The 144,179-nt window shown below is 42.3% G+C and overlaps 1 protein-coding gene across 1 annotated transcript; it reads right to left on the reverse strand.

The window, feature by feature from the left end:
* Positions 1-24,287: 24,287 nt before the first annotated feature.
* Positions 24,288-117,993, reverse strand: CHRFAM7A (CHRNA7 (exons 5-10) and FAM7A (exons A-E) fusion). Its single transcript, XM_032783625.2, has 10 exons — positions 117,422-117,993; positions 115,734-115,873; positions 64,807-64,851; positions 56,048-56,157; positions 34,867-34,946; positions 33,230-33,397; positions 31,531-31,725; positions 29,901-29,987; positions 27,873-27,982; positions 24,288-25,528 (listed from the first exon to the last, which is right to left on the reverse strand). Exons 1-10 carry the CDS (start codon positions 117,474-117,476, stop codon positions 25,010-25,012), a joined length of 1,509 nt encoding a protein of 502 aa, XP_032639516.1. The 5' UTR covers positions 117,477-117,993; the 3' UTR covers positions 24,288-25,009.
* Between the last annotated feature and the right edge of the window lie 26,186 nt (positions 117,994-144,179).

Raw genomic sequence — 144,179 nt, forward strand, 5'->3', positions numbered from 1 at the left:
AGTGACCTTGGACAAAAAGAGGATTTATTTCTGATGAAAGTTTTGATGGTCTACGGAAAGGTTGTTATTTTTCTCTATAGTCCATTTCAGAACTTCTATACAGCTATGAAAAAAAGCCTAGCACTCAAAAGGAAGAAGTGAATAAGGTAGGTATTAGTATTGACTGGACTACAGATATATCAGCTCTTCAACAGCAAAAAAAAGTCCACAAACCCCAGGAGCAGATGGTTGAGCACAGTCTCCTGATAACATTGAAAATCCCCCCAATTGTTTGCACATTGAAAATCCCCCCAATTGTTTTCTGTGCAAATGCCCCCAATCGTTTGCACAGAAAACTCATCTAAAGTGAAAGTAATGAAACATGAACAATGTAATTAAAGCCAGAGGAATCTGAGTGAGACCACTGAAGGGCACAGCAGCCATCTCTCCCTCATATCATCAAAATATGTACATAGAATGACACAAGACTGAGTGGAGGTTGTAATGCTACAGGGAGATTTATGTTGCTCTGTTAGTCATAATGAGGAAAGGCCAGATAATCAAATCTGGCCTTCTTAAACACATGCCCATAAACCATCATTATGATTCTTCTAGGTCCATAAACAATTTGTCTCTCTGAGCACCTCAGAATACTAGAAGTACTTACAGAACCAAGAAAATAGTTCAGTTATCCTCTTATATTGCTCACAGATATTTGCAAGCATTTGATCAATTGTAGCAGCACTTGTTATTATAAGATCTTCTATTGTGTTTGTTTGAGAAATAGGATTTGACCATGACATTTAGCACTGTGTCATAATGTGCATGCACAAAAGAATATACATAGCTTGTGCAGGCAATCATATCTTCTGTGTTTCCTGAGCGTTAGCCATGCAACCATAACATTCTTGACTCTTTGTGTGTCTTTTGAATGGAAACCCATCTCTTCAACTTAGTTTTACTGGGCGTGGGGTGGGGAGGAAGCTCTTCAAACCCATCAGCATCTTCACACTTTTTCTTTTTATATTCAAATGACAACATTAAGCTTGAACATGCTGACGTAGCTGGAAGAAAAATATTTTTGTGTTGACTTTTTGTAGAATACACTCGTCTGATACTATCATGATAGCTGCTATGCAGTCTCACTCAGATGAAATCTCAGAGAAGGATGAGTCAGAATCAGAACCTATTACCTAAAACCTCCCAAACGTTGGTGGTCAATGTAACATGGAAGCTGAATTACCCCTGGTTTGGAATTTGGAAAACTAACGTTAGAGCTTGTTGAAAATTTTCCATCAAAACTACTTTTTGACAGAAAATTGTGTTTGCTGCTAAATGAAAACTTTTCCTGGAAAGTGTCTGATTTTTAAAGACATTTTTGACTTTTATTTAAAGAAAACAAAATTTTAGTATCCATTTTTTCAACAAAAAGTCAATAATTTTCTTAAACAAGCAAACCATTTTCTGACCAACTCTAACCAAGACCCTGCCTTCTTGAATAGTTTCCTGATATTATATTGATTTTCCCAGTTTCTTTTCTTTAAACAGAAATAGATCAATTAATAAAATGATACTAAGATAGCAAATCATGGATACCTACCATAATAACCCTAATTATAAACATCGCAAAATTAGACCTAGATGCCTCTTCTGATGAGTATGAGCAGAAATAATTTCTCATGAATAAACTGACTGATTTCTCTATTGTAACATAATATAATAATAAGGCACATGCATGTATTCATACACACACATCCAAAGCCGATTGCAGTCAATGGAAAGATTCTCATGATCTTCAAATATGCTTTGGCTTGAGCCCTTAGCAAAAAAATAGCTAACATCTTTTAAAATGCATTTACTTCTAAAATAAGGTGTAAAACTATTTACAATATGACCTTACCTACATCTAAAATGAGATGTAAATAGTATTTAACTTCAGAGCATTTTAAATAGAAAAATAAATTGAAGGAGTAAATAGGAATTTTAAAGCCTAAGCCAGTAGAAACCCTTTCATTGCTAGTTTTTCATTTTAGCTGCCAAGAATGGTTTCTGTCAACAGTTTGCCTTCTACTAAGTTAAACAGAAGGCAGAGGTTAGATCCAAACTGATGCCTGTCAGCAGACTGCTGGTCGCAGTCGTAGTCAAAAATTAATATTCAGCATCTGCAACTTAATACACTGAACAAAAGTGTAGTTTCCTGCTCTTATGCTAGGGTGACCAGACAGCAAATGTGAAAAATTGGGATGGGGGTGGAGGATAATAGGAGCCTATATAAGAAAAAGACCCAAAAATAGGGACTGTCCCTATAAAATCGGGACATCTGGTCACCCTATCTTATGCAAATAAATTCTGACCTGGAAAAAAATTTTATTTCAATATATTTGTTGATCCTGCAAACATTGCAAAAGCATTAAATAGACCAAAAAGCCTATGCAGCAATGTGATCAATGGGCCACAGAGATGAAATTTAGACTGATTTTAAAATTACGTTATTCTGCCTGTTCTCAGAATGATGGTGACTACAAAGAAAAGAGGAAAGTGAAATTCCCAGAAATCTTACCTGCTCCCAGAGCAGTGGAAAGCAGAAAAAACTCAAGTGTTTCTTGCTCTTCTTCCCCATTCTGTTTTCGTGTCTTACTCCCCTCACTATCCTTTGTAATCATGGCCTTCTCCAAACTCAGCAGCCTCCCATGGGCGTTCTAACTGTCCCAGGCTCAGAACTCCAGGCTTCTCATTGGAACATTTACTTGTCCCTTCACTTACTCAGACGATATCACCCCCAACTCTTCCAGGCTCTTAAATGGTCAGGATTGGCCTCTTTTAGCACAGTGGTTCTCGGCCAGGGATACAGGTACCTCTGGGGGTTTGCAGAGGCCTTCCAGGGGGTATATCAACTCATCTAGATGTTTGCCTAGTTTTACAATGGCTACATAAAAAGAAAAGTCAGCACAAATTAAAATTTCATTCAATGACTCTGAATGAATATGCTCTGAAATGTGAGTACAATTTTTATTCCAAATTGTTTATTTTATAATTATATGGCAAAAATTAGAAAGGAAGCAATTTGTCAGTAATAATGCGCTGTGACACTTTTGTGTTTTTACGTTGGATTTTGTAATCAAGTAGTTTTTAAGTGAGGTGATCAAGACAAATCACACTCCTGAAAGGGGTACAGTAGTCTGGAAAGATTGAGAACCACTGTTTTAGCACATGTAATATGACAGGTTACATGTGTATGCCCCCGACTGTGATTAGTTACCTCAGGAGTGTACTGCATGCCAGATGCAGATCCTGCAGAAATCAATAGAAAGACTTCCATAAGGGTTAATCTCCACCTTTTTTGTATTTGTGTTGTAGCAATAACAGAAATATATATAACAAATTAATGGAGAATGTTAGGTCAATCATCAAAAGACTCTACTGAGTGTTTGCACATTTTTCTGTCTCAGATTTATATAGTACATCATCCGTAACATCCTCTGCCACTCTGACCTATTCAGATAGTGGTCAATAGTAGGTCAGAGTGTCATCCAGAAGTAGAAGCAGGAAGCTTTTTGAATATTTTCATGTACAAGAAGAGCATGTTATATCTACATGTAAGCTAAGAAATTAACTTGAGAAAATCAGTGATGGAGGAAAAAATGTGAGGAGTAAAAACCATGCTCATCTCCTAGCATTAGAGAGAAATGAAATACAACCATTCGTCTGATTTATTGAATAATATAAAATAAAATAAAATAAAAATATGTTCACTTACTGAAGAGCTTGAGAAGATTTCAGTAAGGCCATTATCTTATATTTGCCAAGGTACTTGGGGAAAAAATCACAATTGCATTTAACCACCGAGACACAAGAGTAATAGACCAGAGAAGCAGTTGTGCTTACACAAAGTATTGCAAAGCTCTAAATCCTCTCAGATCTCCCTATACATAGGAAAAATAATTTGAAAACAATGGATTTCCAGGAACTATAAGCGAAGGTAGTTTAGAACATACATTTATTGTACCAGAACGCACCAGTGGTCTATGAGGATCTGGTGTATGTCAATAATGTATAGTTCAAGGCAAGGGATAATTGATTATAAAAAATGTTGAGGCCTATGTAAACTGAATATAGCCAGGCCAAAGGGTTTGGGAAAGACTGTACTTTGTTTGATAGTTAGGTATTGAAAGATTAATCATCATCAAAGGACCTTCATCTTTTCTGAGTTCTCAAACTGTGGTTACATGTACCGCAAGTAGTACATGAGTGAGCTTGCTGTTCCATTCATTCACTTCACAGCAGTTTTTTAAGAAGGTGGTACCTGAAGCAATAAAGTTTGCGAACAACCACAAGTAGACAGAATCTCCTGGAGAAGGTACTAAACCTCCGTTGTGTGTTTGATCCTCAGAGAGCTGTCTTGGAAAACAGAGGATACGACCTTTGATTGAGGGGGCTAATAAGAAGGCCCATAGGTGATCAAGAGAGAGATCTCTGAGCACTCAGCAGCACAAAGCTGTTGCACTGAGCAGGGGAGGATGGAGAAGGGCCTTGCTTTATGATGAGGAAGATTTTCCTTGCTTATCTGTAATCCAGCTAAACCTGAGATTTTGCAAAGTGCTAGGTCAGCTATGTGATGTCAATCATTTTTTTATTTTAGTCTAGTTTTCTATCTCCTTTTAATCTTAAAACTGCTGCTGTGCGGATTTTTCACACTCAGCACTTTCAAAGAGAGCAAAGTCCTTCAATCCTTAAGCAAAGGCACCAGGAGTTTCCGGAGGCTAAGTCCCACTCCTCCCTTTTCAATCTCAATCAAACACGGATGTCCTGTCCCATGGGAGGTGTGTTACAGAGGGCTATGGTGGATGCACATGAAGATGCCCAAGGCCCAAAGCTGGAGATATGAGTTGGAGGTGTAAGTGACCATCTAGCTAGCCTGTCTTGTCTCTTACAATGGCCAATGCTAGATGCATCAGAGGAAAGCTTAAAAATACCAGAATGCAGCTAACTATGCAATATTATTCAAGGGAGACATTTTTTTCTTGGCTCCCCTGAGGATCATTGTAAATCCTAACTCTGGTGGATTAATACTTCTTGCCTTTTTTATCATAACTCCTTTTAACTGCAGAATATATTCTTCATACAAGTGCCAGTTTAAACAAAATAATATAAAGGGTGTGACCATGAACGCATCCTATCTGCCAGACTCTCATTGAACTCAATACATGGCTAGATTTGTCCCTCTGCTGTTTACTTCAATGAGTAAATTTCAACTTTATTTTCACATCTACAGACCAGTCACAAAAATCACCCTTCTTAGGTTTTGAATGGCAGGTCTCTAGCTGTGGAAATCAAGCTGAGTCTTATCTTGACTATTTCAGGATTAAATACCAGACCCAATGCAAGAGTCTTTGATAACACCTTCCCTGCAATGGCATCATCCCAGGATCAACCCACATTTGGGGAGGTTGTGGGAGAGGAAGTAGAGGGCAATGGGTCTGTTCTTCCCCCACAGATGTGCATGCTGAGTACAAGGCAGGCTGTGACCATATTGCCATTTAGAGCACACTTGGTGCTATTGTTTATTGTTGTGTACCGCTTACATAGCAAGCTGATAGGACTTTCCAAAGTTTCTCTGATGGATGGATTAAAAGGGTGTTCAAACTAAAAAGTGATTTAGTAAAGATGACCTCATGGGATTCTGTTTATTCTCTGACACTCACTCCAGCGGAAATGTGGTCTGTTTACAAATAAGTGTGGGTTTTTCTAACTGCCAGCCCTGAAACCTCAACCTGGGGTCTGAAAGTCAAGCTGGGTCCTTTTTGGCTCATGTGTCATCACTGCAGCTACTACAAAAACAAAAATCCTACAGGCCCAGTTCTTTCCTCTTTTAAATCTGTTTGGCCCCTCATCTTAAATGAGATTCCACGTGTGTAACTGCAGGCAGAATTTGTCCTTCTGTTCCTAACTTTGTTAACAATTCTGCTGATGCATGAGCAAGAACAGAACTCAGCTCGTATTGATGCTTCCATCTTGAAATGTAAAATCTAAGCTGCTTTGACCCTGAATACACATATAATGGGATTTACTCCACAGAAAAGTCTATGCAACATTTAAATCACCAATTAAGATCCATTTTTAGGATTTAAGTGGTGCATAGGATTTTGCGTGAGCCCTGTGCCCAAGGCCTATTGGGAATAGAACCATTAAAGTAAGAGGGTGCCATTTTTTCATAGGGCCTGATCCAAAGCACATTGAACTCAACGGGAATTTTCCCATTGACTTTCATGAGAATACATTGAGGCCCACAGCAGGTCAGTTTGTGACCCTGCTGTGGTTTAAGTTCCTGTGTGATGCCTTGTACTCCCTTTATCCTTTGAATTGCCCGTCTTTGAAATTCCCTCTTGTCCGAAGCTCTATTATCTGAGATTTATTATTAATATTCCTTTAAGCAGCTTGCAGTGTTTTTAATTAGAAAAATGTGAGAGCTGAATCCTTCCAATCATTTTTACACTGCTTGCTATTTCTGTGGTATTTACGATTAAACAGTTTTCCAGGGAAATATCTTTTTGGAGGACAGAATGAGGTTAGCAATAAAAGAAATATTGTGGGCTTAAAGAATAGACTCTACTTTAAACATAAACCGTCATGAGGGGGAACAAAATTACTGAATATTATTTAACATGCTTTTCAGAGCTCCTATTATGGGTTTTTATAAAGGTAATTGTTTTGTATGGGATGTTGCTGTGGCGATGCTGTGATTGTTGTAAAGCTAATCTGATTAAATTATGCTTATTTCTAGTTCACTACAAGATTGTTCAGTGGGAAAATGGGCATGTATATACCTACATTCAACATACAGACTCTTGAGAATTGTATGCAATTTCAACAAGTATATTTGCAGATTTACAAGGCACTTTGTAATGGCTCTTTCAACATGTGAGCTCATTACCATACAGCCTATTATTCTCACATGGAAAAAAATTTACAATAAAACCCCAAATCATTACTTTGTTTCTTGCTGTTTTCAGCACAAACTATTACAGGCCTTGAAAGGTTCATGTCTGTGGCAGTTTTTGTTAAACTGAAATCTTCACTAAAAATAAAAGCATTCACCAGGCCTTCCCAACTTGTATGGGAACCATCTGACACAGGGTCGAGTTGTACATTGCTGCTTTTGCCTTCCTGGAGCTTTAGGCCCCACATGGGCAATGGAATGACCCCACTGACTTCAGTAGGCTTTGGATCAGGCCCCAAATTCTTTTAGTAGATGGGGGTGCTGGGAAAGCATGGTGGCCTGAGATAGAGATGGAGCTAAATGGATTGATGGATTGTGGGGGTGCGGGAAGTATTGTATCGAGGAAATGGCCTGATTCCCTAGTGAGGAAAATAATGAAAATTTCTGATGATGAAGATATAAAAGGCATTTTCATCTTTATTAACAAATCATGTAAAAAATTTGATTTTGAAAACCTGAGACACCAGAGTTGGTACACAAATACAGTGATGTGAGTGCAGCCACATACCAAATGTGTGTGCACATTCACTACAAATTTTGTATTTGCATCTAGGAGATTTGCATATGCAGATGACCAATTTGGTATTTCTTTTTGGGTATACAACTATCCAAGTTGCACATACAATAGCAGTCATTACGGCAGATCATAGCACGTGTTTTTACGGGTAACTGCGGGCTTCTCCCAGTTTAAAAATCGGGCCCTAAAGCATTATTAGAACACAAATGTTCATGCACCCTAACCCTTTCATGCCTTCCACTTCCTTGTTTTAGACTAAGCATGTAATCCACCATGTCTAAACAACATTCAAAGCCATTGAACTGAACATATGTGACAGGATTTCAGACAGCTCTTTTTAGATGTAAATGCCCTTTAATAGAGTAGCGCATATGTTTATAATGAATACAATACATTTCCCATACTTCAGAATTAAATTATTAAAACCTGGGCGTGAGAACCTGGTTATAAGACTATAACCTGGGGTAAACACTCAAATAGAATAGAAATATCTTACTAGTTTACAAAATACACAGCAATTTACAGGATAACATAAACACCCAGCATACTTCTGAGCTATATAAGTAGATTCAGTTGTCTTCAGTGAAGCCAGAATTGCGCCCTCAATGTCCACATGCAAATCAGTGCTGCAAATCCTCAAAGGGGGCCAAATCCTCTGCACCAGCCAAACTCCACTCTGTGCGAGGCTAAAGAAGGAGCAATGCAAAGATGGCTTTTGTAGTTGCCAATACAGACAGAACACACAGATACCATTTTTAACATTAAAAAAATAAACTGACCAGTGTAACGACCTATCTTTAAGAGCCAATAATGCTGGAATGAAAGAAGGAGTTATAGACACTACAGTAATAGATATTGAAATCCGGAAGAATTTCTGGATTTTCTAAAGTACAGTATGAAATAATGTAGACCCTAAATTTGATAGTGTACTTTTCAAAAGACAGTAACAACTGCAGATGATTTGTGTTTTCATTGTATACCTAGTAATTTACCATAATTTCCTGGTCTCCCCCTTCTGCTGCTGTATCTAATCCTGTTTTGCTGCTGTATCTATCTGAGGTCAGTTTTCAAAGATTTACATCAGGAGGCCAGTCCTGCTTTCATTGAAGTCAATAGGAGTTTTGCTGTTAACGGCAGTGCAGTGAAGGATGGGACTCTGAAAGTTCCTCGTGAAGGTACAAAGCTAAAAATAATACAGGGCTCAACTAAGTTAAACAGAAAATTCCTGCAGCAAAGATAAAAAGAAACGAAAGTTCTTATTGTAGCACCTCATTGCATTGTTGTTCTTCAATTAGCATAGTGCTGATTCAGCAGTTTAATTAGTAAGAATGTTACTTCTTTCCCAGACTTTCTTTTCCGGCACCGGATAACAATCCAAGCCATCCATTTTTTCCTTGTATTTCATCTATTTAGTTGTGAGATTCACAAGGGATGAATCTCTCATTTTTTAGCAGTTTCTGCCCTAGGTATAGTGCTTGAATAAGGACTGCTGACATCTATGAATCATAAAAAAGATGGATAATACCAGTGTAAGTGTAGGCAGATTTTAAGCAGACTAGTTAAAGAACACTTAAAACCCATTTAGTTCACATATGTGCAATAAAGAAAGTTCATCTAACACATAAATAATTCCCGTTCTGACGTAAACCAGTTCCTCATATTTTAGATGTCTTTTTGATGCTAATGTTTCATGCACTTAGCCCACAGGCGTTCTCAAGTTAATAGCCCTCTACTTGTTCCTTACTTATCTAGGGTTGTGCTCATGGTTTTGTATGATGCGTGTAGTGTATTAAACAGTCACAGTTGTATCATTTTCAGCACCTAACTACATATGATTATTTCAAGGTATTTCAGTGGCTTCCAAGACTTTCTTCAGTTTGAAACCTTAAGAACATAACATCCATACTGGGTCAGACCAGTGGTTCATCTGCACCACTATCCTGACAATGGCCAGCCAGTGCTAGATTCTTCAGCAAGAATGGACGGAACAGAGCAATTTCGAGTGACCCATCCCCTGTTATCCAGTCCAAGATTCTGCAGTCAGCGGTTTAGGGCCACCTGAAGCTTGGGGTTTGCATCCCTGACTAACCTGGCTAATAGTCATCCTTCAAGAACTTATCTGATTCTTTTTTTGAACTTTGTTATGCTTTTATCCTTCACAACAACCCATGGCTATGAGTTCTAAATCTTTCCTCACTTGAAACTCTTTTTCTCATTGGTTGCTATGATACTGTAAGGCCAGAGTTCAGCAGTTTCTCAGTTTGTCCTGCATTCATTAATTTTTTTATTTATTTGTATTGTGGTAGCCATGGGGGCCATGGACCAGGACTGTATTGTGCTAGGCACTGCACAAATGACAGTCCCTGCCCCACTTTGCTGTATTGTGTCATTCTTTCCAGTAAATAATGCCACTCCTGCTCATTTAAACTTCATAGACCATTCTCTTTGGCAGTGTGCAGTAAGTAAAAGGAGCATTGCGCTGATTTGAATGTCGTAAGTTTCTGTTTTATCATGGTACAAATGTCCTGTTTTCAGCACTAAACACAGTACACTGGGCTAAATCTCATCAGTGACACCAAGTCTTTTTGATAGAAAGTAGGAAAAAAGTTTAATAGTCTAACAACTGGCCTTTTAATTATTGCTCTCTGTAACTCACATAAGGAGGTAATAAATACTCCCAGGTACAACTTGTGAGTTTCCTAAGATCCTCTCTCTGACCACCACTCACATTTGTCCAATTTACACCATGATACAATGATCTCTGAAAATTCGCTAACCTCAGCCTGTTGGCTACTCATTATTTTTTCTTCAAAATAAAATGCTGACTTTTAATTATCAAATTCACAGAGTCTCAGTTCTACAGGACAATTTATAATATTCATGAGAGCTGGGACTTAATTAAGTTTTCAAGACAGACCTGCTCAGTGGAGCAAACTTGGGTCCTTAGGCAGGCCCCTGCTCCCTGGTGTAGCCCAAAAGGGATTCTGCACAGATGTAGGGATGTGACATCACAGAGCAGCTTTCAGGATTGGGGCCTCAGGGAGGAGCAGTCATTCAAACAGAAAGCAGCTGCCTTTGCTTATAACTTTCTGCTTTGTCTCTATAATTATTTCAGCAGTGTGTATTTAAATAAAAGCTCTCTTCTAACCACACTCTTTCCCGGCTTGATATTGTAGAGAAGTCCCCATTATCCTGGTCTCTTATTCAGTGACATTGCTGCAGGATCAAATAGGAAACAAAGATGATGTGGAAAAGGGAAAAGTTAAGGCATAAAGTTAGATGTCTTGGATAAATAGCAAACAGCACGGGAACAAAATTATGGAAAACATGAAAAGTAGCCTGTAAGGAGGCGCCCTGGCTCCCCGCCGCACCTGAGAAGGATGGGCCGGAACAGACGCCGGCGTGTGCGGAGCCACCGCCTGTCCCGCTCCTTGGAAGTCAAGGGGCGGGACGGGAAGTATACAGGCCCGGCCCCAGTGCTCAGTTAGGCGCAGGCTGCTGGAGAGGACAGATGCTGGTGCTCGAGCTCCCGCCAGGCCAAGCCTGCCCTGTGCCCGGTATCCTGAGAAGGACTGGCCGAGCCTGCCCCGTATCCAGAGGAGGACTGGCCGAACCTGCCCGTGCCCGGTATCCAGAGGAGTGGCCTGAGCTTCCCTACGCTCAGTATCCTGAGGAGCTCATGGTCTGGGACGCACCAGACGACGCCGGCGAGAGACAGGTACCCAGAGAGGGGGAGGTTGGAAGTGGCCCAGGGGTATCCGACCCTGGTTTGGCTCCCGAAGAGCTTGAACCCATGTCAGTGTGTTGCGGCCAGGATGCCCACTGACAGCAGCGAGTTTTGGCCGCTGCTAGGGCCCCGGGCTGGAATGAAGTGGAGTGGGAGGCCTGCGATCCCCCTGCCACCCTTCCAAGGGTGGCAGACTCCCCCTCTCCCTACCCTGAGGAGGCCTTCTTTACAGACTTACGGTTTAAACTGCTGCCCAGCCCCTACCTGAGAGTCTGAGCTCTGTACCTGAGCCAGGGCTTGGGCCTTATAGACTCACTGTTTGAACTGCTGCTCAGCCCCTTGCTGCAGGAGCTGAGCCCTGAACTGCTTATTCCCCCACCCTGCTCCAGGGCCGGGCTTAGAGACTCTGTGTTTGCTCCTCCTGCTGTAAGGCCGGAGCTTGAACTGCTCCAGGGCCGGGCTTAGAGACTCTGTGTTTGCTCTGCCTGCTGAAAGGCTTGAGCCTGACTGCTTATTGCCCCACCCTGCTTCAGGGCCAGGCTTATAGACTCCGCGTTTACCCGGCCCGTGCTGAAGGGCCGGGACTCTGCCTTGTCTAGAGACCATTTGTTTGCTCAGCCCCTGCTGAGGGGTCTAGGCGCTGGACGGATTGCTGCCTGTAAGGAGGTGCCCTGGCTCCCCGCCGTGCCTGAGAAGGATGAGCCCCAGCACCGGACTCTTACATAGCCCTAGATCTTAAAGTCTTTTTTTTTTTTTTAATGAAGCCGTGGAAGCTTTCAAGATAGATAGGGCCCGTCCCTTAAAATGTATGTGATCTTCTGGAACCCCAGAGGCTACATATTGTGACTGTTCAGTGTGCTGACAGGAATCCTGTTTGGTAAACTAATTTGTATAGCAACAGCAACAGCCCTGCTGCTATCATGCTCTGACACCCAAATGGTATGTGCATACGCACCTAGTCACTTGGGATGTCTGGATGTCATGTACATTGTTGTTGCTCCCTGAAACAAATAGTCTAGAACAACAAGGTTTCCTTTCCACTTTGTCTCCCTAATCTATTAGACCTCAGTTCCTTATAACAGGTGAAAGACTGAAGGTGGAAAAAAATAATGGAACCCAATATAAATTCCTATCCCCTTATGTATGTGCAGTTAGCACTAGCTGCAGCCCTATTAAATTCAGTGGAACAGTTCACAGATGTTCCAAAGGCAAAGCATGCACCATTTACCCTCACAAATCCAAATAATTTTCCCTTGGTGCAACTTCCTGGTGGTAGCAGTGGTGGAATCTATAGCAAAGAGGAAGCATATATGTTTTTTTACATTATGATGACTGTCATTCATCGGACAACACAGCTGTAAAAAAAACCAATTAACCAAAAAAAAACCACTTTGCTCTCACCAAACTACAGCTTCCACCAGTGGATGTGCATTAGTGGTGATTTTTATGTCTAATTTTCCTGGTGTAGAAAGGTCAATGGTTCAAAAACTCACTGGGACTTAGGTGCCTAAATATCTTTTAAAATCTGGGCCTTAAATGCATGTCAATTTTGAAAATGGGGCTTAGACTATTAAGTCACAGGTCATTTTTGAAAAGTTTACCCAAGGCTTTTCTGGATCTTATATGATTTAGAGCTTTTTCAATTAAAAAAAAATGCTGGTGAAAATCAGGGAAGTCAGTGGAATGGTGCTAATTTACACCAGCTGAGGATCTTTCCTCTGTCTCTCTATAAGTCAATAAGCCAGCGTACTTCATACAAATAAGATCTGCATCCAAATTAAAATTAAGGGCTCACAACTTACCAAGGAGATCCATTTTCCAAGCACAGCCACATGCTTGTATAATAGCATTCTCTTTTATTACAGAAGTTTTCAATTTTGTATAGAGTTTGCCAAACCCACCACAGCAGCTGATGCTCAGTCCCTTGTTAACAGTCTTGTTATAGCTACATAGGTTATAGGCAAAGTCGCTTGACAAAGGACATAAACGGAAGTACTTCCCTGTAGTGCTTTGCCCTCACTGAAGTTCCACCTCCCTCGCACACACACGCTTCTACTTTCCTTGTAGATCCTTACCTTATGTTAAGTGGCAATATCAATCACACTGTCTCTCAACAGACCCTCCTTTCCACACTCACTCCTTTACAGAAGTGTTGTAACTCAGCGTAGCTTGCTGTATCTGCCATTACACAATAGCAGACCAAGTGAATCCTCTGCAGTGTGGTAACAGAACATTTATAACCTCACAGGTTCCTTTGAACTAGTGTTATGATGACAAATATATCTGTGTTCACCAGCTTCTTTAAAGGAATCTTTTTCTTTGTTTCTGGCTTTGGTCTGCTATCACAGGTATTGGACTCCAAGGAATTTTATTCCCAAGGCTAGAGGAAAGCAAAAAAAATGTAGAAATCCTGTAGTAATAGTTTCACTTTGGTGTAATTTCCAAAACATTATCCATTTCTTTCATTCATTATGCCTAAATTTAGCAAGAAAAATTTATTTGGGGCAGAGGCATGTGCTTTAATTAACACAAAGAGAAACTTTCTTAAAATGTCCTTAAAGGAATGCCCAATGTTTTTCTCAAGAGAATGAGAAATCAATGTTGCTATAGTCTGCAGGAAAAGGCTATGGATTACCTGTAAACTCATGCTGCTCCCTGACATAGATCATTTTCCAAATCAATTATGCAGTTTGCAGCATTGCAGAAAGAATACTGAAGGTTCTTGAAACCAACTCATCACAAATGACTGGAATGCAAAGGAGAAAATATCCAGTCTGTTGTGGAAATATATAGCAGCATAACTTCTGCTGGTGGTAATGAAAATTGGCTAAGCAAACACACCGCACACCGTACTGAGCAAAAGGAAACTGAGACAAGATGAAAAGTCCCAGAAACTCATGAAATGGAGAAGGTAAAAAGTGAAATATTTAAGTTGATCTCGAGACTTCAGCCACAATACTCAAACTTGTTTGTTTAAAGTTAGACTTACAAAAATAAGCCTGTAGCTCATCCAGTCCTTTCATTTTACACACAAAGTGCTGAACTCTAACTGCCTTTTGTACTGATAAAATGGCAGTGTCTGTTACAGCCATGTCCTCATGCCAGGAAGTAGCACAATTTCCACTGGTTTGCGAGCTGTCAGGGAGTCAGAATGGGAAGGTACAAGAAGAGATTTACTATACAGACACACATATGGGAAGAGGTGAAATATGGGCTGGATTCTCCTCTCATTTCATGTGTTTATACTATGTACTGCCATAGAATTCAGTGCGGTTATTCTTGATTTTACACCCATGCAGATGAGGGGATGAAACAACCTCTGTATCTTGCATTGTGTTTTTCCACTGCATTGCAGAAAATGCATGAGAAAATAAATGCTCTTTATTCCAATACTTAGTGGGTGTGAATTCTGTCTCTAAGAATGGGAGTTTGGAAGCCTTACATCTCTGCAGTGAAATTCATTACAGGGTGCGCGCCATTGGGTTCACAGTGCCATCTGCTAAGTGATTTCAAATGGACAAGGTGCTGTCTAAAAAGACAGACCAGGAGCTGAAAATAATTGTGATGCTCTTTGGGAGCTCGCACATCCTAATCCATTCAACCTGCAGTCAAAAATTACTGCAAAAATCTCAGAGGGTTTTTCGCCCCCATGTACAGAATGGAAGGATAATGGGCCAGGCATAATTACTGTAACAGAAAACCTATTAGGGAAGCTACTGTCAGCTGCTATAATTTTGTAGCAAATGTAATGATATTTATTTAGCCTTGTAAGCGATGTCGGCCTGTTGGCATTGCGTGTCATATTATGCTTAAGCAAATGCAAAACATGTTAGTCACCTTTTTTGCTATTTACATTTTGCTGAGTAAAACCCAAGCAGCTGTTTAAACCTTTAAAAATGTTTTCTTTAGTAGAACCAAAATATATTATAATTTATTAAGAGTTACCTTGTATATGCAGCTATATAGTGTGTTGCTCTGGGTATCTCTCTGAGATTTAAGTGCCAAACCCCAAAACATAAGTTCCTCCATTCTTTATGCTACATACTGCCCTTGAACCTTGCATAGAAATCGCATTGAAATCAATGGCAGTTCTTCCACAGATCAAGGACTCCGAATATGTAAATCAAGGATCAAATTGCAATAAGCGATGGTTCTTTCAGAACTCTTGGATGAATACCATCTCGTCTTGGTGACTTAGTATTGTTTATTTATCAATTTGTTCCAAAGCCTCCTCTACTGACACCTCAATCTGGAACAGTTCCTCAGATTTGTCACCTAAAAAGAACGGCTCAGGTGTGGGCTCTGCAGTGAAAACCAATGCAAAGAATTCATTTAACTTCTCCACAGTGGGCTTGTCTTACTTGCATGTTTCTTTAGCAACTCAATTGTTCAATGATTCAATCAATTGTTCAATCAATAACCCATTGATTGTTTTCGCAGGCTTCCTGCTTTTGAGCTACTAAAAAGATTGCTGTTAGTTTTTGTGGCTTTTGCTAGTTGATCTTCAAATTTTTTGGCCTGCCCAATTATGTGTTTACACTTAACTTGCCAGAGTTTATGCTCCTTTCTGTTTTCCTTGGTACGAACTGACTTCCTTCTTAAAGGATGCCTTCTTTCTTTTTTTTGCCTTTAGCCGTCTGTTTTGCTCTGCTGTTTAGCCATGATGGCATTTGTTTAGTTCTCTTACTGTTTTTTTTTTATTTGGGGTATAATTTAGTTTGAGCCTCTATTGTGGTGGTTTTTTTAAAGTTTCCATGCAGCTTGCAAGCTTTTCATTCTTGTACCTGTCCCATTTAACTACCGTCCTCATTTTTGTGCAGTTCCCCTTTTTGACCTACTGTGGTGGGTTTCCTCCTTCCAACAATGTTATATTTAATTATATTAGGGTTGCTATTACCAAGTGGTTAATCTATATTCACCTCTTGGATCAGATCCTCAAGAATTGCCTCTCCCCTTGTGGGTTCCACGATGAACTGCTCCAAGAAGCAGTATGTCTAGAAAATTTATCTCTGCATCCCTTCCTGAGATGCCATGTACCAGGTCAATAAGGGGATAGTTGAAATCACTTATGAGCTTTTCTGTTTTTGTAGCCTCTTTAACCTCCCTGAGTATTTCATAATCACCATCTTGGTCAAGTGGTTGGTAGTATATTCCGACTGCTACATTACTCAAGCGTGGAATTTCTATCCAGAGAGATTCTATGGCACAGTTTGATTCATTTAAGATTTGTACTATATTTGACTCTATGCTTTCTTTCACATATGGTGCCACTCATGCACCAGCACAACCTACTCTGTCATGCCCTAGATATTTTGTACCTTGGTATTGGTGTGCCCCATTGATTATCATTGTTCCCAAGCTTCTATGATGCCTGTTATATCAACATTCTCATTTACTACCAGGCACTCAGGTTCACCTATCTTATTGTTTAGACTTGTAGGGTTTTGCATATAACCACTTATAAAATTTGTCAATATCTAGTTGTCTGCCTCCATGTGATGTAATTGAATGGAACTCTTTTTTTCATTTGTCTGTTTCTCTTCAGTTCCTACCTGTACTTTATCAACTCCTTTCGTCTCCTCTTTACTAGAATATATAGAGACCCCTTTAATAAGTCCTCCCCTCAGGGACATCTCTGTCCTAACTATCTGCTCCTCCATGCTTGTCAGTTTTCACCCAGCCCTCAGTTTAAAAATGCCTCTATGCACTTTTTGATTTTACATACCAATAGTCTGGTTTCATTTTGGTTTAGGTGAGGCTGATTCTTCCTGTACAGTTCTTCCTATACAGTGGAGGAGAGGGATGGAGGGGTCTGTGCTTATCCAGTGAATCCTCCAGCTGATATAGCAATGACCCCTTCCTGACTAGATAGATATACACAACTGCCCACCACTTTCAAGTTTATTTTGCTTTTAAACAATAAATTGCTACAAAGCAAAACCTTAAAAGCCAAACTTAGCCCTGGAGCCTGAATCTGTGCCCACTGAAATCGGTGCATTGCCATTGCACCTGCATAGGGAAAGTCAGAATTTGGATATGAGGGTCTTGGGGCAACATTTGGTTTAAAGAATGACACAGCTCCCATTCTGTTCTTCCTACAAGCACAAATATTCTATTAGCCTCAATGGATTTCATCATGCAGCTTTGAGAGGAGAATTTTGCCCTGTGGTTGCAATTTGATGGTAAGATGATGCCATGGTACATGTTTGCCATCTCCCCTGATCTAAGGGTTATGGAAGGCAAGGCAAGTTCTGAAATACTTGGCCCAGTATTTATTTTTGCAATGGTTTCATTTTTCTGTTTTAAAATTATTTTACAAAAGCAAAAAATATCACTTGATCAGTGAGAGCGGGAACTGTGTGTGTACAACAAAGTTGCATTGATACAGTAACTGGGTATCATTAAATTGTTTAACAGTGGCATGGAATTTCTCACCATGTGATGACTAATTTAATGCTGTCCTGTGGCTGTCATGTATGTATCACAGTTTGGGATCAGATTATCCCAGATTTTTGGTTTCTGAGCCAAGCAAATAGATGTGCTACTTTCAATGTATTGCTATTTCCTCCTCCTTTCCCATGTTTACAATAAGCCAGAATAGTGGGTAAGTGATAACTATTGCAATTGTTGTACTAACGATGGTCCTGTCCCATGGGGATAGATAGATTCCCATTGACTTTAATGGGTCCAGATCTTTTAACACCTAAAGGTTAAGAGGTGTTACATGGTCAAGCGGTTGCTTTTATTACAATCTTTTCTTGTCTAGGTTTGATGAAAAAACTTCAGTTATCAACGCGATGTACATGGTCCAATGTGACATGAAAAGGTGCCGTGTTATTTTTTAAAAGGTTAGTAATTATTTGCCTACTACAGCTTTGGAGCATAAATGTTCAGCATCCCTTTCTGGGTTTTTTACAGATGCAAATCAGTGCATTTCTGAGAACCCAATAAGTTACAGGTGACAAAGATGCAATTGACTTAACATGACCAGAAGCTGATTGAAAAGCCTTGTACTTTTCCCCTTTGATGGGCCAAATGAAAGTTCTAAGACAGTTCAGTTTTTGTTGCATTTAACTTTAATAACGTTGACTGCAATTCTATCAATAAAAGGTTGCCCTTGAGGGTTTGTCTACCCTGGAGAAAAATATAACCCACAGCACCATGTTTCAGAGCTTAGAGCAACTGACTCCTGCTATAGGGCTAAAAATAGCAGAGTAAACATTGCCACTGGGGCAGGAGCCCAGGCTCCTAGGCCCACCCTTCTCACTGGCATCCAGAACTTGGGCCCCAGCCTGAGTGGGAACATCCATGCTGCTATTTTAAGCCCTGTATCAGCAGCCAGCCTCAGTTGGTCTTGGCTCTGAGACTCCTGCCGTGGTTTGGTTTTGCAGTGTTGATATACCCTTAGAAAGGAGTGTGTGCTTTTCTAGGTCAGAAAAGAGATGGCTTGACTCATGTGAGATTTAGTCTCTGTATATGGCATCTTATGCAAATGATGGATTCCTAATTCCTTTCAATGTGTTTTTAATATGTAATTTATGTATGTGCTGTTTGTTTGTTTGTTTTTCAAATAGCAGCAGCTACATTAAAGGTGAAGTAACAGCAAAAGGTATTCTCTAGTGCAGTGGTTCTCAAAGCTGGTCCGCCACTTGTTCAGGGAAAGCCCCTGGCAGCCAGGGCCGGTTTGTTTACCTGCCACGTCCGCAGGTTGGGCCAATTGCGGCTCCCACTGGCCGCAGTTTGCCGTCCCAGGCCAATGGGACTGCGGGAAGTGGTGTGGGCTGAGGGATGTGCTGGCCACCCTTCCCGCAGCCCCCATTGGCCTGGAGCGGCGAACCGTGTCCAGTGGGAGCCACGATCGGCTGGACCTGTGGACATGTCAGGTAAACAAACCAGCCCAGCCTGCTAGGGGCTTTCCCTGAACAAGCGGCAGACCGGCTTTGAGAATCACTGCTCTAGTGAATGTAGACATGCCAGATCACCGCATTAGACCTGCTGTAATATCAAGTGCTGGAGCCTTGTTACGCTATATTGATCATCATAATTAAAGAACAAGTAATTGATTGGTATGGGTCTGGAGAACTTTTTCAAGTATCCCCTAGACGAGGGGTTCTCAAACTGGTTGTTGGGACCCCTCAGGGGGTTGTGAGCGGTCAGCTTCCACCCCAGACCCCGCTTTGCCTCCAGCATTTATAATGGTGTTAAATAAATTAAAAAAGTGGTTTTAATGTATAAGGGGGGGGTCGCACTCAGAGGCTTGCTGTGTGAAAGGGGTCACCAGTACAAAAGTTTGAGAACCACTGCTCTAGGCCTTCTTGACCTCCCTAAGACTCCCTACACCTGTTAGGGTCAATATACTTTCTCTCATGATTCATTCCTCTCATCTATAGTACGTAATAAACTAGTGTGTGTCTGGGTTTCCACTGTATGGAATGAAATACCTGTGCAAGTGGTTTCTTTGAATGCTTATTGCCATACATAGTTGAATGCACTTAGGTTTGGAACCTGTAACCTTCTGGTACCTGCATTCCACAGAAGCATGAATTTTTCATGACTTGCCAATAATGACCACATAAGAAAGATATAAAATTAGTGCATCCTTTTTTGAAATGATATTGAAGGTCTGAGCCTAATGCCAGAGAGTAAGAACCAGGGAGGACAGGAATGATAAAACAGAATCCCTTCCATGCCCTAGCTCTCAGTAGACTTCTTCCCCATGGATGTGCCACTGATTCAATTTTCTACATAAATTACATGCTCCTTGATCTGCTCAGTACAATATTCTTCCTGTGTAGCCCACACAGAAATCTTACAACTGCAAGAATGTGGCTGTTTATGTATTCAGTTGATAGCTTTTTCTCCTGTTAACCCTTGATGTAGCCCACACAAAAGATTAACTTCACTCTAGTTACAGAGTGCCCCAGCCCAAAGCATATGTGCCATTTCAGCTTCCTTTGAGGGACTTATAAGAAACACATGGTAATATTTACTCCCATACAGAAGGCCAGCACAAAGTTCATGCATTGCTTAAGTGGTGTGCTAAGCAGCGTGTGAGTATACAGAGGTCAGGAAATTTCCACTGAACTTCTGCAATCATCCTGAGAAACTTTATTTCAGTTATTTGGGGTTGGTAAATGTATTGATCAACAAAATACAAGGAAGAAATAGATCAAAGATCTTCTGATCTAAAATATTTATTTGTATGGACCAAAAAGGTGTCGCATTACTTTTATAACAAACAATATTTAATGGATGTATCATCTCTTTCTAATGCGAGCTGTACATTGTTTCTTATTAAAAATAATGTAGCAAAAAGAAACTAACTCAGGGCTTTGGTTTACTTCTTTTTTTCAATATGAAGTAAAAAGTGGAGCAGTCACAAGTGATCTGAGATTAAACCCCACAGCTATACGCAACATAAATTTCAATAATCCTTTAAAAAAAACTTTTACATAATATTGTTAAATCCCATATAAAATAATTTACTATTTTAAATATTGTTTAAATATTTAATCTTTCTTTAAAACTATTTAATTTATAGTTGGAATTTGTTTTTGGCATAATGACAATTTTTTAAAAATATTAAAAAGCTTCATATTCAATATAAAAACAGACAAAGTAATGAACCATTGTCCAATAATATTGTACATGATATCAGCGCTCTAGACTGAGCTTTTTAATGTGTCTGCCAGACAAGTCACTTGAGAGAACTCACTCACCACAGTGTAAGATCATAACAGATCACTATCAACATGTATCTTCTATATATTATATACACATAGAGTATATAGTATTTAATTTCCAACTTGATGCGTAGGGTTTTAAGTATACTTCCCCCAGCATTTAGATGAGACTATCTTTTAGCACACATACATACAATACCTACAGTTTGGAAAGAAAATTTTACCTGTTTTGCTCAGCCCAGCAGTCTGAAAATTTACAACTTCACGTAACAAAATAAAAATTCACGGTTGTAATTGCTGGCAGCTGGCATCTTGCTATAAAATGGCAATATTTGTCTAAAAGGCTGTCTCCACTCTAGGACAATTAGGACTCATAATTCATCATTGGTGCATTTCTGTGTTGGCAATGATGGAGGCTGTAGTGTAGACAGGATGCTGGTGACTTACCACCAAGTTGTCAAGCCTTATTCTTAATAGTGTGAAACATCAGTGGTAAAACACCTGAGATTTAGATATATACTATGGCCTGCACCGTTGCTACCTCTGGCAAAGCTGCCCCATAGGAGCACTATAGGTCCCTGTCATAAACAGATAGTTAAGGGTTAATGTCTCTTTTACCTGTAAGGGGTTAACAAATAGTGAACCTGGAACACCTGACCAGAGGACCAATCAAGAGACAAGATACTTTCAAATCTCGGTGGAGGGAAGCCTTTGTTTGTGTTTTTGGGGTTTTGCTTTGTTCTCTCTGGGTTCTGAGAGTGACCAGACGTACATACAGGCTCTCTAATCTTCTGTTCAAATTTTAGTAAGTACAAATTAGAAAGGCGGTTTTAGTCTTTTGAGTGTTTTCTTTATTTGCAAATGTATATTTGACTGGAAGGATTTTAATGTGTATTTTGCTGAAAGGATTTTAATTTGTACTTGTATACTTAGGCTGGGAGGGTATTCCTAGTGTCTATAAGCTGAAAGACCCTGTAACATTTCTAACTTGATTTTAGAGACAATTTTTACTTTTTCTTTCTTTTATTAAAAGCTTTTCTTTTTTTAAAAGACCTGATTAATTTTTTCCCCTTGTTAAAGCTCAAGGGAATTGAGTCTGTACTCACCAGGGAATTGGTGGGAGAAAGGAGAGAAGGGAGGGGGGAAGGTGGAATTCCTCTGTTTTAAGATTCAAGGAGTTGAATCATAGTGATCTTCCAGGGTAACCCAGGGAGGAGAAGCCTGGGAGAGGCAACGGTGGGGGGAAGGGTTTACTTTCCTTGTGTTAAGATCCAGGGGATCTAGGTCTTGCGGGTCCCCTGGGAAGGTTTTGGGGGGACCAGAGTGTACCAGGCACTGGAATTCCTGGTTGGTGGCAGCACTACAGGTTCTAAGCTGGTACCCCATCTTTTGGACGCTAAGGTTCAGAGTGGGGATATATACCATCATAGTCCCACTTTTCCAAGTGTAGACACAGAATGGTAACACAGGAGCTCAATGTCAAATTGTAATCCACTTTCCATCTGGCTACACAACTACTTCAACAATGAACTTTAGAGTGTAAATAGGAAACATTTTGTTTAACACTAAATTCCATTTGATTGGGAGCAGTGTAGTCTGACAGAATATTTCTACCACCATGTTACATAGTACCAAAAATTATGTCCATATCCAGCCAGATGGTCACATTAACAATGATTTCTAAGCCACCATTTTTAGAAATAATCTTTTTGAGGGAATGGATAGCTCAGAGTATTGGTAAAGACCTTTGAGAACTACAAGTAATTGAGCAAATCTCAAGAATATATTCCATCGATATTCACTCAACTAAACAATTGAATTTACTTCATCCTGCACTTGCACTCACTTTCTGTGAATATAACAGGTGAATTGGCTACTGGGAATTTTTGCTGACACAGCACGATTGTTTAATAAATACCTCCAAAGACATTTTCAACTTGAAGACGAGTATTTGCAGAAGAAAGTAGACTGGCAGAGCATAGCTCCTAGAATCAGGGAATTATACCATGTGACCTGGGTTTCCACTCAAACTCAGATACTCATAGTGAACTGCTGATGAGCAATCTACAAACCAAGAATTATTCAGTGAATAATTTTGAATAAATACATCTGAGAAACTGATTTCATCAGGGGCAAATCAAAACCAGAGAGACAAAATTAACTAATCAGTACAAATTATTTGCTCAGCTCTAGATATTATAGGTGGGATTCTGTGCTGCACTTCAAGGCACAACACAAGGGGAGGGGAGCTAACATAGCTTTAAGCCTCACCTTGCGCGTCCTGATCCTGGTCTGCACAAACCCCCGGGAGCAACATGCACAGGCCTGTCTAAATTACAGCAACCTCTCTGGACTTCCCTATGGGAAACAGAACTGTCAGGAATCTCCACAGTGCTGTGTATTGTGGCTCAACACCCTTCCCACTGCCAGCATGCCCCCTATGCCAGAAGAATACTCCCCCAGCTATACAGAGGACTTTTTAGGGGCCTCTTTCACCATTCAAGGGATTTTATTTGGCAGCAAGTGACCAAAGTGGGGATGAAGCTCTCAACCAAAGCCTTTCAACTGTATGTCTGTAATTCAAATCCAGCTAAAATCCGTAATAACCAAAAATGGCTCCTATCCTATTGCTCTTACAGCTGTCTAAGAAGTTATTTGGATTCTCAGCCTAATATCCACTTCAGTAAAAACCTACCACAACTGGCATCAATTTGCAGCCTTCTTGGCAATCTCAGAACTAAACTAGCTTCTGCCGCATAAAGAGAGCCCCATCCTCTGAGATCACAGTTCAGGCACATTGGCAGGACAGAATAGGGATACTTTTCAGCACCTGTTTTGTAGACACAGGACTTCAGTCTCTAGCACTGTCAGCTCAGCACTTTTCTTGAGCACAACATTCACTTGAAAAGTTTAACATTCCACGGCGGGGATTTTAAAGGTACAAATTTTAAATGTTAGGCACCTAATTACTTATTTGTGCACTTAAAACTTTGCCCATAGAATGATTTTCTAAAAAGGAATTCCTATTTAAAGTTTCCTGGTGAATATTTACAGCTTATGCACAGCAAGAAGAGTTTTCAGCTTTAACCAATGCACTGAGCAAAAAAGCTAAGCAGTTTTCTTTCCATAATATGTATTGGTAAGTCAACAGAAAGATAATGCTGCATCTAAAATACGGTGCATGCATCAGACAAAACATTAATTTTGAACATTGAAATGACTCATTTTGCTTTAGATTTGCCATTTATTTTTGAGTTTGTATAGAGAGAGTTATTTTTCCCACATTGGAAAGCAATCACTAAAAAGACCCAAGTGTCTCTTTAACAAATGAAGACGTAAAGATCTTGAATTCTGCATTTTCCTTTAAAAAAAAAAAAAAAAAAAAAAGACAGACATCAATATAGCAAAATGGGTGCAACAAAACTTAGCAGTTCAAAGAATGTCTTTGCTGGAGAAGGCAGTGGTATAAGCCCCAAAATTAAATTCCTCCACTGAAGTGTGGTTTAAAAATTCAGCCCATACTTTTAGTGCTGTTAAAATTAGGATCTATGCTTCAGAACCAGCTCCCATTAAAGTTGGTAGTGTCCATTTTGGCAGTCTCAGTTTTTAGGAGCCCAACTTGACACACTTTTCAGGGGCCTGATTTTCAGTATTTCTGAGTACCCGCCTTCTGAAAATCAGGTGTCAGCTTGTGCCCCACATTAACTAATTGCTTCTGCCAACATAAGCTGGTGAGAGTGTTCCCTCATTATAGCATTTGTGTCATTTATTGGCTAAGGGCCTGATCCAAAGCTCATTGCAGTTAATGGGAATCTTTCCATTAATGCCAGTGGCCTTAGATTGGTCTATAAGATACTTTAGCAATAGCTCACGAACTGTGGACTCAACCCTACAAACTGAATGCCCTATTTACACATTTCAGTGGGAGTTAAGTCCCTCAACATCTCAGAGGCTGGAGTGAGCCCTACAGATATTTTACTGTTTTTAAATGGGTCACTGAGTAAGAGTATATTTATGATAAGGCATGTTTTTTTTTAAAAAAAAGACCATGTACTCATCTATTTGCTACATAGCATACCTTGGAGGATCACAGACATTTTGCAGAATTAAGCAAAATCTTTAGACACAGCCTCTACAAAGTTTGGTGCGGACATTAAAATGCCGATCGTACAAATGATTGTGAAGACAGAAAAAGCCATCAAGCAGAGACGGTCTACCACAGAGGCTGCAAACTTCCATTCATTGCAAATGGCTTCCTCCTCGTCCTGGTCTCTGAATCGGTTTGCAATATATCGGACCTCCTCCAAGATCTTAGCTAAATCTGGGTCACCTTCAGAGGGGTGTCCACTGTGCAGGAGAGTCTCTTCTTCTGTTGGCGAGCAGGTCATCCTCCCACAAATTACCCCAGAATCAGTGGTCGGAGTGCAATGGACTCCTTCCAGCCCCCGGAACCCAATATAGAGCATATTCCCATTACTGGCTTGTTGTCCACCCACAGTGTTCATATCCACACTTGACAAGCTACATCGACGTGGCTTATGCTGACAGGCAGGGCGTACTTTATCCTCCCCTGGTCTCTTCATCCTCAGGAACCAGGCACACCAGTTCAGAAGGATGACTCTTGTCTGGAAAAAGAGTGAGAAGTAAAACATCTTTGTAACCAGAAAGACTGATCGTCATCAATACCTATTTGTATTGTAGAGCCCTGGTGCTCTCTGCTCCCCATAGGTGCGGTGGGGGCTGCCACATGCCCTGGCTTGAAGTGGTTTCCATTATATACAGGGTTTATTACAGTTTGGCTAAACGGCTCTCAGCACTTCCTCTGTAAAAACTGTTCCAGCACCCCTGTGCTCCCTGCTCTCTATTTGCTGATCTTGCCTGGTAGCCTAGTGGTGATGTCATCATTGTCCTCTAGTCACTCTCAGCCATTGAGTCCACTGTCCCACTCCCAGCAGTGCTGCAAATGGCCACATACAACTGTCAAATTATTACTGCTGTGGGCTGGTCTGACAGGTATCTCAGTAATGTTGATTTTTTATCACATTCATGTCAGAGCAGTGACATGACAAACTTTGCTGTTTATAAATTGAAACTATGGACTTTCCTTTTATTAGAAAACAATTATTTTCAACGAGACTCGAAATAGTTTTGCTTTATACTTGAGGTAATAAATAAAATAAGTGTTACAAACAGAAATAGGAGTGAAAGAATTGCGGTCTAATACTTCAGTGTTTTTGGAGGCAGTTGCTAAAAATATGCCATACTAATTGGATTGGATTGCTATATTTTACAGTGTTTTTACTATACTCACACTCAACCCTTTTATGACAGCTGATTACAAACTGTAGAAAACAGATCTGCAAATACACAGAGCACAGATGGAAAAGAAATGTCCTTGGTAAAAAAGATTAGTTTCATTCCAGTTGCAAATCAAATCACTAGGTTTCATTTTATTGTTTTTTGCATTGCTGTTCTCTAGCAGCCCTACAAAAAGGACAGATGAGTCAAAGAATGCTTCAGTTCAAATTCAGGCTTCCAAAATTCAGCTCAATCAGGATTTCAAAAAGTAATTCCAGTGTTTCTTTTTCCTAATCATAATGTCATTTCATTGTTTCAAACCACATGTAACTCTTGCAATGTAATTTATATTGGACTTAGTCCATTTGTTATCATTTTAGAATGCCACGTAGAGTAGATATACTCCTGATGACATTTTGAGGGTAAATGTTTTTGCTAAAGACAGATTTCACATGCCCTTGTCTTCATATTTCCCACCCCCACTAATGTAATTCAACTAAAACAACAGACCACCTTTATTAACCCAAGGCCTGATCCAAAAGCCTACTGACTCCTACTGAGTTTAAATGGGCTTTTGATCGGGTCTTCAGTGCCAAGTCTTGCTTATTTTACATGAGTATTCCAACTGATTCCAGTAGGAATATTTATGCAAATGCAGTCATCAAGATTTGGTTTTCTAACTCACGCTGCATTGGTCTATATATAATCAGTTCTCTTTCTACATTGACTGATACTTAACCAGTTCTCTTTCAATCTTCCAATGCCACCACCTAACTGTCTATAATGTAATCTCTTTGGGGCAGGGAATATTTAATGTCTGTAAAGCACTAGGGCATGCGACTGTGGGTATGGGACTGTATGAAGTAGTGATCACTTGTTCCTGCCTAAAATCTAAGGAGAGTACTTTCCACCTTCACTATTGACCTGATGCTGCACGATACAAGGTAAAATATACGGGAATTGAGAATGCACCTTACCCTTTGCAATATCAATCTATGCAGGACTCATATGGTATGTCCACACAGCAATTAAACACCCACAGCTGACCCGTGTCAGCTAACTGGCGTGTGTAAAATTGGGTTGTAGACATTCGGGCTTGAGCTAGACCTCGGGCTCTAGGGTTTAGACATACCCTTACCATTGTCTCATCAATATTCAGTTACTATGCAAGATTCTAGTTCTCAGCCATGCTATGATAGTACTTAACATAAAAACAATAATTCATGGTACTAGTTCATGAAGATGGCATTATACTTCGGGGAGAGTGGAATATGACAGAGATACTAATTTTTCACCTTAACATACCTCTCTAAAAGATGGTCACAGCTGCACCTGTTCACAAGTAAACAATACTTAAATTTATAGCAGCTGCTGTAATTAATGTGTTCTTACTGGACACAGTACTTTGTGTTCTAGGTGTTTTAGTTGTATCACAGGAAATTCTTAAGATAGAAACAAGATGACTATCTTAGTTCTTGCAAGTGTTTCCCTCTTACTGAAAAATGAGAGGCCCACAACAGGAAACGTATGTGGACATTTTTGCTCAGCTATGAAGCTTCATGGGGGAAGGACATCAAGAAATAATGGGTCACCTGCCACTAGGACACATCTCTAATCTGAAAATGTATATAGTAAATAAGTAGATGTAAATGAACTGGAATCAGACCTTACCCACTTTGGCATTTTCCCCCCATCTGGGTCATGATGGTGATATTGCAGAACAATAACAGTGACAACAACAGAAAGGCCAACAATAATCATGGTGCTGGCAAAATACTGAGCTGCAAAAATAAACACATAATCAAGATATGTAAAATTATAGCGATATACAGTGCTTGATACATCTATTATTGTGTGAATGCATACACCTACATAAATAGGTACTAATCTGAAGGAACACAATTAAAATGGAAAACAAATCTGATTCTAGACAAGCTACTTTTTAATGCATTTGGGAGAGATTTTTTCAAAAGCAGAAAGAATAGTCAGGCTCTCATCTCTTACTGATTTTTCAATGGGAGTTGGCAACTGTTATGTTCACAGCATACACATAGGGAAAATAGATAAAAGAATTAAATATTCTTCCTGCAAAGTTGCAACATAACACTGCTTTATTTCTTAGCATCCAGAACCTAACACCCAAGAACCAAAACCAGAGAGCGACAAAAGTCTGCTCCCTAAGAGAGGCAGAACTTAGCCCACAGACAGCATAAGACACATATCAGACTCTTCCTTACAGAGCCCCCTACCCTGCAAACAGGATCAGGAAACACCACACATATTTAAAGTGATAATGTGTAATTTTAACCCAGTTTTTAATACAACATAAGCACCTGACTTGTTTTAGTGCCTTTGAAAATCTCCCCTTTCACTATTGTTATCATTATTAGTTAGTTGGTTAATATCAGAGAGAGCGGTTGGGGTTTTCTGCTTGTATATCAATTGCCATGTGGAAGAATTGTAATGGAAAATTCTTTCCCCCTTCCAGAGTATATTTCAATCTGCTGTTTTATAGAGCCCTCACTTACTGTGTTCCAAGATGCAACAACTGCATACTCCAAAGGAAATTCTTTGGCATTATCCCCAGCGACATCCCATTTGTTTTCTTTATTATGCTCCAGATCTTCCAGCAGACCAGAGACAACCCCCCACAAGAGGACCCTGCTTATGACAAACTTCACTGGATGCTAAGGTAGTAAGAGAGGGCACTACTATGAGGCTTGAGTGGGTGGGAGGTCTGCAGTGACCAAACACTTCAGTGAGCCCCTGTGGGCACCCTGCCCACTCTGCAATGTCTCCTACGCCCACGTGAATGTTTTCTCACCCAAATGTTCCTATGTGACCCCCACTGTGCCATTGTCCTCCCACACTGTATCCCAGCACATGTTCCACAACCATTCCCATTGTCCCCATAGTGTGCTCCCTATCTTCCTCCCAATATACATTCCCCCAGAACAGGGGTGAGCAAACTTTTTGGGCCAAGGGCCACATCTGGGTGGGGAAATTGTATGCAGGGCTGGGGCAGGGGGTTGGGGTGTGGGAGAGGGTGTAGTGTGCAGGAAGTGGTTTAGGGCAAGGGATTGGGTCAGGGCAGGGGGTTGGAGTGCAGGAGGGGTGAAGGGTGCGGCAGGGGGCTCAGAGCAGGGTGTTGGGGGTTGGGGCTCCCTGCATGCCTCCCCTGTCCCCGGCCCCGTGCCACTCCCGGAAGCGCTGCAGCCCCAGGGTGGGGGCTGTGCGGAGAGCTCTGCATGCACTGTCCTTGCCACGCCTCCAGGTACCTCCCCCAAAGCTTCCATTGGCCACAGTTCCCTGTTCTCAGCCAATAGGAGCTGCAGGGGGGGCACTGCCTGAAGGCAAGGGCAACGCATGGAGGCCTCTGCCCCCCCCCCCCCCCGCCTGGGGCCGCAGGGATGTGGTGTCGGCGGCACTGCGGGCTGAATCCATGGCCCTGAGGGGCCAGATCCACGGGCTGTAGTTTGCCCACCCCTGCCCGAGAAGGAAGTGCTGAGCAGCCTCAGTTCCCACTGAAATCATTGCTGTGCACCATGCAGGATCAGACCTACACATCTCTGATTCAACTGCTGTAAGCACACAAATCATACACTTTCTAAATGTGCCTTGGTTTTGGCCTTGAAGTGATTTAATTCCAGCTTGTCTGTTTAAAAAAAAAGAGAGAGAGAGAGAATAAGTTAAGGTTACCTATTAACGGCACAGAATCTGATGTTGCTGGCATAATTTCTGCCACAAGTAGCATAAAGACAGTAAGAGACAATAAAACTGTTATACCTGAAAGATAATATGAAGTACAGAATTAGGACAGCAGCTTATAAGTAATTGCTATCCACTAAAGAACAGATTTGAAGAAATGCTGTGTGAAATTTATTCTCACAATCCTATCTTTACACTGATTTACTGATTTTACTCAATCCTGTTCTCTTTTGATACTACTTTAAAAATTCCCATTTTAGAGGACAGAAATCTTGCCAAATTAGTTTAATTTTTTCTAAATCTGTGCTTTTAATAAATCTAATACAAAACCCTTCATGATTAGGTCCCAATTTTTGTGCACTTGTACACATGTAGGAGCTGGATCTAATAATTTATTTTTGGCCTTGTTAAACCTTGCTATACTAATACAGCACTGTTCACTTTGCATCACTGTCCAAGGGATCTGATAAAATATGACAAATTAAAGTACTTCTTGTTTTATGTTCCATCACCCCTTTTGAAAAGTTCACGAGGGAGTCTTTTGTTTTGCGCTTTCAATAACTTAATACAGCGTGTGATGTGCTGATCAATAAGTTTGGAAGACATGAAGCTAAAAGGTATAGTAGTTAATCCCAGAAAACAGAAATTGCCCTGGGAGAGACACGGATGTTCTCTCTGAAATTAGCTGTTGATCTCTGAGAGTTGCTTGCTCTAAGCAGTTCTGATACTGATTTGTGGATTTTGATTTTTGTTGCTCACTGATCTGCCCCTCTGAATATGACTCAGCTGTTGTCCTGATGGGATCTCAGGACTAGATTTGCACAGAGGGAACCACTGTCAGTTGGAAAGGGACTGCAGGACAGGAAAGCACATCCTAAAAATACAGAGGATAGTCAGAAGTCAAGGGCTAAGGAAGCTGTTCTGAAATCCAAGAGAAACATACACTAAACATTAAAACGGCATTTGTGCAGAGATGCCCAGTTTATATTCTGTCTTTTGAACAACGCTTTTCATTAAATAGAAATGAATACATTTGTTACGTCATACCTTAACTATCATGTATTACAAAGATTCCAGTTTACTCACCCCACACAATCCAACATTTAGCCATAGATGTACTAAAAGAAGATAGCCTTACCACTAAAATATTTAAATGGAAGGAGCCCAACTTTTCCAAAAGGATGCAAAGGATCCTTAATGTATCACTTACTACTGAGAAATATAAACTGAAAATAATGCCAGACTAAAATGCCAATATACATGTTCTTTACAACATAACCTTTATTCAGTGAAATTATTTTTCCCCTCCAGCATGTAAGTGTCAAACAGGAGCCCTATTTGTAATACAGAATTGTATAGCTAAACATTGTAATGCTGCTGGTGCGTTTTTGTTGTTTATGTAACTCCTAGCTCTACCTTAACTAGTAGTACGACCTTTTCTTTCATATCTTTGCTAAGACACACCATAAGATATGCTTTAAAAACATCTACATACATTTATTAGATAGAAATGCAGCAAGACAGACAAACTTTCCCCTGAGCATGCTGAGGCTGTCTAGCTACACTGAAATCAGAAGCCTTTTATAGATCCAACTTCTAAAATACTTGGTAATGTCTTTACCTAGTGAGATCTTCTCTCCTGAGTCAGCCGGAAGCAGAAAAACTAATAGAGCAAGTGCCGATATCAGCATGCAAGGAATGAGAAGATTGAGTCCATAATACAGAGTCCTACGTCTCATAGTCACTGTAAATGTCACATCTAGGTAAGGTTCTTTACAACATTCATAAAAACTCTCACTCCTCTTTCCAGGAACTCCTGCACAGAAAAAAAACAGGGAGAAAAGCAGAAGCTAATCTGCATATAACCTATGTTAATGCAGAAATTACATTTAGACAAAAGTCTCCAAGTATCATCTCTGAAGTCCCACAGCAGGTAAAATGTTCCTCTTTAATTCCAATTCTCCTCTCTGAGTCAAAAAGGTTTCCAATGAACTTGCAGTGATCAGAGTTCTCTCAATGCCTCCACCTTCTCCATATGTTCTTTACCTGTTATCATTTTTTCTACCACATTTCAAATGCCACTGTCTCAGACCTTCATGGCGTATCCCAATCCACTGCTTGGTGATCCTATCATATAGCTTCTGTTTTCTGATATCTACAAAGAATGCTGGTTCATATGTCTGCCAAGGATCTGTTAGGTAAATGGACTGATGGATCAGCATGCGTTTATACAGGTACTTGCTACCTGAGCTGTGTACATTTTTACTATCTGAAAAAAAAGACAGGGGGCCTGATCATCATTTACACAAAAATCCTTTTATACTGATCTACCTTTCCATCCACTATAAAGCCCCTTTACATTCCCAAAGTACAGAGTGTAAAATATTCCAGGTGGGGTCTCCAGAGTGAGACCCCACCTGGAATATTGTGTGCAGTTCTGGTGTCCCATGTTTAAGAAGGATGAATTCAAACTGGAACAGGTTCAGAGACGGGCTACTAGGATGATCCGAGGAATGGAAAATCTGCCTTATGAAAGGAGACTCAAAGAGCTTGGCTTGTTTAGCCTGGCCAAAAGAAGGCTCCGGGGGGATATGCTTGCTCTATATAAATATATCAGGGGGATTAACGTTAGGGAGGGAGAGGAATTATTTAAGTTTAGTACTAATGTAGGCACGAGGACGAATGGGTACAAACTGGATATTAGGAAGTTTAGACTTGAAATTAGACGAAGGTTTCTAACCATTAGGGGAGTGAAGTTCTGGAACGGCCTTCCGAGGGAAGTAGTGGGGGCAAAAGACTTATCTGGCTTTAAGACTAAGCTTGATAAGTATATGGAGGGGATGTTATGATGGGATAGTTTAATTTGGGCAATTGATTTTGGATTATCGGCAGATAAGTCTGCTCAATGGTCTGTGAGGGGATGTTGGATGGGATGGGAACTGAGTTACTGCAGAGAATTCTTTCTTGGGTGCTGGCTGGTGAGTCTTGCCCACATGCTCAGGGTTTAGCTGATCGCCATATTTGGGGTCGGGAAGGAATTTTCCTCCAGGGCGGATTGGCAGAGGCCCTGGAGGTTTTTCGCCTTCCTCTGCAGCGTGGGGCATGGGTCGCTTGCTGGTGGATTCTCTGCAGCTTGAGGTCTTCAAATCACAATTTTGAGGATTTCAATAACTCAGTCATGGGTTAGGGGTTGTTATAAATGTGTATGGGTAGGGTTTTGTGGCCTGCCTTGTGCAGGAGGTCAGACTAGATGATCATATTGGTCCCTTCTGACCTATGAGTCTATGAGTGTAAATGAAAATCAGGTCCAAGGAGCTTACCTACTAGATCCCACTCTCCATTTGAAATGTATCCAGATATATCTGCTTCTTGCATTTGTAAGTCCAAGGACCATCCACCATAGGTCCAGGATCCAAACTTCAGATTACACTTCTGAACATCAAACGGAAACCAGCGCACATCTATGTAGCATGAGCTCTTGAATATGCCTACAGTAGAGGTTAAAAAGTACCAAAAAAATCAATAGAAATTCTTGCTTCATGTACTGTTTCATCTGTTTTTGTAACTGATCCCAGTTACACACTGCAGCTGTCCAGTACTTACTCTGAGAGTATGTCTACACAGCAAAGAAAAACCCGCAGTTGGCCTGTGTCAGCCAACTTGGGCTCGCAGGACTGCAGCCCAAGCCCAGAAGCATACTCAGCAGTGAAAACAGCCCCATAGTCTGAGCTATGTAAGCCTGAATCAGCTGCCTTGGACCAGCCGCAGGTTTTTCTTTGCTGTGTAGACATACCATAAAAGCACACTTAATACACGTACGGTACACCTCAAGAAGTGAAAAGGAAGAGCATTCAAACTTACTATAGTAATAGATTTGCAGAATCTATATATTGACTATATAGCCTCCTTTCATTGAATTGCATAGGCCACTTCTCTAATACCTTTTCCTAGTGTTACTATTCTCTTCATGATGTCCCTGGGCTGGGATTTCTGTTACTAAATATAATGAGAGGCCCTGTAAGATGATTTACTGTCTTTTAAGATTTACATAACATTGGCTCATTCCTTTCAAGAAGGCTAATCGGTATTTGTTATTTGCGGGGTTTATTGTATAAAATGGTGGGCAAAGTTAAGCATAACAGATCAAGGACCCATCACTCAGCACCTTGCAAGATCAAGTCCATAAACACCCATTGGAACTTCCTATGAGCAGAAGGGTAGGAGACTTCATGGACCATACTAAGGACGTCAGTAGATTTAATTTACCTGGGAAGCACTTGGATACTACAGGGATGGTCACTCTACATGACCCTAAGCTAGACAAAAGAAACCTGATTCTAAGAATAATACTCTAGGGAACAGAAACACCACCAGGGGTCCAATCAAACACAGATAACTGTATTTCAAAATTTCAAATATGAAATACAAGTATTCTCAGGAATGAGCTGCAGACCTAAAGTTGTTCCGAGAAAGTGTTTGGTGCATCATTTCAAATAGCAAATCCATCCAAGAAATTAATAAACTACTTACTATAAGAAAGAATTCATGAACAGAGGGGCCAAATTCATGGAATAAATTACTCATGTTTAATTATTCCCTCAACTTTAGGAAAAAATATTCTTTGTATGTTAAAAGGTCATATCATTTTTATTTCTATTCATAATTCCAGACTTCTGAAACCATAAATTGATAATAGGAAATGGGGCTAAACCAGTATATGACAGAGGCTTTACATCACTGCAATTGGTAATTTATTTTTGTATGGTGGTATCCATGCAAGAATGTGTTCTTAAATGATGCATGCATAATTATAGGTACATATATGTAGTTTATATAGTTTTAAATCTAGCAAACAGGTACTATCTGGATTTATATGAAAGCATTTATACCCAAACTATGAGATGACTTCATATATGAGTAGGCAAGAGCTATTACATGAAAACAATCTATTTCTTACCTGGGGGCAGGTATTCACAGTGTCCTGAAGAATTGACTAAAACATTGGTATGAAATGTCGCATCAAATCGCTCGTCAGCACTAGAATGGGAGGCAAGAAGAGCTGAATTACATGCTGATGGAATCAATGAGGGCTTAAAGAATTGCACTATTCTTACAAAATGTGGATTTCCCCATCCCCCCCAAACCAAAAACCTCTTGATTGTTTTCTCCTCTAACTCCAACATTATCCCAATGTCCTGTACCTGTCTTCAGTGGAGTTACTCCTGATAAACTCAGCGGTAAATCAGCAGTTAATGGTCTCATTTGCTCACTCTCTGATCAACTGGTCTATAATCTAAGATTAGATTAATTACAATGGCATTGTGTGATTGGTTTCAATTTGTGAAATAAGCCCTTCCCAAAAATCCTAGAGGAAGTTTAAAAGGAGAGCTGGTCTCCTCTTGTTGCCAGCAGCATATAACTTTCATTAGCATTAAGAGGAGTTAACGAACACTGACAGAATTTATGAACAATTTTTCCTCCTTGCCTGCCCCCAACACAGCCACAGATTACTTTTGCTCAGTGAAAAGACTATTTAATATAGCTGAAAGCCTAATCAATCCCCACTGACATCAACAGGTGTCTTCCATTCACCTCTGTGGACACCAGATCAAACTCTGAGAAAATAACTCAGAATTGACAAATCAGGAGGCTGGTAAACTAAAATCAGTCATTATTGTTTCAGCTTTTAATCTAGTAGTGCTGTGAACTAATATTACTATTAGTGCTGTTTGTAATGCCTTAGATCAGAGGTCATCAACGGGTTGATCGCGATCGACCCTGAAGCTTCTGCCAGTCGATTACGATCTCCTGCCACTAAAAGCCTGGTGGCACAGTGGGGCTAAGGCAGGCTCCCTGCCTGCCCTGGCCATGCGCCACTCCCAGAAGGGCCAGCACACCCCTGAGGCCCCAGGGAAGTGGCGAGGCAGGGGTCTCCCTCTGCATGCTGCTCCTGCCTACAAGCACCACCCCCCACAGCTCCCATTGGTCAGGAATGGGGAACTGCGGCCACTGGGAGCTGCAGAGGACAGTACCTGCAGAGAGGGGCAGCATGTGGCACCATGGGCTGCAGGGGCATGATGGCCACTGCTGGGAGTGGCGTAGGGCCGGGGCAGGCAGGAAGCCTGCCTTAGCCCTGCTGCGCTGCTGAACAGGAGCCACATGAGGAAAGTGCCTCCCAGCAGGAGGTCGCACCCCAACCTCCAGCCCTGAGCCCCCTCCCAGAGCCTGCACCCCAACACTCTGCCCCAGCCTGGAGCCCCCTCCTGCACCCAAACTCCCTCCCACTCTGACCCCATCCCAGAGCCCACACTCCAACCCCCTGCCCCAGCCCAGTGAAAGTGAGAGTGGGTTGTACTTAAATTCAAAAAGTGATCGTGTGCATAAAAAGGTGGGAGCCCACTGCCTTAGATTATCAGTTTAGATGCAACTATTAAGATTAGGAATGAATTAGCTTCTTTAATTTGTTTTAAAGTGTTGCCTAATTGCATATTTAATATTTGCATATTATTGCCATGTGATATCTCAAATATGTTTGCCCTAGTATTAGGAAGTTCTACAGCTTGTTTTATACATAAGGTCGCTCTACATGGTCACAGTGTTCCCGTTTGGCCTTCGACTCTGTCACTAATGATTTTCTTAGGAAATACACAAGCTAGAAGCTGCTATATGTAACACACATTAAAAAGAACCAAAACTAAAAAACCCCACTCTTTGTTCCTGAGACAAAAGTTTAATGGATTAACTGCCTTAATTCTATTTATGTTCTCAACAAAGATTTTTATGCTAGTCATAACAGGAAATAGCTACGTATTGTTGACTGTTTGGGCTGGTTCCAGGCCACCTCCTTTTTTCAGGCTATTAAATGAATTTGGGGTAAGTGGACTGATGGGTATTTGGTTTGTGCCATGTCTTTTTGTTTTTAAATTATGTATGTGTGTGTAACTGGTAGATTTTTAAAAATCATGAAGTGAGGAACCTACTGTACAATCCAGATTCTGAGGCAGTTCTCAGCTGATGATATTTCCAAATGTTTGGGATGCTCCAGTGACAAGGTCTGTAAAAGTACCACCTGAATGAAACATCTTACAAGGGTTTGGGGTGAGACTTTCCTATTACCAGTGCCCCACAAGGGATTCTTTTGTTCTATATATGTGCAGTACCATAGTACTATGCTGGTAAGTAACCCTAAGCCTAAGGAACAGTCACTGCTCATTTAAACCAAAATCACCCCATTTGGGTAAGAATTTTTGCCACTATCAATTACAAACCAGAAGCTTGGTGTAAACGACTTGGGTACAGGGTTTCCTATCTGTGAAACTGCACCTGAGAAAATCCCAGAAAAGAGAGGTGAAATTAGTGTGGGCCACAAGGAAATGCTGCCAGCGCCTCTCGAGACACTGAAAATAGGTGACAGCACCCTCAGTCATCTGTCTCCATGGCAGTCTTTGCTTTAGCTGATCAAGAAACCCACATTATCTACAGGATGGTATGAACTTGATAAGGCTCTGCTCTCCCTGCCTATTAACAGTTTAGATTCTTCTCAACTTCAAAAACAGAATCAGCAAAGTAGGCTTTGGATCTGAGCTAGGGTGAAGGTACAATATTCATGAGCCAGAAGGATAAGAGGCATTGTCAGTGAGTTCACATGCAGACTTAGGGAGGGCTGTGGATTGAGGGGTGTTAAAGAGGACTAAGGTGGATAGGGAGTATTAGGAAAAGGTTTAAGTCTAAAGGACTCCAACACAGCAAATTCTCCATAATTGAAACTGAGAGTGAGAGGAAGCTGTGCGCCCTTCTAGCACAGACCCACCAATCAATACTAAGAAGCTATTTTTATTGCATGCATTGTTTTTAAACTGTCTGCTAAAAGGCAAAACAGAATTATTTTGTATATACCATAGATTGAAGCATTGATTTTGTAGATAGCACTGCAATTTAGGTCAGATATTCTAGTGAGGATTGGTAATTGCATTGATATATTTTTGAATACTGTAACTCAGTGCAGTCATGGAACAAGGCAAGAAGTGTTTGATTAGATATTCTCAAACCACTGTGTGCTTCCCAGTAATTAATATATTTAAAAAAATTAATTCTGAATAATTTGCAAAACAGAAAAAAGAGCCAGATCTGCAAGAGTAATTTGACCAACTGTAGTTACATTGTTTCAAGTTACGAACAGAAAGTTTACATATTAAGCAATGTAGTTGTCAGTGTCTTTGAAACAAATTAACATGAAGTCTGAAGACAGGACCAGAGCTAAATTTTGCAACTGTGATGTGCATGGATATTGATTAGAGCAGTGTTTCCCAAACTTACAACACCTGCATACCCCTTTTGAGACATCTGTCTTACCGGCGTACCCCTTCTCCGGTGAAGAAATTATAACATCCTACTAATTCGTTTCATTCTGGATTAAATGTTTATTAGAAGTAAATACAAAATTATATTACATACAGTTGAAACAAAACTTTTAATAGAAATAATAGTTACATATAGAAATAGTGCTAATAATAATTAAAATAATAGAAGCAAATCAACAGTGAATATATGGTGAATTCATATCTGTGATGGGGCAAGGCCAGATGGCTACAGTAAAGTACTGAGAAACAGGTATGTTAGCCCCAGGCTAAACAAATCCCTAGTACCCTGGTAACCAAATGACAGTTGCTCCAGGTTAATCAAGGCACCTGGAGCCAATTAAGACCTTTCTAGAAGGCAGTAGAGATAGCTACTTTAATTAGAACACCTGCAGCCAATCAAGGCAGGCTAATCAGGGCACCTGGGTTTAAAAAGGAGCTCACTCCAGTCAGGCAGGGAGGAGCCAGAGGAGAAGGAGCGTGTGTGAGGAGCTGGGAGCAAGAAGGCAAGGAGCTGAGAGTGAGAGAGTGTACTGCTGGAGGATTGAGGAGGACAAGCGTTATCAGACACCAGGAGGAAGGTCCTGTGGTGAGGATAAAGAAGGTGTTTGGAGGAGGCCATGGGGAAGTAGCCCAGGGAGTTGTAGCTGTCATGCAGCTGTTACAGGAGGCACTATAGACAGCTGCAATCCACAGGGCCCTGGGCTGGAACTCAGAGTAGAGGACGGGCCCGGGTTCCCCCCCAAACCTCCCAACTCCTGATCAGACACAGGAGGAGCTGACCCAGATGTGGGTTCCACAAGAGGGGAAGATCACTGAGGTGAACAAATCCACCAATAAGCACAGGACCCACCAAGGTAGAGGAGAAACTTTGTCACAATATCATTCTGAAATTAAAATAGGCTAGTGAAGAAAGCAGTAGTTTTAATACTTACTATTTCAGTACTGAAAAATGTTCAGTACAAACCAAACTCTTCAGTGCGAGGGATGGAACTGCTTTTGACCAGACACTATCGTGGGAATATCTGGCTCACTGTTTGTGATCTTAAGACGAAGATGGGGTTCCATATCAATAAGACGATTTCATTTTTTTGTTTTGATGCCAACCAGCGCAGAGAATCCAATCTCGCACAAATACAAGGTGGGAAAAGGCAGAAGATACTTGACAGCTTTGTTTGATAACGCTGGATATTCAGAGCTAACCCCCAACCAAAATGATGTCAGTGTATTTTGCTCAAATTTTGTTTTCAGGAAGCTATCTGAAGCCAACTCCAAGAGCTGCTGTTCTTCTGAAGCAGAGAGGCTAATTGGCAATGTTTGAACATTGATGATAAAAGCGTTCCTTATCCATTTAAAGGTGCTATCTGGTTCAGGGAAATACTTACGAAGATCTTTCTGCAAGCTTTCCAAATGCTGTTTCATGGTTTGCAATACATCACTATCAAGTTCGTTAGTTGAGTTTATTACTAAGTCATGCAGAGATGGAAAGGAATCCAGTTCACGACAACTAAGAGATTTATGCCACAGTTTCAATTTTGCGACCATGGAGCTTACTTTGTCTGGAATGTGGATATGAGTTTCCCTTGCCAGGATAGATTGAGATTATTTAAATGAGCAAATATATCTGCAATATACGCTAGTTTGCACAGCCATTTCCTGTCGTGTATACGGTCTCGGAGGTTAAAGATTTTCATCTAAAAAAACTTGCAGTTCTTCTCGCAGCTCAAACAGGCGATTCAGAACTTTTGCACATGAAAGCCAAAGCCCTTCAGTGTGAAATAGGACTTGTGTGTAATCACTATCCATCTCATCACAAAGCTGAGAAAACAGCCGGGGGTTCAGAAGGCGGCTTTTCATAAAATTATTTTCACAGCTTCATCCGGTACTTACTTTAGATCTGCCAGCATCTTATGGGTGGTGAGTGCTTCCCTGTGAATGCAATGAGTCAATTTTGCTTCTGGCGCAACAGCTTGAATACGTGCAACAACTCCTTTCTTTGAACCAATCATGACTCTGGTGCCATCCATGCTTATTCCAACACAACGACCCCAATCCAAGTCACTTTTTAATAAAGTCATCAATAAATTTAAAAATAGCTTCTCCAGTTGTATGTGTTGGCATAGGTTGGCAGAACAAAATATCATTGTGGACATCATTATTCATCTCATATCTGACAAATAACAAAAGATTAGCTAAATTCACATCTTCAGTGGATTCATCCGCTTACAGTGCATAGTAGCGACTCTTTTGTACTCTTGACAATAACTGCTGCTTTACGTTTTCGGCCATATCTGTGATTCTACGATGAACAGTGTTGTTTGAGTGAGGGACACGATCTATAGCTTTGCTAGCCTGGTCTCCAGTCATCACATTACTTTGGCTGCAGGTTTTACTAATGTCTCGCCAATCACTTCAGCAGCTCTGGACTTTGCAATTAAGTACGCCACGCTCTATGGAGCTTCCAAAGCTTTCATATTTTCACCTCCTGTCACATTATGAATTGTTTTCTGGGACTTTTGGAGATCTTTGCACCTATTTTCGAAGAATTCTACAGGTTTTCTCTCGTATTCTTTATGTTTGCTATCGAAATGGCGTTTTAGGTTGGATGGTTTCATACTTTCATTTGTGAGAGTCTTGTAACAAATCACACATAGTGGAACAGGCTCCACCTCATCGCCAGTCCGTGAAAATTCCAGTTTAAGATATTCTTCAACATATTTGCAGGCTTTTTAAATTTTCTTTGCAGCTGATACATTCAATAAACTTACAGATGGTTCACATGGTTCACTAATTTTGAACCATGTGAACCACCTGTAAGTTTATCACAATTGTCTGATGTAGTCATATCACTGCATTTTTCAGCATAATTATCACTAACATTTGTATTTCCTTCATAATTTTCTTTTGTACATTTCAAACTTCCCATTTTTAGCCAGCAATACATTATAAATGGGCTTAACAAAAACAAAAGGAGAAATTTTGTATATTAATACACACCAAGTATGTCCTTGCTACGATCTTTACATTACTACGAGTAGTTATTCACTTTTATCTTTTATCCGTCAGTATGACTTCTGCACATGCCACAAAGGCAAGTGTATTGCCAGAGCTGCAGTAACGCGCACACGTGCTTTGCATCAGCACACGAGCCGATTTTTACTGGCATGCTGCTGCCAGCCGGGTCCCTGGGTGAACAGGACCCCCAACTGGCAGCAGGCTGAGTTGTTGGACGGAACCCCTGATCTGGGGTCCTGGCCTGGCTCAGCCCATTGCCGGCCTGGGTGAACGGGGCCCCCGGCTGGCAGCTCAGCCCGCTGCTGGTCTGGGGTCCTGCCCCCGGCCCCGCTCAGCCCATTGCCAGCCCCTTGCCACCCAGGATCCCGGCCACCAGCCCCATTCAGCCCGCTGCTGGCCTGGGTGAACCCCTTGAAACCCTTTCATGTACCACCAGGAGTACACATACCACACTTTGGGAAACACTAGGTTAGACAATGTGTTTTCAGAGAAATGAAAGCAGAAGATGTAACTCATTCACTTTAAAAGAAAAAAGGCCCAGTTCTGCACCCCCTGCTTACATTAAATACTTACTCATGCAAGTAAATGCACTGACATCGGTAAGGGGTGCTGGTTGAGGCCCAAACTAATTGGAGTTAAAAACAAACAGAATGCTGTGTAACATGAGTGGGGACATTGAGGTACATAAAGGAACATTAACTTACTGGGCCAGATTCTAGTCCTCTCTGCCCACCCCACTCCACCTTCCATCTCCCCCTAGAGGCTGAACCATGCACCACACAGTTATTCTTGAGGATCTTAGCCTGCCCCTCTCCCCCCAATTTCTGGGAATTGTGCATAGAGTAAAATTTTCCAAAGCATCAAAGTGACGTAGGCGCTTAATCTCATTTTCAAAAGAGACTTGAGTGCAGAATTCTGACTGAAAATCATCAGTGGGATTTAGACTTCTTACTGCTTTTTAGAAATGGAACTAAGGCACATTTCAAAATTCTACCCATAGTCTAGATTTGTAATTGCTTTTTGAAGGACAATGCTTCAAATTGAGATAGTTAGCTACCATGTTTTTCCTAATGAAGCTTCAGAACTTCATTACAGGTATCATCACGTTATGGATATAATAATATGTTCACGTATTGAGGTGCGAAAGAATCTGACAGTTTTTTAAGAGGTGCAGATACTGATTGGTATAAATTGAGATGAAACAGCTTTTGGCTTAAACACAAGGGCAGTTCTGACATGGAGGCATCTATTCAGAATATGAATAAATTTAATGCAGCGTAAAACTGTGGTGCACATTCCAGTGATGGGCTCCTAGGCTGCAGGCAAATGGCTAAAGAGCATACCTACATGCCACTGACTTTTAAGTACTATGTAAATTATCAGCTGCATTCAGTGGCAGCCACTGATGAGCAAGGAAAGGAACTTTCCAGGTGGCTTTAGTTTGCATGTATGTGCAGCTAAAATAGAACACCAGGACTCGAGATCTACCACTGCTCAAACACAGGCCTCCTATTTGTACAGCAGACAGAGCTGGACTTAACAATAAATATGCTATTTGTCATTGCAAAAGGAAGTAAGTATGCCAGTGTAATTACTACATTCACCTCCTCCACATTGGGATTGCAACACATACTCTGTGCGGTAGGCCTGCCCCACAGATGGCCATCCTTGGAGTAAGGGTGAAGGAGAAAATCTCTTGCTGCGTGAAAGGGAGCTTGGCTCCATACCAGCTCTGCCCAGGAGACTGGGGGATGAGGGAAAGTTGGTGGTATCCTAAAGAAGACGGGGGCTGTACTCAAACTCACAATGGAGACATGCATGAACCAAGGTCTGCAGTAGCAGTCGCACTGAAGCTGCCAATAGCGTGCCACTGAGGTGATTTGGATTTTTGCTCCCCTACTCCCTCACACAGTTGACTATATATTAAAATGTCTTTTGTATCCTGAAAGCATATGATGAATGTCTACAGAATGAAAAATTATCACAGAGTAAAAAAAAAACTAAATTGTGGTTATGAGACTTAATTAACATGGAATGATGAAAATACTGAAGTCAGAACGTTGTAGCTGGAAAATGATAATATCACTAATAAGCACACCTCACTGGGTGTTACAGTCTATATCATCATGTTCACCATTTTTGAACTACTGTACTATGATAAATTTGCACAGTCTGCCTTGGATTGATGTACAGTAGAACCTCAGAGTTACGAACTGACCAGTCAACCATACACCTCATTTGGAACCAGAAGTACACAGTCACACAACAAAGACCCAAAAAAGGGCAACTATAGTACTGTGTTAAATGTAGAACTACTAAAAAATTAAAGGAAAGTGGCATTTTTCTTCTGCATAGTAAATTTTCAAAGCTGTATTAGGTCAATATTCAGCTGTATACTTGTGAAAGAACAACCATATCATTGTTGTTCAGACTTATGAACATTTCAGAGTTATGAACACCCTCCATTCCCAAGGTATTCGTAACTCTGAGGTTCTACCGTAGAAGTTTTAAAGAGACATGAAAGCTTGCAGCTACTATTAATAATAAACTGGCAAAGATTATATATAAAGGCACAGTGGGCTGATAGTAAAATTTACTGTAGCTGCAGTGAGCTTCCCTCCATTCGGATACAGCTACCAGTCAACATAAGTAAAGCTTAAGGAAATGGTTAAATATAAGCATCAATCAAAGTGAAGAAGCAGTCTAATGTCTATGGCTTTAAAGTTGCAGTTACAACTACAAGTCCATATATAAGTCAACAGGAAATGAAAGTACCTGTTTCAAAATACCATGCAATTATATGGGACAGTTGTGAGAAGACAATTATGCTACGCTATTCACAATGGAAAAATTACACAAGAATAAGGATTCCTTTTAAAATATAGTCACTTCAGTCATGTAATTAAATTTCTGCCTGTAGGATTTTTTGTAATAAATATATGTACCAAATAGTATTAGTTTTCAATAACAGTGGTGTAAAAGTTAGTGTACCAGGATTAGAAAAACAACATGAACAAATTACATTAAACTTCCAGTTATATGAATTAGTGGTACATATCGTTATCATAAACAGTGTAAGTATTCACCTGTACAATCAAGTATATCAAAAATTTTCAAAACGGGCTTCTAATTTTGGGTGCCCTGATACCTAGAGTACTGATTTTCAGGAGGTGCTAGCACCCACCTTGCCTATTGAGTGCTGTTGGTTTTGAGAGAGCTCAACATCTCTGTAAATAAGCATTTTGCATGCCCAGCATTGGACAAAGTAGAGGTATCAAAAATTATGGGCAACATTTCAAAATCAAGCTTAAAGTAACTGTAGTTTGCATCACTGAATAGAGAAAAAAATCTATATATCTGTTTGTTAGTATGTTAGATATGACTGTCATACCTCATTGGATACATCAGTACACCCTCTTCCAAACGTATAGATTTTAAGGCATGCACTTAAACATCTTAGTCACTGGTAGTCTGGACATGAATGAACAAATTGTCCACTTTTTGAATTGCCATTTCACTGCTAGTCATGCATGAGAGAGCAAGAGAAATATAGCCAGGATCAGGGACTGGAAAAGACACTCAAGAGAAAACTAATTTGCAGCAAAAGATACATTAAACAAAATCAATGTTGTGAAAACACCTGTTCAGGTCACATGATGTTCCATCTTGTGAATTGAACATTTCAAGGATTTTTTTTTTTTTTTAGGCTGATGTGTGGACAAGTGCACTACTAATTACAATGCTTAAATTAGAAACAACCACCTAATCCTGATGGCAGTTATGCTAGGTATAGGGAACTCTGTAGCAGAATTCATCCTCAGTTTCCTCACTCATTTAATGCTGAATGCAAATGCACGCAAGCATGCCAGAAGCAGGACAGCAATGTGGGCCCTAGAGAGATGCACTCAAGTGGTTGACAGTAAAACCTTGTCACTATGTGCTGCTATAACAATATTGTGAGTCAACAACACCTGTGACAGTGACATTAATCATCTAGATGATTATCAACTAGGCGGGGGGCACTGTAACTGCAACTGACATATTGGATGGAACAACTGTATACAAAACTAGTGAAACAAACAATGCAACTTCTGAAAGGGAGAAGGGGAAATCTGGTTGTTACACACAGCAGGGGTGTGTTTAATCAGAAAACATATGGCAAAGACAGGAAACAAAATCACTAGCAACCATCAGAAAAACAAAAGGGTCATGTCAGCTCCATGGACAAAGAATGATAGAAAAGCCTCTTATCTACCACATAAGAACCAGGAAAACACATGTACAAAGCAGATATATTGTCTTTCCCTGAGCTGGAAATTATATACCTACACCTGCAGCTGACTGCAGAAAAAGACAGGAAGTTAGAGACTAAGGAGCAGCCATCTGTCAAAGCTTTGGTAGAAAGGGTGGCTATCTAGCGGTGCTAAATGGCATTGCATATCCTAGAGGGCATATACCTAGGGACTAGGAAGGGGCTTGGCTCTGGCCAGCCCAACCTGTGAATCACGTATGCCCTGCCCAAAAGCACACAGAAGTCAAAGCCAGCCTGTGCTGGAGGAAGCTATACGTTGCTAACCTGCTGCCTCACTGAGCATCCAGCAGACATTGTCCCGTCATATCACCTGAGTGCTGGCACTGCATTCCCCAAACTCTTTGTACGCCCCTGTCCCTCCAGAGCCATAATTTGGCCTTACAGGCAATTTAGCAATAGTCTCAGGTGTGACTGCATTAACCATAATTTAAAAAGCTATCACAGGCTACATTCTGCTCTCTGTTACACCTCTGATGATCTGCTGATTTCAGTGGGACTACACGAACACTGCGCAGCCTAGAATTTGGTATACAATCAATCTGATTGGGTCACTCCCCTGATTAAAAAAAAAGTATGTAGTCAATGAGACAGGTTGTGGTATTTACATCAGTGTAACTAAGCAATGCCGTTGACTTCCTCAAAGTTCCTCCATAGTTACAATGGCATATCCAAGATCAAAAGCTACTCTTATGGCCTAGCCCATGCTGCCAATTTGCTACACTAATTTTTCATAAAAGCTCAACATCTCTGTAAATAAGCATTTTGCATGCCCAGCATTGGACAAAGTAGAGGTATCAAAAATTATGGGCAACATTTCAAAATCAAGCTTAAAGTAACTGTAGTTTGCATCACTGAATAGAGAAAAAAATCTATATATCTGTTTGTTAGTATGTTAGATATGACTGTCATACCTCATTGGATACATCAGTACACCCTCTTCCAAACGTATAGATTTTTAAGGCATGCACTTAAACATCGTAGTCTGGACATGAATGAACAAATTGTCCACTTTTTGATTTGCCATTTCACTGCTAGTCATGCATGAGAGAGCAAGAGAAATATAGCCAGGATCAGGGACTGGAAAAGACACTCAAGAGAAAACTAATTTGCAGCAAAAGATACATTAAACAAAATCAATGTTGTGAAAACACCTGTTCAGGTCACATGATGTTCCATCTTGTGAATTGAACATTTCAAGGATTTTTTTTTTTTTAGGCTGATGTGTGGACAAGCGCTTTAATTTTTCATAAAAGCGACAAAGATTCCTGTGGCACCTTATAGACTAACAGACGTATTGGAGCATGAGCTTTCGTGGGTGAATACCCACTTCGTCAGATGCAATTTTTGATGTATCTGTGGGATGGGAAGGGAGCTAAAGAGGCCAGAAGACGCCTTTAAACTAAAGTGAGATTCTGCTACCCTTTAAAACACTTTCAATAAAAATATTCAGGAACATAGGACTTGCCCGCCCAGATCAGCCTCCAGGTCCAGCTAGTCCAGAAGTCTGTCTCTGATTGTGGCCAGCACCACATGTATTGGTGTAAAGCACTCTCTTCTTCCCCCCTACCTCTGTCCTGCATCGATGGCAGGTGTGGGCTAATCTGCCTCCTCACATAGTTCCCATCCTGATCGCTAATACTGAGATATTGACTTAAAGCCTGAAGCAGGAGATTTAACACCCTTCCAAAAATGTTATTTTTCTTAAAAATGCTGGATATTCTTGTTATCCATATAATGTCTAATCCCTTTCTAAATCATACTAAATTCTTGGTCTTAATTTCCTGTGGCTGAGAGTCCTAATTATGTGGTATGAGAAAAAGTATTCCCTTTATCAGTTCTGAAATTGCTTCTTTTTAATTTAGTGGAACATACTCTAAGACAGAGTATTTGCTGAATCTTCTGTAACTAACAGTTCAAGACATTGTATGAACTATCAGCAGAAGCTGACTATTTATCTGCCTTCCCATAATTGTTATTTGTATTGTGGTATTTTTTTTTAATATGAAATGTTTCTTGGAATGTGAGTCATAGAAGATACATAGGTTTTTGTCTGTTAGGTAAGAGGAGAGATCAGATTAAAAATTCATTGAAAGAACTAGAAGTATGGACCTAATTTTTAGAACAGCCTCACCCCCACCTTCCATTGGTGCATCCAAATTCTCACTTTGGAGCACTAAATAGGTTGCAAAAGAGGATGAAGGGCTTGTTCATTTCAGCAACCGAACTGCATGGGCAACCTTTAACTGTGCATTTCCTATTTTTTCAGAAGTTTGAGTTTTGCTCAACTCAAAGTTCTGCTGGGGATGACAGGCCACCAAGCAACTTCAACTCTGTGTTACTGTATATTTTTGCCATTGAATTTCCTAGTTTTTTAAATAGGAAAAGCTCTATTTTTGGTAGGAACTAGTAGTAATTTAGGCAGCTGAACACATCATGTCTCTCAATTTGCATACCGAGCACACACGTCAGCTGGACCCCATCAGCCCGGCTTTGGCACACCTTCCTTGCCACACCTCTGACCCATTCAGTGTGTGCAACCCTTCACCCTGGCCCCCTCCCCAATACTGTACCCAGCACCCCCCGCTACCAGGAGGGATCACATCTCCCTTAAGTCCTCCCTCCCTGGTATACAAATGTTTCTATTGCCATTACTTCCCCCACCATATAACCTAACTGACAGACAGAGCCTGGAGCAAAGGACAACCATGTTACAACAGAAAAGTGCTCCTGGTTTAGAATGGTTGGAGGGTGTAGTTTGTGGCACAGCCAGTCAGAGAAATCACAGACAGGGTTTCTGTTCCAAAATCCTAACAAGTTTTATGTTTGAAAGAAAGATCTCTGGCCTCTGTCCAACAGATGTTCCCCATCTCTGAAAACCAGTGTAGTGTCAGAGCTTGTAGTGTTTCTATGTCATACAATACACATTTTTGGTTAGTCATTAACCTTCCACTTTCCCAATTAATGTTTTTCCAACAGTTATTTATAACTTTCATGTTGTCACTGTAGCAAATTATTCAGCCAAATCAGCAAAAACTCTCTCAGCACCTGGACACAGTCCAATGTAGCCCAAATCTGCTCTCAAACATTGTATGAGGCACATACCTAGAATAAGGCCCAGATCATTTCCTCCCAAGTGAATCACCACAATGTCCAGTATACCACAACCTCTTAAGGCACAAGTCGGATGCTACCAACCAGGCAAAACAATGATGGCCAATGCAGCCCACTTCTTTTCAACCAGTCAGTCTGTAGGCAACAATTGCCATGTCATGGTGTACTCCATGCTCTCCCACAAACTTCTGCAACCTTATGGTCCAGAAGTTGTCTAGAATCCACACAGTGGCAACCCTGACAGCACCCATATTTCTTCTCCCTCAGGGTCAAGGACCTTTGCTGTCAGTTCAGACCACGTTAATCTGCTCCCAGATCAAGTACTAGCCAAAATACAGATCTTCTCAAACAACCAATCAAAGGCCTGCTTATCACCCGTCCTCATTTCCCACTCCCTCCATCACCGCAACCCTATCCCTGGCCCCCCCATTCCCACCCTCCTACACACAAAGCTCACTGTCTCCAACGCCTCTTCACCCAATAGAACAAAAATGTTGGTTAGACCGGTTGGTAACTATTCTGCTATGTTCACAGTAAACCTCCTCATAAATTAAACACACATTATAACAGAGACAACCTGCAGCAAGAAACATGAGTTATTAAATTGTTATTGCTCAGGCGCACAAAGGTTTGAACTAGAAATGTCAAGGGTTGTGTTTCACCGAGGCAATGGTGTCGGTATATTTCCACTAACTGCACAGATAAGCATAAAGGGGCTGCATAGAAACCCTCACACTTATTTTCTTTTTTGGTGCATATGGAATGTAATAATTCCACACTACATATCTATGCAAACAAAGAACATGTTCTTAAATACTGTTCTCAGGTTGGGTCCCTCAAAGATTTAGTGGGTGCCATGCACTCGCTTCGGTAAAACTCATCAGATTAAGACCATTTTGACCACATTGATTCAACAGCAATCACTAGCTCTTGGCAAAAAAAAAACAAGCAAACAAAAGAACAATCATTTAAAAACTTTTTGGAAAATAGCTGTTTTGGAGAAAAGGTGGAGGGGGGCTTGTATCTTTGCAACACCTAGCTCAAATGACCCCAGATTTGGATCACCAACCCTATCCTGCACCCTCCTGAGGCACACCATATTTTAAAGGAACATGACTAAGCATGTCAATGTTAGAGGACTTTAAAAGGTCAATCTTTAAACAGAAGTTGTGACAACTCAACTAATGTGGCACTACCGTGCCCCTATAATACATATACCATTTCTGTTCAACTTGTGGCTGTCATAAAGGTGTTCTCTCAAATACAGACACAGAGCAAGGATATAGGGGACAATAGCTGTATTAAACTATCCTCCGATTCAGTCTTTCCATCTGAGAGTGCCATTGCTAGTAGAGGAGAAAAACATGACAATACGGTTACTGCTGCTGGTGACAGTACACACTCTGTAGTTGCTGCTAAACATCCACCGCCTCAGAAATGGTTTGCAATAGATGTTGGTAACATTGTCCATTGTCGGGTCTCAGTTAATGAGAAGTTCTGCTTGTTTCACTTCTAAGGAGACTGTGACAACCCCATAAGAATTTGGTGCTATCTGCCATCTTCAATCAAAGTACTGGCAAGCTGCATTTCAAAACAAAGTGGAGAGATTTCTCAACCTTATGGCATAATGTACACAGGAGTCCTGAACAGTCTCTAGACTGAAAAACAAAATCATACAATTTAAGGGATAATTCTATAGCCACACTAAACACTAGAAGATAAAAAATTATAATCACCCAACACACAGAGATACTATATCATGCCAAATACAAATGTGCTAATCTACTGTAGCTACCAGTGGTGTCCCCTGCTGTGTCAGATGGGCAGCACTGCAGCCAAAAGCCCCAGGCTGTATCCTTTGTGTGGTCTCCCAGGCAGTACACAGCAGTGCAGCAGCTATCCTTGGAGAGGTGCAGCATGCTACCTACTCTGTTCTGCTAGCCGCTGAAGAGAAGGACTGGGATATGGCCTTGCTCTTATTGCCCTTTCAACATCCAGAACACATGGTTGCTGCTGTAACAGACCCCCTCTCTCTCCCCCACCGCTCCCCAGTTGCTAATTCTTGTTGCAAAGTGGGGTGGAGGGAGGGGGAGAATGCTTGTGCCTGCAATCGGTCCCACATTGTCAAGCATTTTTCGGTTTTATTTGATTTCATTTCACTCTTTCAAACTCATCAGTCAGGCTCCAGTTCAGAGACTCAGTCCTATTCAGTTCAACACTTAAGCATGGGCTTACAGTGAAGCAAGCTGTTCTGAACAGGGATGCACTTAAGTATACGCTTGAGTGCTTCCCTCACTCCATTTCTAGTTTTTGTGCTATTCAAGGCAAACATTTTGAAACTCTAGCCCCATGTCCTTTGTTCTGAGGTACCATGCAAGGAAAAAATGAGTATACAGCATACATAATTAATCTGAATATTTGCTATTTTTCCATTATATGTTGCGGAATGTATTTGCAAAGTGTGCAAAGACCATACCTGAGAGTGAAATGAGACCAGTGTTACTTCAGATGAGCAACACTGGTAATCAGAAGAGTGAAAACAAATGTCAACAAGCTGGCAATATTAAAGCAAGCATTTGGTTTAATCCTGCTCTCAGATACTGTATGCTGGCAAGCACTGCTGTAGAATCAGTTATGGTCCCTGAATATGCAGGCCATGTATCTGATTCTACAAGACATGTGGAGACGCACATGCACATATATGCAATTTAATCAAAACCACAAGTGAAATGAATAGATAGACTGAAAAATGATATAGTTATTCAACACCAAAACAGGAAGAGAGATTTTTAAGGTGCTTTGTTTGATAGGTTCTTTAATTATTTTGCCCTGCAGAAAAAATATTGACAATGCATTGGTAATTTTTGTTAGCATTCAGCAGATTTTGACACAAAAAGGAATGCTCTAGCCGGAGGCACTAAATTAAAGATGTTCAGAGTCTATAGATGGAGGTTTTTAAATAATAGAAGCTGCTTTTCCTCATGCTCTCACCCATCCTTTATGGCAAATATCAGTCCTGCAACTTCCATGAAAATTTTGTAACCTATTCATTATTCAACAGGGAGGCAAACTGATCCAGCAAAGAAATGTTTAACACAAAAGTCAGTATGGATGGATACTATGTAACATTAAAAAAAACCTGTGTATTATATTTATTTATGATTGTATGGTCATGTGACATTTATGACTGTATGGGATAAGAGAGCTAGCTGATAACATATGGCACTTATTACACACACACACACTTCATCATTGGAAATTGTAATTCTGCTACACAATAGTTACGCTGAGTATCAAATTGAATTTTTGGAGACAAATTTTCAAATATGCCATCTCAATTGTGCACACAAAATCTGCACATACAAAATAAGTGACTGTACACAAACAGGTATTTGTTATGATTGTAGTTGGGGTGCACATATGCATGTATTACAGACTCAGTTTGGTGCCCAAGTCTGTTTCCAGCTTGTTTATGGAACTTTTTGTTAAAAATGAGTGAGATAAAAGCTATACGGAGAGGTTGCTATATGGGTATAACTAAGGGCAGAATCTGACATGTTGGATTTAGACGAAAGGATGGAGAGCCCACTTACTTCACAAAGGAACTACAATAAAGCTCCTCTTGTTTCATAACAGAAACCTACACTATACCATACATGATGATGATCCAACATTAGCAGGAATGGTGCTCAACTAGCAAAGTCTACTAAATCCAAAAGCCATCAAGAGCTGTGACAATACAACTGTACAACAGCGGAGATTTTGCTAGCTGAAGGCTATCTTTTCCACTTTATACATTTTGAGTAGAAGCTTTAAAAAAATCTGTTTAAAACTCAGTCAACTTTGCTGTAAAAGTAACATATCTGAGCTCCTGATAGAACTTTGGTGACAGTAGCACTGAAATTACTGTTAGAATCTGTTCTCACTTCTCCTGATATGATTTGTATCCCTGTTCAGACAGATGGTCTCATTTTTACAGTATCATAGAGCCTTGGACTATATGAGGCAATTAGTGTAATCAAGGTAATTCTCAAAGGTGTTAATATTAGTGAAGTGAAATAATTTATTTTCATAACACTGAAGAGAAATTTGAATTCAAAAGAGTAGCACTGGGTCCCATGGGGTTAAATTCTGCCCCATGTGTAACCCATGCAATCCTGTCGATTACACTGGTGTTGCATAGGGTATAATCAGGACAGAATATATCCGAATAGATTTACTTCTGCAATTCCAAACAGTCTTTATATTTCTCATAACTTCTCTTAGATGTGCATCTTGAATCCATGCATAATATATAGATTATTGAAAGAGTATCTCGGACTAATGTTATGTGGTGAAGAAAAGTCTTGCCTTTCAAATAAATGACCTGCTTTAACAGGAGTTCTTGTGGCACCTTAGAGACTAACAAATTTATTTGAGCATAAGCTTTCGTGGGCTACAGGCCACTTCTTTGGATGCATAGTAGCCCACGAAAGCTTATGCTCAAATAAATTTGTTAGTCTCTAAGGTGCCACAAGTACTCCTGTTTTTTTTTGCGGTTACAGACTAACACGGCTGCTACTCTGAAACCTGTCATCATGCTTTAACAGGCAGTTCTTACTGATTCTGAAACCTGCAGAAAAACTGACTATACACTCTTAAAGGCTAGATATACTCACCGGTGTCAGAATAAATGATAAAATAATACTTTGGGATTTGTTACACTGTGGTGAGGCCTACTCACGAAATTATATTTCATGCGCAAAACAAACCCACATTTCATCTCCTACTACGTCATGTATTTTTAGTAATCAAAGCAGCAGCACCAGTATTTAAACAATGGACTATGAATCTTGTCTTAACAAAATATTGAAGATTAAAGACCTTATTCTACGCCCAATTTTCACACAAAACTCCTATTAAAATTAATGAGACTTCTACTTGATGGATGAATGAGGATAGGATACAGCTTTTTTTATTATTAAATAAGAAGTTTATATGGCTTTTGGTTTTGCAGTATATTTATTAATAGGTGATACTCCTGGTATTAAGTCCTGAATGTACTAGCATGTACTTACTACCGGAACACCATAAAGTAAAGGGATTCCATAGTTAAGGTTGCTTTGAAAGTTTCATTATGGCCTTATGGAGAACCCATCTAAAAATTAACTAAGTGATTTGTTGGAAATATTTTATGCAATATTTTTAAAATTTCATAGTTTTCACAAGCGTTCATACAAAATTACCCTTGTACTAATTTTGCTGCAGCATCATAATTTTTCAGCCCATTTCTTCAGCACAGAATATACTTTAAACACACAAAATGGCACTTGTATAGCTTTGTGTACGTACAAGCATAAAATATGTTTTAAAAACTCAGTGGCTTTACAAAGAGTAGTAATGTACCATGTTTGTTATTAAACAAGTCCCACAAATGAAACTGGCAGATAAAGATGCAAGAGGAGAATTTATCAGTGCCACCCAGACTCCCTTCATTGAGCAATTGGTAATTTCTGCTGCTATTTACCTGCCTACCTTGAAAGAACTAGAGTCAACTGTTTAGAGAAGACAACAGCAGTTCCTTTAATAGTATGCTAACATTTTCTATAGCTTGGGGGAGCACAGACAGCAGCACTGGACAGGAGAATGATCTTGCTGCACATTAAACAGGAAAAGGTGTGTGGCTCCTTTGAGGGCTAGAAAGCCAGTGACTTGCTGCGGCAACTTCAGCCCAGGTCAGGGTGCAGACACTGATACCTCTCCCCACCAAGTGACCAGAAGAGGGGAGTCTATTTAGGTCCACACTAGGGCAGGAAAAGCCTTCTTTTACCAGGACCAAGTGGAGCAGCACCCACCCTACCACCCCTGGGATGAGTTAAATACCAAGGTTTGTCACAATGTGCTCTGTGAATTATGCTAGTTGGTCCTCTCTCAGTGGGCTGGTAAGGACTTTTTTCCTCAGTGGGCCAAGGTGACATGGGGAATTTTTTCCTTCCCACAGTAGGTTGGTGGCTTAGTTGGGGTGAACATGAAATTGGGCGGGGACAGGCTGTGATGTTGCAACTCATTATGTAGGCATGGGGAGGATGCCAAGTGCAGGTACTCCGTAGGAAAGGAATACAACAATCAGATGAAATGGATTAGTAAAGGATTTAGAGGAAGTATTCTTTAAAGGAGCAGAAACAGGAGGAGGTTGGGGCTCCTATGAGTGGTAAGGGAGGGAGCCAAACACCTCACACCCTCCATAGCCCCCCCTTAGCCCTCATTTGGGGCAGTGTTGCAGGGTCCCAGCAGCAGGTTGGCTGGGGACCAGGATGGGTAAAGGGCGGGTATGTGTAAATTATACCATCAGGTATATGTAAATGACTATGGCATACCTGCACTGCACACTTTTATCTGCCAGGTACTCTAGACATTTAGGAATAAAGCTGCGGATTAATTAAAGCACATCCAGTGTCTCCTGGCTTTCTTCTGGCATAACCAGACAAAGAGTAAGAGCAGGCCTACAGGCAATCGAGCTCTTCTACCTCAAAAAGAGTGACATTTCAGCCAGGAGCAAGGGAAAATTGTCCCCCATCACCATCATTAAACAGGGACAGTACAGTTTAGTTTTCTAATAATCATATTCGAATAATCTAATGATCATTCCCCTCTATTCGACATTGGTGAGGCCTCATCTGGAGTACTGTGTCCAGTTTTGGGCCCCACGCTACAAGAAGCATGTGGAAAAATTGGAAAGACTCCAGCGGAGGGCAACAAAAATGATTAGGGGGCCGGAGCACATGACTTACAAGGAGAGGCTGAGGGAACTGGGATTGTTTAGTCTGCAGAAGAGAAGAATGAGGGGGGACATGATAGCTGCTTTCAGCTACCTGTAAGAGGGTTCCAGTGAGGATGGATCTAGACTGTTCTCAGTGGTACCAGATGACAGAAGAAGGACTAATGGTCTTAAGTTGCAGTGGGGAGGATTTAGGTTGGATATTAGGAAAAACGTTTTCACTGGGAGGGTGGTGAAGCACTGGAATGGGTTACCTAGGGAGGTGGTGGAATCTCCTTCCTTAGAGGTGTTTAAGGTCCGGCTTGACAAAGCCCTGGCTGGGATGATTTAGTTGGGAATTGGTCCTGCTTTGAGCAGGGGGTTGGACTAGATGACCTCCCGAGATCCCTTCCAACCCTGATATTCTATGATTCTATAATCACAATGTATCTGAAACTTAAACTAAGTTTTTTGGTAAGCACTTGCATCATCATCTTTCTTCTTGTAAATCCCATAATGGTTGCTTTCCATATACTGAATGTTAGTACCCAACACCAAGACATTCTAAGGGAATAGTTATGCTTTCTTTTCATGAAGAGGTGCCTACCTGTTGTACAGAAGAATATCTGGCTTCCAAATCTGACCATCAGGAAAACGAACATTCTTCACTCCGGGGTACTCAGACATGTTCCATTGTAAATAGTAATCTGTCCAATACTGACACAAAGAAATGTGTTAGTGTCACTTTTTTCCACTCGCTGCCTCTCTCTAGGGCTTATATAGCCCTAACCAAACAAAGTTTATTTTTATTTTTAAAGTATTATTTAGCTACAGACAATGAAATGTTTAGAAAGAATGATTTTAGCCATGTTGACAATAACACTGCAAAGCACAAAAATTCCATTTTTAGTTCACAGTGATTGCATACAACAGCCTACAAAAGCAGGTTCAATATGCTTGTATTTTATTGTTCATGCTGTCTTGAGCACAAAATTGGAACAGAACAGATTTTTTTTTAAATACTAATACTAATTCCAATTACATTTTGCTTCTGAGACATAACTTGGATAGTTCCTTTTGTTAAAAATGATTGGATTACGTAACCATTCAGAGGCGTTTTGCGTATAGCAGCCAAGAGTCTCTACTGATAAGGGTTACACTACTGAATTTCCAGCCTCTGAAGGGAACAATGCAAATCTACTACAGGAGAGAACCTCTGCAATCAAAGAGTTTCAGTCCATGTTTTTCACTCTCAAAAAAGAATGTTAAATGCCGTGGTTTTGAAAACTATGGGCCCTATCCTGAGAGGTGCTGAACACAACTCCCATAGACAGCTGCTCAGCCCAGCGCAAGCAACAATGGTCAAGCCATGGCTGTTAATTAAGCTTGTATTGCTAGCAGGTCTGGATCTGTCACTCTTTAAGCAATGAATGTAAAATGTATTAATGTCAGGAATCTCATCTCTCACCATCAGCTGTATCTCACTTTAACTGCAATATATTCTAGTGGCTATTTTTTAGAGAATGAGTCAAAATTGGATAAAATAACTGGCTAGAAACATCACACAAATCATTCTAGAGATTTGCAAAAGTTCAATTCACTTTGTTTTTAAAAATTGTGTGTGCACAGCTGTTGTCCTGGTTCTGTGTCACGAGGAAGGTTGTTCTCACAATATTGGGCCCAGACACCTCATATGGAAACACTCAGATCAAAATTCAGATAAATTCCAATAAATGGGTCAGGGTTTCAAGACCCACTACTGTTCGCCATAAACAATACAATCCCTTTGACCACTAAGCTGCGAGCAACTCGCTCACAATTTGAGGTAACCAGCAGCAATGATATTTGGGCCAGAGGAGGAGTAAACAGCTTAAAAATCAGATTTAACCTGTGGTTTTCCATAAATGTGCATCTTACTGTTGAAACCGCTCTCCGTTACATCCTGCACAGCATGAATAAGTGTGGCAGACTCAAACCCACAATGTGTTTAGCTCATGCTTGACTATTATTTTAAGAATATCTGAGCACCAACTGGTCAACAACTTTGAGAGGGAAAAGATCAGCTCTTGCTTCAGACCACCTCAGGCTTGGACTGTGTGGTGATGGATACTACAATTTATATTTTTACATACATCAAATTTTGAGACTACATCTGTGATACCGACATGCTTAGCCAACAAAAGGCTGCACCATGTTGCACCACACTGCCAGCACAAAGAAGCCCTAAAGCTGGTCTAGCCAGCCACCAGCGGATCACCACAATGTAGGGGATCTTCCAGTGGCACAACTGGCATAGCAGTCCTAATAGCTCCTTGCAGACAGCACAGAAAACAAGGGACATGACCAGTGGCTTCCCTGTTATCTAGCATTTCTTAGTTGCTATAACAGTCCCTTTTGAAAAATCCTCTTTGCAGCCATTGTAATTTAGAGAAGTCCTTGGGCTCCTCTAATTTACAATGGGAGACTAGTCTGGCACACAGACAGCCTAAAATTGGGGGGAGCAGAAAGGTGGCTTCAAGTTGGGCTGAATGCTTCTCAGCTGTAGACAAGGATCTAGAAATCTACATCTGGCTCTTTCCTTGGTTTTTAAATGAGTATGTTCACTACGGAGCATTTCTAGCATTTCCTGTGTAAGGACTTCTCATACACTTAGCTCAACATGATAAACCCCAAAACGTCTAGCACCAGCTAGAAGTATTGACTTCTCTTCTGCCCACTCTTGTACAATTGTCTTCTCCAGCTGCTGAAAAGCTATATTTGAAAGGGTTTCAGGCTTTAGTCTGTTATATGCTTTTGTAGCCAGAATTATGACCTGTGTCACAGTAACCTCAAAGGCTTCTTCAATATTATCCAGTACAGAAGACCTTTTAGGCTTAGCAGGTCCTTGTAGCCCTAAGTCACCCAAGTACATGCTTAGAGGTATGGCTGAATTGGTGCTTCAACAGAAGTTCTTTTCCTGATTACTATTTAATATCAAAGACTGTCATTACAAGAACCCCTGCAATGGCTTATTCATGTCCAAGAGAGCTTCTGCCAAGCCACATGAAATTGCATACATTGAGAGCTTTACAAGTTGATTAAATCAAAATAGGGCATGCAAGTGGCTTTTGAAGTGTTTTATTTTCTTGACGCTAAGCTTGCACTTTACTCCATATCAACTGGCATTTTTGTCAGGAAGCAGAGGCAGTACACATATATGCAATGGACAGGGGTGATTATAGTATGATACATACGCATACTATGAATCTTTGAAGTGCATCTTTCCCTCACGGCAGTTCCATTGCACAAAGAGCTTCTACATTTTTGGGTAAGATTTAACATTGTGTTCACTGAACATGTGGACAATTTCCTTTTTAGCTCATAGTGACATTTTGCTTTAACTTGATTTGATTTCTCTCATAATTTCAATGACATTTTACATACCCTTTCATTATGCTATGCATCGCCTGTTCCCCTGCATTAACTTCCACCCAGATTAGCCATAAGCTATCCTCCATGTAATATTTCAGTACTTGCAGGGCTGCTCCAAAGCCAAATGGCAGGCTTTTAAACACAAACTTCCCAAACAGGGCATTTAATGCACACAATATGAAATTTTAATCATTCAGTGGCACTTGCCAAAAATCTTAGATAGGCATTTAGAACAGAAAAAGATTTACCTTGGGCATTCTGGAAACAAAATTAGCTATCATTCTCATGAGGTAGCATTCACATCCAGTTGCTTTGTTTAAATCTTTAGGGGACAGACAAATCCAAATGCTACCTTAGTTTACCACCCTCATCAGTCTGTTGTCTCAATCAGAATTGAATTACTTACATTCAAGTTTTATGTTATTTTTTTAAACATTTTGCCTTAACAAAATTGTGTTATTAGGGTAGCACAGTTTCAAAGGGATTTGTTTTGCTGCATGCTATACATGTAACACCATGTAGTGGACACTTTTGCCTTTTCTATAGTTGTTGCTATAGAGTTTGCTGAAATATGTGCTTTTCCCCCTTTATCTAATTTGTTTACAACACTGTCAGCCTGACGAATGATCCAAGCAGTATGTTATTCAGTCCGTTAGCTCTACAGATGTCAGTTGCTTGACATAGACTTAAATCGGGCTATCTAAGTACCTTTGGGGGTTCCCCCGGCCCTGCTTATTCCACTAACAATTATTTTTAATCAAACAGTCTAAATTGCTCAAGTTCCATATTTTCTATAAGCTGAACAATTATTGCCTGTCTTCCAATTTCTGCTAAAGAACCTTACCTATGCCAGTTTTTATAACAACTGCATTATGCCTGAAACCTTTTAATTATTTTGTCATTTTTAACTTGTCAACTTCTGGATCCTTAGGAAAATAAATTTGATTTTTTGTCCCTCCCCTTCTTGCAGTGTGTGGCAATGTTGAGTCTCTCCCTGCAGCTGTATTTTTGATTGAGTCTACTAGCACGGACAAATATTTTACATGTGTAAGCAGAGTCTGAATGAACTCTCCCCTGACATCTAGTGGCGAGCTGTGGAAAAGGACTTCAGGAGCTGATCTCGTTTGCATGGACACACCCACCTTGCCCAGGTGCTCAGCAAGATGGTATTGCTTGCCCAAAGGATCACTTGTGGCTGGTGTTGGATCCCCAGTCTCCTTCTTATTGGGGCAGGAGTAATAAAGCGTTGTTATCCTTGTTGTGTGAACCAAGGGCAGCAGAACTGTACCAGGCATACCCTGATGGAGGGACTTACCCTCAACTAAATGGCACTTGCTAGGCAGGGGACATGGGTTCCTAAGCCCAATGAGTTGAGAAAGGGTGTGCTTAGGTATTTGTGTCTGGTGGGCTGGGTCCTCTTTAAAGGATCTAGATACTATTTGACCCGTCCTCTCTCCACAAGTACTAAAAGAGCTAATTGAGAATCTTGTTGCAACCTGCAAAGCTGAAATCACTGATATCTAGGTTTAAGCATTAGACCTACTTTGAGGTAGTGTCTCTATCTGCAAGACACTGCCCACTGTGCACCAGCAGTGAGACTCCCCTAGCAGCTGAAATCAGTGAGAGCTGTGTTAAGTGGTGGGCCCTGAAGACATCTTAATGAGTGGCCAGCCAGGTGGCTGGTGGAAAGATGTCGAAAGCGGCCAACAGGGCGACTGACGTAGAGGGCCAGAGCAGAACCCCATAGAGAGGCACGGCCATTGGCCAGCACGTTGACAAGCAAGTGCCCAAGCAGCAGAGCATGTAAGGCGCCTTCTTACCACCTCACAGTGGGAGGTGAACTCTGGGGCTGCAGGCCACTGACTGCAACTGTGAGCAGGGTGCAGAGAAGGGATAGACGTTAAAAGGACTTTTGGGTTGCTGGACTTAAGAACCTGAGGGGAAAAGGACACTGCCTAACTTACTTGGGGGTGGGTCTTTTGCTCATGGTTTATATTTACGAACCCTAGTTGTGCTGTTTTCCCAAATTAATGCTGAGTTACTTCCCTCCTTTTATTAGAAGTTTTTGCTACACTCAGATGCTGTGCTTGTGAGAGGGGAAGTATTGCCTCTTAGAGGCATCCTTAGACACCAGGGGATGGTGTCTAATTGTATAATTGTCACAGGTCACTGGGTGGGGGCTCGAGATGGTTTTGTGTTGTATTGTTGAAAAGGAACCCCTAGATACTGAACCCAGCCCTTGTTGCTGCCACATTCCTTTCAAAACAATGTGTACTTGGTGGCTTCAGGGAATTCATTTTAAGCTGTTTTGATAGGAAGTACTATCCATTCTGTATTTCATTTTGATCAGAGGTTCCCAGACTGTGGTACACAGAGCCCTTGGTGGCTGTCCAGGCAACTGGCTGGTTACATGGTGCTGGCTCTCCTTCTCATTTCCAGCTACTAAATTGCATTAAACGATAGTTAGACATGAAATATTTTCCTATTATTACTTTCCAAGTAAACAATTTATATAGTTGCCATATGGACATAATGTGATGGTGAATGGGCAGGAGATGGTCCATGAAAGAAAACAATCTATGCATTAAAATGTAGTCCACACTAGGAAGAGAGTTTGAAAACCTCTTACTTAATCTAGCTGGTCAAATCTTCAAACTAATGTGCTCTTTTGTGAGCATTCGCCTTAAGCATGTGCACTAGGGCATTTGCACACCCAAATTGCACACACTTTTAAACACTTTAGGCTAGATTATCTTGGTGCACCTGAAAATAGGGAGCAGCTCTGGGACAAGCTGTAGTCCCTCCTGGGTCCTGCTTTAACTTAGAGGAAATTCAGGGTTACTCCTGACTATCTCCATGTAGGAACGGGATATCAACAGGCTTATATTTTTCACTTCAAGAGATAAACTTAGCATTTATGCACTTGGATAATGGACAGATAAACATACTGCTGGTATCAGTAATTGTAATCAGAGATATAAGCACAGTTTATTGTCGAATCACACATATGCAGTGAAAGTCATTCTTCTGAATCCAAACAAGACAACATAATAGAAGGATGACCGCCAAATTCAGTGGGTTTTGAATTAGGCCAATCTATGAATTTTATTGTTATTTGTTACCAGACTAGCCATACAAAAACACTTAAGTCATTGATTCTTTTACTGTTAGTATAAACTTAGTCTACACATTGGCCACAAGCAGCAGTTGCAGTATTGATAGTAAATAGCTGATCTGGCAACTAGTGTCTTCTCTGCTCCATATAGAATACAAAGACAAATAAATGAAAAGAAACTTAATGGGACAGTGTAAAATTAAGAATTCCCTTAGGGGAAAAAACACAAAAAATAAGAAAACAGGAAGAAGAGAAACATAAAAGACAAAATAAGTAAATTATAGTCTTTGGAGAATGAACTGTTGTTTCTTATCCTGTGTTTATATATCACAGTGACTGATGTCACTGTAACTCAGAGCCAAAAACAGATTATATTTGACAGTTTTACTCTTATTGTAAAATTACTGTGTATACAGCATGAGTTGACTGCTTCCTCCACATCAGCTTCTCTTTGTGAACAGATGTAACAACCACACTATCCTCAGTAGCTTATCAAAATTGTCTTTCCTTTGTATCTTAAGATTTGCCAGCATGAGAGAGGCACTCTATAAAAGTTATAGTAAAAGGAAAAAGATGGACTCACAGAGAAAGAATTAAACTGAGTGAGTTTATCATTTTGATTAAAACAAGAGAGATCAAATTTCTGCTGACACAACACAGTTGTTCTGAACATTAAAATTGTTGTGTAAACTACCACTTAACCCAACAAGTTCACGTTCTCTGTTACAAGCATCAGCTAATGGAAAAGAAAGTTCCTATCCCCTCTGCTGAAAGCGGAGGGAGCGTTCCCCATCTCCTTCCCCGACCCAGTCTCAGGAAGCACCGACAACTAATGGCAGCCTCTCCAGCTAGTGGTATGAGGACCCTGTCTCATCAGGAAGGAGAGCAAGAAACAATAATCATGAGGGCTCTCTCCCATTGGAAGTACTGCACAGGGAGGTACACCAGGGCCAGCTTTAAGAGATTCCCCCAATTCCCAGGAATCGGGCCCAGCATCTAAGAGGACCCCACACCCTCCACCAAAGTGCCACCGGAAACAGCAGCAACCAATTGAGCTGCCACCGAATTGCCGCCGCTATCTTCGGCGACAGTTCAATTGCTGCCACTGTCTTTGGCAGCATTTTGGTGGCAGCTCTTTCCAATTGGGCCCCACATGTCCTAAAGCCGGCCCTGAGGTAAGCAGCCTGTTCTGCATGTGTGAGCAGGCGCAAAGTACTCTATCGGTGCTCATAGTCTCCCCTGCTAAAAACCAGACACTGCAATCTCCCTTTCCTATCTGACCTTCTTTTGTTATCCATTGCCCAATTAAGGACTGAGCACACAGATATAGTACATTGTGAGCGGAGGTGTTCCCACAAGCTTTGTGGGAGAAGCAGAAAGGAATTATGTGTTGCTGTTTCCATAAAAAACTGTAAATGTCAGAGATGTGATGTAAGCCCAATGGAAAGTGCCAAAGCATGTGAATAATTCTCCTTGTTTTCATTCATCCTCCTACATTTGCTCTTTCAATGTCAGCCCATGCCCGTTAAACTGCAATGGGCTCCAACGAGGAATGAGTCAATCCAAAGCCTACCTTAATGCCAAGCTTGTGGGAAAATATTACAAGTCAAATCAAAGTAAACATGCCTGGGCATTAGTGAAATTTAAAAAAAAACAACCTCACAAGGTGCTACCTTTTAAAATTCCAATGTATCTTCCAATTGTCAAAACATGAGTGAAACCCATTTGCCATTTGTTCCCATAACATCAAGAATTAGATTGTATAGGGCCAGATTTTCTGATGGTGTAAATTAGCATAGCTTCACTACGATCATTTAATGTCCACCAATTTACACCAGTAGAGAATTTGGTATTGAATGGTAACTGCAGGGTAAGAGTTCTGTGTCCAAGAATTTGTCATTGCAGCATAGTTAAAGATAGGGCTAAATTTTGGAAAATGTGCACCCTACCATACATGCACAAAACAAATAGGAGCACAAGGAAAATGCATGAATGTGCCCATAACTGAACATTAGGCAACTGGAGACAGTGTCTGCCATTACCGTATTTTGCCTGCAACTAAGTCTCAGAATTATGGACATTTAACCCAAATAATTCCTTTCTTTTCACAGTTACTTTTGACACATTACTATGTATAAATAATTTCTTTTAGGTATCACTTACCATCATAGACATTTGATTAAAATCCTCTTGCAGTTTCTTAAGAAGACAGACAGCAAATGTACCCGACATGGAAAGATTGACATCCTTAGGAGAATGGCAACAAACCACAGGAATAACTAACTCCTTTGGGATAAGCCCGTCCTCCATAAGAAGAAACATCTCGAGAGTCTCAGAATAGTCACTCTATCAACAAGGTTGGCAAAATATTTATATAAATATGTGAAATTGTATTTCATGTTCTCTTCTCTTTCACTATCAAATATGATTTAAGAAAAGGTACCAGATTTGTTGCAATCGGTGCATTTTGTATAATACCGTAAGTATCATTACCCGGGACTCCTTAGGACTACAATATCTTGCAGTGATCTAGTGTTTAGAGTGACTAAAACAAATGCAATGTATTGAGTTTATAAATCCTTCATATATGCTACAACAATACAACTCATACAATTTTATAAGTATCTGTAAGATGATGTGAAGTCATTCTCCTGACAGTCCAAAACCTTAAACCCAGAATCATCTATTCTACAGGATGTATCACCTCAGAGCTATCCCATATGTCTCAGAACAAAGAACAAAAACGTGCAAGCAATATGAATGCGGGTTTTATATTTGTTGGAAATGAAAAGCACATTTAAAGCTGCATTTGAAGAGAGATTTTATGTTTCACAACTTACCATTTGTAACCAAACGTTGGTTGTTAAAACTTGATTTTTTTCATCCTGGGGAGAAGAGAAAAAAATAAAAATAAACAACTCAACATTTGTTCATGGAAAGGACTGTGGCCAACCTATGGCTCCGGAGCTGCATGCAGCTCTTCAGAGATTAATATGCGGCTCCTTGCATAGGCACTGACTCCACAGCTGGAGCTAGAGATGCTAACTTTCCAGTGTGCTGTGGGGTGCTCACTGCTCAACCCCCTGCTCTGACCCAGGTCCTGCCACCACTCCACCCCTTCACCCAAGGACTCTGCCCCTTCCCCCGAGCCTGCCATGCCCTCGCTCCTCCCCCCTCCCCACCAGAGCCTCCTGCACACTGCAGAACAGCTGATTGCAGTGGGTGTGAGGAGGGAGGGGAAGGCGCTGATTGGCAGGGCTGCTGGTGGGCAGGAAGCACTGGAGGGGAGTAGCTGATGGTGGGCTGCTGAAATATTACTATGGCTCTTTAGCAATGTTCACTGGTAAATTCTGGCTCCTTCTCAGGCTCAGGTTGGCCACCCCTGGACTGTGGTAACATCATTCAAGAAGTTTTAGTGAATCAAATAGACAGTTATGTTAATGTAACTTTCAATAAAAGTGATCCTGAGTAGTATGTCCTGTTAGCCTATATGAAACCAGTTATGACTCTCTGTACCCTAACACAGTTTTGTTGTTTTTTTTGGGGGGGGGGGGGTTTAGATAAAAAAGTGTTTATGCTACTACAGCCCTGTACTCCTGGCATCTTTGAAGCGTTTCTTCTTGGTTTGTCCCTGAGCCTTTTTCTTTAATGTAGCTTGTCGCAAAGGCAGAACTAATTGCACTAGAAGTTGCCCATTTCAACTTCGCTTACAAGCAACTCATCTACTAGTTAACTTAACACATCAGAAATGGAGTTACACCAGCATGTACAAATTATAGAAACAATATGAATAAAAAAACCTGGATAATTGCAAATAGGTACGTATGCAAGTTTAGAGCCTGTTTCTGCTACTCTTACCCATGCGGAGTAGCATCTTACTGTATAAAGTCCCATTGATTTCAATGTATCATGGTTTTAACCCTGTGGATGCAATGCCCCAAGAGCATCCTGGAAACCAGACTGTGACTCAAAAAAATCTCAATTTGTCGCAGGGTTCCATACAAACACACTCCAGGTGGATGTACTTTGTACCAGCCTGTAGTGAGCCGGCGCGGCTCGCCTCCAGGCCAGAGGAGGAAGAGCCCAGTCGGAGGCAAGAGTAGGCGGAGCTAAAGAGCTCTGAGCCCGCCCCTCAAAGGGTCAGGCGCCGACCCAGAACTATAAAGGCCGGCCCTCAGAGCTCAGTCAGGCCCTAGCAGCCGGAGCCAGCAGACGTCCCTCAGGGAGCTTGAGACTGGGAATCTCCTGCAACCCAGGGCAGCTGCCCTGCCTTGACCTAGGGCCGAGCCTTGAACTGTTATTGTTGCTCAGCCCTGCTGAAGGGCCTGAGCTTCCTGACTCAGTGTGCTGCCCCGCCCTGACCTAGGGCCAGGCAATAGCAGGCGATTACCGCACGGACTGCCGGGCTATTTCCCGGACCCACCGGTGTGTAGTGAGCCGGAATGGGTCGAGCCCCGGCTGCACTCATGTACACAGCCCTATCACTGAATAGGTCCTCAGTATACTGGCACAAAAAAATTGCCTCACGTATTATGGAGTGGAGCTGTTGCTTGGCTGGCCACCTACCAGTGTGGGATGGGGAGTAGCAGCTCTGCATAGCCCCTAACTTACCTATGTGAACACACAACATGTCAAGAAAAAGTTATTACTCAATGCAAGTAAGGGTGGCAGAACTAACGCCTTAACTTTAGAGTCAACTAAGAAGATAATTTCCTCAGTTCTCAGACATGGATAAATGTTTGTAACCTCAAGACCCTGGACCTAACAGCAATTACGCAGCCCTCAACCAGACCTTCCTTAGGGTACTTCTGCTTCAGTGGGATTCTATCAAGGTAATGGGATACACTGCATCCAATTCCCATCACTAGAATTTGTTTTGTAAGCTGAATGTAAACCACCAGCCTTTTCTGTCTTAAATCAGACTAAAGCTCCTCTCCATAAGTTTTACCCCCACCCCCACCCCCACCCCCAAGCTCCTACCAAAGAAAGTATATGGGAACTCTGGAAATTTAGCATATCCCACAGTCACCTGTACAGTGTGGAAGGACTCTCAAACCAGATGATACATCTACAACCTCTACAATTTTAAAGCAAAAATAATCTATGTTTTATTCTTCACCAAATAATAAATGTCCAAACACAACTGTATTCAAATTTTTGCATGCAATACACGAGTTGTCTTCAACTGAAAATGTATGTATGCAATTTAATCTGTAATCCATTTGTTTGCAGCTTCTTGAATGAATGGAAGGACTGAAAGACCTTTAACTGTAGCAGTATCAGGGCAGTGCCGTAATAGTTATACAGCATGTAAAACCAGTTATAGCTGCCAGAGAAGATGACATTTTAATAGCAAATGGAGACATTTAAAGAGGAACATCAATAAAGGTGTGAAACTGTTACTGAATCGCATGGGATCCCAACAACTGAATGTACAGCATAAAGGAAAATGAAAGAATTCAGATAAAAATACCCCCTTAATTAGTATTCTGCATGGCTCCATTCTCCCCCTAGATGAGTGCACCTAGCCCCCATAAAAGTCCATGGGATCTGTGCCCACAGTCAGTGGCAGAATTTAAAACTTTCTCTTTATATGCTGTTGCATTCATTCAGTGAATCCTGCCTTTCATCCAAGACTCCCTCCAACAGGCAAACATTCATTTATGAGTCTTCGGGCAGGGGGGGAATTGTCTCATCTACCCTTCAATACTAGAAGTATAGTACTTGCTATAGGCTAAAGGTATGTCTTATGAGAGTAAAACAGTAATTAAAGCTATTATGGTTGCCAAAAGATATAGCTGATGGTTGAGTAAAGGCCTTGCTTTTTCTGTAGAGATTCACAGCAGTCCTTGATCGATATTAACAGCTATTACTCTGTAACATTTGCGTGATGCATCACTCAAGTACCTATCAGTGTTATTAGAGAGTTTGCCAGTCCCAGAAGCATAACAGGACTAGCTTCCAGTGGACATTAACTCATTGATTAATGAAGAAATTATGTCCACTGGCTCATTCACCATATTGCAATCAAAAGGTTTTAATACTTTTCTATTCACTGGTGTTATCCATCTTTTGGGTGAGGTGTAAAATCAAGATTCTGACAACTTGTGATCAATATCGTCTCCAGCACCTTGCACCCAACTCCACTCCCATGGCTCCCAGTTCTAAGCAATATTGCTCTTCCTCATATCAGATGAGAGGTTGCCACTGGCAAGTTACTGGAGAAAGTACGTGCCAACTCAAGCCTGCTGCTGCACAATGAGCTTTTTAATCCACCAGCTGCACGTTTGCTGTCACGTCGCCCATTATGGTTTCATCCGCCACGCCAGGATGTTAGGGCAGAAACACTCTGGCAAGAGGAATGGATATCTGTTAAAATACCCAACCAGTCCATTGTCGCCGACCCTACAATTTGCCAGCCTGGTTTTGACCTTTCCCATGGCCAGTGGTCCCTGTTGAACAGCTTCCTGACCAGGCAAGTTCTTTGTGCAGCCAACCAGTATTGCTGGGGCCTTGGTGACAGCTCTTTGTGCAGCTGTGATGCAACAGAGATGATGACGCACATTGTCAATGAATGCCTGCTGACTAGATTCAGCGGGGGCCTAGAAGAACTGCATCATGCCACTGAAGATGCCATCACTTGGCTAGATGACTATACACATGCTAAATAAATTAAAGATCTCATAGCACTTTTCTCAAGGCTATGCGTTTTAAACATAAGTGGGCAGACAAATTCCAAATACACCTTGTCTAGTCTGTAACAGCCATGCAAAAGCATATGCAGGACACTACCAATGTGTGAATTCGAATTGGGAACATTTTACATGCACTTTCCTCAGTGTAAACGGCTGCACAAGGTGAAAGGCAGTAGAGAAGTAGGTAGCTGGTTGAAATCTTGTTGCAGAACTGGTAGCCTAGTGAATGTGCATCATTAAGCAACACGCTTCCCTCCTGTTGTGTATTTTGTTATTTTAAAAGTTCAGAACCTGAAAGAGGGGATTTGAACATAATGGCGCCCATTTGGATCACTATATTTAAGGTCCCATTAGTATTTTAATCATAAACCCCCAACTTTCAGGGCATTCTAACTCAGCTGTAAAAACTTCACTGCAGGCTGTAGCTTGGTTTATAATATTTCTGTCCTGGAGAAAATTATTTCACAGATTTTAGTTAAAATTAGTTTGGCTGGTTTTCGTCAAAAAGAGGGGCAGATTGGCAGTTCTCCAGTTTCAGAAGCTTTGCATTGCACTCTGCAATCTCACAAACAACTTCAACTGAGGTGGGAGGGAACATTCTTCAGGTTTTTGTGTGTGTGTGTGTGTGTGTGTCTCATGCTGAACAATGCCTTTGAATATGATGGATAAATTCTGAAAAAACAGCTTCTCAGCAAAATATATTTACATTGTTTTCCATCACAGCTGTGCACAACCTCTTAACAAAAGATTTAGACATTTGGATCGTGAAATTTTGCTCAAATTCCATCACATTTCAAACTTGTCATCATTTTGCAGTATTTCAGCAGCAACTATTTGGAAGGGGAAGAGTGTCGCACCCAGTGAGGCAAATCATTTCTAGTGCTTCTCTTACAAATATTGTTTTTAATATGAAAAGGAAAGGGGGACTTCACATTGCACCTGGAGGTGTCATAAACAACACCACCACACAGAAAACAAGGCCAGGAACAAAATGAATCACTTTGGGGGTGGGGGATTACTATGTTAGCTAGTTTAGTTAATGCAGGCCTTAAATCACACAAGAACCAGGGTTCTCAAACTGGGGGTCGTGGGGTTATTACATGGGGGGTCGCAAGCTGTCAGCCTCCACCCCCAAACTCCACTTTGCCTCCAGCATTTATAATAGTGCTAAATATAAAAAAGTGTTTTTAATTTATAAGGGGGGTCATGCTCAGAGGCTTGCTGTGTGAAAGGGGTCACCAATGCAAAAGTCTGAGAAACTGCACAAGAATAACAGTGTGATTCATGGTGACTATTGAGAAAGTATCTCTCAAACAGCTAAGCTCACTAGAGAACATTACTTTATTCATTTAGTGATCTGACTGATTCTTTGGCTACCAAACTCATAGCTATAGTAACGATTCAATACTGTACAGGGTAAATTGTTGTCAAGCTAATTATGATAGTAGGCTGGGTGTATGGAAGTAATGAAGGGGAGGTAACTGTGATTAGTGACGCTGGGAAGGTTATACATTCTCTATCCCTAAGTGGATGGGGATGGAACTGAAAGCTGGACATTTCTCTGTGTAAGCTTCTAACAGTAATAGCTTCCAACAATGCCTTCTCTCCCCCTTTCCTTTGTTGTTATTCTTAACATTCAACGATCTCTCAGGCTAACTTTCTTTGGGAAACCCAGTATCAGATCCTCACCCTACTCTTCCCAAAACCTCCACCTTCAATAAAACATGCTTAGAGAAGATACAGGGAAATGTAACAAGCATCCTTATAAAGGGCCTTAACCCAGCCAGCTTTCAGATGGACACGAGCCCAGCTAGTATTCATGTCTCAGATTTTAAGCACATCAAAGGATGTGCAGTGAACCCACCTGCAATTGTGTGATAAATGCTAAAGGGATAACTCTCCCTAACGACAGTGTCTGGCAATCCACCTACTCATGCACTCCAAAACAGAATTAAGGGCTGCTAGACGGTGCTTTTCTCACTTAGCCATGAGTTAAAGGGCAGCATGCAGCTCCACCATGGTCAGAGGAGCTGCAGAAGGCACTGTGCCTCACAGAGGAAGAATTCCTCTCCAGCTCTCCTATTGGTCTACTACGAAAGTAATTTATTTAATCCTTCTTCAGGATTCAGCTTACTTCACTCAGCCCTCTTCTGACCGATGTATGAGGTACAGGTGAGAGAGAGAGAGAGACGGCATGGCTCCACCCACTTCCAGCTATGCCCTGGGAGAACACTGGCTGCACAACTCCTACTATATAATCCATGTAGTCCTAATGCAGCTGCACAGAGGATGGGCAAGAGCCTTCTTCTCCTGTGCAGGGTTAGTGTCAATCTAGTCATAGAAGTTCCCATCTGTCTTTCTTAGCAATTGCATAAAGTAAATGTGTACTTGGTTTGAACAGGGAGCTATTCAGAACATTTTCAGCACTTGCTGACGGGCTGTTTTGGAATGTATCACTAACTATTAAAACTATCAGAATATAAAGGCTATATGCAATGTTTAGTGATATAATTAAGCACAATGTATTTCTTACTTACAGAAAACATGCACTAAATATATGAATAAATGTAACTCTTATATAAACCAAACCGTAACTCCACTAATATCCTAATAGTGACCATTAATAATATTTAATAATAATTTACTGCTTGGTTCTTATTCCTGCTTGACTATATGGTAGAACAAATCATAAGCAAGCAAAAATTTGCAATTCCACAAGCCATATAATTAAAAAGGCTGAATGTTCCACTGAACTGTGCTGCAGTGCAATTCAAACATTTTATAAAACCAATAAGCTTTTAAGTTTACTTTAAGAAGTGAAGCTATTGAGGATCAATCACACTTCTTGGGTATCTTTCCAACCAGTTCTTCTCAATACATTTGTTATCCCTTTTACAATTTCTCTATTAAAAAAAACAAACACTTGTGTTAACTCTTTGGACTATTTCAGTCTCTCTAAGCCCTGGAAAACCCAGGAAAAAAGGCTCGAAATGATTGTCTGCCATTGCTTTCACAGAGGGCCGGGGGGTTGGGTGGCCTGACAACATGTACCCACAATCACCCATGACAATGTTTTTGACCCATCAGGCATTGGGATCTAAACCCAGAATTCCAATAGGCAGTGGAGACTGTGGGAACTGTGGGATAGCTATCCACAGTGCAACGCTCTGGAAGTCGACGATAGCCTCGGCACTATGGACACACTCCGCCGAGTTAATGGTCTTAATGGTCTTAAATGGGGACACACACAATCGACTGCATAAAATCAATTTCTAAAAAAATTGACTTCTATAAACTTGACCTAATTTCGTAGTGTAGACATAACTTAAATGTTTTGTTAAGAAACTGCACAAAGTTGTGATGAAAAACTATCAATTTCTCATTCTATACTGTCACTTATTTACTAGTTTTAGCAGGATAACATTCAACTAGGTTATTTACTTCATTCTCTCTTATCTCATTGTCTCAGCACTTCCTAATTATATATTTGAAACATCTTTAGATCCATTAGGTTAAATAATTGGTACCTAATGATGCTTTTTCCTGCTTTTTTGAAACCATAACAATGTTCTCTAGCTAATGAATTTACCACTTAATAGAGTGAGGTTTTCCTCCCTTTTTAGGGTCACACACTGAGCTCACTATACTGTACCTCAGCAGAGTGAAAGAGCCAGAATTAATGTCTGATCCCTTCAGCCTCCACAGCTTTACTGTTCATAGATAAGGCTGGAAGGTGATTTAGACCCACCTAAAAATCAATTGCAATTGGCAAAAAGGCACTAAAAATTCTCTCTACACTCCGTGCTGCTCCTTGGCTTCTAATTGATAGTTTTGTGACAATGTCATACCAAGCTATTGCCAAGAAGAAGCTGAGGTTCACTGAAGCTTTCAGGCGATATGAGACATAAGCAGATAAATTTATTTCAGTAGTGATGTACTGGAGGTGGCTGCTAAAAGCCCCTTGCTACAGTTCTGCCACAAAACTAAACAGGTTAGGATGATTTCCCTGCTCCTTTAAGCAGTATTCAGAGGATGTGTGAACCCAACTCATTCATAACATTTCAACTTTTATAAGAGCCCCTCTTAAAATTAGCAAACAAAACCTGTTTGGAGAGGAAGAAAGATCCAGTGGCCAGGGAACTAGCCCACGCCATGCTCTTGCCACAGACTTCCTGTGTGACCTTGGGCAAATCAGTGAGCTTCTCTGTGCCTGAATTGCCCATCTGTAAAATGGGGAGAATAGCACTTCCTACCTCACACGTGTGTTGTATGGATAAATCCATTAAACAGTGAGGTGCTCAGATTGTGCTGTGATGGCGATTATATTGGTGCCATAGATATAATGGTAGTTAAGGCTGTGGCAGGACAAACACCATCCATCCAAATGGAAATAAGAGGATTAAGGGGAAATACTGTGCATTCCTCTCTACTTTCACATTCCTGCACTATCAATAATACACTCCAGCACTTCCATCTCCAAGAGATACCCAAAAGAAATATGTATCCCATCCTCATCACACTTGCATTCTAACATGAAACTTAACAGTGACCTCAGATGCTTTTATAACACTAAGTCAGCACATTTGATTGTCGCACATTCCGTGCAGTTAGGAAATTAACGCTGCTGAGGTAGCTGTTAAGATTTTGCATTAGAGTCAAAGTTTGATGAAGTTAGGGTATGCTTACTTTTTGTTATCTGAAGGTGAGCACCTTATGGAGTGTATAACTGAACACTTCAGGCAACATGAAAATGGAAAGAAATGCAGTGGGTAAGATTTGTTAGAAGAGGTGAGATGTGAATTTCTGGTTTCCTCTTTCCCAGCCCAGGGAATTTTTCCCTAGGCTACAGTGTGGTGGATGGGTGGATGAGTGAATGGATTGGATAGGGTTGGTCTCCTCCCTTCCCCTGGGAAGAAATGGTTTATTCTTGTTAGAAACCTATATGGATCGGAGTGCTAGAAATTTCTCTGTCACTCAGAGATAGGGGATGTTTAACCTCACACACACACCCCAACAACAACTACCTCCCCCTTCGTTAATTAAACAGAGCCTACCAAAGTATTTGTTTTAATTAAAGTTATGTCTAATCAGATTGACAACTGCTGAAGTACAGGACATAGCCAACTAACATGGTTAGATAGAGGGGTCACTGGATGTTGGTTATACATACAAACCAAAAAATAAACAATAAATAAACACTATCATAGAAGATTAGGGTTGGAAGAGACTTCAGGAGGTCATCTAGTCCAACCCCCTGCTCAAAACAGGACCAATACCCAATTAAATCATCCCAGCCAGGGCTTTGTCAAGCCAGGTCTTAAAAACCTCTAAGAATGGAGATTCCACCTCCTCCCTAGGTAACCCATTCCAGTGCTTCACCACCCTCCTAGTGAAATAGTGTTTTATATATCCAACCTAAACCTTCCCACTGCAACTTGAGACCATTGCTCCTTGTTCTGTCATCTGCCACCACTGAGAACAGCCGAACTCCATCCTCTTTGGAAACCCCCTTCAGGTAGTTGAGGGTTGCTATCAAATCCCCCTCACTCTTCTCTTCTGAAGACTAAACAAGCCCAGTTCCCTCAGCCTCTCCTCATAAGTCATGTTCCCTGATCATTTTCCTTGCCCTCCACTGGATTCTCTCCAATTTTTCAACATCCTGGACACAGTACTCCAGATGTGGCCGCAGCAGTGCTGAATAGAGGGGACTAATCACTTCCCTTGATCTGCTGGCAATACTCCTAGTAACACAGCCCAATATGCCATTAGCCTTCTTGGCAACAAGGGCATATATCCAGCTTCCCATCCTCTGTAATTCCCCCAGTCCTTTTCTGCTAGTCAATCCCCAGCCTGTAGCGGTGCAAGGAATTCTTCCATCCTAAGTGCAGGACTCTGCACTTGTCCTTGTTGAACCTCATCAGATTTCTTTTGGCTCAATACTCCAATTTGTCTAGGTCACTCTGGACCCTATCTTTACCCTCCAGTGTGTTTTACCTAAAACACTAATCAACTAATGTGTTGTCAACAGTCAATTTGGGGGTTTGGTTTGGAGCACATATTTACCATTATGTCTAAAATTTTCTGTAGACAAACACTATCAATGTAATTAATATACTAGGAAACAGTGCATGAGGAGGAATGGTATGGACAAAGGACAGGTCCCAGAGTACTTTAGATTTCTTGCAAAAGGGGTATAAATAAAAATGAGACAATCTCGTGAAAAAACTGCCGAAAGACTAATAGTTTAAAAATCACCCCATTCTGTATCGATTCATTTTTCATCAAACCACAAAGAAAAATTCAAATCATACTCAAAGTTTAGATTCTATATTCTGGGTTTTGTAATTCCAATAAGATATTTTTCCAAACATAGATTTAAAGCTCTGTTAAAAGGGAATTCTGTAACACAGCCTTAACTACAGTGCAGCAGCAATAGTACTGACAATCCGTCACTGTCTTAAGTTCTAACAATGATAGCAAAAGGCCCAACCTATCACAAATAGAAATTAAGCAGGTGAGCTACTATACAGCCCAATCTGCGGTATATTTCACCTCTTTCACGGTTGCTCCCCCAACCTTGGCATCCTAGGCTTCTTATGTAAAAGGAGTTTCCTCTTAAACCAACTGAATGCTAGGGATATACCTGATGCATCTGGCAGTGCAGGACAAGACTGCCAAGCTGCTCATTTTGGACCTGATCCTGTAAAGTGCTGAATGCCTCCTGAAAGCCACAGGCCACTCTAAACCCAACCACTCCAAGTGCCGAGTGGAAGTTGAAGGCATCCAAGATATCACCTTTTTTCCTTTTCTACATACAAGTCCAAATTCAGCCATGGAGCAACTTCCCTGGTAGGGTTCTACTGGACTCAGTGACTCTCACATCCTTTCAACTCTCAGTCTCTCTGGTTTTAATCAGACCATTAGGGATAAAGTATTACAGCAGTGCTCAGGCTTGAGCCAGGTGCCTCCTGTAACATTAACGGGAGTCTTACTGGAAAATCCATACAATCTAGCCGGAAAATGTCTCCATTATTGTTAACAATACTTGATGGTTGTTCTGTAGTTCAATTTAGTTGCACATTTTATTGAAGTATTAAAAGAAATGTTAAAAAACAATGAAACTTTTTTTAAAAACTAAGTCTAAAAAGGAAAACCTTTCCATTAAAGTGTGAAGGCCCTTGGGCTTAATTCAATTATAGTCTATGATGCGTGTACAGCTGCCTCCAGCTCATTCTCGACACAATCTTTGTAAAATTGGAAATTAGCATGTGTGAGCAGCAACTACTCTAGTAAATGAAGTAACTCAGTTATTTTCTTCCTTAGAACAAAAGTTGTTAATGTATGCATAGGAATTATAATATATAAAATTATAAATATAGTATGTGGGTGCAGAAGTGTGGTTTATGCGTACGCGCGCACGCACGCACACACACACAACTTCCAAATTGTCTTTTAAAATGACAGTTTTCAGTTAAACATGCATGAAAGAATACTTATTATTACTGATGCCCTTTATGCCATGCAGAAGAAGATTGCTTTAACCCATAAAATATCCTACACCATTCTCAGTGTGCACTCATGGTATGACATCTTTCACTCTTTCTGTGAAAAGTTTTACCTTGCGTGCTTATGATCTCTATGTGCAAGCCATCAGCACCATCTCCTATCCTGAAGAACATGCTGTCATGCTAAAAACAATTAAAGATAAGGAATAAAAGTGTCCATCTTCTTTACGAGTTAAAGGGCTAGCAAAAGGCTACTTTCGCAAAATTGCTACTACAGCCAATCACAATACTCAGCACTACAAGTGTAATCTTTTGCACTGCAGGTATAGCTCACCTTGTTGCAGCTGAGAGTACCAGTACCACATGTGCTTTCACCAATTCCAGAGGTTTACCTATGTTAATAGGGGCAAGGAGAAGAGAACGGCTGGGAAACAAAGCAGAGTAACACAAAGTGTCACCCCAAAAGGGCACAAATATAAAAAAATACAGTGGGTAGAAAAAAGCAGCCTGGGCACAGTTTGGATCCAGGGCTTCAATCTTTAATTTCTGTGCAGTCCATCCACCAGAAAGGTTTTACTTTCCCCCCGGCCACTGTGTAAAAGCCTGATCCTGCAATTACTTAATACCAGGCTTGCTATTAAACTATTCAAAGTAGCAATCCACATTCTTCTTAGTGTTTGGTTTACTGGGCCCTTAGCAGCCTATGGAAAAGCAAAACCTTTTTAGTGTATAGGCTACAGAGTCATCAAACACCAAAGCTCTGAATCTGAACTGTTCCACTACACTGCTAGTGTGTGTCACTCACAATCACTGATAGTTATGTATGTGCATCCAGTGTAGGATATACTGAAATCCCTTTATATGTTGGAACACAAAAGCTTTAGAGGTTCTAAAGTTATCATTTTCTAGTCTCATTTTTGGATTCATTGTTTCTGCTTCTTTGTGAGGGGCGGATAGAAAAGGTCTTCGTTTGTTTTTTTCCCCTCTTTGTAGATATAAAATATATTTTTAAAACAATGAGGAAAACTTAACCAAAGTTATGTCAAAGCTTGGTTCAGGATCACTTTGGGTTTGGAGCAAGAGTTGGAGGCCTCAGATTCCTTTATTCTTCCTTCATTACAGATAAAATTCTACACTCATTTTGAGAGACAGCTCATGTGGTAACACCACCTTAGGCACCTAGAAACTTCACAAAGTTCCATACACGCGCACGCACACACACATATACACACACACACAAATCACCTCTGTTTCAGGGGTAAGCTTTGCCTCTTCCCCGACCCCCAACCCTACCACTCTTCTTCTCCCATTGAAGAAATGAAGGTCAAAATTGCAGCACAAAATACACAGATCTTCCAGGATCATGCAAATCTTGGGCACACCACGGATAATGGGTGATCTGCCCTGGGACCTGAAGCAGCTCTGGGCCCTGCAATTCTGTCATGCTCTCAGACACCATCGCTGATTCCTTAGTGGAAAGAGGCTCCTGAAGAAACCTGAAATAGCTTCTTGCTGTATTGACTTTCTGCTATGTTCACCATCCTTGGTCTCTCTTTTCATAAAGATTCTTTGCCATATAGTGGAGGAACAGAAAAATACTGCCATGGTAGAAAAACCCAAAACCCTATTCAGCATGGAGACAGGATATCCACAAAGAAAGAGCTCCCTCGAGATCAGATCAGAACAGCAACATCTGGGCCTTAGTTTTTACACCATACTTACTCCGCAAATTATCATTATCCTTCTTGTTCACCACTGACATTCACTAGAATTTGCCTGAGTGAGGGCCTCATCCTCAGGATATGGCCCTACACGTTCTCTTCCAACTTCCTAACAAAGAAGTGGATGTTATAAATACACTCAACTATCACTAGCTGTGGCGTTCCAGTTATAACAGGCATTAACTACATCATGGTACCCCTCCAGCTCATACCGAGACTTTACTGTAATAGTAGCTGCTTTTTTTTTTAACTTATTACAAAAAGAGCGGTGTGTAACTGAACACACACTTCTTTTCAAAGAATAGCAAACATGCTTATTAAGTCAACAGAATAAATCTCAGCTAATCAAATACTTTTTTAACACAGCTTGTTTTGCACAATATTATCATGGACAGGATACTTGAGAGAGAGAGACCACATTTGATTTACTTGATTTATGAATTTCCATGACTTACTGCATACATTTCTATTCAGCTCAATTATAAAATATATCAGAAGTCTTAAAACTGTAGTTACATTTACTGCAAGCATGCACTGTAATAACTGTGTTCTGTACACTTATTTAGGGATAAATCTCGATTCCATTGAATTCACTCGCCAAACTCCCAATGACTTCAATCGGACCAGGATTTAACCCTGAATTAGAGTTAAATGCTTGATTTAGGGCCAGATTCACATTGACACTCAGACAATGCAGAGGAGCTAGACTCTAACTGGCATCAGAAAACTGATAATCTCACCACGGGTACGGAAGCTCTTAACTGGCAGAAGGCTGGCAGAGTGTTCCTGTGCTAACTTCCCCACACACACCCCAGATCACACAGGAGACCTACTAGGGAAGGAAAGCAAGGAGGGAGGAAGTTGGCTTTACCAATTCTCAGCTGGTATGTGTTCCCTTAGAGACTACACACCACTGGTGTAAGTTAGAGTAGTCTATCTACAAACTGCTCTAACTCATGCTGGAACCAGAGTAGCACAGAATGGCCCACAGGATCAGGGAGCTGTAAATGACCCTCCTGTGTTGTGCAGAGCTTAGGCACAAAAAGGGATCCAGCTCTCTCACTTTATATTTTAGTTTATTACAGTTTGAGGATTTTTAAAAAAACCTTCCATATAGAACCTGAACAGCCAGCCAATGCACAATGTATAAATCAAAGGGCCAGGGAAGCTTCTAATTAGAGTTTTATGACTTTTTGATTTACTCTATGTTTACACTTATTTATCTACTTATATATCTGATCTGAGCACTCAAGTATTTATCCTCCCCATAACCATACAAGGTACAGAAGTATTATCCCAGGGGTTCTCAAACTGGGGGTCATTACCCCTCAGGGGGTCATGAGTGTATTACATGGTGGGGGGGCGGTCGCAAGCTGTCAGCCTCCACCCAAACCCTGCTTTGCTTCCAGCATTTATAATAGTGTTAAATATTTTTAAACATGTTTTTAATTTATAAGGAGGTTGCATTAAGAGGCTTGCTGTGTGAAAGGAGTCACTGGTACAAAAGTTTGAGAACCACTGTATTATCCCCATTAACAAAGAAAGAACTGAGGCAGAAAGATCAGGCAAGTTGTCCAAGGTCATACAGAAAGTCCATGGCAAAGCTATGGATTGACCCTAGCTCCAAGTCCTATTCTAGTGCCTCAACCAGAAGACAATCCTTCTTTCCTAGGGTGACTGGAGGTCTAGAAATGCACCAGACCAAAGCATCAACCCCCGTGAAAAGCCGCCAACATACTTCACTGATAAGAGCAATCAAATATGTATGGAGCGGATGGGGAAAGAAAATTCCACTCCCAAACTTTTATTCACCTCACCACCCTGACTGAGTTTGGTCTTATCATAGACACCAAAGCCATATTAAAGCCACAACCTGTGAAACAGATCCATGCCCCTCCTGACTGGTAAAAGCCAGTAAAAAGCAACTATGTCTTCTACTAAGGGAAATGGGTAATGACTCTTTCAGAGAAACAAATCCACCAGACTCCTTGAAAAATGCAGTAGCTCACCCAATCCTCACAAAGCCAACACTCAGCCACAAAGCTCTCTTCAACTACTGTCCCATCTCTAGCTTCTCATTGCTAGGCAAAATAAATGTGAAAGTATTAACCCATCAGCGAGCATCCTGGATACCTCACAATCAAAGTTCAGACCAGGCCACAGCACAAAGACAGCTCTGGTGGCACTAAAAGACGACCTCTTCGTGTGCAGGGATCAGGGCCGGCTCTAGGCACCAGCTGAACAAGCATGTGCTTGGGGCAGCACCTTGGGGTGGGGTGGCACTCAGGGTTGTTTTTTTTTGGTTTGGTTTGGTTTGGTTCAGTGGTGCAGCGCTGGAGGATTTTGTTTGTTTGTTTTTGTTTCCGCCAAGTGGCGCTCGGGGGGGGGGGGGCATGGTTCGGTGGTGTGGCACTCAGGAGGGGCAGGGGCTCAGGCAGTGTGGTGTTCAGGAGCGGCGGGGCTTTGGGCAGTGTGGCACTCGGGGGCAGGGCATGCACAACATGGTGCTGGGGGGACTTTGGCGGCACGGCGCTCGGGGGCGGGGCTTTGGACAGCGCGACACTGGGGGTGCTTGGGCGGCACGGTGCTCGGGGGGGCAGGGATTGCGCGGTGCTTGGGGGGCTTCAGGGGGCATTCGGGGGGCAGGGGCTTGTGCGACACAGTGCTCGGGGGCAGGGCTTGGGGTGGCGCAGCGCTCAGGCAGCGGGGGTTGCGATGGCATGGCACTGGGGGGGGGGTGTTACGGCAGGACGGCGGTCTTTTTTTTTTTTGCTTCGGGCAGCAAAAAAGTTAGAGCCAGCCCTGCCAGGGATGAAGAGAAAATCGCCAAGCTCAAACTACCGGACCCCTCTGAAGCCTTTGACACAGTAGACAATGCTCATGTGACACAACTGGAGTAGATGGTCCAGCACTGTAACAGCTCCAACAGCTCCTCTCCAGCAGAGTTCAGAGCAGTAATGGGTAACTGCTCCTCCTTCTCAAAAGCCCTCACCTGTAGGATCTCACAGTGATCAATACAATCCCCTCTTTTCTTCAAAATCTACATGAGACCACTCAGAGATGTAGTGAGACACTAGGGGCTTAGTTGCCAACAGTGCGCTGATGACACTGAACTTTATAGCTCATTCTCAAAAGATGCAACCCCCCCCCCCCCCCACTACTACAATGTCAGAGCCTGGCCATCTTTAGGAAATGTTATAAAACCTTCCTCTTTGAGAAAGCCTTTTCCATAGTAAGTGGCACTGTCCCAATACAAACATCCTCTCCAACCCCAGCACCCCCAAGAAACCCTACCACAAGCAGAATTTTGACCCCCAAAGGGAGATGTGCCAGAGACTCTATGAAGACCACTAGGGACTTCATTTTCTATTGATTTTTACATGTGAGGTGCTTAGATATTATGTTGATGCATGGTAGTATAAAAAGCAAGATAAATACCATAGATAGAAAAGGGTTCAAATGTAAAACTATTTACATCTGTTGTATAATAAGAAAGTTACGCTGATTTATTAAAGTAGTAACTCAAAGTATTTTACAGGATAATGTATTCAGCATGGGAGTCAGGAGGTTTGAGTACCAAGTCACGTAACCTCTCTTGCCTCAGTTTCCCCACTTTTAAAATCAGGATAATGACCCTTATCCACATCTAAAAATGTTCCTTGAGGTCTATTAATTAAAAACTCTTTAGTGGTGCTAAATAGCATTAATATAACTATTATTTATTTAGTTCACTATTTTGAGTAGGGGAGGAAAGATGGTTTTATTTCTTGCTAACTTCGAGCCATTCTATCAATTTACAATTTTCTGGATATTAGTATAACCAGATCTGATTTAATTTATTACTAATGATACTAGCACTACAGTGGCCTGTACTAAATCTGTGATAAGAAAAATTCTTCTTTAGATTGTACCTGCACATAAATGCTCCCACAACTCAAGATACTAAAGTTCTATATTTAAACATTAGTATCATTTTTAAAATGTTTTTTCCAATTGATGAAAATAACTAAATAGATTCTTCCCTTATCTTTTTTATTTTAGAGCTCAGGCTGCTCTTGAAATTTCAGGAGATGAACGTGAGCATAACATTTTTGATAAACCTTTTTGAAATGATTGTCTACTTAGCAAATTTTGAGAGTTGTGTACTACAGAGTTCTTAGACTGTCTGTGCATGGTATTAAGTTTTTAAACTTCAGATAATGTCAATGCTTTTTTTGTTAATCAAATTAGTTTCGTTAAGTAGACAGCTGTTCTTTAGGGAAGATGGTCTTGCAATTAAGGCACTGGAATAGGGTATGGGTGATCTGAATTACATTCTTGGCTCTCTCACATATATCCTGTCCCTCTGACCTTGGGCAAGTTAAGGAATCTCTCTGTGGCTCAGTTTCTCCTCAGTAAAATGAATAGAACATTGCTTCTTGCTCTCTCTGGGGTGCTAAGATGGCGTCATGTGTTTTCAGTGTTTGTATGTTCTGACAGAACAGTGCTAGGGCCATAGAAGAACCTAGCAGATAAGTGATTCTGAATCATTTTCCTAGCTACTAGAGGTGGGGTATTGTAGACAATAGCCAACACAAGTCTTAATTCTGGGCTGAATAGAATGGAGTCAAATTCCATTATTTGGGGGTAGGAGAGAAGAATTTATTTCAAAGGGATACAGTTACTATTTTATTTAGTTGATTTATTTTAGTTGATGTTTTGTTTTAGTTCTGTGAGATTCATAAACTCTTTGACGCTGAGTAATTGTTTTACAGGTTCCCCATATAGAATGAGCAGCAGCAAAGACTTGCAAACATATGAAGTGTTGTGTTCAAGCCCGTATGAGGACCCAAATGCAGCCTATTGTACGTTGGATAACCCTGCAGCATCTGGCACGGGGCCAGGATATGAAGTGATACCACAATAGCGGTTCCTGTAAGTGACTTGTAAGAGGAAAATAGGGTTACTCACCTTTTTAACTGTTGTTCTTCGAGATGTGTTGCTCATATCCATTCCAGTAGGTGTACATGCCGCGCGTGCACGTTCGTCGGAAGACTTTTACCCTAGCAACTCCAGCGGCCAGCAAGTCGCCCCCTAGAGTGGCGCCGCCATAGCGGGTAATATATACCCCTGCCGGCCCGCCCGCTCCTCAGTTCCTTCTTGCCGGCTACTCCGACAGTGGGGAAGGAGGGCGGGTGTGGAATGGATATGAGCAACACATCTCGAAGAACAACAGTTACAGAGGTGAGTAACATGTTTTCTTCTTCGAGTGATTGCTCATATCCATTCTCAGTAGGGTGATTCCTAAGTCTTAACCTAGGCGGGGGGTTGAGTGAGAGGTTCGCAGGCGTGTAACACAAGCAGAGCCAAAGGCTGCATCACCCTGGACTGTTGGATCAGGGCATAATGGGAAGCGAAGGTGTTCATGGAGGGACCAGGTCGCTGCCCTGTGAGATTTCCTGACGTGTACTCGATCAAGGAAACGCGTGATGATGCTTGGCCTTCTAGTAGAGTGCGCGGCACATTGCCCGACGGGATACCGCCAGGCGTCGTAACAGCCGGTAATGCAGGATGTACCCACAGAGGAGATCCTCTGCGAGGGTGGAGACAGGAACCCCTTACCGCGGTCAGCTATGCCGACAAAAAGCTGGGGGGATTCGGAACGGCTTGAGTCCATTCTATATAAAAGGCGACGCCCTTAACGCCCGTCTAAGAAGTGCAACTGCTGCTCCCTGCGCAGACGAATGAGGGTTCGGGGAAGAATACGGGTGGGAGTATTCCTGTTGACATGAATAGGCAAGACAACCTTGGGGAGAAGGCGGGGTGGCAGCCTTAGTTTGGTACTTTTGTCGCGATGGAACACCATATAGCGGGGGTTCTACCACGAGGCACGTAGCTCTGACACACTGCTAGCAGAAATGATGGCCACCAGGATCCGTCTTCCAGGTGACAAGTAGAGGGAGGAACACGTAGCCAGCGGGTTCCAAACGGGGGGACATAAACGGACAAACCAGGTTGAGATCCCAAGAGGGGGTGGCGGCGGACCTGGGGTAGAGCTGCTCCAGAATCTTTAAGGATCTAGTCACCATGGGGTGTGAGAGACAGAGCGGCCATCGCTCCCCGGGGTGGAAGTGTGAGATAGCGCTAATGAAACCAGGAGAGAGGACAACCGCAGGCTTGCGCTGAGCGACCAAAGGTAATCGAGGACGGATTTGGAGGAAACATCGGTGGGGTGGAAGCGGCCTCTCCGCACACCGCCACGTAACGTTTGCCATTTTGCCTGAGTACGTGTCTCGTAGACGGTTTCCAACTTCCAGAAGCACTGCCTCACTGATGAAGAGCAGTGCAACTCGGATAGTCAGCCACGCGACGCAGGCTGAGACGGTGCAGAGACGGAAGGTCCGGGTGGCGAAGCCGGCCGTGGCCTGCGTGATCAGGTCCGGTGAAGAGGCGAAGGGAACAGGGTCGACTACCACAAGGTCCAGCAGCGAGAGGAACCAATGCTGCGGGGCACGCCGGAGAACGATCAGAATCAAGCGGGCCTGTCCACTGCGCACCTCAGAAGGGACCTTGTGAATCAACGGAACGGAGGCAACGCATAGAAGAGGTGCGTCGCCCAGGGAATCAGAAAGGGTCTGCACCGAGCCCGGTTCGCCGACCTTGGAAAGAGCAGAACATCAGGCAACTTCCGTGTTCCTGCGGGATGCAAAGAGGTCATATGGGGATGCCCCCACCTCCGGAAGAGCGACAGGGCGATGTCCAGGCAAGGGACCACTCGTGGGAAGCAAAGGACCGGCTGAGCCGATCACGCCAGCTATTCCGAACACCGGAGAAAGGAAGCAACTAGGTGAAACGAGTGGGCTATGCAAAGAGTCCCACAACGTCAATGGCCTCTGACAAAGAAGAGGAGACCTCGTACCGCCCTGCTTGATTTCATAGTATACCGTCGTTTGTTTTCGTGAAACCGAAACACAGCGACCTGGGATTCTGCTGACGGAACGCCTTACAGCCAAGTGACCGCCCTCAATTTCTCGGCACGTTGATATGTTAGGCGAGTCAGGAGGAGACCAAGCGGCCCTGGGTCCAGCCAGGGCACCTAGGTGGAGCTCCCCCATCCCAAGTCCCGAGGCGCGTTTCAGGACAGCGAGGGCTGAGGTGGATTGGAACGGAAGGCCCTGCACACACGACGGACCGATTTCCAGCCACCACTGGACGGGAGTGGAGGACGTCCTTTCCCCACATCCCTCTCCCCCTTCTTCCTCCTCTCCCTCTCCATGAGGAATCGTGATTACTGTATCTAATGGGCGCCTGGCCGGACGAGCGAGGATGACAGGACTGGAGCGGGACCCGCTATGAGGTGGAGCCGAGCAGCCCAATCGCCGCCGTGACGAAATAGTGCAGCGACAGGCCCATGTCTGGCCCCAGAGTGTCAGGCAACCGTTACATATGGAGGTTAGAGGTGCTCGCCTGGCAGCCTCGTGGATTGACAGGCTGTGACCAAACCTGGAAATTCCAGAGCGCACAGCGGAAGAACGAGCCCGGCCATAGGTGGGATAGAAAGGCATCCGTTAAGACCCTATCCTCTGAGTAGGGGTTGAGTGGACTTTTCCCGTGTTAAGCATTAGCTAGGCTCGTGAAAAGCGGTGACCATGAGACGGCGCAGGACTCGCTCCCTCTGAGGGGTCCCGGATAACCCAGTGTCGAGGTAGCGAGGAGACACATGCACCTGTTGACGACTTGCGCGGACGAAGGAGGCAAACTAAAGGCCATGCATTGGTAAACACTCATGGGGCCGTCGAGAGGCCGAAGCGGAGGACGTGAATTGATAATGGCCGGCCGCCCGCCAACGAAGCGAAGGGAATTCGATGCCCCGGGCGGGAAGATGCTAATGGAAACTAAGCGTCCTGCATGCCGAGGGCGGCGTACCAGTCTCCGGGAGGGTTCCCACGGGATGGATAATGGTCTCCAGAAGGACCACCATACCGGAACTTAACTTGACCAGGTATTTGTGAGGCTCTCGTGGAGTCGACAATGGATATGGGGGTTCTTGAGTCACTCCCCAGCTTGGCACTTTGGGGATCCAGATAAGTAGGTACTAGCGACGTTAAAAACCCCCCTGCCCTTCTCGTTTCTCTGGCCCCAACCCTTTCCGGGCTCCTCCATGGACTCCTTATGGACGGAGCTTCCTCCTCCTAGAGATCTGCCGCAGAGTGGTCACCGAAGTGGAAGGAGACATGAGCAGCGAGGTGTTCGGGATCGAAAGGCAGGGTGACAAGAAAGCGAAAGGACTGGTACGGCGGCATACCAAGCGCACGTACCGAGAGCCGGTATGCCTCAGGCGAACGAACGGAACATTAGTCCACCAAGCTTGTAAGTAAACCCGACCGGCAAAACCCATAGACGCCCAGAGACGGGAGGGCACGGAACAAACACAAAAGCACGCGTGGGAGTAAAGGCGAGGAGATGGATCCGCGGTAACGAGGGGACGGGTCCTACAGGCGCCCCTCAGGCGCACCTTCAACAACAAGGGCGTTCGGCCCGAGACAGGCTATGTGAGGAGACTTGCGCTTGCACCCCCTGTTACTCCGACTCGCGTTCTGCGCTGCCATTCCTGTTGTTGCCACCTGGCAAAGGTCTGCCTTGGTGCCTGCTGGGGGTATAGGCCTGTGTTGCTGTGAGCGCCTGAATGCAGTATACGCTGGTCTAGATTCCCGGCCCGTATGACTCAGGGTCCCCCAGGGCGCGCATCAAATGATCACCACTATTGTCTCGAGGCTTGCAGCCCGAGGTGCAGTCTTGGTCCAAAACAGCCCTGGCCCTCAACGAAGGATCCTGGAATGGTATAATTGGATTCCGGAAGGAAGCCAGAGACCTAAACACGAAATGCGGCGGCATTGTGACTCCGGAGGCCAGAGTCCTGGCGGCCGAGTCTGCAGCGCCAAAGCCGCCTGAGGAAAGACGCGTGACCTCCTCGTCAAGCGAGAGCGGCAAACTCCTGACGAGCGTCCTACGGGCAGCAGCTCCTTAAGATTTATCAGGCGCCACCAGGTGTGTATGTAGCGATGGAGAGCTGCTGTTGGAAACCCGCAGCTGCAGGCGCCTGCGGATAGACTTGCGGCCAAGCAGGCCATAACGCCTCGCCTCTAGACTTGGGCCGGAGCTGTGCCCTGGCGCTCTTCTCATTCACAGATATGACGACGAGGAACACGGGGCGGGTGGACATATAGTACTCATAGCCCTTCGAGGACCTGTATACCTCGACACCCCGAGCGCGGGGGAATGGAAGCCGGTGACTGCCAGATGGTGGTGGCATGGCTTGGGTGGTCCTTATGTAAGGCAGGGCGACACGAGTGGCGGCATCCGCCGAGCAGGAATTGCTCACGACCGGGTCCTCATCTCGGAGACCCTCGCCTGGTATGGCTCTATTTTGCGCCATCGCCTGAGGAGGTCCTGGTGCCCTGATGTTCCACTTGGGGGGCGGTATGGTGATGTCTCCCCGCCACCCACCTCATTCCTGGGAGAGGACGACGAGAGAGACCTGGCAGGAGCGGAGTCTGGGTGCGGCTCAGACATGGGCACCGGCGTCTGACTCTTGTGGAGTGCTCAGGATTGAGGATGAGACGACTGTCTATCCGTAGGGATGGAGGAGGGCGTGAAGAAAGAAGCTCCGAGACCCTGTGCTTCAAGACGACGACCGCGAGGAATTTGCTGGGGCCTGGGCTTGGTGATATCTCGCAGGGTCCAGAAGCCCACGGCTGAGGACCTGTCCTGCTGAGTCTCGGAGAAGAGCAGCGGTCTTCAGGTCAAGTACACACTGACCGCTCCGCGAAGACTGACCCCTGGCGAGAGGCCACAAGGGGGCCGAACGGGAGTCGTACAGCGTCCTGCACTCCAGGCGGCGAACCTCCTCGGTGCCGGGATCATGCGATCCACGTGCCGTGATCTGCGATACCCGGCCTGACGCGCGAGCTCGGACCGAAGACTTCCTGCCATGCACCAGCGCCGCGAACTGCCGAGCAGGTCGACGGATCTGGGCGATCGCAATCGACGGGGAACACTTTCGAGTCTCCGGTCTTGGAATAACGGTGGCGGAAGCCAGAACAGTGCCGGTTGGAAGGAGCCACGTACGCAAGCGGTACCGAGCGTGGGGGCAGGAGGACGACTGGCGACCGCGAGTACGACCGGTATCGTCGTGGAAGCGGTGCGGGATGCGACGCGCGTCCTGTGAGCGAGGACCTCCTCGGATGAGATCGGATGCCGAGATCATGACATGTGCCAAGCCGGAGATCCCGGGGACGGTTGCTCGCCATCGGCGTGGGCTTGCCCTTACAGACGTGCAGTACACCCGCACCGGCGGTTGCCAGGGGTTGCAGCACAGGCTCGTTAGAGCATGAGGTCCCTGGGCAAGAGAAGCGGGTCTCAGGCGCTGGACGGGAACATAGCTCAACCCAGATCTTGGCGGGGAGCTGAGAGTATCGGACTCGACGAACGCGCCCAGAGTCGACGAAGTCCCTGGAACGGCCGACCCGGCCAGCGAGATACCGCACCGAGTGCTCGTCTTTTCGAGGCAGCTTCACTGGGGTAGAGCGAGTAGACAGTCACTCTTCCTCTGAACCGGTGCCAGAAGGTCAGGCTGCAGCGGCGTCTTTTGCGGCACCAGAAGTGGTCCGGGTCGCAGCCCGAAGCGGCACTCTGGTCGAGTGACAGGATTAAGCGCCGCTCTTCATCAGGAGCGGCTTAGGCGACTGGTCTGCTCCTTCTGGTCCTCGTTGATCAATAGCAGTGGCCTTGCAAATCGGCACTTCTCGGAGATGCGATTCCCCCGGCACTTCAAAGTCAGGCGTCGTGCGGATTCGCTGGTGGGCATCGGCTCTTACAGGCCGAGCACGGTTGAACCCGGCAAACCAGAGCATGGAGCCCGGGCACGGGGAAGGGGCTAGCGACCCCGAACCGCTAACTATATACACTTAGGAACTAATAAAACTAACAACTAATACTAAACTAATGAACTATACATTTAAACTTAGAACATAAACTTAGAAACACATGAACGAGAGAGCGTAGAGACGTCGGAGGACAGCTTATGCCGTGCTCCACAGTTCCATACGACGACCGCGGTAGAAGGAGACTGAGGAGCGGGCGGCGGCAGGCTTATTATTACCCGCTATGGCGGCGCCACTCTAGGGGGCGACCTGCCGGCCCGCTGGAGTTGCTAGGGTAAAAGTCTTCCGACGAACGTGCACGCGCAGCGCGTACACCTACTGGAATGGATATGAGCAATCACTCGAAGAAGAAGTGTTATTTTTGACAAATGACATTGCAAATAGAACCACCCAGGTTAGTCACACTAATATAACTAATAGGGGCTATAGGAGTACAGTAACTCTTCGCTTAAATTGTAGTTATATTTCTGAAAAATGCCATTTTAATTGAAATGATGTTAAGCAAATCCAATTTCCCCAGAAGAATTAATGTAAATAGGAGGGGGACTGGTGCAGAAGCCTGGCCAGTCTCAGCCAGGGGCGTGGGAGAGGGGGGAGACAGTGTGGAGGACTTGGCTGGGCCCCTCCAGGCAAGTGTGTCTTGAGGAAGCCCGGCCGGGGCAGGCCCTGGCCTGGCTGACCGCTCCACTGCCGAGGGGCTGGAGCAATTTCCGGCCCTGGCTGTGCTGCTGGCTCAGCCCAGCAGGTAGTGTCACCTCCCAGCAGGGCCGGTAAGTCCAGCCAGGAGGCAGGGCTTGGGGGAGTGGGTCTGTGGGGAGTATAGGGGTGCTGGGCTCTGAAGGGGCGAGGAAGATCTGTGTGTTGTGACACTAGGGAGTGGAGGGTTCTGTGGAGGGTGCTGGGCAGCTGTGGCGGGGCTGTGGGCAGGAGTGGTGGTGTGCAGGGCGCTGTGCATTTGTGGGTAGGTCTGGGCAGGGTGCTGAGCACAGTGGGTCTGGGGGGCCTCTGACCATAGGGAGTCGGGGGGTGTTGGGCAGGGTGGGGGAGCGGCGGGGTGTGGCATGGGCCTGCCCCCGAGGGGAAGGGCATGCTGGCAGCACAGGGACGGGCAGGCCACTGTGCGTCTGGCAACTGCCATTTTGTAAATGGTGCCCTCAGATTGGGCAGAGCTGGGCTTCCCCTGCCATGCCATGCTCCATTGCCTCTGGCTGGCCACTCACTCCAGGGACTGACTTCCCCACGCCATGCTCCATTGCCTCCATGGGGGCCCACAAATGTTTGGCGCCGGGCCCACAAAAGGTTAATCCAGCACTGCTTACAAATGTAGAATTATGTACAAAAAATAACTGCATTCAAAAATAAAACAATTTAAAACCTACAAGTCCACTCAGTCCTACTTCAGCCAATCACTCAAACAAACAAGTTTGTTTACAATTTGCAGGAGATAATGCTGCCTGCTTCTTTTTTACGTCACCTGAAAGTGAGAACAGGCATTCTCATGGCACCATTGTAGCCGGCGTCGCAAAATATTTACATGCCAGATCCACTACAAATTCATATGTTCCTTCATGCTTCAACCACCATTCCAGAGGACATGCGTCCATGCTGACGGGTTCTGCTCAATAGTGATCCAAAGCAGAATGGACTGATGCTTGTTTGTCTTAGCAATTGGTTGAACAAGAAGTAGGACTGAATGGATCTGTAGGCTCTAAAGTTTTACATTGTTTTGTTTTTGAATGCAGTTATGGAACAAAAAAAACCTACACTTGTAAGTTACATTTTCACGATAAAGAGCTTGCACCACAGTACTTGTATGAGGTGAATTGAAAAATACTATTTCTTTTGTTTATCATTTTTAAAGTGTAAATATCTGTAATAAAAAATAATATCAAGTGAGCTCTGTACACTTTGTATCCTGTGTGTAATAGACATCAATATATTTGAAAATGTAGAAAAACATCCAAAATATTTAATACATTTCAATTGATATTCTATTGTTTAATAGTGCGATTAATCATAATTAATTTTTTGAGTTAATCACCTGAATTAACTGTGATTAATCAACAGCCCTAGCATTTAGTGATATTGTTGTAGCAACAACCTGATTAAGATGCCTGTTTCTCTCACTGAATTAGACAGTGTAACTCTGGAATTCTTTAGGGAACATTTCTAGGGCGGCCAACCTCAGAAACATCCTCGTTATAACTAAGGCTACGATTTTGTTACAGAGGTCACAGAAGTCACGGAATCCGTGACTTCCAAAGACCTCCTTGACTTAAGCCCCAGTGGCTGAGAGCTGCAGGGTCCCACCGCCTCCTGCAATGGCATGGAGCTGTAAGGTACCCCCAGCCGCCATGGGCAGTAAGGTACCCCCAGCAGCTCCCCAGCCACTGTGAGGAGGGGGCAGGGGGATCTCCACAGCTCCCCAGGTTCTGCGGGAAAGGGGGCAGGGGACCCTGGTGCTCTGAGCCCACCCGCGGGTGTTGGGAGCCCTAGACCTCCCAGCCACCCCGCAGTTGCCCAGACCTTTCCCATTTTATCATGGATAATTTTAGTAAAAGTCAGGGACAAGTCAAAGGTTTCCATTAATTCTTCTTTATTGACCATGACTTGTCTGTGACTTTTACTAAAAATATCCATGACAAAAGCTTAGCCTTAGTTATAACAACTGAACAAACAAGCAGCCACTAAAACACCACATGGACAGTTTTAGAAGTAAATCTGCACACTGGTTCAGGACACCAGGGATGTTTATTGGTTGATTTCCCTGCAGGTGGTTCCATTAACAATGTTAAATAAGTGCTAAGCAGACATGCAGTTATGGACTTCATACCACTTCCTGAGCACTTCAGACAGATTACCTGTCTAAATTTCCCTAATTTTATATTTCTGCAAATAAAGTGCTTTGCTCTTGGTGCCTCCCATCTTAGGCTAAATTTTGCCTTCAGTTAATAGTATGTAATCAATGGGGTGACACAGATGTAAGTGAAGAGAGAGTCTAACTCTTCCTTTTTGTGATTATTTTTAGGGAGCAATCATGTTTAATTTTCAACAATATAAAGAGGTTGTTTTTTGCTACTAAATATACAAGTGCTTTTATATGTAGCATACATTGTCACTGTCTCATTCCAAGTACATCTAAGTTAACAGCTAAAAGCTAGAAGCATTGGTTTGAAGACTGACAGGCAAACAAGTTCTATTCAGAAGACACAATATTAATTCAATTAAGTACCATGTTTGGTTATAATATTTAAAATTTGAATTCTTCTATTGGAGAAGTAGTCTATAATTTGGAAAAGAGTTTTTTTTCATTCTGTTTACATTACACTGAAAGTAGTTCGTTCACATTCCACCATTACTTTTTATATCAATAAGTTGCATGGTAATAACTTATTATGGTATATCCTTTTCTGCAAGAGTTCATATACGTTTAAATTAAAAGGAGAGTATCTAAAGTTTATTTACTACTTTTGGACCATAGCAGTATATAGGGGCAGATCCACAGCTGATGTAAATCAAAATAGCTCCATTGACCCCAGTAGACTTACACCAGTTGAAGACAGGAATGTTGTAAAATCAAACATGGATAAAATTCAGCCCTCACATACTCGTCTATTTCCCATTAACTTCCATAGGGATGTAACATTGTAGAATATGGTCCATATTTGTAAAAAGAAAAGTTTTTGTTTTCTGTATGCAGCATGTATTGAGTAATAATTTGATTTACTGTTCAATGGCTGCAACATAAAACAGAACTTAGTCTTCATTGTTCTCTTTTTTAAAAAACAACTGAAGAACAATAACTCTGAACTGTCTTTTCCATTGTGAAAATAGTATAGAATGTATTTATTTCAATCCCAAAACTTCCTTGACTTACCAGTTATGTAGAAGACTACTTGAGCTACCAGGCTCAGAGCACAGAAACTATGTCCAGTACTGTAATTTTATTTTATTAGCTGCTTTATGGTAACTATTAATAACCACTGTAAGATGTGTAAATTTGCTGATTCTGTTATTTTAGTAAAAGGTACTACGTAAAATGTGAAAGCTTTATGTTCTTATCCCTGTACTCTACAGCAATCCATCATTACAGAATCTCTTTTCTAGAACCTTAATCATTTTCACAGTACAGCTCCAAACCTCCTCAGTCACAGGTGGCATATTATTAAATGCCCACTTATAAAGATGATGCGTTAACTGCTATACTTTTTGAATTAATGGAGAATCCATATCTACATAGTCGGGAAATGTAAAGAAGTGAAGGAGTTTGCTTCTATGAATACTGCTAATTAGTAAATTCATTGCAAATTATTTGCCTACAATTGTACCTCAAAAGGAAAATGGAAGAAGAGGAGGTTACTCACCAGTGCAGTAACTGATGTTCTTCGAGATGGGTGTCCCTGTGAGTGTCCACTCCAGGTGTCGGTGTGCTCTGCACCTTCGCTTGGAGATTTTTACGGCAGTACCCACACAGGCCTCATGCGCTAACCATGTCTCAGTTTGCGCGGCTGGGCTCCTCAGTTCTGTCTCTACAATGGAGACCGCTCCAACTTCAAAGCAGAGCGGAAGCGGGCGGGTAGTGGAGCACCCACAGGGACACCCATCTCGAAGAATGTCAGTTACTGCACAGGTGAGTAACCTCCTCTTCTTCTTCAAGAGATGTCCTTGTGGGTGAAAAGTGCCCTAACAGAAGTTGGAGAAGTTATGTTCTTCAGCTGATAACAAAGATGGATGCAGCCCATTATCCAATTAGTAAGTCTCAGGTTAGAAACGGGTGTACCTCTGGATCGCTCCACGATGGAAACAAAGAGTTTCAGGAAGTCCTAAAAGGTGTAGTCCTGTCCAAATAAAAGGATAATGTGCTGCACATGTCTAGCGTGTGCATCATTGACTCAAAAAGGTAGGCAAATGAATAGGTTCGCTGATGTAAAAAGACAAGTGCATCTTGGGAAGAAATTTGGATGCATTCAGACAGTGACTCAGTCCTTAAAAAAATACAATCTACGGTGAGTCAGCCAGGAGCACTCCAATTTCTCCGGCACATCTGGCAGATGTAATTAGAACTAAAAACACAGTTTTCATGGAGAGATGCAGGAGAGAGCATGTTGCTAGCAGTTCAAATGGTTGGTGCATCAAGCATGTGAGGACTAAGTGAAGGTCCCAAGGTGGAGTAGGTGGTTTAATGTCCAGATATAGGGACTGGAGGCCCTTGAGGAACTGCTTTGTCTCCGGTCTTGTGGTGAAATGCCATAATTGCAGCTAGAGAGCCCCAATAGTTTAAGTTCTAAGAGACAGTCGAGTATTAGCAGAAGAGGCACGGTTTGTTTGGCTGCTCACCAGTGGATGAATATCGTCCACTTATGAAGATAGCTGGTACATGTGGACTGTGTTCTATGTAACAGTACAGTTTGTACCTGTTCAGAGCAGTCTATTTCCTCATTCAAGAAACACTGAGGAGCCATGCTTTGAGGTGTAGCATGGTTATGTTGGGCTGGTACAGTTGACTGCTGCGCTGTAATAATAGGTTCGGAAGGAGGGGAAGTGGAATCAGCAGGCAAACAGACGTCTTCGTTAGAAATGGGTACCATGCCTGTCTGGGCCATCTAGGGGCTATTAGTATGACCCTGGCACTATCTGCCCATATTTTGAGCAATACTCTATGGAGAAGTGGTATCGGAGGGAATGCATACAGTAAATTATCACTCCATTGGATCATTAATACATCTCCCATGGAGTGATTCCCTTGGCCCACTCTGGAGCAGAATTCCGGACACTTTTTATTGGTTGTGGTTGCAAAAAAGTCCAGTTGTGGGTAGCCCCATATTTTGAATATGTTGTGTAGGATGGTCTCATTTATCTACCATTCATGATCTAGGGGAAAAGCTCTGCTGAGCTCGTCCGCAGTGGTATTTAGAGAACCGAGTAGGTAGGAGGCTGAGATTCAGATACTGTGTTGGATGCACCAATTCCAAAGCTTCATAGCTTCGGTGCAAAGTGAGTAGGACCGAGCTCCCCCTTGTCTGTTTATATAAAACATGGAGGCAATGTTGTCGGTCATGATCCCGATGTTTTGGTTTTTGATGAATGGGAGAAAATGGAGGCAGGCATTGCGTACCACTCAGAACTCTAGAAGGTTTATGTGTAGTAAGGCTTTGGTAGGGGACCAAAGCCTCTGAGTGGTATGATGCACCATGTGTGCCCACCAACCAGTGAGGGATGTATTTGTAGTAATTATAACAGAGGGGGGAGTCCTGTAGGAATGGGACTCCTGAGCAAAGGTTATGTGGAAGGGTCCACCATATGAGTGAGTCCTTAACTTTGGTAGGTATGGATAGGCATCTGTTTAAGCCGTGTACATTTGGTCTGTAGACAGTGGTCATCCAGCCTTGAAAGTACCGCATGTACAGGCATGCATTCCTGACCACAAAAGTACAAGAGGCCATATGGCAAAAAGTTGTAAACAGTTGCAGACAGTGACCTGAGGGTTGTTCCGCAGCTTGGCAACCAGATTCCTTATGATGTTGAATCTGCTGAGTGGGAGAGATGCATGTCCGGTTATGGAGTCAAAGTGTGCACCTATGAACTCCAGTTGTTGAGTAGGAGTCAGTGGATTTATTTTTGTTTATTTGTAGGCCAAGATCCTGGAAACAGTCGATGGTCATCTGTGTGGCTTGAACGGCCTCCTCAAAAGTCTGTACTTTGAGCTGGCAATCGTCCAGGTAAGGAAAAATTATCACTCCTTTTTTCCTCAGGTGAGCCATTACTACCGTGAGAATCTTGGAGAAATGCAGAGTGCTGCTGAGAGGCCAAAGGGCAGAACCTGTATTGGTAGTGATTTGAGCCCATTAACAAATCTGAGAAAACGCCTGTGGGCAGGATGTATAGTCACATGAAAATAGGCATCCTGCAGATCTAGGGCTGAAAACCAGTCTCCCTGCTCCAATACTGAAATTATGGTTGTGAGGGTAACCATTTTGAATTTTGCTTTTTGACAAACTTGTTGAGTCATCTGAGGTCGCAAATGGGCCACCATCCCCCATTTTTCTTTTCTGTTAAAAAATAGTGGGAGTAAAACCCCTTTCCTTTGTGTTGGCTGGGCACTGTCTCCACTGCTCCTATTTGCAGGAGATGTTGTATCTCTCGGTGTAGCAAGTGGTCATGCGAGGGGTCCCTAAAGAGAGATGGGGTGGGAGGGGTGGTATAGACAGAAAGGGAATGGAGTAGCCCAATCTGATGACCTCTAGGGCCCATTTGTCCATAGTGATGACCTGCCAGTTGTAGTAGAAAGGGAGCAAATGGTGCGCAAAAATCTGGGTGAATAGTATGAGTGCTAGAGTGGGTGGGAGGTCTTCTATACCCTCGACCAAGGCTTCAAATCTGCTTCTTAGGTGGAGGGGGTTGGGATGGTGTCAACGGTGTGGGGTGTCGTCATTGGTGCCTAGGTCTCTGGTGTTGTTGATTTGGTTGATCATACGACCTCTGGTGATGTTGAGTGTAGGCCGGATAGAATGGGTATTGATAAGGCTGATACCTATATTGTCTCATTCTAGTCGATGGTGTGCAGATACCTAGGGATCTGAGCATTGCTCTGGAGTCCTTCATGGTGTGCAACACTTCCTTGATCTTTGTACTGAATAACTTCTCTCTATCAAAGGGGAGATCCTCCATAGTATTTTGAATCGCACGTGGGAAAGAAGATGTAAATCATGAAGCCTGACGCATAACGATGGCCGTCATGGTGGACCGAATTTGGTGCTAGGTGTGTGAAAAGGAATTCTGAGCCCTTGAATGGGACATAGTATTTTCGGTCTGGGCGTTTGCAGGTAGGGGTTAGAGTTGCTGGTGTTTTCCAGATATTCTTGGCAGGGTCCATAATGGCTGCATTAATAGAGAGGGCAATCTTGGATGCACTGGAAGGTTGTAATATGTTGGTCAGCTCATGATGATTTTCTGACACTCTTCCATAGTAATCTTGAGTTTGTTAGCCAATCTTTTGAAGAGGTCCTGAAAATGAGTAAAATCATCCACTGTTGTTGGAGGTAGGGGCATAACAGCATTGTCTGGTGAGGGCGATGAGTTACTATTGGTTGGAGAGGTGTCAGTTGCCCCCTCTTCCATGTGCAAGGTTGCAGACTGTTCCTGTCCTTCAGTTGCAGAAGTATGCACAGGTTCAGGAAGAGATCTGTTGTCACCTCTTCTGGGGCTGTGTCAATCACTATAGTGTCTCCTGTATGATCTCCACAGGCTCCTATAATGCCATTGTCTGGGGCATGGCATGGGTGGTCCAATTCACAGGTGTCCATACCAGGGTGGTAGGTCCTGGAAACATGAGGACCTTGGTCTCCTTGGTCCCATGCCAGTAGGAGTGTGAAGAGGGGAGGAATGGTATGGTGAAAAAACTCCCTGAACACCATCATCCTCATCACTAGAGAAGTGAGAGGGAATAGCGGTTAGCTGTCGGAGCCATGCTGACGGTTCTGGTGAGAGATCAGAACCGAGCAGCGGGGATTCTGGGGTCAGTGATACTGGCAAGTACCGTGAAAGAATGAACTGCAGTACTGAGGTCGTTGCAGCCATAGTACATTGTGTTGGAGGCAATGGCGGAGCTGTGGGGTCAGCCAATGCCGAGTGCTGCTGTGCTGTATGGGCAGGCATGAGTGGTTGAGATGTTGGTACCACGACAGCAATCTACTTGGCTGTGGCACAGGCAGGCTTTGCTGAGTTGGCACTGGGTCTTTTTGCAATGCTGATCGGTGCCATATGAGAAGAGACAAGTGACTTTAAGCGTGAAGCCTCGGCCCTGGAGCAGTGTGTATCGGCAGCAGCCAGGATACGGGCAGTGCCAGAGGTGCCCAGAGCATTGTATGCGCTGAGCCGCAGAGCAGTCGGCACTGAGATCATTTGGAAAGCAGTTAGTGTCTGTGAGGCGAGGAAGCTGGCCATTTTTTTTATCCTTTACTGACTCAGGTGGATTTTGTCTTGAAGAGGACTCCGAACCTGTGTCAGAGGTAGGTCTGAGGGACTTCCAGGAAAAGGCCTGCGAACTTTTGAATTTCATTTCCTGTTTGGCCAGCATGTTTGCAGAGCACATCAGCATGATGTGCACATTGCCAGGTCACATTGCCCAGCCCATGCTTTGTGAGAAGCCTATGACTATGTCCCTCTCGTCACCGCGCTGCCATCGCCTCCTCACCTAGTTTTACACGAAATAATTGTCTGCTGTTGCTCTGACGGAGGGAGAGGCAACTGACAACGGCTTACAGGGAATTAAAATCAACAAAAGGGGTGGCTTTGCATCAAGGAGAAACACAAACAACTGTCACACAGAAAGGCCCCCTCAAGGAAGGACTCAAAACCATGGGTTTAGCAGGCCGTTGATTTCACAAAACAAATTGGGTCAGTTTCTTGTTTTGATCCATCTATCTTTTACATCTTAGGCTGGCAGCAGACGGTGCAGTACAACTGCAAGCCATCGTCATCTCCTGGGTGCTCGGCAGAAGATGCTGCATTATGATTGCTAGCCATCATCTCCTGGCTGCTCGCCAGAAGAGGGTGCACTAGGACTGCTAGTCATCGTCATCTCCTGGGTGCTCAGCAGAAGATGGGAATGACCTGGCTGAGTCACTCCCATGTCTGCCCAGACGCCCTTGACCAATCTCACCGAGGTCGGCTAAAAGAGCATCCAGGCATATGATGACGATGGCTACCAATCGTAATGCACGGTCTGCTGCCAAAATGCAATGAGCTTCTGCTGTGTAGCAATGCAGTCTCACGTCTGCCAGCATCCAGGAGATGTACAGTAACAGTGAGCTGAGCAGGCTCCATGCTTGCCATGGTATGGCGTCTGCATGGGTAACCCAGGGAAAAAGGCATGAAATGATTGTCTGCCGTTGCATTCACAGAGGGAGGGAGGAGGGGCCTGACATGTACCCAGAACCACCCGCAATACTTAGCTAGCTGGGAGGCAGTGAAAAATTATATTAACAAATATCATTTTTCACAGCAGACTTACTCAGCCCTGGCAAGCTGGGGGACAATTAAGCCTTGAATGGGGAGGTGGGTAGCTCCAGAGGAGGGCAGGGACCAACCCCTCTTGGCAACGCTAGAGGAGGGGCCGCTGTTTTGCCCCTCCCCCACCTCCAATCACCACTCAAGAGGCTATGGCTGCAAGAAAAGTCCCTGCTGACCCCAGGGCTGGTCTAAGTTTACTTGGTCCTGCCTCAGCATAGAGCACTGGACTTGATGATTTTCAATGTCCTTTCCAGACCTACATGTCTATGATATTTTAATTTCTCTGGTGAGGCAAGATTTATCCAGATTAGGCAAATTCTATCCTAATTTACACCCTACTGTTGATGCTGCATTATCCAGTCACCATGGCCTAAATTTTCAGAGGCTAACTAGTAATTTGAGGTGGCTCCGTTTTGTTTACTCAACTAGAGGCAAGTGTTGAGAACAGAACTCTGAAAAATGAGGCCCCTTTAAGTGCCTCAAGTTGGACACTGAAAAATGAGGCACCCAAAAACTCACTTGTCACTTTTGAACATGATGACTACTCAATGGAAGCTTTGCACTCCCTGAGGTTCCAGCAGACAGACCACCTAGACCCTTTTGGTAGATGACAGCTGTGCTTAGCTCATTCCATCCTACTTTAATCACTGCCAAAGCACAGCTAAAACCTAGCTTAATTATGGACCCTAGCCTCACGTCCCTAACCACAGTGCTGGAATTCTGAAAACCAAAGGAAGAATTTAGGCAAAGTATTTGACAAAAGAATGCTGTTTAATTTTATTTAACACAATCATTTGGTCAGCTGATTTGCTGTCACACTCAGAATATATTTTCACTCTTTTTCCTTTTCATGCACCTTTACTATGGTCTCAAGTATTCCTTGGGGTACACACAGACCCAAAGTGAAAGAACTAACAAAAGCCAACAATGTCCAATACAAAGGTCTTTGATTTTGCGATGTGTATCCCAGCCTTCATCTTATTTACACATATGTTTTGCATGCATTTATTATGGTATAGGAAACCTTATTTATGAGATTGATGGGTTTAATGAGAAATTAGCCTCTATTTATATGAGCAATTCAAATTATGCTATTTATAGTACATATTAGAATCATCTATGTGCTTTCCTTCTGAACATGCACATTTCAACTAGAATTCTGAAAATGCATCATTTCCACCACACTGGGGTAATATCCAAGACACTGTATACATTATTTTTTTACACTTATTGGTCTTGAAACCCAGACAAGCCCTAATACCCTAGTACTATCAAGAGTCACTATTTCATCCTTTGTGCCTCATCTCCTGACAGAGAATGGGGGCTCTGCATTCATGGTTCATGGAGTCTTAACATTAAATCCCTTTGCTTTCAGTTTAAACTGATTTTTACTGAAAAATTCACAGGCTTTACAAAAAGTATTATTCAGGTTTTTTCAGATTTTCACTCTACTTTTCTATCATTTAAATATATAAAAAATAACTTTTATTATGAAAATACAATACATTGCATGAGATATATGTATTATGATCATACATTAGTCTGTGTGTATTTGCAAAGCTGCCTGTTGAAGTAAGGCTATTTTGTGTATCTTCTAGACTAATTCATAAACAAACAGGCACACATGCAAGCTCTGAAGTGTGTGTGCATCTGAACGTACTGATGAATCTCACGCTCGCCATATACACATTTCAAGCTGTTAGCAGATAACAGTTTAAATATGATACACTAAAATGGGAGGAAAATCTGTATCAGAATACGTTTCAGAACACAAGTAAGTACAGGTATTTGAAAGTTTTAAGAAAACAAAAACAGGAGAAAAGGATGAAGTTGAGTGGATGTGCTGCAAATGGTGTGGCCCAAGTTATTAAATGTAAATATTTATAGGCTAATACTTCTAAGTGTAAAACAGTAAACTGTTTATTGAAATGAAAAGTTGTATTTGGGGATCAGAGATATAGTGTTTTCTTAAACTCAGAGGTGGTATTGTGTTTTGAGTTCTGCAGCTAACCATATTGATGAACAGAATTCAAAGCATTAATCTACTGAAAACTTTCCAAATAAACCCCAATGTTTACCCAGAAAAATTATTAATAGGTTTTTTCACTGATTTGCACCTGTTTTTGTTGCTGTGGTAATAAACACTGATAAATTCCCAGGGAAAAAAATAAAATAAAAACTACCAAAAGGACACCTGAAAAATCCCCAATGCATCCTTAGATCCTCCTGAACCATTGATACAATAGGCAGTCCATTCTTCCACTGATTACAGTCACTCACTAGTTGTGGTACTTCTTCCCAGCTGATGCCAGATCATTCAAGCTCTCTGTCACCATCCCTTGCCAATTCTTCTTTGGCCTTCCTCACTTTCTCTTTCCTCCCTCATGTATCCAATTCACTGTTTACTTAACATGTTTCCTATCTACAATATGGTGCACATGTCCTAACCACAAGCCTTCTTTCTGGGATATTTTCTAACATGTCCTGCTCTGTCAGCTCCCTTACTCTCACATTTGTTATTTTGCCTTTCCATGAAATGTGGAATATCTTCCTCAACCATCTGTGATGGGCAACCTCCTTTTTGTTAGCCCTTATCATCAGCCAAGTCTATGCTACACACAGTAGCATGCTCAGTACAATCACATAGTATAATGAAACCTTTAATTGGGTATGGAGATCTCTGACCAGATGTTTATTTTTCCAAAATTTGTGTTTGCTTTTCCCTATCTCATATGAATACCTTTACTGCAGCCACCTTCAAATGTCACCACACTCCCCAGGAAGGAGAATTCTTCTACCTGTTCGATTTCTTTTCCATCCACCTACACCTTTGCATCAGTTTTCCCGTTTCCTACTACTACAGTTTAAGTTTTCTCTGCATTTATTTTCAGTCTAAGTCTTGCTGCTTCCTGTTCAACCTCTGATGTAAGGGCAGTCATTCCATTCTTCATCATACTTAGAAAAGGAATGTTGTCAGCAAAGTCAACCTCATGCAACTCATCACCACTAATCTATTTTATAGTATCCAAAATACCGTGTGTTGTCTGTTTTATCACCAAGTCTACTGCTTACATTGATCAGCTTGTTTTGTATCCCACAGCGGATCTCTGTGGACACTACTGAATGCTTTCTTAAAGTTGATAAAATTGATTAAGATAAGTCTTTGCCAAAGAGTAACTTTTTCAATGATCTGTCAAAGGGTGAATATCAGTTCACCACATGGTGCACCTGTTCCCCTCATAACATTTCATCCACTGCCTTCTTCATTCTGTTCAGCGTAATGGTAGACAATACTTTACACACGATTGATAGCAGTATAATATATCTCCAGTTCATGCACCGAATAAGATCATCACTTTTTTGACAATGCCACAATGATATCATCTTTCCAGTCTTGTGGCACTTGTTCTTTCACCTGCATTTTGTTAGAGTTTTGTTAGGTACTCAATCAGATGTTCACTTCCCACCTTTAGTGCCTCTGCTTGAATTCTGTCAACCCCAGGAGATTTCCCATTTGAGTACTACATACCACACCACAGAAACACCAAACAATCCCTGTAGCAAACCTCGTTGCCTACTCAGTCCCCATATCTACCCTAGCAACACCATCTGAGGACCCAACCACATCAGCCACACCATCAAGGGCTCATTCACCTGCACGTCTACTAATGTTATATATGCCATCATGAGCAATGCCCCTCTGCTACGTACATTGGCCAAACCAGACAGTCCCTACGTAAAAGAATAAATGGACACAAATTGGACATCAGGAATGGTAACATACAAAAGCAAGTAGGTGAACACTTCAGTCTCCCTGGAAATTCTATAACAGATTTAAAAGTAATTATTTTTGAACAAAAAATATTCATAAACAGACTTCAAAGAGAAACAGCAGAACTAAAATTCATTTGAAGTTTAATACCATTAATTTGGGCTTGAATAGGGTCTGGGAGTGGCTGGCTCATTACAAAGCAGCTTTGCCTCTCCTGGAATTGACACCTCCTCATCTATTATTGGGAGTGGACTACATCCACCCTGATCGAATTGGCCCTATCAACACTGGTTCTCCACTTGTGAGGTAACTCTATTCTCTTCACAAGTCCTTATACAATGCCTGCATCTGTAACTTTCACTCCATGCATCTAAAGAAGTGAGGTTTTTTACCCATGAAAGCTTATGCCCAAAGAAAACTGTTAGTCTTTAAGGTGCCACTGGACTTCTTGTTGTTTCTATCTTTCCTGCATCTCTTCATCTTTTCCTCTGTATCTTTCATGTGCCTCTAAGATTTCTACCTGTGCCTTGTGCTGTTCCTTTTTTGCCTTCAGAGCTTTCCAACTGTCAATCACTGCTCATGTTCCAGATGCAATCCATCCATCTCTCTTCCACCCTCTTTGGAAGCCCACTACTTCCCTCTGCTGTCTTGACTACCACCTTCTTCCAGACTTTCATCAGCCTGGTCCTGTAAAACACTGTAATGGTTCCTAAATGAAATTTGAAGTCTGATCTCCATTTCTTTATCCCTGACCTTCTCTATTGCTATAAACACACATTTTGTACACCTTTGTGATCTTTTGGAGTTTAAGTTCTAATGTGGCCGCTAAAAGATAATTATCTGAGCCAACATCAGCTCCTGTGCTGACTCTGACATCCCCCAAAGAAGATGCTCATTGTGACACTATACCCCATAGTCATCATGGGGTTATGATTATGATATAATTATAATTATGGCATAAATATTATGCATTTTGTACAAGATGGGTCATGTAAGATGTCACTGGAAAAGTTATGATTTGCTGAACATGATTATTCTATTTGTATGCATGTATCATTTTTGTATCTGAAGTTATGAATATTCAAATGTGTTTACTCTGGAAAAACATTCACAGCTCGCCTTTCAGGAACAACAATGATGAAGCTAGATGGTGCTAATGGTTCATCAACAAAGACAATAATCTGTGGAAAAGCTCAGCCCTCCTGTAAGCATTTTAGCCGGCCTGTAATTAATGGCTACTATGACTCAGCGAGGGCTCGGTGGTATCCCTGTTCCAGGTGGCACCCGGGGGGAGGGGGACCCGTCACACTCATCTCTTAGATATACAAACCAGAGATATCTGGTTGACAGTTGGATTGTCTGGTGATCTCCATGTCAGCTAGTGAAACCTCTTGTGCTGGAAGAGATTGTCTCCTAATCTTTGTGCCATAGACCTGTCTGCCATTATCACTTTGGATGCCTTCCACTGCCCCACTCATGACTTCTTCCCAGCCAATAAAGTTGTTGCCAGTTTGTGGGTTGAAGTGGCCTATAATCAACGTGATATCATAGCTCCTAAGCCAGCAGTCTTCGCTGTGATGTTATCCAGCATAGCTCCTACACCTGTTGCGTGTGTTCCTCTTTCTCAGTGTAAGACAATAGCACCATCAGAAACCATCTTGCCACTCCCTGTCCATCTTGTCTCACTGACGCCAAGCATGTTCAAAGGGTATTTTTTAATTTCTCATGTAACTTGTGCCAGCTTTCCAACACTATACAAAGTAGGCCCATTCCATATGTCTACTCTTGTTACAGATTTGGCCATCGGGATTCGATGAGTCACAATCTCAGCTTTCTTTCGGCTTTCACTGAGATCTGTCATGCTTGGATTTAACTGAACTGTTTCCTCACAATAAGGTTTTACACGAGTGAGTCACAAACCCACTTGCAGCACCTTCCTCTTTTATCCAGGCTTGGGACCAACACCATTGCTAACAGCAGCAGGGTTCCTAAGGTATCACTGAGGGAAAAGATACCATTGTGTTGACTATAGTTTAATATTCTTGAAGTTGTTCCCAGAAAATGTGCTAGGAGATGATACTACAGCAACTATCCCACAGCCAACTCCAAACTACAAATCAGAGCAGATGATTGATCTTCTAATGGTTCAAGAAAATGCTCTCTCAAAGCTTAAAGAGTTTGCTTCTCTAAGAACATATGTTTCACAAATGAGCTTACATTTTATTTAGCTGACCTAGGTGTCAATTCTGAGATGCAGAATAAGCCACAATTAAATATAGATTATGGAATACTATTGGCTTTACAAATTTTCAGGCTAACAGAAACTGACCAGGAGTTTTACGTTTCAAATATGGATCAACTCACTTTCATTCTTAAATATATACTAGGAAGCTTTCTGCACATCCAAATTTCTGACATCATACATTGAACATCTATACATTCTGACTTTAGTGAAATTTCTATCAGCACTGCCACATTAATGCAAGAGAATGCAATCAACCAGGGGCCTTGAATAACCTTTCTAGCAAGAACAAAGATTTCCTGGTAAATTGTTAACTGTTATTTAGAAAAACTGGACAGGATGATTTGTCCAGAGATTGGCAACCAGGTGAATTAAGTGATTAAAATCAAAAGGCCTTGAGACCGCTTTTCTAGTTTTTTTCCTAATGATGTCTCTGAATATTGCCTACATACAACAACCAGAGTTGAACAGAGACTATATGTATTAGATGAAACTAAGTATTTTAATTATAGTACTGGAAAATAATAGAGTTCCAAAATGTTTTTATGGCTATATGATGAGTGCTGGAGAAATCTGATCCACTTTTCTGTAATTTATATAGTCATATATAATTATTTGACTTACATTTACTGATAATGTATTTTGAGTCATCGTATGAAAGATGATAGGTTACAAACCACTGTTTCATTTTTTAATATACAGAAGAATATACTGCCCTCAGAGCATTTAAAGTCTCATTTACTAATCATAATCATAACCTGATTTCCTTGGCACCTCAAATACTGATATCCTAGGTTAGAGAATACAGGAAGTGAGTTTTTATTTTGTTGTTTTAGAAGGCTAGAGGAAGCTAGCAAGTGTCTTTAATACACCTCTACCCCGATATAATGCTGTCTTCGGGAGCCAAAAAATCTTACCACGTCATAAGTGAAACCGCGTTATGTCAAACTTGCTTTGATCCAGCAGAGTGCACAGCCTCACTCTCCCCCCCCGAGCGCTGCTTTACCACATTATATCCGAATTCATGTTATTTGCCTTTTACTGGACACCCAAAAAAAAAATTAAAACAAAATAATTAACGTTGAAGAATTTTAAAAAGCAGGCACTTATCTTGAAAAAGGAGCTCATCAGTGGATTGCATCAATATAACATCATGGTACTACCAACTTTTTAGGGCCAGTTCTACAACCCTTACTCATGCTGAATGGACACCAATAGTCCCAATAAAGGCAATGGGACTGGGTGGTGTGAGTAAGTGCTGCTCAATGCACGGGGTTGCAGAGTCTGGCCCATAATGCATTAACTCCACATTTTCAAAGTAGAATGAAGGGATTTAATTGGGTAACTCTCATTATTATTATTAATTACATGACTAAAGTCCTGCACAAAATCTTAGGAACGCTTCTTATTTTTTTGTTTATTGTGTTCATTATTATTTATTGTTTCTGTTGTGGTAGCAGCTAGAAGGCAGGGCCCCATTGTACTTACAACACATAAAGAGACGGCCCTTGCTTCAAAGAGCTAATGTGTTATTGTGATACAGTTATGGTTTAATACAGTGGTTGAATATGCACATGATGTTCCCTAGGCCCCTTAAAAGCTGGATGTTGTATCTCATGAGGATTTATTGCTCTAGGTAAAACAGTTATTATATACATTAGTACTGTTTCTTTAAGAACTAAACAGTCATGCCAATCATGAACCTATTGTCCTGTTAACAGGAAGTTCTGCAAATGATCTCAAGCTACTGAACAGAGCAGACCTTTTGCCCTACTCTAATAATAAGTATTCAATAAATCTTTTTATGACATAGGAAGTCGTGTGACCCCTCTATTTGTAATAACAGCATGGCCTTACACAGGATATGAGAAAAATGTTAGATATATGAATTGCTTTGCTGATAACTAATGAAAATATTTTTCTTCTTGGTACAGTTATTCTGAGGCAATTTTCTACAGACATTACCTGTTGCAAAATAGCCACTCTCCTGGACACTGAGAGGAGAGTTCACGAGTCCTGATGTTCATAGACAAAGGCCTGATCCAAAGTCTAATGAATACAGAAACAATTTTACAAAAGAAGAAACATTGTGACCTTTATTTTTCTTTATGCAAGTACTTTAAACTAGTCCTTTGTTCTTCACCGTTGTGCATCCTATAGCATACTGAATTTATTTAAGGCCTCTTTCAAGAGACAGCATAGCCTGAGAAGAGTGGCTGGGAACAGGAAACTAACAGAGGCAAAATTATTAGCTAAGCCATAAATTAGAAAGTAAAATAATTAAGAATCACATATAGGCCCTTCCATCTCGCAGGGTCCTAGAGCCCAGGCTCCAGCCTGAGCCTGCACGTCTACACTGTAATTCAATAGTTCCTTGGCTCTTAGCCTGAGCCCCACAAGCCCGAGTCAGCTGACATGGGCCAGCTGCAGGTTTTTAATTGCAGTGTAGACATAGTCTCTGTCAATCTAGTAACCTTCAAGAGCACCAAATTAATTTAAAACTATTGGAAAATATATTCCAGAACTATTCCAATTTTCTACAATCCAAGGAAAACTCATAATAGTTTAGAATTGTCTTCAAGGAGATTAAAGGGTTGTACATTTTCTCTGCAGGATGGAGAGAGGACGACAGAGCCGGGAAAGAGAGCAGAGAGACTCAGAGAGACTTCTTCTAAAGTCCACAGATGAATGCTAACAATTACAAAGAACAATGCAGATTTGATGAGCTTCTCCCAGAGCTACTGTTTATGAAAGAAGCTATTGAGACTTGATAAGCAGCTTATGTATGTCCTTAGCACTCATTTTCAATGTTCCTGTTGATTCAGCTCCATTTTATTAATTTCTTCCAGATTTATTTTTCTTTCCTCTTTTCTTTGATGGGTGATTGGTTTTACAGAACTCATTGTTCTCGCTGAATAAGAGTGTGCTTTTCTTTTAAACATTTCATAATATTTCACACTGATATTTGTTTGTTGGATCCAAGTGATTTGTAATCTAACTTAGGCCCTGATCTTGCAGAGACATAAATGCAGGTTTAACTAAGCATGGTGTGTATCCCTATTGAAAGGAATGGTGTTACTCACAGTGTGTAAAACTTAGCATGTGCAAGCCTTTGCATGACCAGGGCCTTTGCTTTGTATAGCCATGTTTCCAGATGTGAAAGTATGATGAGCAATCCTCATTTCAGCAGAGATAAGCTGCCAGAAGTCTGGATCATTTTATACATTTTATATATTTTCTGCAAAACTAAACTGAAAAGCCACCAAGAACACATTTGCATGGGATACTATTCACAAACAATATTTCAGCAGTTTTCTTTCAGTCCCAAGTAGAAATGAAATAGACCAGAAGCAGGAGAAAATGAAAAATAATGGGGTGAAACATTTATCTGAAATATTTGGCAGATGGGGAGGTTTACTTTACTTTGGTGCAAATATTGCCAAAAGTTTGAGCCATCTCTCAGGTTAATCAGAACAGTTCGACAGTACCTTGTTAACAGGCTATTTAATAGTTGTGAGGAAAAAATCATGAAAATACTCCACACAAAATGGTTGCTTTCATATCAAAAGAAGCGAGACCTTGAAAATAAATGTATCCATCAAAAAAGGGGGAAAAAATCAAATAAATTTTCAAAATATTGATGTTTGTGCCGAACAGCAATACTATGTTTGTGTGAAATGGTTGCAACCAAAAACTACACAGCTCATTTGGTTGAGGATTTTGCTATAGAATCGAAAACATAGACCATTTTTGTCTAGAGACTCTCCAAGGTTATGAATCTGGCTCAGTTTTAAGCACCTAAGTTGATTTGATTTTGCTTGGAAATTATAAGTAGTACATGAATTTTATGTGAAATCAAGAGAAACTCTTGAGTTTTACATTGAGATAGTGTGTACAAACTCTAGATGTAAAGTAAAACATAAGGGGTTTAAACCCATGTCTCAAAAGAGAATGAAGCATACACACAAACTAAAACGTCCCAGTTTTTACTGAAGCTCTTATTACTGGATCCTACCAGAAAGCATATATCGAGCTTTATAAGCCAGGGTCTGGTCCAGTACAGCAATTCTTGTATTCCTAAATGTCAAATGTCTCACCTGGTTAACAAAAGTCTGCATGGACAGGGATAACTTGTATACAAAATTCCAGTCCAATGTAAAAGGCCAGAGACAAGATATCTCACCCCCTTACATAGATTCCAAATGCTCCCACTTCACGGTTTAAAATGAAAATATTGACAAAACCTTATTATATCTCCAATTCAGAATAACACTTAAGTACCAGATTAAGTGCCAATGAGAACAAACACTTCTCTAATACTTTGCTGATCTGGGACCTAAAAGTATATCAATGGATGTCATTAGGATATATTTATACCAACAAGGAAGGAGACCGCTAATGCCTTGAAGCAACAAGCTCCCAGACACAAAATGTTATTTTTGAAAGAAAACAGCACAAGCAAAAACATTCAATTAAATGAGTTCAACTCTTCATTCTGTTTGAGCTGGAAAAAAAGGAGACAAGTACAGAGTGGAAAAGGAAATACTTTGAAGCAAATACACTTCAGGAGGGGAGGGATAGCTCAGTGATTTGAGTATTGGCCTGCTAAACCCACTGTTGTGAGTTCAGCCCTTGAGGGGGCCACTTAGGGATCTAGGGCAAAATCAGTACTTGGTCCTGCTAGTGAAGGCAGGGGGCTGGACTTGATGACCTTTCAAGGTCCCTTCCACTTCTAGGAGATAGGTATATCTCCAATTATTTATTTTTTTTAGACAATAATTCTGTTAAACTTCATCTAAAGTATTTTTTCTTGTATCAGACAGTCCTGTTGGAGAGGGCAAAAGGGATCTGAATGAGTTTAATGGGACAAGGGTTTTTTAATGTTGTTTCTGCAACCTCTACAGATGCAAAAAAAATTTTAAAAAAACAACCATAAAAGACAGTACTTGAACAGTATAGCATCTTATATGTTCCAACTTTTTCTCTGGAGATGTCTACAGTGCGGACTTATGCTGATTTTGCATTCATTGATTAGAATTTTCACATTATATCTCATGCCATTTTGTGGTGTCCCTGAGGTCTTTTGGAAAAGCTTCGCTAGATCATGTTATCTGATAGTAAACCTAAATATACCCATTGTGAAATTTCATAAGAAGAATAAAAAACTCCTGCCATCATCACTGTATGTTGTTCAGCTACCATCTTTCCTTTCTGAGTGTCCTTTATAGACTTGGAACTGCACTAGTTTTGCTACCTACTTCAATTGAACATTACAGGGGAAGGGCAAAATTTGACCCTAAAGTCTTAGGCAGCGATTTCATATCACATTCCTATGTAGCTCCAGGATCAGACTTACAATAATGTGAAAAGTAAGAGAAAGTAGAAAAAAATAAGATAACCATATCATGTTTAAAAAACACTCTGATTTATCCCAGGGGGAAAATAGATATTTTCAATAGATTTCATAAAATATATTGTGTGAGATTTTATACACTGGCAGCTTTTCATGTTATACAGGATTATTTGGATTCACATCCAATGTGGCTACTGCAGAGTAGTACTAAAGAGTGTGAAGGGCAGGATGAGACTAGAAGCATAGCCGTTTATGATAGCAGTATGTTTCCATCACTGGGGATAGAGAGAAGAAGAACAGTCTACGTAAAGGACTGTGTTTTTAAAAGGCATGCTCCACATCTTTTAAACATGCTCACTGCTAATGCTACTATATCCTTCCTACCTAGGAATCCCTCCTCTACTACTGTCACTAAAGGGTACAGATACCAGAATACAAAAGGGGGGAGTTAATTCTCCTCTCTCTCTGCTCTTGAAATGTTCCCATTGCTCTCATTTTCCTGTAAGTCATAGTTCATTTCTTATTCCTTTTATTTCCAGTTTGTCTTGCTCCCAAAAATTACCAAATGCAACAGGTCCTCTAATTTGAAGATCAGCCCATTTGCCATCCTAAATTGCTGTGCCACAAGAAGTTTCAAAATAAGATTTCAGAAAATGACAGTCACAGAGAAGGCAGGTTATTTTTCACTCCCTTTATCAAAGTGGTTGGCAATTCCCATTTCAAAAAAGGTGAAACAAAAATAAAGACTATGGGAAAATATTAATCTGTATCTAGAACATCATAATAAACTGCCCTTAAAAACCACCCCTTAAAACTTGAGGATGGTACAATATGGGTAAAAAAAGACAAGTTGGACAACACAGGATAAAGATTTCAGTGCATACAATGATTTTCTATTAGTGAGCAGAGAAATGAAGCCCAAATGGTACACAGAACCCACCTGCATTGTTAGAAATAAATTGTCACAAATCTCCTTCCATGCCCACCTCTACTCAACCACAGGACTGACTCTTCCTGTCCCATCCCCCACTCATCTTCCAATCACAAATCCTCCCCAATCTCTCCTCTTGATCCCTTCCAGGCCTTCCCAGTTTCTCTTTTTCTTAACAGACCTCCCAGTTTCCCAGCACCTGTCCTGTCTACTGTTCCCCAGCTTCTCTCTTGGCATAGTCCCCTTGTTTCCCCTGCAGCTTCTTGCAGTCCCTCAGTGACCACTCTTCCCATGAATCCTGGTGCTAACTCCATCTCTCAATCCACTACCACCACAAGATCTGAGTAGCTCCCTCTCTACCTAATGCTGATAGCCTCTATAGTAATAAGCACAGCAGTAAAGAGGACTCAGTGGGCTCAGTACCTCGGGAGGCAGGGGGGAAGCATTCACTGGGTCTTTCAGGGACCATTGAAAACTGTGAGGAGGTAACCCCCACTGTGGCAGAGGGGCTGGTAGTACCTTCTGCCTCTTTCCCCTGTGTAGGAGAAAACAGAAGTGAGATGAATAAGCTGGGCTGTGGGCTTGCACATTCTATTCACCAGAGGAAATTAAAGGGCCTCCTGTAGAGGTGGTGTCCAGTCTGGTGCACTAGAAATGCACCCTTAATCTACCACTAAATGAGTCAAGTAAAGTAAATGCATCTGTCATTAGGAAATATGTTGGTGGCATATTTTGTTACTAGCTCATTAAGTAATTGTTGTGACAAGTACTCATCATTCCCTTCAGTATTTGATTCTTGTTGAAAATGCAGAATACTCATTTGTTTTATACTATGAAGCCTGGTTGATTTCTCCCCATGCCTGTCAATCCCAACACTTCAAGGGAGAGACACAATCAATTTTACAGTAATTACAGTATCACTAGCTTGTTGTTTGAATTAAAAAAAAAACAATCTACAGAAAGGAGTTTTCAGTCTAACGATAAATGGATATTTGCCTTTTCCTTCTATTATTTTTTATTATACTCAAGAACTCCTGAAGAAATGACAACTCTGTAAAGTTCACTGGCTGTTGGCCTTTAGCCATTTGAGTATCCAACTATTTGCACTCTGGTTATTGTTCATTTGGGCTCGGTCTACACTTAACAGTGTTGCCTGCATTGCTGTGTCAGTTAGGAGTGTTGGGGGGGAAATATTGCACGTCATCATCATAGCAAAATCTCCAGCCTATATGCAGTTATATCAGTGACAAAGCCTCCCAGGATAGCTTATTTCATTCAGAGAACTGGTATAAGTATAGCAGTAAAGGAACTCTTTTGTTGATATAAATTACATCCCCACTAGGAGGATTTGCCAGTACAGCTATGCTGACAAACCCTTTCTAGTGTAGACACAGATTAACACATATGGTCCAAATTAATTCCAGGAGTAATTGCATTGCCTTCAGTAAGGCGACATCACATATGTCTATATTTTTAAAGCCCTTAAATGTAATTAATTTTGTTATAAACAGCACCTTTAATTATTAAAATAAATAATTTGTAAACTTCTTTCATCTTTTCATGCAATTTGTTTGCTTTTTGTATTTCAGCTCAAACAAATATAGACTAATCAGTTTTCTTATTGTCTAGCTGACCAGTTCCCTGTCAATTTCACTTTCAGCTTCCCAGGTATCAGCATAATGCTGAAATGGGTTAAATGCACTGCAAAGGGGCATTGATTTTTTCTTTTTTTAACAAAACTTACTTTTCGAATTAAAAAAATATGGAAACACTCTGATTGGTCCTAGGTTTTATACAAACTTATTTGTACAAGAAGCACAGCGTATGGAGGGGACCGTGCTGCACTGTCCAAATTCCTGCAAGGAAACGCACATACTCAAGCAGGAACTCTGCAGCTGGAGGCCATGTTGGAAATGAGATCAATGGTGTGGAAGACTTTTTTGAAGTCTATTTGGAGTTCAGCTAAGGTACTCTGCACCATGTTGAAGTTTGCATTTCTAACTGTACATAATTACTCTTCTGATAATTCTGGCACTATCAAGGCAGGAAGGCACAAAGAGATGAAATCTAAATAAGTAAGTAGGTGCAGACAGCACACATGGAGAGCCAGAGAAGCCAGTTGGGGCCACCCTTCCTCCCCAGCATCTCTCTGGACCCAGAACTGAGCTGAAAAGCCTCCCCTATTTTGGAGGCACTAGGACCCAAGTGGTGCCTCTCCTCCTCTCGCCTCTTCTCCCTCCCCCCATGTGTCCTTAGGGAACAACTGCTGAGAGGAACCAGCCAGAGTATCCAGCTGGTAGGAACAGCTGCAGAAGCAACCTAAGCAGGGGGCTTCGGACAGTCAGGGAACTTTCTACAGTTGAGTGGACTTCCTCTGCCTGCACTGACTGGCTGTTTGCTCCAACCCTCTCCTTCCCACTCCCTTTAACTCAGCTTCCATCTACATCAGCCCCTATTACCCTCTGGTCCCCTGCCCTGTCCTCCTTTCCTCAGGGAGCTCTCTTCCTTCATTTTTCTTTCCATTCAGCTGATCCCCTCCTAATTAAGCCCACCCCACTCCCCCCCAAAAATGTGGAACTAACATGTTTGCTGTCATCACATTGTTCGTTATGCTTCTGTTTAATACCCCTTCCCCCATCTGGTGCTTGCCTTGTTCATTTAGACTGTAAGCTCTTTGGGGCAGGAACAGTCTGTAAGTCTGGATTTGTACAGCACCTAGCACAATGGGCCCCCATTCTTGGTTGGTTCTTAGGCACTACCATAACAAACAGTTACTACTAATCCCACCATCCTGTATACCGTCCAACAGGGAAGGTAGTACCATCGACAGCATGGTCTACTGCTGTGCCTGTCTTTCTGACCCACATCATAGCTGACCTCTCCCGATACTATGTGCCCATGCAGGTGCAGCCACAGTCTGTGATTAAATTATGCAGCAAATGTAACCTGCCAGTGCCTCTTCAAACTGCCTATTCCAGCCTACATAAAACACCCATCCTTCCCTCCCTGCTGCGTCTAGAGACATGCTGCCTGTAATTTCTGTCCTCCTATCCAGTGTCCCACCAGTTCCACAGGTTGATGCATCATCAGCCCACAAAACTCATTGCCAGGGGATGTTGTGAAGGCCAAAAGTATAAATGGGTTAAAAAAAGAATTAGATAAGTTCACGGAGAATCGGTCTATCAATGGCTATTAGCCAAGATGGTCAGGGATGCAACCTTACACTCTGTCTGTCCCTAGTTTGACTACTAGTAGCTGGGACTGGAGGAGGATGCATCACTAGATAAATTGCCCTATTCTGTTAATTCCTTCTGAAGCACCTGGCACCAGCTACTGTTGGAACACCGGATACTGGGCTAGAAGGACCATTGGTCTGACCCAGTATGGCCATTGTTATGTTCTGATGTGCCATGTATTACAACTATTATGACAACAGCCACAACTAGAATATACAATAAGTGATAGGTTTACTTGTTGGCTTTAATTGCACAGACACAAAAATATGCCTACTATTAGCTACACTCATGTCAGTGAACAATAAATCTCACACTGGAAATATCTGTATGATTCCCATTTTGATCTAGGAAATCTAAAACTTGCACCCTAAAAGTGATGTTTACTGGAGACTATGGATATTTAAGCCTGCATAGCTCTCAGTGTACTGACCTTTTGATAGTAAATTAACAATGACCAGCTTTTGCCAATCGGCAGCTTGTAAGGAAATAAAAAAGTAAGCTATCTGTCATATAATCCCATTGGTTTATTTATTCCGCTGCTCCTTATGTTTTTTACTTTGAACTATGGCATTTGGAGGTTAACTATTAGTTTTTAAATAACTAACCTCTTTATAAATTACTTTAAATCTAATAAAAATGAATGATGCGGTGAACAGTAAAGTATAATCACCCCAAAATCACAAATCAGTGACCTCATGTGGTACATTCTACCTATTCATGGGATTTTTCCCAGCAGTTTTGTCATTTCACAAATGCAAATATAACAAACTCTGCACAGGAATCACTTCATTCACCATGGATATGCAGTCAGTTGTGGCGTGGAACATAGCAGCTAATTAACAGCACACAGCTACATAAAAGTTTAGGATAGGACATGAAAAATACCTTATCTAAATTAATATACAGGAGCAATGTAAAATGCAACGATCCAAGATGAGATCTGGCCGGATACCCACCACTAAAAAGTGCCATGAGTTCTTTAACAGCCATTGTAATCAGGATCTTTGTTTTACATCTCTTTCAAAAGACAGCACTTTCACATTGGATCAAAGTATAATTAAGGATTAGAATAAAGCAAAGAAGAAACCTTGACTCTTTCTCTGAAAGCGATCTGTTCTGAGAATTGATAGGTTTGTGAGTATCTAGGAGGTTGAATAGATCTCAGACAGAGACTTAAATTTGACATAGCTAAAATCTTGATGTATTCTTTAAAAAATGAATCAGTCAAAACTTGGCTTTGGACTGTCTGAGTTACCCGTGCTTTCCCAAAGTAGCTCTACCATCCACCCATCACCGCCATATTTCCATGGCTAAGTCAACTGCGTGCAGTAATACTTAGCCTTTTAAAGATGTAGCATCCTGTAATGTTAAAGACTTACCACATCCATAATCTGCATGAGACTAAGAGTGAAGTAGACAGTGAGCGGCTGGGAATCATTGGCCACAGGCCTCTCCAGAGGATTGTAATTCTTCAGCAACTCCTTATAGAGCTTCCTCTGGAACTCTCCTTGCAGGGACACTTTGAACAAGTAAATTGTTTGAATAAGTAAACTGATAAATACTTAGGAATCTACTGCCAGCATCATGATGTAAATGAATGCAATGCTCAGAAATGCTTTCCACTCAGAATCTGCTCCCACTAGCCAAATCAGCTATTATGTTACCTTTTATTTTCTACATCCGCCTTCCAAAAAATGCTACCATAACTCATGTATTACATCTGTTCCATTAATTACCTTAGCAAACTCTTATCCCAAAACTGCTACCACTCACCTCTTCTCTTCCCTGACTCAGTAGGTAGAACTTCTGGTTGATGTGTCTCACCTTTCAGAATCTGCTACTCTGGTCAGTTCCCTCTTTAGCCAGGGAGAGCAATTTCCAAATGTTAAGATCAATGTGTCAACATTTGCATCCTTTGGATCAGGGATGAGAACTAGTGAGATGTAGCAGTTTTTAAATGGATGAAATACAGTGCTCATAATTTGATACTTGCTGTAGCATAGCTGTAACTAGAAAAACAGAAGAATGTGATATACCTGAAAAGGACAAGACAATGACAGAATAACTGGACAAGGACAACCAAAGTACCCATATCATTGGATTGTAAACTCTCTGGGGCAGGGATAGTCTGCTTGAACAGTGCCTAGCACAATGGGGTCCTGGTCCATGATTAGGATTCCAAGGCATTACAGTAATACAAATATTAAATCACACCACTGGGGAAATGTTATCATCTTTGTGCACTTCAAAGCTCCGTATCATTCCAGGGAGGGCAGTGATTCTGTCATTTACTTTTGGTGAGAGAGAAATTATACCCCTGGGATGGAGATATGGAAGACTGAATACAGGAGAGAATTAGAGGACTGTGTACAAGTGGAAATCCACATCACTGTAGGAATCGGTCTTTTTGTGTTTGACCTGTGTGTCTGTCCCTATCCCAAAGCAATGGCATCTGTCATCCCCCGCAACACCGCCTGCTTATTTCCTGATCACCAACCCTGTGTTCCCCACACAAAGGAAGCCAGGGTCCCTACTCTGAGAAGCTTACTGTCTACAAGCCAGAGGTATTTTTCCCCTCCCCCTCATCTTTTAGTCCCTACCCCTGCCAAGGGGGTAAAAACTATTGAGGCTGATCCCAGATAATGATCTGGGCTAGGGAATAGTGGTCTGAGCACCAATGCAACAGGGATGTGGGGAGAGAGGACAATATGGGGGTGGGCATCAGTCCACCTACCACTGCAGAAGAGTCCTGCAGAAGACTCTCCAAAAGGATTTAAAGGCAATTGCCTTTCTTCCTAACCCACATGGGCATCCCCCTTACATGCTAGCACATTAGGGATCACATACATCCCCTCCTCTCAGCTTGCCAAACATTTCCCATGGCTACCTGTTGGGCTAGAGGCATTTGCAGAGCATCTGCACAGTGGCCTCATCACCAAGGCTACACCTGATGACTAAGAACCACGACAGTAAACTCCAACCCGAGCCCTGTAAAGAGAAGGGGCTTAGCAAAGATATATAGCCACAAGGAGTAGAAAGGGAAAGAGGAGCACAGAAGTCCACTCACCATGTACGAGCCCCACAGCCATGATCAGCCAGACAGTCAGCTCCCGGAGTCCCATCCCAAAAGCCAGCCTTGCTGGGGAAGTGCAGCAGCTGCAGAGCCCCAAACCCAGAAGTAAAGTTCAGCTCGAGCCCCAAATCAGCCAGGCAGCTGCCGAGAACAGGCACTTGGAGTAAGATAAAGAAAGGGAAAGAGACGCAGAGCAGAAACTGGAAGGCGAGTGCTTGGAGGCACACAAGGCTGAGGGGTTCTGGGGAACCAGGTGTCAGTAACAGGGCTCCAGCTCCTCTTCCTGGTGCCAGCTCCCTTCCTGGGCTGGCCCCGGATCTCTCCTTGAGATGCTGCCAGCTCAGGCACAGCACAGGAATGCTAATGACTGCCCCCCTCCCTCCACCTCCTCCTCCACGTGATGGATTTCCCTACTTTCCTTAATCCCTCTAGACCCTCAGGCAGGGCAGAGGGGAGGCAGAGACAGTAATTGCTGCTGCTGCAGCAGGAGAAATGCAGCCCGTTCAACAGAGCAGCCCTAGCTTTATAGGGCTGTGCGTGTGAGCTAAGAGCGGATCTCACTCTCCACCCCTTCCCTCCCTTCATGGCTACTCAGCCCTGTGACAGTCACTCAGGCACAACTCCCCTCTGGCCCCATTCCACTGCCAGTCTCTGCAGTTCACTCCAAGAGGGGCACTTCACTACCGCAGAATCCAGCTACTCTTGCTCACGTTTTAACAGCCAAGCTGAGCTGGAGACTTCTCCTTTGGGGTGCGAAGCACAGGGGAGGCAGGAGCTCTGGCTCACCCCTGCCTACTGAGACCCTTCTCTCTGCACAGCAGCCAGATGCTGGGGCGGCTACAAATCCAGCAATTCCTAGTAAATGGAGCTGACTCAGCAGTATGGAGGCGCCTCTCCTGGGACAAATAAGGGAAAAGCAAAACTTGTGTCAAACTTGCACTTATTTATAAGGCAGGAATATACATGCTGGTGGTCCCTCAAGTGAAAGCATCTTATTGGAACCTGATTAGCTTTTAAGTGCAATTAAAGGTCCAATCATTGGAAAACTGAGAATACGAGCCCCCACTCCTACCTCACTTAACCCCCTGCACCCTGGTCTTCAGCAACATAGTACCTGATTCCCTAGTGTGGAGCAGCAGCCAGCATGAATTATCCTAAACCCACTTTACTGGCTCCAGGAAGAATAACCTCTGCTGGTGCTTTATGCATCTCTCACTCCAGGCTGCTGGGGTAGCAAGGAAAAAGAGAGTGTGGCTGGGATCCCCTAAGCCATGCTGCTCCTCACCAGTGCCTTCAGCTCCAGGGGCCATTGCAGACTGGCTGTGGCATGAACTTGCTGCTCTAAGGTGACAAAGAAGGGTACTGGTCTATCCAGAGCTGCAGCAGGATAAAGGACTGCAGAGGAGAGCTATAAGTCACCTTTGCCCACCTCCCCAACCCTGACTTGCACTGTGTGCACTGCAGCCATTGCCAGGGATCTGACCCCAGTCACATTTGTTTTGGGGGGCAGGTGGAATCAAATAACGTTGTATATGCATGAACCATTTTGTCATCTTTAGATCCCAGCTGATGCACAGAGCTGGGAGCTCAGGTGTGAGATGGTTATTCTTCCAGTGTCTAGGATACTACATAATTTAAAAAGAGTTGCAGGAGAAATCCATGGCCCCTGATTTATTGATTATGCTAAACACATTTTTTTAAAGGACACCAGAAAGTCAGCCATATCCAATGATCTGGGACGGAGCCCACAGCCTCAAACCCTCACCATGCTACTCACTCAATGAGATTCAGGTCTGTTCGCTCTTACAATGAAGCAACAAAAATATTAGTCTTCTGAGGTCTGGTTTCCTTTCCTTCCAAAAAAAATTGTCTTTACATGCAGTTAATATTTTTATGCTTTTCCTTAAGGGTTTTCAGTCCTCCTGGGTGCCAAATACTGGATGTTCAGCATCCTTCACATCCATGGACTTGAACAAGCATTGAAACCACTCAGCAAGATCAGGAGTGTATTAAAATATCAGATTACTTTATACCCAGTGGTGTTTCTATATTTTCTTGTCTTTCAATCAAAGGATACCGAAGCACTTTAACAAACCTAAATTTATACACAAACCCCATACAGGGATCACTTCATCAACCAGTGAAATGTAATCATAACTCTGATTAGCCAGTGGTCAACAGCCACCCTTCTCCCCCTCCCCCGTACACACCCTTGCTTAAACCTTCTGGGAAGCTCAGATTTGCAAAGAGACATCTTCATTTTGTTGGAGAGCTTTACGAATTGCTAATTCGTAGATCAGCATCTGTGGGGCATTTTACAGTTCACTAAACCGTAACTTATAGTAAACGCAAATTTCCAGGGAAGCAAACATTCAGGCTACTGCCTTACAACCATAAATCCTAAGTAATCAGTGCTTAGGAGAAAAAAAATGTGCATTTACCACAACTCTGTACTCTTGATTGGAACTGGCTAGAAATAGTCAAAATACAAATTTATTAATAGGACTTTTTAATGTACCTATTTTGCCAAAAACTTTCATTTATCCTGAACTCCATAGCCCATGTGCAGAACCTGAGTAAATGGATGGGACTGGGGGCAGCTTGGGCATATGTAGATGATTTTTTTCTCATAGCAGCAGAATACACAGTGGATCCCTGAAGTTCATCGATATACTGATTCTGCCTCTACCTCCTCAAGCTCTCACTCTCTCTCAGCTTAAGCAGACATCCCTAGTCCCTACACAAACACAGATACTGATGTGGAGGAGTGCCTCCATGATGTTTAGGTCTGGTCTACATACTGTTTTGTACCAATTCAATTATTTCAGTTAGGGACTTTTCTTCCTATTGAAATAATGAACTCTGTACAATCCCTCCTGTGGATGTAGCTATACTGTTACACTTTATTTCCCTTACCTTGTAAGAAGAAACTATACTAATTTAACTACATGTGCAGTAGAGGGGCTGTATCACTAACTATATATGGTGTAATGTGTGCGTAGCCAAGTCCTTAGTCCCACAGTAGGTAAAAGATGCAGAGTCTCTCATGCATAGCCTCTTCTCTTCCCAGCCCCCTTCCACACAGCACAGCCAGGGTGCTTCAGTTGCACTTGAGCCTTTCTGTAGCCACATTAAGGGAGCCAGTGAATTTCACTCCTAAGGATTGACTGAATCCTGCTAGGGCAGTAAAGTACAAACTGCAATTCCCTGCACGAGCAGATACCAGTGCATTTCAGACCAAGGATTCAGTCTCAGGGAAGGTGGCAATGTATGCACCACCCGTGCTCATGATGCGTACTACCGTACAGTTGAGACTCCATTGGATCTCCACCAGCAGGCATTGCATGTGAATCACCACTCCCACTGACCATCCCTTCTAAGTTGTGCTGGCATGCTGTATACTCCCCTCTCCAACACCATACTGCAAGATTTAATGGTGTAAATCAATGCTTCTCCATGTGGATTTTCTGTGGTCAGGAACTCTATGACATGGGTTATACTGTGCAATGTCAGATGGAAACTTAACAGCAGAGCCAGGAGCGGGGGAGTGAGGGTGTCAGTGACTGAGCTGGTGACTGGTTGGAGTGTAGGATCCATTTCGGATTAATTTTAGTTGTTAAAAGTTTAACTACCCCATAAATAGCTGTCACACTGTATTTCTGAGAAACATCAAGGTTGATTTCATGACAAATACATGACTGAATAGAAAAGATCCTGATGCAGTTCTAATTTACAACATTTGGAAAATAATCAAGATAAATGCAACGTATTCTAAAATATCTGACTGTGTTTCCCATTTACAATTTTAAAAGTATTGTAAGTCAATAAGTGGGTTATTACTTATAATCCCTGAGCTCAGAGTCGGTGCTTTTGCTACAATAGTTTAATGTCCTGAGTAACTGCATCTGAGCAGATATTTACTATTGTTTTGCTTATCTGAGATAGAACACAGGGAATGTTCATCAAATAATATAGAAAACAGCAGTTTATCAGTCACTGTTAGTTTTGAACTCTGAAAGGCCACTTACCTCAAGCCCTAATGATCTAAGATACTCACCTAAGTTACCCATCATATCATCTGTTTAGTTATCTCTAAAGGGCCTGTCACTTGGTACCTAGGTGCCTGCACTCAGGACCAGGAACTGAAAGCAACAGCTAAGTGTGCACCACGGCCTGAGCAGGGCAGAACATTTCTGCTTTTTCACATGCAAGGTGGTGTATTTCCTGCAGCCTCTTTGTGACACTGGCCACTGAGACGCAAGCCGAGGCAATGGCAAAGCCATGCTCGTTTGACCTCACACAGTACCCAAGGCGCGTCTGGTCATCAAGACCAAGCCCCCCTCTACTCTTCTGACAGGCTAACGCCTCAGTGGCTTCCTTTTAAATACGCTGCCTGCGGCTGAGGCTGTGACTGATTTGGGGCTGGAATCATATCTCGGGCGCACTGGGGAGCTTTGGACTCAGGGACAAACCTGCGGCTGCCCGCGGCTTCGCTCCAGCCAGAGCTCGGTAGCATTTCTCCTCCCCCGCTCTCACTTTGCAATCCTCCCTCGCAGTGCCCGGCTCCAGAGGCTGCCCGCGCCCGCTCTGGTTCTGCCACAGGCCGTCTGAGGTAGCCTCCTGTGCGCCGGTCCGGGGGCTGCGTCCGCAGCTCAGCGCTGCCCCCTGGTGGCGGGCTGCGATCCTGCCGCGCTGACCCTTCCCTCGCTTCCGCAACGTGGCCGCGGAACTGCGAGTGAGCGGCGCCACCTCCGCCCGCCCTGCCCCCACCCACTCCCCGGCTCCGCGCAGCTGGAGTAGTCGGACCCCGCTAGCCCAGCGCAGCCGCCTGAGGGCGCGGTCCTGACCCGCCATGGGAGGGGCTCAGCAGTGCCGGGGCAGAGGCTGCGCTGCAGCTTTCCTCGTGCCTGCACACCAGGCCGTCCAGAGCAGGTCCTAGGCCCCCTGCGCTGCGTGACTCGGGGCAGTAGCCTCAGGCTGCCCTGCAAGTGGGGGCCGGACGCGGGAGACCCAGGCTGTTCCCCAGAGTCTGAAAGGGGGGGGGCAAGGCAATTACACCAAGGCCTGGGTGCACCCAAAGGTCCCTTCACTCCCAGTGTCAGCACACATAGGAAGGAACTAAGAGCAGCTGTATCACAGCAGCGATCAAGTGTCTCATGCTGAGCCCTTCATAGACTCACAGAACCACTGAGAGGGACCTCACCGGTCATCTAGTCTAAGGTGCAGGATTATAGCCTAGCAGTTTGGATGATCTCCTGGGAGCTGGGAGACTTTCCTTCAAGTCTCTATTGCAAATCATAAGGAAGAAATTTAAAAGTAGATCTCCTACATCCCAGGTGAGTGCCCTACCCAAAGGACTACTGGCTATATGGGCGCAGACCACTTAACTCCAGAAGAGGGTTCACAGCCATGAATGCTTAACAAAGAGGCACCCCTCTTTGTAAATACAGGCCCTAAGTGCTCCCTCTTCAGTATTTCACTCCTGACTAGCTTAGGCAGTTCCCTGCTCAGCTTGCTGGCTCTGCGAATCCCTACAATGCATGGGGTGCCTGGGCACCTAACTCTGAGCTATGAATTCCACCAGGTGACAGGGCAACCCCTCAAACCCCTTTGATTCTTGCCCTTTGCAGTCTGGGCTGAGCTTCCACGCAAAAGCAATGCTCAAATCACCCCATCACCAACAGGTACCAGTTAAATACAACCACATTATTTAGAACTATTTGGAGTCCTCAATATCTTTCCTTCTTAGTAATTAAAAGCAAACTCACTTATAAAAATTCTGCTGTTTCCAGTAATGAGCTCATTAACATTAATAAAGAATAAACTTGCAGTAAAAATTTTAACACCTGTAGAAACATAGGATAAATAAGCAACTTAATTGTTTATTAGGAAAGGTTAAAAAGAAACATCTGTTCTTCATGGATAGTATAGAAGCCCAACCTCCAGTAGTATAAGAGCTGAGAGAATAATTCATAACAAATAATTTCCTTGATAAATCTTATTTTTCTGTTTGTGGAATAGCTCACATTTGTTATTTGAAGTTATTAAATCCATTTTATATACTCCATAGTTTGCTATTAAATTCAAAATCCATAATGTGAACTCCGATACTTAGCTGTGAGTGGACACATAAATCTTTTATTATTTCTGTTCCCTCCCGGACTTCAGTTCTTATGAGATTTCTGGTGTGAATGCTCACAGAAAGTGGCTCAAATTTAAAATATTATCATGAATATTCATAGAGAGTGAAAAGACATATGAAGCAAACAGAAAAGGGTGCAAGCATGGTTGTACATTGCTGGGCTGTTTCAGCAGCCTGGGCAGATAAGCAAACATCACATCCAGATCCTTTAAAGGCCTTAGACTCAGGGCTCCATTCATAATTTGTAAACAAAGGACATAAATAACACAAAAGAAAACTGTCCTGACAAGTGCTATCTCAGCCCCCCCAAGGTTTTTCCCTTGCCTCCAACATCCAGTGAGAAAAATTCACTCAGTTCCAATCCACCCTGTAGGTCCATCCTCCTCTTTCTTACAGATGTTATCCAGGCCATGTGGTAGGCAGGGATCCATTAGCCCTTCCCAGGGAGCTGCTTCACCTTGTCACAATGGTCAAAGCAAACTTATTTAAAAATGCAAACAAATATCTGCAGAAAATCTTGTGTGCCCACCTCTGGGTAGCATGTAGAATGCAGAACTATTAACGTACCAAAAAACCACTACTGAATATAAATTATTTTGTTTTTCCAACATATTGATCCAGTTTTTCAAAATTAGAAAATACAGTTGTATCCATACACATTTGTGATTGCCTAATTTTACTGAGTGAGACTCAAACTGCATTTGGAGAGTAAGATTGGGTGCAAGCAAATATCTCTGCACAAGTTTATTTGTCTAACTTGAAAATGTGGCCTGTTTCTCTCTCTTATGCAAAAAGAGAAATGTATCCCTGTGCAGCACATCATCTACACATTGCATAGATTCCCCCTTAAACCCTATTTTGAGAGCTTACATGAAATTCTAATGATGCAAAGGTCTCTACTGGCCCTCTGCACAAGGATAAATTCCACCCAAATAGCACAGAAAACTACTGTTGAAAAAGCAGTAAAATCCTGCACTAAACCTTACATGAACCCTGCCCCCCCCCCCAACACACAAATTGTTACATAAACCAGAGCTCATTTATACATGACAGCTCTTCTAGTTTCATATACAGTATAAGGAAATTTAGTATAGTTGTCAATGCACAGGGGACAAAGATTGAAGACAATTCAAAGTGATTTGCTAGTTGACTGCAAAAATATTAGAATTGTGCAGTGATTGCAATATGCTGCACTGGTTCTGTGACTGGTTTATATCTGTGAGTGAAGATCTTTTTTTCTCTGCAAAGACCTAGGACATGCAAAGCAATTAACATGACAGAAAAATGATATGACAGTCCTGAGATTATGTCATTGCCAAAGTGACTATGATTTAGATGCAGCTAGAAAGGGACTGTAGTGGTTTCTGACTTTGATCTAATTATTGTATGACTGCAGTGACTCAGAACTTGCAATGTCATAGAAGATCTGATTTTGCAAGTCATGTAGAGCAGATACAATAGATGTAGAATAGGCTAGAAGAGTATGCCTTTCAGTTAAAAAAAGTAAATTACAATATATGTGAGCAGTTCAGTTGCTTGCCCTACAAAAGAGGACTCATTCCTGAATATATTTAAATTTTCTAATTATTCAAATAAAAATATTTTATGTAACTGTTTAGTTACTTCCCATACATTCAGATTTTTAAGGTGAGTCCTAGCAAGCACTTTCCATGTTCTTGGTGTTGTATTTACAGTAGTCTAATTTGTTCAAATATGGGCATCAGCCCTCTGAAAATGTAACTATGTATTGTACTTCTTGGACTTTCTTTTTCTTTCTGGGCTACTGTGACATTGTAAATGTATTGTCACCCCTTTGCCAAGAGGTTGCAGATCTTGGAGCCTTGCAGGTCAGGTTCCGACTGGAGAAGTCAGTGAGTTGAAGTCTAGGTATTTCCTTAGTGAAACTTATTTATTTCCAACATTTAGAACACTTGTCAGGGATGGTTCTGCCTTGAGTGCTAAAAGACCTCTCGAGATGTCTTCCAGTCCTATGATTCTATAATATATATATGCCAGTTCTTGAAAGGAGGCAGACACAAACAGTGCATAGGCAATCTGTCCTTTTAGAAATCTCAGCTCCAACACCAATGTCAGAGAATCATAGGGCTACAAGGCTTCACAAGGGTCATCTAGTCTAACCATCTGCGAAGATGCAGGATTTGTTGTGTCTAAACCAGGCCTACACAACATACGGCCCGCGGAGGGATTCTAAATCCCACGCACACGGCGCTCTGCAGGCAGCCCAGAACCCTTTGAATCCTGACCGCGGATGAGATTTTAAGGGCTTAGGGCTCCCCACCGCTGCAGGCAACCCAGAGCCCTTTGAATTCCGGCCGTGGTTGGGATTTAAAGGGCTCACAGCTCCCCGTCACTGCAGGCAGCCCAGAGCCCTTTAAATCCCGGCCACGGGCTGGGGCTGGAATTTAAAGGGCTCAGGGCTCCCCTCGGCTGTGGGCAGCCCAGAGCTCTTTGAATCCTGGCAGTGGTTGAGATTTAAAGGGCTCAGGGCTCCCTGTGGCTGCAAGCAGCCCAGAGCCCTTTGAATCTCACCCCAGCTCCGGCGACTGGGCCGGGGCTGGGATTTAAAGGGCTCGGGCTCACCTCAGTGGCAGGAGCTCTGGGCCTTTTAAATCTGTGCCCTAGCCCCGCAAAGCTCCGGTTCCCCTGGCCGCCGGAGCCCCGGGCCCTTTAATTTGCCCCTGAGTGCTCCCAGCCACCTCTTCAGCTGGGAGCCCCTGGTTGATTTAAAATAAAGTATCACCTCCCCACCCCCAACCTTCCTTTTCGGCCCACAGCTGTTTTGGTGGGGCTGCGCTGGGGAAGGAGGGTTTGTTTCCGCAGGGCTGGGCAGTGCTGGGGTGGGGTGTTTCCGCGGGGCCCGGAGGTGCTGGAGGGGGGGTGTTTCTACGGGGCTGTGGATTTTCGGCCCTCAGCTGTTTTCTTTGGAGTAATGTGGCCCTCGCCGCTTTACGCGTTGTGCAGGCCTGGTCTAAACCATCCAAGACAGATGGCTATCCAGCCTTCTTTTGAAAACCTTCAGTGAAGGAGCTTCCACAACCTCCCTAGGCAGTCTGTTCCATTGTCCTATTGTTCTACAGTTAGAAAGTTTTCCTGAGATTTAATCTAAATCTGCTATACTGTAATTTGAAACTATTGTCCCTTGTTCTGCCCTCTGTGGCAAGAGAGAACAACTTTTCTCCATCTTTTTTATGTCAGTCTTTCAAGATTTGAAGACCAATATCATGTCTCCTCTTAATCTCCTCTTTTCCAAACAAAACATACCCAGTTCCTTCAGCCTTTGCTCATATGGGTTGCATTCCACCCCATTGATCATCTTTGTCACTCACTTCTGGATCTTTTCCAGCTTCTCTACATCCTTTCTATACATTAGTGACCAGAACTCGACACACTACTGTGTTAATGCAACCTATAATTGCATTTGCTTTTTTGCTACAGCATCACGTTGTTGACTCATGTTGAGGTCGTAATGCACCACAACTCCCACATCCTTTTCAGCAGTGCTGCTGTCAAGCCAGTTATCCCCCATTCTGTATTTGTGCATTTGTTTCCCCCCCCTTAGTGTAGCACCTTACATTTGTCTTTGTTGAATTTCATTTTGTTGGCTATAGCTCAGTTCTACAATTTATCAAGAGCTAAAATTCAGAAGGCTCTATCTTCCAAAGTGTTGGCAACCTCTCCTGCCCTCGCCCCCAGCTTTGAGTCATATGCAGATTTGTTCAGTATGCTCACTATTCCTAAATCCAGGTCGTTAATAAAGAGGTCCCTTCCAACCCTGATATTCCATGATTCTATGTTAAACACCGGACCCAGAACTAATTCCCAGAAAGCAACTCTGCCCCCTAAAATTGACTCTAGCTAGAGAGATTAAGGCAGAGAGTAAATTCTTTTGCTGTTTGCTACAACTTTCTTTAAAAAACAATCAAACAGCAATGCCGTATTTCTTAAGACTTAACAGTGCTCACATGCTAAGAATAAAAACGTGTAAAATCATGGGTAACAATGCCATCTGGTCAATCCCAACTTAACTATATCTTTTAAAGTTCCATCCTTTTGGCATTTATATATATTGTCTCCACCGAACAATTATGCTGGAGATAAACTTTTGTATCTCTAATAATGGTAGGTCCAATTAAATAAAAATGAGTGTCCCTGCTTCTGACCGCTGGAGCCTAGTCACTGGGTGTCACGCAAGTAAGTTACAGAGACTTCCCAACAAATACCCCACAGGTGCTTTCCCATGTTGAAAATTGTCCTGAATTTTTCTGTCATATCATACCTGGAACATTTCCATTTTGACTTCTAGAGAAGTAATTACGTGGTGCTGTCATTTCAGCCTGTGTCATGTCCTGGTGAGGCATTTTGTGGTTGGCAGGGCACTGCTATCGCTTCTCACACTGCAATCACAGCATCACACTGTCACTTTGCCATTTCATTTTATCAATCTAGAAACTTGACAAAACTCTTTTCTTTACCCCAGTTAATTTTAAATTACTGAACATAAATTTTGGTGCCTTATAAGATAATTAAGTTTGACACAAAATCTGCATATTAGGCCTGCAGCTCTAACAGATCCTGATCTATAAGAATCTGAAAATCAACATTTTTTTCCCACTGCAGCAAAATACTAGAAGGTCTCCTCTTTTACCATCTGCTACATTTTAAATAGCTAAATGAATTCCTGCCCAAAATGACCGGTTTGTGCACAGAGGCTAATGTTAATAAGGCCTCTGAAAATGAAGCTTAACTCTAATCCTTTCAAAGAAAGACTAAATTTCAAACAATCCTTTCACTGGCAGCCATTCATAAAGGTGGGTTAAAACTGGAACTATTTGTCCAAATTCGCTCAAACTTTGGCAATCCAAACAAAATAGGATCCAGATTTGAAATATCCCAGTTTTGCAAAGCCAAACATTGAGTGATGAGGTTTAGCAAACACAAAAGCACCCTGGTTTTGATCTTCTCCACATCTTAAGGAGCACCATATTTTTGGTCCATGTGGCATTTTTATGATTAAATTTAATTTCCTCAATTAAATACATCTGCCATAAGGATTATATGAAAACGAAGGGTTTAAATGTTAAAGGTGTCTATTTGGTCTTGAGATGCAGGCGTTTGAAAACTTACAGGGATATTTTCCATTTTGGATGTAAGCAACACATTGTTACACTCCATGGCCTCCCCTCCCAACCTCTCACTCCCATGTTCTCTGTTTCATTTCCAACTTCCATCAATCATGCAAAGACAGAAAGTCAGGGAAGTCTGCGTGTGATATTTTTAATTAATCCAGAAGTGATGGATATTTCAAGCATTTGGAACTAACTCAAATACTGTGCATCATCTGCTGCTTTTAAAATGATGTATGTATAATTATCTCCTTCCTACCACAATCCTGAATCGCTCTCACTACAAGTCAAAGCAAATGTTGTGGCGTTACTGTGAAGATAGAATAAGGAATTCATCCCCTTCAGTATTTTAGAATAGATGCCAGTCATGTCTCAACGAAACAACTGTTTTCTTGCTGATTGTCTCCAAGTATGTTGGTGATAACTTCTTCAAGGGATGTCTCAACAACTGTGACCATAGCTTTAGAGAAATGAAGAACAAACTGGAGTCGTTTTTGTCATGGGAATACATCCTCTACAAAGGCCATGAGTCCTTCAGAAAGGGGAAAACTTTGAAAAGGAGATGCCCCAATAGCATGTCACATTAAAGGAACTCTCAAAGCAGCTATGAGATTGTCTCTTTGATAAACACTTCCAGACTTGCAGCTATAAAAGTGGCTAGTGAAACATCTCGGCACGTTCCATTTATCGAAGCAGCCACTGAAATCTAAGCCATTACAACCTTTTAAGTATCAAAAGTGGTTATAGTAAGTTTTGACTAGCAGACTGTCTCTTGGAGCTTTTGAAATACAAAAGTAGTTTTAATTATTTAACATTTTAGCTAGCTGTCAGACTGTTTTAGCTGTCAAAATAGCTATAAGAGGATTCTAGCTCGCAAGCTGTTTTTTCCTGTCACCTTAGATTTTCAGACAGAAAATTCTTTCTTAAAAATAATAAGTTTGTGATAGAGGTGTTTTCCATGGTATGTTCAAACTAGGGTCACTGACAATGAAATAAAACTCTCCTAATTAACTTAATATGCAAAATATGCATATTTTTAAGCAAATTTTCTCCAAAGTTACAGGGATAGATGATACTCAGTAAAAAGTGCAGATTTAAAACATGAGAAGCCTGATTCAGTTTCCATTGACTAATATAGCAACATTTCCCTTGACTTCAGTGGAAACAGGATCAGGCTCCACAGCTCATAGCATTCCAGTATGATAGTACCTGCAATTCCGCATGGTAGTGATGGACCATAATGAAACTACTGAATTGAAACAGACATTTAGTTTAATATTGAAACAGGAATTGGTGGTTAATCACATCTATTTTTGGCCTTGGAAAACCAAACCCAAAGCTACTGCATCAATAAAATGTCATACATACATATATACAAGAAATATAGGTTTGGTAGTCATTAAACTACAATATAACAAAATGCAGTAGAAAAAATTAACCTGTGGTCAGTCTGTTGTTGGTAATGAATGCAATTACTTTATAGTTTTAAATCATAACAACACTGTCAGGTGACCTGTGACTCATGTATCAAAGCGGTCTAGGCCCACTGGTATTTTATAATGAATTCTGTATTTGGAATTTTTAATGTTCAAAAGTATATTCAAAGGTCCTTTTATGTTAGAGGTAAACTATTGGTGTTTTAGTCAAAAAGCCAAAAATGAGGATATCAACACCTGCAGTTGTGTCTCAGCTGGTGGATGGAATCCTTTCTTGTGCTGTCCAGTTAGTTAGTTCAGCTTGTCTCTCTCATTCTTGCTCCCCACTCATTCATTTCTCTGCACCTTTTTGACCACATGTAGTTAATTAGTTTGATAGTAAAATAAAAAGCAGCTATCGTACATATTGAGGCAAATTCTGTTGTTGGTTGTAGGAGTGATGAGAGCAAGATTTGGCCCACTCTTTTTACTCTTGCAAGGAAGGATAGATTTCTCTACATGGATTAGATTAGTGAGATTTTACTTTGACACTCGAAAAACAATATCAAATGTAGCCATAGAAAGCATCACTGTCTCTGAGCACCTTCCAGAAATGTCCAACCGCATTAAGAGGAGGTGATCCTCTCCCAACTCGACTTCTGATATTGTTACATGTGTTGAAGTGACGGGGATTTGACTTTACCCTGCTCCTTCTTAGTAAAAATAGGCAGGCTGTGCTTGACCTTGACTGAGCTAGCCAACATGTGAGGTTGCCTGTGGCAGGTGTCAATTGCATGAATCACGAAGCAGAAAAGTGCACACTAGCTTTGCTAACTATGGTAAAGCAAAAAAATATAAGGCAACATGTGTCCACTCCCAATAAAACTATTCATTTTTTAGTTTATCATTTCCTTTCCTAGGGATAAGAACCATGTGTGGCTCCCTTTACAGGAAGTGTTGCTGAGGTTCTAACTCATAGGCAGTAAATATTGTTTGTTAACATTCCGGAGGAAAACCAAATCAGGATAGGCTCTGAGGTATTGATTCCTGAGAAATAACTACATGTAGTAGTGTATGCACAGTGATTAAATGTAAGTACCAAGAGTTAATACCTTCTGAGCTAACGAGAGGCTTGTATAGGGCAGTGTACTTTGTAGTCACTAGTTCTTGGTTGAGCTGGTTCAGTAAACTTCAGATCTATCTGAAACTGGAATTCTTTTTCACCTCCCACATCCCCTACCTCTATCTTAGGATCCAGGAAAGAAAGAGGAAAGTTATACTGCACAGTTAAACAATATTTCACTTTTCCCTTTTCTACTATCTTCTCTCTTTCCCATATGCAAAAGGCTAATTTACATATAGGCCTAATCCTATTCCTCTTACTTAAAATGAGTAATACTTCAGGTTCCAATTCAGCAAAGCATCCCTTTTCCTGAAAACATTTATTTATGCACTTAAGTCACTTTGACTTTTATGAGATGCAAGCAGACACTTAAAATTATGTATGTGCCTAAATGCTTTGCTGAATTGGGATTTCAGTGCACAAGTAGTCCCACTGAAGTCAATGGAACCACTAGTGTAGTAAGGGGGGACTCAGCAGGAGTAAGGATATTACAATCTGACCTTAAATTAATACTTAGTGAAATTGTAAGTTTTTCCTCACTAGTTGGGGTGACTTGGGTGTGTTTATTGTGACAAAGTTCCTCCTCTGTCTTGGTGGGTCCTGCGCTTTTTGGTGGAATTGCTCACCTCAGAGGTTCACAGCAGCCCTCAGTTTGGCTGCTTCTGATAAAGGCTCAAACCTGCCATTCACTCAGCTAACCTCATCACTGGCCAGCATGGGGGAAACAGAGAACAATCCGCACAGTCTCTGTGTCCCATCTAGTGGGTCAGGGACAGGCCAGATCCCTTTCCAAATTAGACCTCCTCTTCTGGTGTTTCTCACAGACCAGATCAACTCCTCCTGTGTCTGATCAGGAGTTGGCAAAAAGTGAACAACTTTGGCTGGTGTTGGTTACAAATCACCTTAGTACTGCAGGGGTGGTGAAATATGGTTACCAATGTTGTAATTGTTGTAGAAATACAGGAAAGCAGGACTGTGCTTAATCTATCCCAGGTGTCTCAGCTTAACCTGTCACCCTCAGTTGAAAGAGCCTCCTAAGGGACTCAAATGTCAGCCCCTGTGAAAGTAAGGGCTTGGCTACACTGGAGAGTTGCAGCACTGGTGATTCGTTTACAGTGCTGCAACTTAGTAACTGTCCACATCTGCAAGGCACATCCAGCGCTGCAACTCCCTGGCTGCAGCGCTGGCTGTACACCTGGTCTGCTTGCTTGTCAAGTGTGGCCACCAAAAGCGCTGTAATTGGCCTCCAGGGTATTAGGAGGTATCCCAGAATGCCTGTTCACAACAAACCGGAAGAGTGGCTGAACTCCGGGCTCCCTGGATCTGCTTATCTAAAAAACAAACACAGCTCCTGTTTGCTGGAAAAGAGGCAGGCAGGGGAATTGCTTTGGAATGTTCACAGCTGTTTGCTTGAGTAGAGAAGCCACACGGCGGAGGGGAAGGGGGGAGTCCGTGTTGGAGCAGCTGCTTATGTGGTCTGAAGGCTATTTAGGAGTGCATAATTTGCATTTAGTGAATAAGAGAGGGGAGGGGGAAGGGGTCAAAACTTTTAAAATTATTGAAGGTAGGTGCTGTGTATCTTCCAGTCCTTCGAACTTGCAAGGCAGGGAGCTGACACAGTGTCAACTCCAAAAATCCACTCTCTCTGTCTCCCCCACACTCCCTGTCACGCTCCACCCCACCCCGCTCTTTTGAAAAGCACGTTGCAGCCACTTGAACGCTGGGATAGCTGCCCACAATGCACCACTCCCAACAGCGCTGCAAATGCTGCAAATGTGGCCACACTGCAGCACTTTCCGTACACAGCTGTACGAAGACAGCTGTAACTCCCAGCGCTGTACAGCTGTAAGTGTAGCCATGGCCTAAGAGGGGTGGGAACAGATATCCCCAGCTAGGAAGCTGTATGCCCTCAAGGGTCCTTCCTAGACTGGTTTAACCTGTTCCTCCCCACTGTTCAAAGAATAGTGTTAAATAGGCGCCTCTTTGTTATGTCGAATGCCCAATCAGAACTGAAATCAGTTGTTGTAGGACTGTGTTTCTGCCTTGCCTGCTAAGAGCTAAAAATCACTGAGCTCTGAAATCACTTGAGATGGGGCAGTGTAAGAGACTGATGTACAGAGGTTACAGCAGAGAGGCAGGTGGCAGAAGAAGGTGACTGACAGCTGGTGAACCAGTGGCTGGTCCGGTGGAGAGGCGCAATGAGTGACCAACAGGGCAGCTGGTGGAGAAGCACGGTGAGCAGGCAGCCAGCAGGGCGGCAGTGGAGAGGCGTGATGAACAGGTGGCTGGTGGTGAGGCACGGTGAGCAGGCAGATAGCAGGGCGGTAGTGGACAGGCGTGATGAGCGGGCAACAGTGCGGCTGGCAAAGAGGCGTGATGAGCGGGCAGCAGGGCAGCTAGTGGAGAGGCACGGCGAGCGGGAAGCAGGGCGGCTGGTGGAGAGGCATGATGAGTGGGCAGCAGGGTGGCTGGTGGAGAGGCACAGTGACTGGGCAGCAGGTGGAGTGGCACGGTGAGTGGGCAGCGAGCAGGGCAGTGGCAGAGAGGTGTGATGAGCGGGTGGCTGGTGGAGAGGCACAGTGAGTGGGCAGACAGCAGGGTGGCAGCGGAGAGGCATGATAAGCAGCTAGCAGGGCAGCTGGTGCAGAAGCACAGTGAACAGGCAGACAGCAGGGCGGCAGCAGAGAGGCATGATGAGTGGCTAGCAGGACGGCTGGTGGACAGGCACGATGAGAATGTCGAGCAGGTGGCCGGCGGAAGCAGTGAGCAGGCAGCCGGCATGAGTGGCGGTGAGTGAGTGCCCGAGCAGCGGAGTGAGTAAGGTACTTCTTTACCCCACCCAGGGTGGGAGGTGAACTCTGCAGATGCACCTCTGAACTCTGAGTCTGCACTGACCAAGAACAACAACTGTGAGTGGGATGCAGAGAAGGGTCGGACACATGAAGGACTTTGGGTTGCTGGTCTTAAGAACCTGAAGGGAAAACAACATTGCTCAACCAACTTGTGAGTGGGTCTTTTACTCATGGGTTATGTTTATGAAACCTGTTTGCGGTGTTTTTCCAATTTAATGCCAAGTTACTTCCCTCCTTTAATTAAAAGCTTCTTTTCAACACTCAGATTCTATGCTTTTAAGTGGGGAAGTATTGCTTCTCAGAGGCACCTGGGGTGGTGTGTGAATTTCCCAGGTTATTGGGTGGGGGCTCGAGATAGTTCTATGTTGTATTAATGGAAAGGATCCCCTAGATCAAGGATTGGCAACCAAGGGCTGAGGGATGTGCTGGCCGCCACTTCCCGCCACCCCTATTGGCCTGGAGCAGTAAACCACAGCCAGTGGGAGCCGCAATCAGCTGAACCTGCGGACGCGGCAGGTAAACACTCCGACCTGGCTAGCCAGGGTGCTTCCCTGGCGAGCCACGTGCCAAAGGTTGCCAATCCCTGCCCTAGATATTGAACCCGGCTCTGGTTGCTGCTGGCTTCACCTAGCAGAAGGGTTACAGGCGTATTAAATGGTCTGTGGCCCACTGACATCAGAGTTGGAGAACCCATCCGTGTAAATGACCTTGTTCTTTTCCATAGCTGTGTAAGAAGTAGGAAGCCATTGAAGCCTTTCTTATCCATCCATGCAGCTAAAACTCATCCAGGCACTCATCAGTTCGCATCTCGAATACTGCAACATCCTTGTCTCTGGTCTTGATGTATGCGATCTGGCCCTACTCATATGCATTCAAAGTGCAGCTGCTGCAAAGATTATTTTCATAGCCCACCATTCTGACTATGTCACTCCTCTCTTTGAATCCCTTAACTGGCTCTCCCTTCCCTGTTATCTCTTGTCTTATACTTAGAGTGTAAGCTCTTTGAGGAAGGGACTGGCAATTTGTTCTGTGTTTATACAACATCTATCACAATGGGGCCTGATCCATGAGTGGGGCTCCTAGAAGCTACAATAATACAAATAAATAATAAATATAACAATAATGATACTCCCAAGGATGTGAGCAAGTACGTCTGTGGGCCACCTGTTGAGAGGCAATGAAATTACATAGACATACCCAAAGGAAAGGCTGAAATCTTTAAAGACGGTGGACCAGAGATAATTCAGCAGCTTTACCTGCTTATCCTTAAAATGTGAATAAAGAAGGAGATACCTAGTGAAATGAGGGCTGCCCTGATTGTCACCATCTTCAAGAAAGGGATAAAACAGATTGTGGAAATTATTGTGGTATCTCCGTCCTAGCCATTGCAGGCAAAGTTCTGGCGCAGATCCTTGCAACTTGCCTTCTGCCCCGTCAGAAGAAATTTTACCGGCGTCACAGAGTGGTTTCCGACCATGTCATGGAACTGCGGATATGATCTTCACAGCACAGCAGCTGCAAGAAAAGTGTCAGAAGCAAAACCAACCACTCTACATGTCTTTTATTGATTTAACTAAAGCCTTTGATTCAGTGAATCGCCATGTCCTCTGGACTGTACTCTCTGAGATTGGATGTCCTGATAAATACATCAGTGTCCTAAAATTGCTTCATGATAACATGAAAGCGACTGTTCTGAGCAGCACTGGCTCCCAGAGCAAACCTTTCAAAAGTACTAACAGGAGTAAACAGGGCTGTATCTTCACTCCAACCATGTTTGCAGTTTTTTTCACAGTCATTCTTTACCTAGTTGCTGGGATGTTTACAGCTGGCATTGAAATCATTTACAGAATGGACGGAAAGCTGTTCAGGATTAGCAGGCTGAAAGTCAAGAGTAAGATCTCCACATCTATTGTGGAACTTCAGTATGCTGATGACAATGTAATCTTTGCCCACTCTGAGAAAGATCTTCAAACTATCTTGAATGTGTTTGCTGATGCTTACGCATGTCTTGGTCTCACTCTTAATATCAAGAAGACTAAGGTGTTCTATCAGCCCTCTCCAAATGAGGTATTACATGCCCCATCTATCAAAATCAATGGAGTGGCACTGGAGAAGGTCGATCATTTCCTCTACCTTGGAAGTCATCTTTCATCCAAGGCAGATATTGATGCAGAAATTCAACATCGCCTGAGCTGTGCCAGCGTAACTTGTTCTCATTTACGGCACAGGGTTTGTGAAGATCACGACATTCAAACAGACACCAAGTTTCTTGTTTATCTAGCCGTTATTCTCCCAACACTGTTGTATGAGTCTGAAACTTAGACAACCTATAGACAGTACTTGAAAGTCCTTGAGAGGCACCATTAATGCTGCCTTATAACATTCTGAAGATCAAATGGGAAGACAGGCGCACCAATATTAGTGTCCTGGAACACGCAAAGACCACCAGTATTGAGGCAATGATCATCCATCAGCAATTCCACTGGACTGGTCACAAAACAGATCCTGTTCTCTCAGCTGAAAGAAGGGTACTGTAACATGGGTGGACAACAGAAGCGTTATAAGGACTTACTGAAGGACAACCTAAAAAAGTGTAATATTGACATTGACACTTGGGAGACACTTGCCCAGGATCGCTTAAAATGGAGTAAAGTCCCCATGATGGTCCCCTGCATTTTGAACTTGCTTGCTGACAAGCTGAAGAGGACAAGAGGCGCAGAAGGAAGGAGAGACTGGCTTCCAGTCATGGTCAACAGCCTCCTGCTGAGCCTGAAAACATCTGCCCTCACTGCAATAGAACTTGTGGTTCAAGGATTGGCCTTGTTACCCACCTGAGGACCCATGATTTCCATGGAAGATGATCATACTCGGTAACGAGTGATCGCCCATCATCACAATGGGGCCTGATCCATGAGTGGGGCTCCTAGAAGCTACAATAATACAATTAAATAAAAAATATAACAGTAACGATAATCTCAACATAAGGGTGTGAGCAAGTACGTTTATGGGCCACCTGGTAAGGGGCAATGAAATTACATAGGCATACCCAAAGAAAAGGTTGCTCAGCTATACATGGGGCTTTGCTTTTAAAAATGGTGGCTACCCTAGCACAAGTGCTCTTGGTTTTTTTAACTCCTACTGAAAGATTTTGTTACTCATGACTGAATCCCATTGCCCTCAAGGAGTGTTTCTTCAAACAGTTTATTCAAAAAAGCCAAGGTAACTTTGTATAGTTACTATGGACAGATTAATGCGAGAACTTCCCTTTTTCTGTGGGAGACAAGTTAGGTGAAACTGGGAAAGGAAGGGAGAATTAGGGAAAGAGGCAGGGATCCTGGAGGGCATATTTTTACTCAGTTTTAAATTTAACTCAGTGTAGATTTTCAGGCTTGAAGAGGCTTATGGGGTTGTTTATTTTAGAGTTTCTTCTGCAGGAGGAATTTCAGAGCTCTTGCCATTTTAATTACTAGACATGAGATCAAGGGCAGATGATCTGGTTAAAATAAAATAGAAACCAATACAAACATTTGCCTCAAACTCAGATCAATGTAACCTGCAACCTTTTGTGAAATTCAGAGATAAGCTTGGTTCACATGGTTTGTTTGAACTTGTATGTGCTCTGCATATCTTGACAGCAGAGAAACAAGCCAGATTTATCCATTTTGTAATTCAATATTAATAGAGTTTCATTAGAAATATTGAAAGAACATGAGAAATATCATGGTATCCCCATACTAGCTGAAAGTAAGAGGTATGGGAGATCTTGGAAACCTTACGAGAACAGGCTTTCTAGTGAGGTTGATTTTTCAACTATAAAAGTTTGATTACACAGGCTTATCTGAATGAAACTGAATTTACAGAGATTTGTTTATCACTTATATGCAACTGGAAAATACACAGAATCTGTCACCTTATTAAAATAATGTTCCTACATTTACTGATTCACATAAATAATATCTTAATTCATTATTGAAGCTGTTGTTCCTAACGAATCCTCTGGGAATGCCTAAATAAAAAATGTCATTGACTTATTTAATGATTTTAATGCTAAGCTATCTTTTTATGATGGTTAGAACTCCTATTCTGAATTCCCATTTAATTAAGATGATAATATGGCAGATCAATGGCAACAGTAACATCTCTAATACCAGACTATAATCATAGTGTGTGAGTAGCTCAGATGGCTTTGAATGTTTAAGTCAATTAATTTCCTTATTCATTCCCTTCGGTACTGACACAGATAGGATTTTATTTTATTTTTTAACCTGTTGAACAGTAGATTAAATATATTTACTAAAGGTAAATATTTCAGATGTGATTAAGGGCTTGTCTATGGTACAAGGACTATTAGCTATGCCAGCATAATCCTACATCATAGATACAACCTACAGCAATGGAAGGGGTTTTTCTGTCACTGCAGGAGCAATACTTCCCCAAGCAATGGTATCTAGATTGATGGAGGAATGCTGCTTCCTTCAAACAAGTTCTACCTACACTGAGGGTTAGGTTGACATAGATGCATTGCTCAGGGGTGTGAAAAATATAGCTGTTGACCTAAAGTTTATGGTTGAGACTAGAACAAAATAACATAGGAGTCAAAAGTGACGTAGGCATTTAGGAATCTAAGTCTCATTGAATGTCAATGGGTTTTAGGTGCCTAACGGGAAGATTTTTTCAAAGGCACAAGTAGGAGGCACCAAACTCTCACTGGCTTTCAATGGGAGTTAGGGTAAAATTTTCAGAAGCACCCAAATGACTTAAGAGCCTAAGTCTCATTTTCAAAAGTAATTTGAACACGTCAGTGCCTTTGAAATCTCCCCCTTCATGTTTAAATTAGTTTTTAAAATGGGACTTAGGCTCTTAAATCATTCAGGTGCTTTTGAAAATTTTACCCTAAAGCTTTATCAATTGTGTGTATTTATCTTAATTTTTAGTGTTTAAAGTGATTTAGTACTTGTGAATGTACGTGACTTAGAGAGCCGTGGAATCTGGAGACCTCAGACCAAAGAGGCAGGCTGTATCTATCCTGCAATCAAAAGGTATGATTGCAGCTCAAAACAGACATGCCTGCATTAGCTTTAATCTAGCAACCACAGCTAAAAATAGAAATGAAGCCACAGCAAATGAGTTTCAGTGCAGGTTGTATGAGCCCACCCAGTCCCCCGGGTATGCACTCACATTCCTTGATCCTGCTGAAGCCTATGCCACTATGGCTTCACTGCTATTTTTATCCACACTAGCTGGATTAAAGCTAGCACAGGTAAGTCTACCCCAGATGCAATCATGCCTTTGATTGCAGTGTAGACATACCCACAGCATGTCATAAAGCAATGATAGCACAAGTTTCCTGATAAGCAGGTCCATTGTATATATGGCATCTATTAAGCCATAAGAATGGCCATACTGGGTCAGACCAATGGGCCATCTAGCCCAGTATTCTGTCTTCAAACAATGGCCAATGACAGCTGCTTTAGAGGAATGAACAAAACAGAATAATTATAGAGTGATCCATCCCATCATCCACTCCCAGCTTCTGGCAGTTAGAAGCTTATGACAACCCCAGAGCATGAGGTTGCATCCCTGGTCATCTTGGCTAATAGCCATTGATGGACCTATCCTTCATGAACTTATCTAACTTTTTTTAACCCAGTTATAGTTTTCGCCTTCAAAATATCCCCTGGCAACAAATTCCACAGATTGCCTCTGCACTGAATGATGTAGAACTTTCTTTTGTTGTTTTAAACCTGATGCCTATTAATTTCATTGGGTGACACCTGGTTCTTGTGTTATTTACCCCCTCCACATACCACTTTCCTATTCACTTTTGCCACACCATTCATGGTTTCAGAGACTTCTATTATATCCCCCCTTAGGCATCTCTTTTTCAAAATTAAAAGTCCCAACCTTTTTAATCCTCTCCTCATATGGGACCTGTTCCATATCCTTAATCATTTTTGTCACCCTTCTCTTTACTTTTCCCAGTTCTAATATATCTTCTTATGAGACGGGGTGACCAGAATCAAATGCAGTATTCAAGGCAGGGGCATACCATGGATGTATACAGTGGCATTATTTTGTCTATCCCTTTCTTAATGGTTCCTAACAGTGTTAGCTTTTTTGAGTGCTACTGGCCACTGAAAACGTCTGCTCAGAGAACTGTCCACAAGATATCCACAAACTATCTTTCTTGAGTGGTAACAGCTAATTTGGACCCCATCATTTTGCATGTCTAGTGGGGATTATGTTTTCTAATGTGCATTACTTTGCATTTATCAACACTGAATTTCATCTGCCATTTTGGTGCCCAGTCACCCAGTTTTGTGAAATCCATTCGTAAGTCTTCACAATCTCCTTTGGACTTAAAATAGCTGATAAGGATGTTAAATTAGTTCTAATTCCATTAGGGTTGGTGGGGGGTAAATGTGGAACTGACACATAATTTGGCAGTTTTAGCTGAGTTCAAATAGGTCACTGGACAGCAGTGGTGCAGTAGCACATTTTGATCACTGGCAAACTGGTTTGGAGTTGAACCATTCTGTTGCATCATCTGTATCTCTAGCATCTTCTGAATTGTTGTAGGTTTGTTCTTACTCCTTTTCTTGTTTGTAGCAGTTTGGTTATGATTCGTGTATCACACTGCCAAGATCTGAATCCCAGCCATACCAGGGTTCAGAGCCTGAGCCCAAATGTATACATAGCTATTCCTAGCACATTAGCACAAGCCCAGATCTTATACCCAAACTCTGAGACATGCTGCTGCAGGTTTCTGCTTGGCATGTAGACACAGCTAGGAGCCTAGACTGAAGATATGAGCAATGACAAAACTGACAAGAATTTCTATTTCAAAAATTTCAGTCAGCAGCTGCAGGTTCCAGGAGCATTTCAGAAACAGCATGTGCTGATGTTTCCAAAATATTTTTGGGGATATGCAAAGAATTCTGGGGGGAAAAAGATGGTTTGTTCCAATTCCAAATGAAAACAAACTAAAATGTCTAAATTTCTCATGAACCAGAAATCCCAAATATCAGCCAGCTTGCTAATAATCCTTGTGGCAAAGGGATATTGTGAAGATAAGTACACTACAAAGATTGTGAGGTACTTAAATGCTAAAGCAATGGGGGCCAGATAAATACCCAAGATAGATAGATAGAGTCCCAATCAGGCTGGGGGAAAAGAGCCAACTAGATTTTTAATTTTTCTTCTTCTTTGAGCATCTTTTTTAGGCCAGATGCTCCTGGAGATGCCCTTGGGCAAAGTCAGCTGAATTCAAATGAAGGAGGCTTAAAAGAAGATATGATAAAATATTCCACAGAACACTGCTTCTGAAGATCCTGTCTCCTAGGCTGCAAAGTAAGCTCCACCCCATCTTTCCAGTGTAACCTTATACTGTATAAACTTACAAGAAAGTCCTGGCAATGGGCGTAGGAGGTAGGAGGTTTGTAGTCATTTATCTTCTAATATTAAGATCTTTAAATGCTTAAGATAACAAGAGGCTGTTTTCTACATTCTGAATGTCTCATTGAGCAAAACTAATCACTACGGTCAATGAGAGTTTGTCTCAGTTAGGCCCTGATCCTGCAAACACTTCTGTATGAGTTTATCTCTAAGCAGGGTAGATAAAAATCAATGGTTTTAAAAAAACAAAACTGATTTTTTGATAAAATGCTTTTTGAGGAAAAAAACCTATCTAAAGGTAGTTTTAATTAAGATACATTATAGTTCAAAGATATCTCATCATGGAATAGGGATTATAAATTCTAATTCTGTAGTATGAGACAATATATTCATGTAATGTTTAAGACAAGTTTTGTAAATGAGTTTCAATAATTCATGGATTAGGGACCTAATTTTATGCAGTTCCAGGGGCTTCTATCTAGATTATTTCGGTTAATCTTCCTATCTACCCAATGAGACTCAGTGCTTAGTCTAGAAGATACCATCAGAGATGCTTAGTTTTGCAGTTCTAAAACTGTGGATTTGTGTCTCCAGAGATAACATGCTTGTTAAAAGCAAAAATGTTTTTAAATAAATAATGGTGAGAAATAACAGAGCTCAACCCTATTGTCCCTCTGCAAATTTGTGTACAGAGTCAATCCCTTACCTCTCTCTAAAAGTGTAATGTTTCAAGAAGTTCAATAAATAGAAGATTGTTGGGGGTGGGATAGACCTGGAGAAGGAGAAGAAGTTTGGAGATAATTGTGAGAAGGGAGGAACAGGCAGTAAAAACAAAAGTGAAACTGTTCGATCAATATATTCCAGAAATCTTGGTCTTTCTGAGTGTAGCCTTCATTGATTTGAGATCTACCATACCATTCTCTAGCTAGAAGGAGAAAACCTATAATGGCAGCAGCCTGTAAAAGAGACCCAGTTTGGAAATATTTTAATGAAGTTCCTTTACCTGTGGGTAAGACAGGCATGCATGAAAAATGCAAACAGTGCAACAAAGAAATGCAAGGTCTGGTTGCCCGAATGAAACAACATCATGAGAAGTGTTCCTTCGCAGGAGGAAGCTGCATTGAAGATGATGAAAGAAAGATATCTGAACATGCAGAATCTTCAGGTTCATAAACTTTATTTCATACTTCTTTCTTAAGGACTGCCTGTCTTCTGTCTGGACTATTCTTAGATTTTCTCATGTTTGAGCAAAAAATATACTTGTTACTCTATGGTACTATCATTTTAGATGCAGTTGTGATAAAAAATAAAGAGCTGAAATAGGCAGATCTTCCTCTTACAATTTCACTTTTAAAGTAGTACTGAGTGTCAGTGAATGCAATGAGTAATACTAAATGAGCAGTATGGTAATAATAATTAAATAACTGCATTGACTTAATTTTGTTTAGGAGAATCGATCCTCAACATACAAGATTCTGAAGACTATCCACTTTCAAGATCACCATCATTTTCTATAGTTTCAGAATTATCTGTCAATAATAGTGTTTCTGTCATATCATGTATGTCACGTAGCCACAGTATATCACCTGTAGCAAAAAGAAAAAAAATCTCCATCATCCAGAAACAACCATAAATAAGTTTGTGATCAGAACCAGCAGATTACAAAAAGAGGTAATTGATGAAAAAATTGCCCGGTTTGTTTACGCAACAAACTCTCCTTTCCGTATGACTGAGAACCCATGCTTCCTTAACATGGTTCAGTCATTAAGACCAGGATACAGTCCACCCAACAGAGCAGATGTCGCAGGTAAATTGCTGGATAAAGTACATGAAAGAGAAATTGAGCAGTGTGCAAAAGGTCTAGAGCAGTGTTTCCCAAACTTGGGACGTCGCTTGTGTAGGGAAAGCCCCTGGCGGGCTGGGCTGGTTTGTTTACCTACCGCGTCCGCAGGTCCAGCTGATCATGGTTCCCACTGGCCGCAGTTTGCCGCTCCAGGCCAATGGTTGCTGCTAGAAGCGGCGGCCAGTACGTCCCTCAGCCCGCGCCACTTCCAGCAGCTCCCATTGGCTTGGAGCAGTGAGCCGCGGCAGGTAAACAAACCAGCCTGGACCCCCAGGGGCTTTCCCTACACAAGTAGTGTCCCAAGTTTGGGAAACACTGGTCTAGAGGATGGAATTGTTAACCTGAGTCTTGATGGGTGGAGCAATGTCCACAACGATCATGTTGTATGTGCTTGTGTGACAATAGCAGAAGGAATGTCTTCCTTACAGAAACAATTGATAGACCAGGAAATGCTCACACAGCAGAATAGTTACAAGTAGTAGCAGTAAAAGCGATAAACTCTGAAAAAAAAATTCAAATGTCTAGTATGCAGCTTGGTCACAGACAATGGTGCAAATGTATCCAAGATGAGAAGAAGTTATTTAGAAGAGAGTCCCATGCTAACAACATATTGTTGCAGTGCTCATTTGATGCACCTCCTAGCCAGAAATAAAGGCTAATGTTGTTGAAATTGCAAAATACTTCCATAACAACCACTTCGAAGCAGCTGCTCTGAAAAAAGTGGGAGGAACCAAGCTAACTCTCCCACAAGACGTGCGATGGAACTCCATAGTGGACTGTTTTGAACTGGCCTAATCTGATGACAGTTTGTGAACAAAATCGTGAAAAAATAGATGGC

This window comes from Chelonoidis abingdonii, chromosome 9, assembly GCF_003597395.2.
Source record: "Chelonoidis abingdonii isolate Lonesome George chromosome 9, CheloAbing_2.0, whole genome shotgun sequence".
NCBI lineage: Eukaryota > Metazoa > Chordata > Testudines > Testudinidae > Chelonoidis > Chelonoidis abingdonii.

Coding starts and splice junctions, on each gene's coding strand:
- CHRFAM7A (XM_032783625.2), bottom strand. CDS start 117,476: ATGGGACTCCGGGAGCTGACTGTCTGGCTGATCATGGCTGTGGGGCTC. Junction 33,398..34,866: donor CTGTGAATACCTGCCCCCAG/GTAAGAAATAGA, acceptor CCTCTACTGTAG/GCATATTCAAGAGCTCATGC. Junction 25,529..27,872: donor GGGGGAAAATGCCAAAGTGG/GTAAGGTCTGAT, acceptor CTCTTTTTCCAG/ACAAGAGTCATCCTTCTGAA.